We start from the raw sequence: 144,179 nt of genomic DNA, 5'->3' as shown, positions 1-144,179 counted from the left end.
ACAAACTCATTACCCAGTAGGCCAACCTTTCTATAGATATATCTATATAAACTAATACTCAAAAATCAATAAGAAAGAGACAATCAACCCAACACCTTCATCAAACGGCCATCCTCTCCTCCATATACACACTCCCGCCACATGGCCCTCGGCACCTCAGAAGGCCCCTCCTCTGGGATGCTGCGACTGGGAGAAAGCTCTTCCCCTCACAGAGCTGAGGACTGAGCCCTGGCCCCTGCACCTCTCCCACAGGTTCCAGGTCACCTTTTTGCCTAAGGAGGCTTAGGGACCCCCAGGCAGACCCCAGCTGTATAGATGGCCTGAGGCTGCCATAACAAAGTACCCCACACTGGGAGGATGAAAACAAAACAATTTGTCCTTCCCTCTTCATATAGGGACACCAGTCATCTTGGATGAGGCCCTTCCTAATGACCTCATTTTAACTCGATTACATCTGCAAAGAACTTACTTCCAAATAGGGTTACATTCACAGGTATGTCGGGGGTGGTAGGACTTCAACATACCTTTTAGGGGAACACAATTCAATCCATAACAGCAGCCTCATTTCTGCCTTCCCAGTCAGGTCCTGGGACACTAGGGACTGGGTTTACCACAACCCAAGGGAAGAACGGGAGCTCTGTGCACAAGCAACCCCCGGCTCATTTCACCACCCACCAGCCTCCAGGTGGGCCCTACCAATGCCAGCATGATGCCAAGTGCAGCCTTACAGCCACCTGTGTAAAATCAAGTCCTCGGTCTACCATTCCCTGGTTCTGAAACCTTGCACAGATCATGCCTGCCCTGAGTCTCAGTTTCTTCATCTGTAAAATGGGAAGTGATAATAGATGCCTCAAAGCCTTATGGTGAGGGTCAGATGGGATTGTGTCTTTGGAAGAGCCTGGTGTGTACCAGGCACACAGTTGGCTCTCAGGAAATATTAGTCTTCTCTTCCCCAGTGTCCAAGAGCTCCTCAGGGAGAGAGGAAGCCCAGCCATGCCTCCCAGTGGCGTGTAAGCCCGTCAAGGGCAGAGCTGTGTCATATGCTTCTTAACCCTTCCATGTATGGTCCCTGCAGCTGTCCCATCCACATCACAATGTCTGAGGTGTGTGACCCCTGGGAAAGGGCAGCCTAACACCAAGGGAAAGCCAGTCCCCACTGGGAAAGCAGTGGGAGTCTCCACGCTCATATCAGGAAGCAAAGTCTTGACCCCAAGAAAGGAACTAAAAGGACAAATACCGGACTTCTCAGTGGGCAGCCAGCCATGTTCTTGTTCCCCTTCCCCCCTCTTCGGAGTCTGGCCCCATTGAGATTTGGGGATGTTTATTTTTTTTGTGTGGGAAAACAGAGTGGGATAAAATATTTCCTTGTGTCTGGAAAGCTATTTTGAGCCGAGCCAGCCGGGCAATGCTCGGGTGATGGGTGCTTGCTGACCCGGGCTGGGCCCTGGCCTTCCGGCCTCTTCCCTCCCAGGACCCAGAGTCCTGGCAGCAGACCGCCTACGGAGTCTGGATTCCAATCCTGGCCCAGTGACTCATCCTGGGGTGGTCTTGGGGAAGCCTGTGGTGTTCCCTGGACCTCTCTCCCAAAGGGGAGACTGAGGCCTGTGCTGCCCCCTCCTGGGGATTTTACAGGGAATCAGATCGTGGTAAGAACGTGCTGTAGAGATATTTCGCGTGTAGACAAACGACAGGGCTACCGCACAGCCTGTCCAGCTCAAGGTCCCACGAGTGGAAGGAGCCTTATGGAGGTCCCTCTGACCCCCATCTCCACTCAACGGCCATGTCCTTCTGAAGAGTTCATTTGATCCTCTCTCAAACTCGCCTGGCCCTTTAACCCGCTTCCTGCTGTCCCAGAAAGAAGTCAAACTCCCAGAAAGAAGTAAAACTCCACCCCTCATCTGTAGGCCCTCCCCAAGCTGGATGCTCCCTGCCCCCAGGCTCCTCTTTGTGCTGGGAAACCAGGCTGGCCTCTGTCCCCTCCTCGCACTGCTGACTTGTCCCTCAGGAGTCTCCCGGGCTGCACCATATTTCATCCCCACAATGACGGCTCAATGCAAGTGCACCTCACAGGGCCAAGGGCTGGCCGGAAGCGATGCTTGCGAATGTGCCTGCCACACAATAGGACCTTAATAAATGTTGGCTTCTTCCTTCCTTACCAACACACACCCTCTTTTCTTTACAAAATCCTGATGGCATACAAATCCCCTCCAGCAGCTACTGAGGTTGGGCGGGCATGGCAGGAGGGGCAGGAAAGCCACTGAGTCAGCAAGATCCCTGGGATGAGAGACTTCCTAGAAGCCCTGCTCTCTAATCCTCCAGAGGTCTGAGCTCTTCACATCCTCAATAGGGATGGGGTTCTGTCTCCCACTAAGGGCTGGGAGAAGGGCAGGTCCCAGGGGGAGGGAGGAGGAGCTGGAGACTTCTTGATTCTGAAGGTGAGGCAGGTGCAGATGAAGCAGAGGGTCGCAGGGAAGGGAGGAAGTGCTCCCACCTAGGAGTTTCAGGACAGCCCCGTGGGGGCTGTGATGAAGGGAAGGAGGCATCCAGAGCCCTGGAAGTTTAGGAATGTCTGAACTGAAAGCCCGTATGGCTCCTCCAGGCCTCAGCTCTTAAATGTGGCCCCAGGGCCAGCAGCATCAGACCCTGGAAGCTGGTTAGAAATGCAGACTCTCAGGCCCCGCCCCAGACCTGCTGAATCAGAATCCGTGGATTAACAAGGGCCCAGTGCTACGTGAGTGCATCTAAGTCTGAGAAGCACTGTCGTGGCAATTCCTCCGTTTTACAATAAAGAAGTCAAGGCTCTCAGAAAAGAGATCTACCCAGGGTCCGACACTGAGTCAGTGAGAGCTGAGCCTGGAGGCCCGGATTCCTGGCCTGGCCCTATTACCAACCAAGGTATCATCTGTGTGCTCTCAGAGCCTCAGTTTCCCCTGTGGGTCTTTGAGATGGGTTGAGGTAGCAATATAATCAGGTGATGCAATCAATCACATTTACGTTCTCACAGCTGCCTGGTGAAACTGGCAGGCCAAGAGATATCATCCACAGTCTACAGATGGGGAAACGGAGGCCCACCAGGCAGTGGCTTTCCCAACATTACCAGCTTCGGCTGCTTTGCATTGCCATGCACAGCTCAGGTGACGAAATTTGCCCTCTCAATCCAGCCTTCCTGTCTAATGGTTCTTTCAGCTCTTGTCAGTTTTCAGGGGCCCTAGTTCGGCTGACAGCCAGCGAGCATGTCTGCTGCTGATGCTTGGATGCCCACATTCCTGGGCTGTGACTGGGAGCAGCACACCCAGAGCTCAGGCTGGGGGCACCCAGAGAGGTTCCGCTTGGCTGCACGCCCTGGGGCCTGGCTGTCTGGGGAGTGTCAGGAAGGCTGTCTCTAGAGGCTGATATGGCGGGGCTGGCTAGGGTATAGACTCAGTCAGGCCCCGAGGGAAGGCCTACTCCTGCATACTGGGGCAGGAAGGATGAGGGGGCAGGAATGAGCCAGGGGTCAGTGGCTTCCCAGGGAAGAGCTGTCTGAAAGACCTCAGGCTAGAACATCAGACCTGGCTAGATTTTTGTCCAAACTCTGTCACTTACTAGCTGTGACTGGGGACAAGTCACCCATCATCTCTGACCCTGTTTCTTCATCTGTAAAGTACTTAACACAGTTCTGGCACATACCTCGGGAGCCTGCAGTGTAACCCTTAAGGAAGCTGAGACACTCCTGGTTCAGTCTCAGAGTTGCATCATGTTTAAGAAGCACCCCTACACAGAAAAGGCCAGGAAGACACCATTCTTCGCTTGATTCTCTCGAAGAGAAAAATGAATCTAAATATGCAGTCCAGGCTGGGCGCGGTGGCTCTCGCCTGTAATCCCAGCACTTTGGGAGGCCGAAGTGGGTGGATCACCTGAGGTCAGGAGTTCGAGATCAGCTTGGCCAACATGGTGAAACCCTGTCTTTACTAAAAATTAACCGGGTGTGATGGTGGGTGCCTGTAATCCCAGCTACTCGGGAGGCTGAGGCAGGAGAAACACTTGAACCTGGGAGGCAGAGGTTGCAGTGAGCTGAGATCATGCCACTGCACTCCAGCCTGGACGGCAGAGCAAGACTCCATCTCAAAAAAATAATAATAATAAGTAAATAAAATTAATATGCAGTCCATGCAGCACCGAGTCCACTTTCTCCTCCTGTCCACTTCTATCCTAGGTCTGGTTTGTCTCCTCTCTTCTCAGACTCCCTGAAAACCCCACCCCCAAGCTATTCAGCAACTTCTCATCATCTCCCTACTTTGCTCCTCTCACTTCCAATACTTTATCATGTGAATCCACTTGGCCTGTCATCCAGCAATAGAGAAATTAAAGGGGAAGACTGCTGGGTCCCTCATAGGACTGGCTGTGGGAGGACCAGCCTGTGTTAGTGACCTGTGTCTCATCCCAGTTACCGCTATTATTTACAAGTGTGACAGGACAAGACTTATTAACGTATGAGAATTCAAGGCTTCTTCTAACTAACCCCTGCCAACTTGCACATCTCCACCCTATTTCTTCTCTCCCTTCCCCATCTTTGCCCTTTATAGAGAGCCTTACAATGCCAGATAGGATCTTTCGGGGAATAAAGAATTGAGAATTGAGTTGGTGAGCAGAGAGGAACCAGATCAGAGGGCAGTAAGGAGGGAGAAGGACTTGGCAAAAGAGGTGAAGCCTGTTTGCTTTCTTAAGAATACAGGAGGGGCCAGGCGTGGTGGCTCATGCCTATAATCCCAGCACTTTAGGAGGCCGAGGAAGGCAGGTCATGTGAGGTCAGAAGTTCGAGACCAGCCTGGCCAACATGGCGAAACCCTGTCTCTACTAAAAATACAAAAATCAGCTGGGCATGGTGGCGGGTGCCTGTAATCCTAGCTACTGGGGAGGCTGAGGCAGGAGTCAAGGACTCCAGTTCAAGGAGTCGCTTGAACCTGGGAGGCGGAGGTTGCAGTGAGCAGAGATCACACCACTGCACTTCAGCCTGGGTGACACAGCGAGACTCCGTCTCAAAAAAAAAAAAAAAAAAAAATACAGGAGGGAGAGTCAGGCATGGTGGCACACATCTGTAGTCTTAGCTACTCTGGAGACTGAGACAGGAGGATTGCTTGAGCCCAGGAGTTGAAGACCAGCCTGGGCAAAATAGTGAGACCCCCATCTCTTAAAAAATAATAAAATAAAAATAAATGAAAGAATGCAGGAGGGAGGTTTTACTACCACCCAAGATATAGGAAGCTAAAAAAAGCATTGCTCCCATCCCAGCAAGAAAAGGCCAGATAAACTACAAATCATAACTTTTCTTGAATCCATCAGAGATCTGAGGTCAGAGGACAACCAAATACCCTGAATTCCAAAGGGGGACAGGCACCTCCAAGGAGAGATGAGATCCAGGGATTGGGTCACTTGTAACAGAGCATAGGAAGAGGCACTGACCACCATACAGGTAGAGAAGAAAATAGCTTAAAGTTTAACAAAGGCTAAAAGCCAAGTGTTGGCTAGCTTGGCAGTCTAGAGTCCCAGAGGAAAGTTTTAGTATACTCTCAGGCCCTTTTCCTTGGGCTTTCATCAAGTACTGATGATCACAACTTGGGAAAGGCTGAGCGATTGTAGAGAGCAGCCATGGGTAGTGCATATGTGCAGGGAGAGTTCAGAAATGACTACAGCAAAGACACACTGCCCTGTCTCCCTGCCCAAACCCTGCTCTCATATGGAAAAAATTAACCCCAATGTATGAGGGGAGAGGTAACAAACCCTGTTACTCTCAAGGGCATGGGCACAGGCAAGATTCCATTGCTGATAGGTGAAGGATAGAAGAAAAGGAAGCTCTTCCAGGCCCAGAATCCTAAACAAATGCCACTAGAGACTTCTTACGAATGGAAGAGGGCCGGAAACCCTATCCAGTACAGACTCTGCACAGATATGAGGCAAACTTTGGCTTCCACTGGGAGGAGGGGCAGGAATCCTGAACAAACCTCCCTCTCCCCACCAAGGCCCAAGCACACAGGGCCTGCCTAACACTGAGACTGGGACACAGCAAAGAGAATGCCTCCCTGTCCCCACAATGAGCCTGGCAAGCATTTGTAACAAGGAAGATCAGTCTGCTACTGGGAGAAGAGCAAGAATGTGGAGAGGAAGCCCCTATGTGGTACAGGAGTACAGAGATGGCTGAAGCCTGAGATCACTGAGAAAAATCCTTCAGCACCTCATTTCCAGTCCTAAACCTGAGGCAATTCTAGAAGAATTCAAAGACTGCAAAACACTGAAGATAACCCTAGTAACAACAAAACCCAAACCCAACTCAACTCCTGACTAGATTGACTCAATTCCACACACTAATGATCTGACAGAACAGGAGACATGCCTTTTTCCAGGTGTAATAACTATCTATCTCAGTGTCTACTGCCCGACAATGTCTGACATTCAATCAAAAATAAAAACACACAAAAAAAGGCAAGAAACAAACAACCCATTGTCCAGAGACAAGGTAATCAATAAATCCAGATGCAGACATGATCCATATTTTGGAACTATCATAAGGGGACTTTAAACCAAATAGGAGTAATATGTTATAGAATCTAATAGAAAAAGTGGACAATATAATCACCGTACTGGAGATGAAAAATTCCTTCTGTGGCTTGTCAGAAGACTCAAAACAACTGAGGAATAAGTCAATGGACTTGAAGATGGTCAGTAGATATCACCCAAACTAAAAGAAAACAAGAGTAAAAACAAAATAAAGCAACAACAACAATAAAGCAGCACAGAGAATGCATGAGCTATGAGACAATATTTAACAGTCTAAATAAGTGGAATTGGATCCCAAGAAGGAGGAGAAAGAGAATGGGACACAAGACATATTAAGTAGATAATGGCTAGGAATTTCCCAAAAATAATGAAAAACATACACAGCAAACCACAGATCCAAGAAGCTAAGAGAACCCCAAGAAGAATAAATAACAAAACGAAAGCAAAAACCAACCAGAAAATCGAGATATTTCATCCTCAGAAACAAAATAGATAAACAAAAAAGAGAAGATCTTGAAGACCCCCAAGGAAAAAAAGAAGGTACATTGCTTAGAGAGGAACAAAGATCAGAGCTGTAGAAGAATTCTCATAAGTAATTACATAAACCAGAAGACAGTTAGGTGACATCTTCAAAGTACTGAAAGAGAAAACAATAACAAGAACTGTTACCCAAAAATATATTTCCAGTAAAAACTATCTTCCCAAAGCGAAGGCAAAATAAAGACCTTTTCAGATAAACAAAAGCTGAGAGACATCATTGCCGGAAGGCCCGAGCTGCAAGAAGTGTTAGAAGTTCAGGAAGAAGGAATACGATGCCAGACAAAATTTAGATATACACAGAAAAAATGAGTAGCTCTAGAGATTTTTTTTAATGAAGGTAAGTGGAAAGATTTTTTTTTTCTTCTAATTGCGCTAAAAGAAAATTGACTGTCTAAAGCAAAAATTGTGACATTGTATTTTGGGGTTTGTAGTTTATATAAAGGTAAAATGTGTGACAGCAATAACATAAAAAAATGGTCAGGAGGAATTGAAAGTATATTGTTGCTGTAAAATGTTTACACCTGTGCAAAGGCATGTAATATTATGCATGTATATTATTTGAAGGTAGACTGTGACAAAGATGCATATTTTAAACTCTAGGAACCACACCCCCCACACCAATTTAAAAATAGGTATGAGTAATAAGACAATGCTGGAGTGAAAATGGAATTTAAGAAATACTCCATCCAAATGAAGGCAGAAAAAAGAAAAGTGGAACAAAGAAAAGATGGAACAAACAGAAAAATACTAGCAAAGTGGTTGATTTAAATTCAGCTCTATTAATAATTACATTAAATGTAGATAGTCTAAACACACCAGTTAAAAAAGATTGTCAGATAAGAGAAAAAAAGCAAGACACACTACTTGTCATCTACAAGAAACCCATTTTAATGTAAAGATATAGATAGGTTAAAAGTAAACAAATGGCGCTGGGCGCGGTGGCTCGAGCCTGTAATCTCAGCACTTTGGAAGGCTGAAGCGGGCAGGTCACTTGAGGTCAGGCGTTCGAGACCAGCCTGGCCAACATGGTGAAACCGCATCTCTACTAAACTGGTGCCTGTAATCCCAGCTATTTGGGAGGCTGAGGCAAGAGAATCGCTTGAACTTGGGAAATGGAGGTTGCAGTGAGCCCAGATCATGCCACTGCACTCCAGCCTGGGTGACAAAGTGAGACTTCGTCTCAAAAAAAAAAAAAAAGTAAACAAATGGGCCAGACAGGGTGGCTCACTCACACTTGTAATCCCAGCGCTTTGGAGGTAGAAGCGTTGCTTGAGCCCAGGAGTTCAAGACCAGCTTGGGAAACATGGTGAAACCCTGTCTCTATCAAAAAAATACCCGCATGATGATGCATGCCTGTAGTTCCAGCTAGTCAGGAAGCTGAAGTGGGAGGGTCATCTGAGCCTGGGGAGGTTGAGGCTGCAGTGAGCTGTGATTGTGCCACTGCACTCCAGCGTGGGTGACAGAGTGAGACCCTGTCTCAAAAAAAAAAAAAAAAAAAGTAAAATAATGGGAAATAATATATTATTAAAACATTAATCAAAAAGAAAGCCGAATCCTGAATCAAAGACTGGAGAAAGAAAAGTCAAAAAAAGAAGAAAAAATTAAAAAAAGAAGACAGCTGAAGCGGCCATATTAATATCAAACTAGACGTCAATCAAAGCAATAACCAAAATCACAATGGTAGTAACCATCTGTGTAAACCTCACAAACATAATGTTGAGCAAAAGAAGCCAGGCACAAGTAAATACATATTGTATGATTCCTTTTTTATAAGGTACAAAAGCAGGCAAAACTACGTCAGGTTGTTAGAGGACACGATAGTGGTTACCATTTGGCAGGTCATAGTACTGACTGAAAAGGAGCTTTCAGGGTGCTGATAATGTTATCTTTCTTGATCTGAGTGCTGATAACATGGATGTGTTCAGTTTGTAAAGTTCATCGGGTCAGCGTTTTTCTATGTGAAAACTTCTGCAGTATATTATACTGTGAGAGAAAGTTTTTTTAAAAGACAGTGTTAAAATACACAGTAACAATAGCATGCAATTTAGGAGTGGAAGATAAATGTGTTTGAAGGTCCTTTTATTGCTCAAGAGGAGGATAAAGATATTTACTACATTAGGTTTTGGTAAATTAAGGATGATCTTTTAATTTCTTAGGAAAACACTAAGAAGATTAAAAAAGAGTATATGCCTTTCAAAGCAGTAGAGGGAAAGACTGAATGATACCAAATAAGTCAACGAAGGGGAGAAAGGGGAGAAAAATAAATAAAACAGATGGAATAAACAGAAAGCACAAAATAAGTGATAGATATAAATCCAATATGTCTGTATTTAAATTAAATGTAAATAGAGCAAATGCTCTAGTTCAAAGGCAAGTTTTCTGTTCATCAAAAAGCCTTATAAAGAGTGAAAAGCAAACCATAAAGTAAGGGAAAATATTTGTGATACATACCATCAGAGAAAACCTATACCCAGAATGCATAAAGAAGTTCTGAGAAACAATAAGAAAAAGATAAGAAACAGGCAAAATCTTGAACAGGCACTTCATGAAAAGAAAAATCAGTTGGCCAGTAAATCCAGAAAAATAAACTCAACCTTAATAATAGTTAGAAAAAGGGAAATTAAAAATACAATTACCCTCAAAATTATTTGTCATTAGGGGAATGCAAATCAAAACAACAATGAGATTCCACTTCTTAGAATGGCTGAAATCCAAAAACCTGACAATAACAAATACCAATGAGGATGCAGGGGAACAGGAACTCTCATTCATTGCTGGTGGGAATGCAAAATAGTATAGCTACTTTAAAAGACACTTTGACAGTTTCTTATAAAGTTGAACATAGACTTACCATATAACCCAGCAATCACACTCCCAGGTATTTATTCAAGTGAACTGAAAAGTTAGATAAACACAAAATCCTGCACGTGAATGTTTATAGCAGCTTTATTCATTATTGCCCCAAACAGAAAACAACCAAGATGGCCTGCTCCTTCAATAGGTGAATGGACAAACGGTGTGTATCGGTCGGGGTTCTCCAGAGAAACCAGAGGATCTATATCCTATTGGCTGTCTATCTACTGAAATAGGAAGAGATTGAAAGGAATTGGCTCACATGACTGTAGGGGCTGGCAAGTCTGAAATTTGTAGGGCAGGCCAACAGGCTGGAAACTCAGGAAGGAGCTGATGCTATAGTCTTGAGGCCAAATTTCTTCCTCTCTGGGAAATCTCAGATTTTGTTTTTAAGGCTGTCAACTGATTAGATGAGGCTACCCACGTGATCAAAGGTAATCACCTTTAGTGAAAGTAAACTGAGTATAGATGTTAATCACATCTACAAAATACCTTCACAGAGACACCTAAATTAGTGTTTGATTGAATAACTGGACATACAGCCTAGCCAAGTTGACACATAAAATTAACCATCACACTGTGGTACAACAGAATACTCTGCAGTGATAAAGAGGAACTAGCTATTAATTCACAGAAAAATTATCAATGAATCTGAAATGCATTTTGCTAAGTGAAAGAAGCCAGACTTCAGAGGCCATTTATTGTATGATTTCATATATATATGAAAATTCTGGAAAAAGAAAAACTAGAGAGATGAAATATATGCAATCATGGTTTTTCATCACTGGAAAGAGAAAAACTAGAAGGATGAATATGCAATCAGTGTTTGCCAGGGGTTTGGGGAAGGGGAGTTGACTAAAAAGGGAAAATATTAGGAAATTTTTAGGGCGATTGAATTATTCTGTATGGTTCTGGCGTGGTGCATACATGATACAATACAATGGTCAAACCCTTAGAAATTTACAGCTCAAAAAATGAACTTTAATGAATGTAAAAAATTTTTTTGATACAGGGTCTCACTCTGCTGCCCAGGCTGGAGTACAGTGGTGCAATCACACTGCAGCCTCAACCTCCTAGACTCAGGTGATCCTCCCACCTCAGCCTCCCAAGTAGCTGGGACTACAAGTATGCACTACAACGCTTGCTAACTTTTGTATTTTTTGTAGAGACAGTGTTTCGTCATGTTCCCCAGGCTGGTCTCAAACTCCTGAGCTCAAGAGATCTGCCCACCTCCACTTCCCAAAGTGCTGGGATTACAGGCATGAACCACCGCGCCTGGCCCAATGTGCGTATATTTTAAAAATCAATCAACCAGGAGGTCAGGGGTTCCTAGGATGGATTCAGACTGTGACAAAAGAATCTAACTGTGTTACAAATGTATGATATAACATTTGAAGGGGATAGAGAAGAAAGGAGCTGGCCTAAGTAACTTTGAAAAAACAGTGTTTGGCCGGAAACTGTAAGGCTAAACACAAAGGAATTATACATAGGCACTGTGTTCTAGTTGGTAAAGTTATTTCTCACAGGGATATGGCTTACTAATTCTGAAGCTACTGTGCATGTATACTGAGGTTGAACAAATAAATAAATGGATGCTGGATGATGGGAGTTAGATTTCTCACTGTTGGGGAGAGAAGTTACATATAAGCGAGAGGGGAAGGCTGGAGTGAACAGTGTAATATTGGATAGAGCAAGACACATCAGTATGGTTAACTTAATGTAGATACAGATGGATAGATACAGAAATAATTATAGATATGTATGTGTATCTATGGATTTGTATGTGCATATTTATTTCCTAGCTCTTTCCGCTAAGAGGGCCCAGGATCAACAACAGCCAGTAGCAGTGAGCACACTCAAGACTCAAATCTTGGTTTTTAACACCATTCTCCAATAAAAGGAACCAGGGCTACTTGGGGAAATGGCTGGTTCTAGAGCTGGGGCAGAAAAAAATATAAGGTAAGCCTTGAGAATATTATAGAGCCAGAAAATAAGGAAGTGCCACAGATGTAGGAGCCAATCTGAAACAGTCTCCAATGGTCCAAGCTGGAACAATTTGAGCAACAAAATAATGTAGTGTTGTATTATAATCCAAAGTATAAAATAAATATTCCTAAGTCATATTAATATAAATAAGTGATTGAGTAAATAAATGGAGAGAAGAGACAAATCTCCCATACAGAAGAATTGCAAATAATTTACATAGATACTTCCCTCCTCCAGAAGGTGGGGCATAATCTTTTTCCATCTCAAGTGTGGAGTACGTTTAGTAATTTTCTTCCAAAGAGTAGAGTGTGGAAAGGATGGAGGGAGAGTAACTTTACAGTGGAAAAACCTGGCAAGCACTAGCTTGGCCAGATAATGAAGATTAACACCATCGTTGATAAGTCATGCGGATAGTATGTCCCCTTGATATGATATGATGAGAAGAGAACTTCACTTCTGCGGTTTTCTTCCACCAAACCCATCACCCAAGTCTAACCACGAGGAAAACGTCAGACAACCCAAACTGAGAGACAATCTTCAAAATACCTGACAAGTATTCCCCAAAACTGTCAAGGTCATGAGAAACTAGAAAAGACTGAGAAACTGTCACAGACAAGAGAAGATGAAGGAGACGTGATGACTAAATGGAATGTGGCATAGTGGGTGGGATCCTGGACTAGAAGAAAGAACATTCATGGAAAAATTAGTAAAGTCCAAATAAAGTGTGCAGTTTGGTTAACAGTAACGTAGCAAAGTTGCTTTCTCAGTTGTGACAAATATAGCATCATAATGTAAAGATTTTAACAATAGGAGAAACTGGCTGAGGGGTATACAGGACTTCCCATACCATTCTGGCAATTTTTCTCTAAATTTAAAACTATGCTAAAATTTCACTTATTTTTTTGAAAATATGATTACCTATCATATTGCAAAAATTATGTAGTATAAAATTATCAATTGTTAACCAAGGTGGGGAGCACACAGTGCTAATGGGATTGCAAATTAATCAATTACTTAAGAAACATATATATATATATTACATATTAAGATACAAAAGTATCTTGTGAACATTATATTAAGAGGGAAAAAAGCAAATCATGGAAGAATGCATTTATTATAACTCCATTTATATAAAGTTTAAAAACTGAATAAGATATTATCTAGCTGTACAGAAGTAGATGGTAAACTATTTTTTGAAGCAAGGGAGATTATAACAAAAATCAAGAGAGTGGTTTTGTTTTAGAAGACAGGAGGTTGCTCACTGCAGCCTCCGCCTCCAGGGTTCAAGCAGTTGTCCTGCCTCAGCCTCCTGAGCAGCTGAGACTACAGGCATGCACCAACATGCCTGGCTAATTTTTGTAATTTTCGTGGAGACGGGGTTCACCATATTGGCCAGACTGGTCTCGAACTTCTGACCTCAGGAGATCCGCCTGCCTTGGCCTCCCAAAGTGCTGGGATTACAGATGTGAGTCACCATGCCCAGACTAATGTCCTATTTCTTAACTTAGGTGGTGGTTACATGGATGTTTGATCTATAGCTGTTCTTTAAAGAGCACATATATGTTTTACACACTCTTCTGTATATATTAATTTCTAAATTTAAAAATTATTAAATAAGAGTGCGGAAGCATCCATTTCTCCCACCCGAGGCTGTTTCTAAGCATTTTATTTAGCCTGCTGACCTTCAGAGAGCAGCCAGTCCTGCCCTCCTGCAGTCCCACAGCTGCTGGAGGCAATGTTGGTTTCACTTAGGCATGACTTTCACCCACTCCTGCTAACCTTCATACCTAGCTCCCTGCTGCTACTATTTCTACCCTCAATGCTTACCTCTAGTAATTCTCTCTGTCTGGATGGCTCTGCTTTAGTCAACAATCATGTGCCAGGAAGTGTTCTATGAACTGTGGTTACAGCAAGGGAAAGAAAAGAAACCCTGTCTTCAGCAAGTTTACATCATGATGATGATGTTGATGACGACAAGGATTGCCATCCTTATGTTGTATATCATTGTAGCTTTGAATTGCATTTCTCTGATGGTTAATGATGGTACACATATTTTCTTTTTTTTAATTATACTTTAAGTTCTAGGGTACATGTGCACAACGTGCAGGTTTGTTACATATGTATACATGTGCCGTGTTTGTTTGCTGCACCCATTAACTAGTCATTTACATTAGATAGTTCTCCTAATGCTATCCCTGCCCCATCGCCCTACCCCCCGACAGGCCCCACTGTGTGATGTTCCCCACCCTGTGTCCAAGTGTTCTCATTGTTCAATTCCCACCTATGAGTGAGAACATGCGGTGTTTGGTTTTCTGTCCTTGTGATAGTTTGCTCAGAATGATGGCTTCCAGCTTCATCCATGTCGCTGCAAAGGAGATTAACTCATCCTTTTTTATGGCTGCATAGTATTCCATGGTGTATATGTGCCACATTTTCTTAATCCAGTCTATCATTGATGGACATTTGGGTTGGTTCCAAGTCTTTGCTATTGTGAATAGTGCTGCAATAAACATATGTGTGCATGTGTCTTTACAGTAGCATGATTTATAATCCTTTGGGTATATACGCAGTAATGGAATCGCTGGGTCAAATGGTATTTCTAGTTCTAGATCCTTGAGGAATTGCCACACTGTCTTCCACAATGGTTGAACTAGTTTACACTCCCACCAACAGTGTAAAAGCTTTCCTATTTCTCCACATCCTCTCCAGCACCTGTTGTGTCCTGACTTTTTAATGATCGCCATTCTAACTAGTGTGAGATGGTATCTCATTGTGGTTTTGATTTGCATTTTTCTCATGACCAGTGATGATGAGCATTTTTTCATGTGTCTGTTGGCTGCATAAATGTCGTCTTTTGCAAAGTGTCTGTTCATATCCTTTGCCCACTTTTTGATGGGGTTGTTTGGTTTTTTCTTATAAATTTGTTAAATTCTTTGTAGATTCTGGATATTAGCCCTTTGTCAGATGGGTAGATTGCAAACATTTTCTCCCATTCTGTAGGTTGCCTGTTCACTCTCATGGTAGCTTCTTTTGCTGTGCAGAAGCTCTTTAGTTTAATTAGATCTCATTTGTCTATTTTGGCTTTTGTTGCCATTGCTTTTGGTGTTTTAGTCATGAAGTCCTTGCCCATGCCTATGTCCTGAATGGTATTGCCTAGGTTTTCTTCTAGTGTTTTTATGGTTTTAGGTCTGACATTTAAGTCTTTAATCCATCTTGAATTGATTTTTGTATAAGGTGTAAGGAAGGGATCCAGTTTCAGTTTTCTACATATGGCTAGCCAGTTTTCCCAGCACCATTTATTAAATAGGGAATCTTTTCCCCATTTCTTGTTTTTGTCAGGTTTGTCAAAGATCAGATGGTTGTATATGTGTTATTTCTGAGGCCTCTGTTCTGTTCCATTGGTCTATATCTCTGTTTTGGTACCAGTACCATGCTGTTTTGGTTACTGTAGCCTTGTAGTATAGTTTGAAGTCAGGTAGTGTGATGCCTCCAGCTTTGTTCTTTTTGCTTAGGAATGTCTTGGCAATGCGGGCTCTTTTTTTGGTTCCATATGAACTTTAAAGTAGTTTTTTCCAATTCTGTGAAGAAAGTCATTGGTAGCTTGATGGGGATGGCATTGAATCTATGAATTACCTTGGGCAGTATGGCCATTTTCATGATATTGATTCTTCCTATCCATGAGTGTGGAATGTTCTTCCGTTTGTTTGTGTCCTCTTTTATTTCATTGAGCAGTGGTTTGTAGTTCTCCTTGAAGAGGTCCTTCACATACCTTGTAAGTTGGATTCCTAGGTATTTTATTCTCTTTGTAGCAATTGTGAATGGGAGTTCACTCATGATTTGGCTCTCTGTCTGTTATTGGTGTATAGGAATGCTTGTGATTTTTGCACATTGATTTTGTATCGTGAGACTTTGCTGAAGTTGCTTATCAGCTTAAGGAGATTTTGGGCTGAGACGATGGGGTTTTCTAAATATACGATCATGTCATCTGCAAACAGGGACAATTTGACTTCCTCTTTTCCTAATTGAATACACTTTCTTTCTTTTTCTTGCCTGATTGCCCTGGCATGTGCTCACGTTGTGTCTCTGTGTCACATTTTGATAACTCTCCCAATGTTTCAAACTTTTTCATTATTATTATATGTGTTATGTTAATCTGTGACCAGTGATCTTTGATACTACCGCTGTAATTGTTTTAGACTGCCACAGAGCACACCCATATGACAGCTAACTTAATCAGTAAATGTATGTGTTCTGACTGCTCCACCAACTGGCCGTTTCCCCATCTCTCTCCTTCTCCTCCAGCATTCCTGTTCCCAGAGACACAACAATATTGAAATTAGGCCAATTAACAACCCTTCAGTGGCCTCTAAGTGTTCAAGTGAAAGGAAGTGTTGCACATCTTTCAATTTAAGTTGAAAGCTGGAAATTATTAAGCTTAGTGAGGAAGGCATGCTGAAAGCTGATACAGGCTGAAAGCTAGGCCTCTTGCACCAGTTAGCCAAGTAGTGACTGCAAAGGAAAAGCTCTGGAAGGAAATTAAACATGCTACTCCAGTGAACACACAAATAATAAGAAAGCAAAACAACCTTATTGCTAATGCGGAGAAAGTTTCAGCAGTCTGGATAAAAGATCAAACCAGCCACAACTTTCCTTCATCCAAAACCTAACCCAGATCAAGGCCTAACTCTCTTCAATTCTATGAAGGTTGAGAGAGGTAAGGAAGCTACAGAATAAAAGTCTGAAGCTAGCAGAGGCTGGTTCGTGAGGTTTAAGGAAAGAAGCAATCTATGGGACATAAAAGTGCAAGGTGAAGGAGCAAGTGCTGTTGGAGAAGCTGCAGCAAGTTATCCAGTAGATCTGGCTAAGATCGTTGTTGAAGGTGGCTACACTAAACACCAGATTTTCAGTGTAGATAAAACAGCCTTCTGTTGGAAGAAGATGTAATTTAGGACTTTCATAGCTAGGAAAGAGAAGTCAATACGTGGCTTCAAAGCTTCAAAGGACAGGCTGACTCTCTTGTTAGGGACTAATGCAGTTGCTGATTTTAAGTTGAAGCCAATGCCCATTTGCAATTCTGAAAACCCTAATGCTCTTAAGAATGATGCTAAATCTGCTCTGCCTGTGCTCTATCAATGGAACAACAAAGTCTGGATGACAGCACATCTGTTTTCATCATGGCTCACTGAATGTTTTAAGCCACTATTGAGACCTACTGCTGAGAAAAAAAAATATTCCTTTCAAAATATTACTGTTCATTGACAATGCACCTAGTCACCCAAGAGCTCTGATGAACATGCACAAGATTGTTTTCATGCCTGCCAACACAACATCCATTCTACAGTCCATAAAGCAAGGAGTAATTTCAACTTTCAAGTCTTATTATTTACAAAATACATTTTGTAAGAGTATAATAGCTACCACAGATAGTGAGTCCTCTGATGGATCTGGGCAAAGTCAATTAAAAACCTTCCTGAAAGGAACGTTATTCTAGATGCCATTTAGAACATTTGTGATCCGTGTGAGGAGGTCAAAATATCAACATTAACACGAGTTTGGAAGAAGTGGGTTCCAGTGTTCATGGATGACTTTGAGGAGTTCAAGACTTCAGTGGAAGAAGTCCACTTCAGTAAATGAAGTCTAGAGATTTCATCTCTAGAAATGTGATCTGAGTCTTTTTTTTTATATCTTCCATGTCTCCACTTAACTTTTGAACATATATAATGCAGCTATAATAAATATGCTAATGTTCTTGCCTGCTAGTTTTTACATCTGTGTCAATCCTGGGCCAGTTTTAATTGATTTGCAAGCCTGTTAATTTTTTGTTTGATGATAGTAATTATGAATATTACCTTGCTGAGTGTTGGACATTTTTGTATTACTATAAATATTCTTGCACTTTGTTCTGAGATGCAGTTAAGTCACTTGGAAACAGTTTGATCATTTTGGTATTTCTTTTAAGATTTGTTAGGAAGGACTAGAGCAGCAGTTAGTCTAGGGCTTACTATTCCCCACTACTGAGGCAAAACCCTTCGGAGTACGTACTCAATGTCTTGTGAAGCATGAGGTTTTCCAGACTGACCAGTCGGAAGAGGCACTATTCTGGCCCTGTGTGAGCACTAGCTATGATTTCCTCTAGTTCCGGTGGTGCTTCCCTTAGCCTTGTATATTTCTTCACAAGCATGCATGGATCACTGCAAATCTCAGGAGTTCTCTGTGAAGTTCTCTCCTTTACTGCTTTGCCCTGGACATTCTAACTACCTTGGTCTCTCTGGACTCTTAGTCCAGTTTTCTCAATTCAGAGAGCCCAACAGGCTCTACCTGGGTTCTCTTCCCTATGCTCTTCCCTATGATGCCCTCTTGTGCTAGGGCAATCATAGACTTCTTCACCCTGCTTCTTTCCCATCTCCTGGCTGCTGTTGCTTGAGGCCCAGTGTCTTGAAAACCACGGTGTCATATAGTGGTGGTGGTGTTGTTATTATTATGGCTGTTTCAGGCACATGAGAAAAATCCCGTCACTGTTGCTCCATATTGGCTAGAATCAGAAGACTATGGCCTGAGAGGTCATCTTGAAGCCTGTTTCTAGGTTGGTGTATTCTAGAAGAGAGGGAGACGGAGGAGGAGGAGAAAAGTGAGACAAGAGGGAAGCGAGAGGGAGAAGGAAAGATGATGCCACAGAGAAGGGAAATAATATCAAGAGGGAAATCTTGAGAGGGCTGTAAGGATGCAATCCAGGCCCCTCGTGGAGGGTCTGAATTCACCAGGAACTGGAATACTTCTCAGCTGTGATGAGAGGAAAGTCAGGTATATGGGTTCAGATGTAACTTAGTAGAAAGAGTGGTTGGGAGAAGTGCCTTAATTTGGCTTCCTCCAGCAGACCCTGAGACAAGGAGTTGAGTGCAAGTCATTCCTTTAGGAAGGGATCCCAGGAACTACTATTATGGGAGTGGGGAAGTGAGACATTATCAAGCAAGTCACCATGGTGAGTAACTGAGGCTTAATGTGGGGGAAAATGCCATGGAGTTATCCTAAATTAGGAGAGCTCGATTATTTTACATCAGCTTCCATTAGCCCTTGGTTGACTGAGGGGCATTAATTTCCCAGCACTTCAGCACCTTGTACAGGGCAAAGTAGCCCCAGTGGTCAGAGAAAGGCATCAGGCAGAGAAGCAGATGCTGGCAGATCAAGTCCAGCCAGCCTGCCCCCAAATGAGAAGGGGCGAAGGTGGGGCAGCTACAGCATCTCAGCATGTGCTGCAGGGACCGCTGCTGCTTGTGACACAATATTTCACCCATACAATATGATGCCAGGGCTTCATGGGTACAGGGAGATGGAGCAGAGAGGAAATGTTGGTCTCTGCCAGGGTGTCCCAAGTGAGACTACATGGGCCTCACGTGCTACAGCTGTTGCTAATCAGCCTTTCCTTTTAACACAGGCATGCACATGTGTGCACACACACAATTATTTTCCCCACAGCACTCCCACGGCATTGAGAGTCCACAAGGCTGTATACGGCACAGAGCACAGATATAAGGGGAGACAGCAGAAAGGGATGAGAAGCGCACTAGACACAGAGCCATGAGCTCTGCCTCCACCTCCTGGGAACCCTGTGATGTCAGGAATTGGTGTCCCAGTCGGTAAAAGGGTGCTAACTTACCTCCTAGGATTATTGTGAGAATGAAGAGAAATAGGTGACCATTTTATAAACTTTAGAGGAATTATTATCACCAGAGGCCACCTGGTACATGTAAGAAGCCCCAGAGAAAGATAAGCTTCCCAGTAAAATCCACTCAAGATCACAAGAAAACCTCTGGGAGGTCAACTTGATACAGAAAGATTTGATACGGAAAGGGTGGTCTGTGGTCTGGTCGCAACAGCATTGCCCAGGGTCTTGTTAAAAATGCAGAACTCCGATCCCAGCCCACAGAGGAATCTGAGTCTACTGGATCGGAACCTGTATTTTAACAAGATCCCTAGGGGACTCTGGTGCACTTGAAGCCTGGGACTCACTGGCCCTGTGCTTGGGGTCTGGGCCTGCCTCTTTCCCTGACTTAACCCTCTGATTTCTGGGGGCAGCTCAGCTCCCTCCACCATACAGTTAGGGCTGTGGTCCGGATCTGCTCCAGGGAGAGGCCAGCAAACTCTATATTCTCATTGCTGAGCTGAAAAATTATTATAACTATGCTCATCATAATGATTCTGAAGAAACGAGATGGTAGAATCATACTGAGGAAAGTACGATAATACATTTCTGAAATTTACCATCAAAAATAGTTAAAATTAACAACAATAACAACAACAATAATGTCCTGTTGCTTGATTTATTTGAACGGCAGCAATCCGGAAAAGTCGTCAGTGCACAATGACTCATTCCCTGAGGGTTCTGAATAAGATTCTAAAATCACCACCCATGGTTTTCCTGCACTTTGAAGTGACAGAACAAATGACAGCAGAGATGGGCACTGTCTCCTGAGTCCAGAATGGATGACACACACGCGTCTCACAACAATAACATCCTCATCTAAAAACAGCCTGAAAGGAGGTTATTTCTGGGCTTTGCTTGTTAGTAAGCATTTGTGCACCTGTGGGCAGAGACCTAAGACCAAGATGGTTTGGGTTTTTTTTTCTGTATAGTCCATCAACAAACTTATTGATGCCTTTTCCATGCCAGGCCCTGTTCTAAGGACATGAGATGAATTCAACCCTCAGAGGAAAGCCCTCAAAAGAGCAAAAATTGGGATAACAAATGAGAAAAGCCATAAATGAGAGACAGATGAGGAGGCTAAGGGAGAAAGACTCTGGGGAAGTGTCCCAAGAGGTGACCACGGAGATGATGGGTGAGAGGGGGGTTTGGTCAAAAGTCAGAGGGAAGTGCACTGCATGATGAGGGAACAGCCGGCACAAGGTCCGGAGGTGGAAGCAGCTTGCAGGGTTCTTCTGGCAGAACAACAATCTAATGCTATGGAAGAAAAATTCAAGACAAGTAGCCTTTTGGATTACATAACAACCTATGGGAAACTCTACAACCCCTGACAATGCTTTGTTGGCATCTGGGAGTGTAACAGCCTCTAGGTGACTGCTCTGAGCTCACCGCCCCCAGTCACCCCCCAACCCAAGCTCAGTGTCCCTCCTCACCATTGATGCTTTGCCTGTCTCATTCTTCCCCACCTTTCTCCACATGATAAATTACCCATCTTCCAGCCTCAGCTCTGGAATTGCCTTTTTCTTGATGCTTCCACCTCACTGAAAAAACTGACCCTTCCTCTTCTCAGCATGAATGGGCTGCCAAGGATAGGGAGTAACAAGCAGAGAGAGTAAGTTGAAAGGAAAGGGGTTGATCTTTGTTTGGGACAACTTGAGGCTGACGTACTTTTAGAAAAATCCAGTCAGGGATGTCCCAAGGAAGTAAGTTTTGGCTCAAAGAAGAGAGCAATTGCAGATGTGTATTTGAGAGCCATCATAAAATTGAAGCAAATGCATTTACCTACCTACCTGCTTCTTCCTCTTCTAACAGATGAACCCAGCACCTCTACTAGATTCTGTCCCCTCCCATTATTCAAGGACAGTGCACCAGCAATTGTCCCCTCTCCTGCATCACAAACTTTCTCCTCTCCATTGGATCAGTCCCATCAGGAATCCCAATTTCTTACATTAAACAAACAATTCTTGATCCCACTTCCCTTTCCAGCAACTGCCCCATTTCTCTGCTCCTCTTTACAGTGACTCATGAAATTATTTGTACTCTTGGTCTCCAATTCTCTCCTCCCATTCTCCTCCAACTCCACCAAAACTGCTTTTCCCAAGATTGCCAATGACTTCCACATGGCAAATTCCATGAGTCCTCATGTTACTTGACTTAGAAGCAGAAACACTGTCTTTACCTATTTCTGAGACACCACAATCTCCAACTTTACCTCCCATCCTCTGGCTACTTCTGCTCGGTCTTTTCTGGTTCTGCCTCATCTTCCTGACCCCCAGGTCCTTACCACCCCAAGGCTCAGTCCTGAGACCTCTTTTCTTTTCTGTCTACCTGACTTCTCTCCTTGATACCTAGTGGCATCTTGAATTTAATATATCCAAAACTGAGCCCTTGATATTCTACTCTCCAAATTAGATCTTCCCTGTCTTTCTCATCTCAGTTAATAGCCATTCTCTTCTTCCAAGGTGCTCAGAACAAAAACCTTGGCATTAATAGTAATGTCAGCAAAATGGCAGGGTAGGCAGCTTCACAGAAATACCAAAAAACAAGCAGAAACTGTCAGAACCAACTTTGTCAGAACTCCAGAAAACAGCCAAAGGTTTACAGCAACAACTGAACACTGAATCAATAAGAGGGCAACTCCTGACTGCAGGGTGATTACCAGGGACTGGGGCAGGCAGGAATGAGGAGTTATTGTTTAAAGAAGTTTGTCTGGGTTGATTAAAAAGTTCTGGAGATGGACAGTGGTGATGGTTGCACCACAACATGAATGCGCTTCATGTCACTGAACTGTACACTTATTAATAAAAATAACTAAAATGGTAAACTTTATTATGTATATTTTACCACAATAAAAAAATATGATACAGGCAAGCTGTATGGCATTACTACTCCTTGCCCTGGTCCCGGCTTGGCAGCAGTCTTAAAGACGGCAGCCCACGTTCTATCGTGGATCCTGGTCCCTCTTTCTAGAAGGGGCAGAGGAGACATCATTCTCAAATTATTGTGTAGGTCTGCTCTAATCTGTCTCAGGGCTATTCAAAGGACTGATGCAAGACAGTCTGCTTTGCTTAAGGCAGAATGTACCCAGGCCAGAAAAGTAGCAGACAGTACTCTATAAACATTATAAGGCTGACAAACAAAAACAAAAACAAAAAAAACCTGCAGATGCCTGAAGCAAAAGATTACATTTTGGCTGCAACATATAATAGACTGCTGAAGGCCTAGAAGAAAAAGCCAAGGAGAGTGTTTCTTTGGGAAATTAAAGGACTCCAAAGCACTCTTGTATATGGAGGAATTTAGAAAGCTTTGTCAAAGACCTCAAACTTTCACTTAAGGTTGGTCCGTAGGTTCAGTGGAAGTCTGTGTAAGTGTTGAAGGAGAGCCAGAGAACAGAAGCAACCTGCAAAGACTGAGAGAAGTGTTTTTGTTTGTTTAGGTCCTGTCATTCAAAGAAATCTGTCAAAACACTAGTTAGACACAAGCTAAGGAAGAGCAACTTCAGTGACCAGTGACCACACATGAAAAGGAATACAATCTATGAAAAAATAAATAGAAAAAGCCACTAGACAAATGGACTACTACAGTCTCCGACCAAATAATCAACCAACTAAACCAACTAAAAGCCCAGAAAAACCTAGAGGAGAGTTAAAAGACAATTATTTACATGATTTAAAAGATGAATGAATAAAAAAATTATAAATCTATGTTATTGGTTACATATGCATAAAGATATAATTCGTGACAACATAAAAGGGGGACAAAGATACACTGGAGCAGAATTTTTTGTATGCTATTGACGTTAAGTTGGTTTCAATTCAACTAGTTTGCTATAAATTTATGATGTTCAATATAACCCCCATGGTAACCACAAAGAAAATACTAAATATCTTTAAAATAGCCACAAAAGAAATGAGAATAGAATCAAAACATTTCATTACAAAAAAAAAAAAAACACAAAATTGACCAACACAGAGATTAGGAGAAAAAGTTTTTAAAGAAATAAAAATAGATTAATTTTAAATATCAACACAAAAGACAGCAATGAATGAAATGGAGGATTTTAAAAGGTAAAAGACATGAAAATCAACTATCAAATTGTAGAAGTCTTTCTTTATCAATAGCATATTAAATGTAAATTGATTAAAGCCTCCAATCCAAAACAAGAGATGGCAGAATGGATTAAAAAACCATGATCCAATATGCTGCCCACAAAAGACATTAATAAAAACAGAAAAGGGTCCAGGCACGGTGGCTCATGCCTGTAATCCCAGCACTTTGGGAGGCCAAGGCGGCCGAATCATGAGGTCAGGAGTTTGAGACCAGCCTGGCCAACATAGTGAAACCCCATCTCTACTAAAAATACAAAAAAATTAGCCAGGTGTGGTGGTGGGCGCCTCTAATCTCAGCTACTTGGGAGACTGAGGCAGGAGAATCGCTTGAACCCGGGAGGCAGAGGTTGCAATGAGCCAAGATCGCGCCACTGCACTCCAGCCTGGGTAACAGTGCGAGACTCTGTCTCAAATAAATAAACAAATAAAAATAAAACAAAGAAAAAAATCCACATTGTTTCAACTGATGCAAAAAAAAAAAAAAAGCATTTGACAAAATTCAACACCCTTTTATGATGACTCTCAGAAAACTAGAAATGCTTAGTTTTCACCTTCTGTCCTACTACTCCCTTCCTCCCCATTCACTCTAATCCTGTCTCATTCTTCCGTCTTTGAACATGCGAGGCACATTTCTTGGGGCCTTTGCACTTGTTCTGTCACCTGAAGCACTTTCCACAGACATCAGCCCGGCTAGCTCTCTCAATTCCATTTTTTTGTTGTTGTTGTTGCCTTTTCAGTAAGGCCTTCCCTGTCTAACCTATCTAAATTTTCACACGCATCTTGGAATTTCATGTTCTTCTTCCCTACTTGTTTTATTATCGCTAAGATACTATGCATTTTTAACTTATACTTATCGCCTGTTTAGAATGTAAGCTACATAGGGCAGGTACTTTTTTAGTATTTTGTTCCCTGCTATATCCCTAGTGGCTAGAACACTGCCTGAGACACATGCACTCAATAAATATTCAATGACTTAATTAATCCATACCTAGGTGGAAGTTGAATCTATAGCACAGATGAAAGTCCCAGGAAGACTGTGCTTAGTGAGAAGGGATGTGGGTTGAGTACAAACCCTGGTGAATACCACCATGCAAGAAAATAGCAGTTGATCCTGTGGACCAAATAGGAACAGTATTGGGTTGAGTGAGAGAGTGAATCTTATCAAGATTATTTATGATTTCACTAAACCCTTTTCTAACTTGAACATTAAGCCTGAGATTTAATTCAACAGCATAAGAGAAAAAGAACTAAGAAAGCTCAGTGTCTATGATTTTAGGATGAAAAAAACTTTTTTAGAATGACTCCCTAAAATAATGCATCTCAAGGACTCTCTGAGAGGCACATTGTGTGGGACTACAAAGAAACCCACCCACTGAGTGATGGTGGACTCTTGGAATTCCCATCAGGTATCATACAAGGAACTTGATGACTTCAAAAAATAAAGTGTGAATTCTTACACCAAAAGAGGATCATTATGCACTGCAAATAATTCATAGCAGGTAACCAATGGTAAGTGCTAAGTAAGCATGTGTTTCTCCCCAAATGCCAGAGGAACCCAGCAGTGGGGTGGGTTGAGTTCTCATTGAAGAGATCTGGGCAGTCTAAATGAAGGAGGTGGAATTCAAGCTGGACTTTGACAAATGGGTGAGACTTTCAAATGCAGAGCATAGTGTGTATGTGGTGGGGGAGGTAGGCAGTAGGTCAGGGTAGTAAAATGGGAATATGAATCTAGAAAATGATGCTTTAAGAGCTTTAAATGCTAGATTCATACCATTGTATTAGGGAACCATTGAAGATGTTTGAGAAAAGGACATAAGGAGATAACATTGTTATCAAAAAAGAAATGTCAAATATATTTTTCTGTTCTAATCAAGCAAGACTCCAAATATTTTGTAAGTGTATTAATTCATTTTGCCAGCTCGTGACTTAAACTTCTTGATGACTTCTCATTGTTCATAGAATAAAGACAAACACACCTTTAACACAACTGCAAGATTCATATAGTTTATCACCGTCTGCTCTCACCATGCTGCCCTTGCTGCTCATGCTGCAGCCACAGCGGCCTACTCGAAGTTTCCCTCCCACCATACCTCTCGCACTACAGGGCTTCTGCATCTGCTGTCCTGTCTCGTCACAGCTTATCTCCCTCCTCTTTGCCTAGTTATATCCTAATTCCTCTGGTTCCTTCTGATCACAGCTCCAGCATTCCTTCTTGAGGGAAACTCCCCCAACCTCCCCATTTATATGCTATCATGACACTATGCATTTCTCCATCACATCTCTTAACACTTAATCCATCTAGTTTTAATTCTTCATTAACATGTCTCCTTCACTAGGCTGGATGTTCCATGACAATAGAGGCTTTTCCCACCTAGCTGATAACTGTATCCTCAATGTCTGCACACAGAAAGAGCCCATTAACTACCTGTTGCAAGACAGAGAAAGAAAAGTCAGGACACCAGACAGAACCACTTGGAGAGAAGAGATTGCTTATCTATCAGTTTTAAGTGATCAGATAAAGTAGTACTATTTCATTCTGTCCTCTGCTGTTTTATGCCTTTTAGAGCTGGTCCAAGCTCACAGGGCTTGTCTGGTTTAAAAAAAAAAAAAAGCAAGTATATGTTTTCAGTTATAGTGTGTATGTGTGAGCATGGAAGAGGGAAGAAGGCAGAGCAAGACTTTTCGCAATTACAAATCTGATCCTGTGTTTCTTCTTTTTCAATATATAGGTCATCAAGTCTTGCTTACTTAAAGCTTACGAACCTGCAAGCAGAGGCAGCAGACTTTGTTTTCAATATCCTTTCTGGGAAAGGTCTTGCTTATACAGTGCTTTTTTTTCACTCCACTTCCTCTTATATGGGATTTATGACACATAATTAAACTAAAAAAAAAAAAAAGCCTGAATCGAGCACCTCTGTGTAAAGGCACCCAAGGCTGATTAGAAGACATGTTAATAGCCCAACACCGAGTTCCTCCATCCTTCCAAGGGCCAGTCCTGTTTGGTAACAAAAACACTTCCTTCTAGAGAAGGTAGTAATTCATGGCTCAGCATGATGTCATTAGCATTTAATCTGAGTTTTAGTACATCATTTAACTTCTTTGAACCCTCAGTTTTCTATTTATAAAGCAGGAGTGGCGTAATTACTGGACTCAAAAAATACTGAGCACCCGACTCTCACTGGCATTTTTACATGTACTGTTTCATCTTGCCTACATAATAATCCCATGGGGTTAGAAATACTCACTTTTATTATGGAGAAACTGACTCGGAGAGGAAATGTGACTTGCTAAAATTCACATGATCAATACACAGAAGAGTCTAAGGGTCAAATCCAGACCGCTTGACTACTATTTCCTTTGTACTAAGTCTCCTACCTTAGCAGGCTACTGTGAAAACCTCACAAAGAAATGTAATTAAAAGCAAGTTTTCAATTATGAAGCTATACTGTTTTAATACTGCTAAGCAATTTGTTACATTAGAGAAGCAGAACTAGAACCTAACCTAGGATTTTAAGGGTGATGAACATTACTTTTCTCCTAAGACTAGTAGTATTTCCTATACTTCAAAAATTCTCAATTTAAAATGAGAGAAAAAGAAAATAATTGGAAAATGGGCAAGGAAGCTGAATAGGTATTTCTCCAAAGATACATGAATGGCCAATATGCACATGAAAAGATGCTCATCATTAGCCATCAGAGGAATGGAAATTAGAACCACAATGGGGTAGCACTTTACAATTCATACATGAGGATGACTAGAATCAAAAACACAAACAGCAGCAAGTGTTGGCAAGGATGTGGAGAAACTGAAACTCCTGTAGACTGCTGCTATGCAGTCCCTGTGGAAAAGAGCCCGGCACTTGCTCAGAAGGTTAAACAGTCACTGTATGACCCAGCAATTTCACTCCTAGGTATATACCCATAAGAACTGAAAATACATAAAACTTGTACACAAATTGTTCATAGCAGCATCATTCATAATGGCCCAAAAGTGTAAACAATGCAAATATCCATCAACTGATAAACGGGTAAACAAAATGTGATATATTTCACACAATGGAATGGCCATAAAAAGAAATGTAGTACTGACACATTCTACAACATGGATGAACCTTGAAAATACGCTAAGTGAAAGAAGTCACAAAAGACCACATATTATATAATCTCATTTATATGAAATGTCCACATTTCTTATGGCACATCCATAAGAGGCAGAAAGTAGATGAGTGGCCACCCAGGGCTGGAGTGATGGTGGTGGTGGTTTCATTTCAGGATTTCTTTTGTGATTAATGAAAATGTTCTCAAATTGATTGTGGTAATGGCTTGCCCAACTCTGTGAATATACTAAAACCATTAAACGGTATACTTTAAATGGGAGAGTTTATGGCATGTGAGTATCTCAATGAAGCCCCCTTTGGTTTTTAATCCTCTAAGTTCACCATAAACTGCATCTGCAATACTAGGCACTTATTAAAGTTTACTTTAAACCAAATGGATTTTTCTTATCACTGCCTAATAGTTGTTAGGATTCTAAAAATTCTGTAGCATTTGCATTGTAATTTGTTAATATCCTTCAAAGAGATGACTTTAAATTACTTTTAAATTATGTACTAAAATGTGGAATACTAATAGATATAATGCTAAGACTTTCAGTAAAGGGATGTCTGAAAATCCATATATGGCATCATCATCTATCTACTTAATAAAAAAACCTAAGTATTGTTCTTATTTTCTCCTATCTTCATTCCTTGTATCCATTTCATGAGCAGGAAGCCCTGTTTATAAACTTCATAAGGATAGGATTTCCTGTTTGTTCACTATGGTATCCCCGGTGCACAGAATACTACCTGTCATACAGAAGATGCTCAATTAATATTTGTTGAATAAATAAATGAATGCATGCTCTATTTGGAATTAGCACCTTTAAAAGAAAAATTTTAAATTTCACTTGATAATTTCCTAATATTTGTAAATTTTTAAAAAAATGTAGATGATAGCACTTTTATTTGCCATTCCAATTGCAGAAACATATGAAGGCTAAATTATCAAGGGACACAGGTATGCTATGCTGCCAAAATATGTAGAACATAACTTTATTCAAGTTTGCTCTTGTTACTTGATCCATGAATATTTAAAAGATACTTTATTTTATAAAAACTTAATCTGTAAGTAATGGATTGATCATAACAGAGGGCTTAACCTGGAATACATGGATAGGCTTAGAGGCCCATGAGCCCCTAAAATTGTATGCAAAGTCTAACATGTATTTAACATGTTGCATGTGTATCTTTTTGGTGAGAGTTCATAGTTTACCAAAGAAGTCTATGACCCAAGAAAGGTTAAAAAATTACTTAACTAGAAACAGTCACAAAGTTTTTTAAACATGAATTTGTACAATAAAATAATATCCAACAGCTCCATCTATGGGTAAATCATTATCACCTAGCAGAACTAGTGACAACCACCAGAGATCAGTGCATCTTATGAATGCTTGTGTTTAAATCTTCAGTGTCACTTTAGTGGGAATTTATTAACTATAGTATCACAGCTTTTTTCCCCCCAGATGTAGATGCAAAAATTAGGAGACTGTTGATGAATTCTACTTACAGTACTTCAGCACCAAAAAAAACTGGGCAGTTATGCTGATAAATGTATGTACAGTTCAACATTTGTCAGTCTTAAAATGCTTATTTATAGTGAAATCTATATAAAACCGTTAAAAACTTTTCTATTTACATTTTTAAAAATGAAAAGTATAGTTTCCTTTGCCACAACTTGTCAAAACTCTTACCCTCCCACACCCTTACCCCTTTCACTCTACTTGTGACAGACAGTGATCACAAGACCAAAACATATTGCTTAAACAAACTGTGTCCTAAAAAGATAGAAGGCTTAAAAACATTACATTTAGAACTGTAAATGAACTTTTTATACATTTCAAAGGGGCTTAAACAAAAGTATGTAAAAGTTATTGTCAAAGTCTCAGTCCAATGTGAATGTGCAATTTCAATGTTAAGAAAGCATCATATGAACGAATAATTTGTTTTCTTAACATGACCAAACATTTCCTTTAGGTCTGAAAACGTTTCTTTTCCTCTGCTTTGCAATGAAACATTTTTTAGTAAGTTTTCTTAAAGGAAGAGGGAAAGTGGGGAGACGACGACAGTGGAAAGCGTAGGCAATCCTGGTTTACAAGAAATTTGTCAGAAGGAGTACGGCCTGCTTTGAAATGTTTACACTTAAATAAATAGAAGGCAAGTGTGCTGCTTAGAGCACAAAGGAACAATACAATAAATTAGCACACAACTGATAAGAATGCACAAGCCACCCAAAAAGTACCTCCCACTGGTTAGGGATCTGATTTCTACCATACAACAAGGATTCTTTAATGCCAGTATTATTCTAGGTGTTTATAAACTATGAACTGAGCAAATGTAAAATTTTAACCAATTCAACACTTCCAGGGATTTGCAAAAACATACAAGTTTTTAAAAAACTTTTCCTGACACATCATTTCAAAATACAACTATTCACATTCTCCTTTTAGATGGTATTTTGCTCAGTAGAAACCAGTTGAGAAACATTCACAGGAAGTCTCTTTCCACTGCAAGACAAAACTTTTTCACCGGCCATGATCCAACAGAGAAAGAAGACCAGGTCTTAAGTCACTGTAAATGTGCAGCTTTTTTTTTTCTTTTTCATTTTTTTTTAAAAAAGTACATTCCCCTGTGAGTTTTATCTTGTTTTAAAAAGCTGCTCCTGCAGCAACATCTTGTTGAAACACTGCTGTTTTAGGGTCCACAGCCTAAGTACGGGCAAAGTGCTCTTTTTAGTCATCAAAATACAAGGGTTTCCCTGGACACTTGGTAACCAAGCAGGTTTTAAAGTGCACTATTGTGTCCAAACACTAGGACCGTTCAGCAGAGCTCTGAGAAGGGCTGGGTTCAGTTCCATCCTCTGTGCTACTGTCTATGTCCTGCTCCATTGCTGTCTCCTCATCATCCAGCTGTTGACTAGTGAAGTTGTTTAGCTCAAGAAGCCCACTGGGCTCCACCACCACATTGGAGCTGGAGTGACAAGGAATGGCATACTGAGGAATAGCCTGGAAGAGAAGACACAGGAAAATCTTTATGGTAAGAAAAGGTAGCAGAATAACTTCCCCAACAATACCAAGAAAAAAAAAAAAAAGAAAACTGACATTTTTTGGACAACTGGACAACTACTACATGCCAGGCACTGTGCAAGGTGCTTTCACACATCACATTCTACTAAATCCCATCATATTCTGCTAAATCCCTGTGACAACACTATAAGAAAATTATTATTCCCATTTACAAATGAGGAAACTGAGAAGGTAGATGACTTAACCAAAGTCACACAGTTGGTCAGGGTTAATGCCAAGATTCAAATCCAAATCTTGTACAACTGAAAGCAATCTTTCCACTCCTTTATGGTGCCTCTTCTAACAAAGGAGGCTCAAATCTATTGCCTAATTCAAGAGAAGAACTTTGAATGAAGCTTTCATTTGATTATTAAGCAAATGTAAATGTAAATGTAGCCTAATTTTGCCCTTTATTATCTGCAAGACAAGTACCAGTAGAAGAACACTTGCTGTAGACCTCTGTGTAAGTAAATATCATAGGTACACTGCCTTGTCAGATTCTTTTTCCTCTTTATTAGACATCCTTTAAAAAGGTTTATCAGTTCATGTCATACTCTTGTTTAAAACTCCAAAATTGTTTCCTATTGTACTCACTATACAACCAAACACCCTACCATGGCTACCAGCCTCATGCCAAACTCACTTGTACATTAGTGCTTTTGTACTAGTCCTTCCTCTCTTCCTGGAATATTCTTCCTCCAAATCATGGCATGGTTGGCTCTGTCCCGTCATCTGCAACTTGGTTCAAATGCTTGGAAAAGCTTTCCTTCCATGACCACCAACCCAAAAGTAGTGGGTTCATCCCACCCCCATCTCTATTACATTCTGTTACATTTTTGTTCATTGCATTTATCATCTGTTAAATTGTTTCTTACTCTTAAAATGTAAGCTCCAAGAGAACGTGGACAGAGCACAGATCCTGACTATCTTATTCATTGCTAGATGCCCAGAGCTTTGAACAAGGCCTGGAACACAGCAAGAGGCTCAATAAACACTTGATGAATAAATACACATTTTTAACATTAAAAACCCCAGAGCAAAGTTGAATATCAGCACTTTGCAAATATACCTGACCAAAATAACCCTTTACTGGGGAAAATATAAATTACACTATCAAGAAAATAATGCAAGATGCCTACGCATTGGTTCTGGAGTCACGAAGTTCTGTTTGTTTGTTTCTGCTCCTTTTTTCCACATACCTGATAATTGTGTAAGACTATTAGACAAGGTCAAGAGGCCTGGATTTTAGTTCAGCTTTGTCTCTGGCTTGCTGTGGGCCTCTGAGTAAGTCACTTTACTTCTTTGAGCCCCAAATTAATCTTGTGTAAAATAAGATAGTTGGAGGATACACTGTGAAGATCGTTGCAGTTCTAAAAGTCTATGAATTCCACATATATAGACTCTTTTATAATAGAAGATACATCTTGTTTACTTCCCTATTCTCAGCACTTAGCACTGTGCCTGGAACACAGTAGTTAAACATACATGTGGAATAAATGAATGAATGAACGAATCAACCAATGAATAAAATACAGACTGTCCACAAAGAGCAATGTTTTTGATTCAAAGCATTTAATATCAAACATGTTGAATTTTTATAGAGCATTCTTCTAGAATCAAAGCACTTTACAGACTCAGCAAATCAATACTTCAGATCAAAGCTAAACATAACTAATAAGACCTGAAAATGCTCTAACAATATATTAATGATGAGTATAATAATAGGAGCTATCTTTATTGAGCATTGCTCTACACAGACACTTGACTAGGTGCTTTATATACATTTTCTCACTTAATCCTCAAAACAACCCTCTGAAGTAGATGTTAATGCTTCCACTCCATAGGTAAAGAAAGAGAGATATATAGGTTAGTTTAGTTGCCCAAACCCACAGTGCTGTTACATAGTGGATACAGGTAGAAATCACATCTAGGGATCTCTGACTCCAAAAGTTTGGTTGTTAATCACTCTGCTGTCCTTACCTCTGACATAGCACACCTAGCACACGGGACATGCTAAAAGCCGGCTGCGAATTCTGTAAAGAACCTATCCATTAACTATTATCCTTGATACATGAAGCAAATTACATTTTCACTCCTGTTTATAAAGTGCAGAAAAATAATTCCCAAATAAGCTGTTCAAAATGATTTTTAATTTAATGAGTATAGGAATCTAAGCCCCCAGTAGGCATGATAATTTTGGTAAAAACAGTAATAGTTACCATCTGTTAGACAACAACTATGAGCCACATACTGTGCTAGGTGCTTGATTTTGTGTAATCCTTGTATCAATCCTGTAAAGTAGGCATTACTGATTCCCATTTTACTGATGAGAAATCCAAGGCAAAATGACGTTAAGTAGCCTTGCCCAAAATCATACAATGAATGGCAAAGCCAGAAAACCATTCCTTTTCCACCACACCTTACCTCTTCAGGGGAAAATACAAAAAAATCACAAATCCTTTTGTCAGGAAATATTTACTTCATTTACATTTGTTTTTACAAAGGGAAACAAATTATTTTAATAATTCAATGGCCATTTCTACTTGCCTTTAAGCACTTCCTCTATATTTAATTCTACCTTAATTGGTTTAACATTGTCAATTTGCATTCTCCCATAGCTTGGGATCATGGCAAAGAGAAAGTTTACCATAATGAATTGATGGTAAATCCTAGTCTACTCACATTTCAATAAATCCAAATTCTCAATTAACTAAAATGTGCTATTCTGATACCTTCCAAGCTATATATCTGTTTAGCAAAGAATGACAAATGTCAAGAAAACAACCTGATACCTTGCAAGGAGAGAGGGAGATAAAATACAACTTCTAAGGGGTAGCCTGGACTCAGTAATTCTTTAGTCTTGACCTATTATGCATGACAAGAGATGATTTTTAGAATCAAGGGAATGTGAGATACCATCTATTATCAATGAATAATTCTATTGTGTTAATTAGCCTGTACTTACCAAGGCATGACAGAAACCAAACAAGATTTTTTAATAACAATGATTGAATTAAACAGTAATGTTCATGGTTAGTCCCAAATTAAATATAAACATTATTTTAAAATATCACCTTAGAACATGTCTCTCCAGACATTGCAGTTGAGGTTTGATTGTCCTGAGTCATAAATTTGGATCAAGAACAAGAACTGTTTTTCCAAGAAAAGGGTCCCCCAAATTAACTTGAAACAGAAGTGCAATCCAGTTACATTCCAGAATTTTTTGAGCAAAAATTGAGGAATACAAACTTTGAACCCAGAAACTTCCTATCTTCTGGGTTGACTTAATGAGTGAACACATTGGCAAGTATAGCTTGTATCTTACAAAATCAAACTGACACATGGGCTCTTTATTGCCTTTACAGTGTGCTGGGTGACAATGTCCATCAATTTTCTGATCCTCTTCCAGAAAATAAATAAATTTGTATTTTTGTAATAGGTGTTAAACCAAATTTGTCAAACACCATCTCAAAGATAATATCTATGTCTTCCTGCTGTCTTGGCTTGATTCTTCCTGTGACAAGTCAAAAACATATCAAACAAACCCACAACCCCCAAGATGCACAAGATTTCTCATTTTCCTTCCAATTCTTACCTGGATGATAATTTCTGCTGGACTCTCTTCAGCTTTCTTTTGGCCTACATTCTGAATACGCATGAACTGGCCTGTCGCAGGCACCGCTGGTGGATCAATTTTCCTTGTCGTTAGGGAAGAGCCAACAGTGGATGGACTCGAACAGGACTCTCTACATTTCTGTTGCTGGGGAGTGGAATTCGCCATCCCTGCCACCACCATGTGGGTGGAGGGTAATGATCCTGCTTCACCAGTGAGCATGCTAGTGGCAAGAGCCTTCTTTGGGGGATCCACTATCATATGTTCTACATTTGTATCAATCTGAGCTTCCATCAAAGACATTTTCAAAATGTCAGACACTGCTGTCTTCTCAGAGGCCTGAATGGGAGATATGCTTGTAACTGGTGATGTCAGCTTAGGCACAGAACTGCCACCAGTTATCTTTGTAACTGTGGGAGGCTGGCGCCCCTCAAAAGTTATCTTTGTAACAGAGGATCCTTGGGTTATAACTGGCTGCTCCACCTGAAAATAAATTGGGGTTGTGTGTGTTATAGCTACATCTCTTTGAGAAAATCTAATCAAACACCCCAGACAATATGGCAAAAGAAACATTCGTGCGCTATACTAGGAAGACAGTTTTGAAGCTTGCTGTTTTAAAAAGAGGGCTGGATAGGAAGGATCTGGTTACTTTTACAAAACCTAGAGAAAGAGGAGGGGTTGAAAGAACCTTTGTTCAGCCAGCCAAGGTTTATAGCAATAAAGAAAAAAATAGTCTCAGCAGCCTAGTTTTCCTTTGGGGTTTACAGCCCTAAACAGTACACCTTCAACCTGGCTCAAATTATTTCATATAATCTTCTGCTTTTTAAAATAAAAAAGAAGATTTTTTCCAATCTTTTGCTTCATAATACATGTATACAAACATATCCTATATATATGTATTTATAATATATACATACATATACATCACTCCAGAGCCACTGGTTTTGCTAATATAATTTTGCTTTCAATTATCCACCAATAATTCCTCTGTAATCTAGAAGATAAATCTAAAAAATAAATTTAACTAGATGGCTACGATATAAACTACAAAGAAAGATGTTCAATGAAGTTCCTTAAAAGACTGTAGTTTACTTAGCATTATTACCACAGAAATCAGAGTTTACAGGCATGGAAATAAATATTTTATACCAAAAAATAAAAATAATTTAGGGATATCGCTTCTATGCACTGTTGGTCAATGCTGAAGTGATTTCAATAAAAACTGCCTGAAAAATCAAGTTCTGAGTGCTATGCTTTTTTTTCTTCCTACATATTAATGCGTGCATTTCTTCCCTAATGTCAACCTTCTGATGGGGCAAAGTAATACCAGCGTAATGAGGCTTTTGGGTTTCCTCTTGCCAGGAGAAAGCACTGATACCATGATAGGGTCGTGATGTTCTCATTTTTTTTTCCGTGAACAGAGAAGTTTAACTTTGCATGCTATCAATATTCCGTTACCTGGCTTGCCGTCTGTTTCTCTGAAGAAGCTGGGAGCGACATTTGGCTCTGGGGGGTTTGGGGTTGCACGTAGATTTTTGGTTGGTTCGGAGCCTGCTGCAGTTTAGGGAGCTGCTGCGTGGTTTTCACTGCAAGCACCTGTACTACAGTTTGCGGGGGCTGTGCCATTAAGGTAGGAAGCTGCCTGTCTTTGGCCACCATGGGATGCTGTGTGTGCTGTACATCTGGCTTGGGCTGTGCTTGTTCTTGCTGGAGAGGGGTGAGTTTTTGATGCCTGATGGAAAGCTGGGGCATTTGCGGGAGTTTGTGCTGGAGCTGGTCTGCCTGCAGGTGGATGGTCTGCTTCTGTTTAGTCTGGAAGCACTGCAGAGTTTTCACTTGCAGCTGAGTCTGTTCCAGCGGGGGCTGGCTAAGTTTCTGCTGTTTAGCTGACTGTGACTGAGTCAGGGCAGATCGGTAAAACAGACCTGTCTGAGGGTCTAAAGTGTCCATCTCTTCAACCTCGCCCTCCTCAGTTCCAAGTTCCTCGCTGTGTTTGGTAAAAGCAGTGTGACTGCTTAATGCCTAAGTAAAAAAGGCACAAAGTAAGAATGAAATAAGAAAAACATCTACATTGCTACATTTTCCTCTTAACTGAAAAAGACTTACGAGATTCACTCAAAAATTTTCAGAAGAACCTAGAAAGGCCAAGAAACCTCAAGGAGCTTTCTACTGCAACTTGCAATTTCAACTCTCAGACGTAAGTGCTTCGAAAACTGGTCTACTTACTACTATGAGAAAAGTCTTAGAGGGTCCAGAACTTACAGATTAGAAGAATAAGATGGCCCTGCAAGCACAACCAAACACGGAAAAAGAAGAGAAAGGCTCCCTGGCTCAGGAAACAGCCGTCCGGCCTATTCATGATGTTAACCTCTCTAAAAGCGGTAACCAAGCCATGAGGTCCCGAGAAAAGCCAAGGTTCAGAGAAGCCCACCGTGGCTATGTGTAGGTCCAGTGCTCTCTGGAAGGTCAGGGAGATTGTCTGAGACCTGTGCCTGTCCCAGTCCCCACAGAGAGCCCCCTGCATGGATGAAGATCATTCTTCAGGCTTCCCCAAGGTCTGCATGAAGCACCTCTCGACTAGCATTCCTCGCCCCTTTGCTCAGATCCCAGAGCCCTGGCTCCCAGGACGGAAGGAGACTGAGGAGGGGACAAGAGCATTCCTGCCAGTAGAAAGGCAAAGTGCCCAGTGTCAGTGGTAAGTGTTGTGAGGAGGCATCATCTTGAGTGACATGGTTAGGGCCAGCCTGTCAGACCTTTCTAGGTGTCCGGAGAAAGGTCAATGTCAGGAGCTGCCAGGTGAGGGCCGGACTCCAGGCTGAGAGCTGCTGCTCAACAAAACCTCCAGCCAGTTGGCTTCCCTCAATGACATAGCAAGATCCACCCTATCCCCATCCTCCCTACTGCCTTATCATATGCTACACTTAAATCCTAAACTATAAAATTTTGAGATTCAGTTGTGACTCTCCCCTATACCATAATGACTTTGCACATACAGGCTTTCAATTCAACATTCTCCGTTGCCTTTCTTTCCAGTAGTTTGCCTACAGTTAGATTCATCATCATGTAAGTGATGGTGACTTATGTGACTACTAATGATAAGTCATGCTTTAATCTGATATCCATGATATAACTATTTAACAGAGGCAGTTCACTTTGGGTTTAAATCGTGGCTCTGCCACCTGGAGCAAGTTTCTTACTTTCTTACTGAAGTGAGCATAAAAGTTTCCTCACTTGTAAAAGAGGGATAACACACCCACCTTGCAAGATCATAGTAAGAATCAAACAATTTACTTAAAGCTCAAAGCACAGTATCTGACACAAAATCAACCTATTAACATATTTTTCCTTTTCCCCATTACCCTTAATACCAGATGTCCTGTTTTACATTAGATTTATATTCTCAACTTTCTGTTGCACCTCTTCCTCTGTAATTGACCATGTATAGTTAAAAAAAATCAAATATTTATTTTCTTCCTTATTCATAATGTTACTATGAGGATTCATTATAAAAGCAAAAAAAAAAAACAAAAAAAACAAAAAACGAAAAACAAACTACAAACCCAGCAGCAAACAGCTAAACAAACCAAATGTTATTTCATTTGAAAATCTTATTTACCTCAGTGATACATTCTTCCACAGTAAAATACACAAAAACAGTGACCAATTCTGATGTCATTAGATTCATCTAGACATTCTCACCCTTTTGAAATGGTAAGAGTTCACAGATTTAAGAATACTGTTTCAGAATTATTTTTTGGTGTTAAGACTCTTAATTCATTTCCTCTACTCATTTCTTAGAAAAGAATTACACACTCTACATTCCAATTATTTCTCTTCTTAAAATACAAGATGACACTGAATCTTATTTCAAGCATGGGCAGTTACAGAAGATAGGAAGAAAAAGAAGAGATACAACCTGCTGCATAATGTGGGTGATTGCTCCAGGGGAAGATGCTGGGATGGACTTCACCACCACCGAAGTCTGTGTTGCGGTCTGTGACTGAGCCACATGCTGGAGCAGGGTCCGCTGGGGCTGGGAAGGCTGTTGGGGCTGGGAGCGATGGCTGACTGAAAATAGAGGAGGTGATGATATTTCTCCAGAAATCACCACAGCATCTGTAACCAGTAGTCATTTTAAACAAATGTCTGTGAGCTTGTATCACAGAAAGAAAGTGTAGTATTGTGAACTAGGAGGCAGAAGACCACAGTCTGCCCATCTATGAGCTGTGTGACTCTAAGAAAGTCTCTTATCTTCTCTGAGACTGTTTCCTCATCTGCAAAATGGGAATAACAGAGCTATTATAAGGATGAGATGAGAAATGTATATGGAAGCACTGTGAAAACTCTTATCACAAAGGAGGAACAAACCCTTAAAGTTGCATCCTCCCATGAGCTGTACTCACTTTCTCCAATGACTTTCATCCCATTAAGGTAACAAAGCAGTAATCAATTTCTGTAATCCCAAAATAATATCTTTAAGGAAAGTAAGGCAATACACATTCTTTAATCTCTTGGTCTCAGTTCGACATGCAATAAAAATATTAGCAGCATTCACTCCTTTGTATTAAGTGATTCTGTCTCACAACCTTACGGTTCCTAAAAATCTAAAGGTCTGGGTGATAATGCAGAAAATAAACTGAATCAAGAATCACGCTTGGATCCTGTCCTGTTCTACCATCAAACAGCCAAGTGAATTTGAAGAGGTCACTCATCCTCTATTAGCCTCTAAAACTTAAGAGGTTTTGTTTTGTTTGATTGATTTTATTTTAATGGGATAATAAAAGCTTGCTGTTTCTACCTAGAAGAGGACCAAATGAAGTAACAGACTGAAAAATTGTCCTTAAACTATAAAGTACTAAACAAATAAAAAGAGTTAACAAAATAATAGAAAAATCTGTTCTATCATCTCAAATTTAGCTCACCTGGCACAAATGGGTAAGATTGCAGTATAGGAAACATCCCTGCTTCTTATTCTATTGCTACAAAGGTCCCATGAAGTAACCAATCTATCAAATTTTACCAGCTTCAACTTTTTATTCATTTGTTTAATTATTTTGGAGACTCAGTCTTGCTCTGTTACCCAGGCTGGAGTGCAATGGCACAATCTCTGTTCACTGCAACTTCCGCCTGCCAGGTTCAAGTTACTTTCATGCCTCAGCCTCCTGAATAGCTGGGATTACATGTGTGCACCACCACGCCAGGCTAATTTTTGTATTTTTTAGTAGAGTCAGGGTTTTGCCATGATGGCCAAGCTGGTCTTGAAATCCTGGCCTCAAGTGATCCACCCACCTCGGCCTCCGAAAGTGCTGGGATTACAGGCATGAGCCACCACACTCGGCCTCAACTTCAACTTTTTACACAGTCCACAGAGCTTTAAAAATGCATATGATTACTGGGAAACTAACCCTTTGAATGAGAAACAGATAAAAATACAATATATCTGTAAATTAGCTAAGGCTTTTGTGATTATTGAAACTCTCTCAATAACCCATGATTCTAATGTTCATATACCCCGATCTGTAATTTCAAATAGCACTGACTTCCTGTTTAGAAAAGTCATAGTGGGGTGTTCAAGAGTAAGATGATCACTATGGAAATCAATGTAAAAATGCCATTTATGTATTATAAGGATTAACTTTAAAACTATCCAGTGAAATATAAATAGGCCTTATTTATTTTTTTATGACACATTCTATCTATATTCACAAATGCAGTGTTTCTATTGTTGCTATACATATATCTACATGTGATTTGAGATTATAGGCAGCATCACCAGTATTCTTTTATAAATGTTCTGTAGTATCTTACAATATTTCACAGTATGCTTTGTATGCACGTTAAATTACGTGAGTTAATAAAATCTTCCATATGTGCTCAACATAACCGAAAAAAGGATAGTCAAGATTTACACTAAAACAACAATGACTGAAGTAATTTACAATATGACTGAGTAGAAAAAACAAATTATAATATTAAAATTAAGCAAATTAATATTTTTTAAATGAAAGCATCATTAATGAATGACATGTGAAAATAAAAAATACATTTCAGATGAAATTATCAAATTATATGGAACACTTCTACCACCCATATTAATCTTCATAATTATTACATTAAGCATTTTTTTATTAAGAAGTGAAATGGATTTTAAAAAGATCAACTAAGTCTATTTAAAAATAATTCTCCTTCAGCTATAAATTACTTCACGGTAATTCTCCAGAGTTCAGGAAAATTAGAGAGAACTAGTACCCACTGCAGAATGATACAAAGGGCAGGCCAAGCAGCTGGCTTTTAAGTCAAAGAAAATGCTCAATATGGCTGTGGATATCATGGGTGGAGATTATGGAAGAAGGTCACAGAATAAACCCTTGGAAAATAGCTGAAGTGACCTTAACTGGGCCATATAAACACCATAAAGCAGTCATTTTTATTATTTTAAAGAACTCTTTTTTCCACTGTCAAAATGCTCATTTCTGAGAAAGAATTCCACTATTCTACAAAAGAAAAATCTCTCTTCCTTTCACTAAGTGGAGCTTACCTTTCCTCTACCAGATGAGAGTAGAGCGCATCCATTTAAGCGGTTCCCCCCAAAACAATCATCTTTTACCTTCAGTGATACTACAAATGGATGCACACCACTTACCTAGAAGGGGAAAAGCAACCTCTGTCCCCTCATCAGTGCGTTCTGAAAGGATAAGTAAGGGAAGAAATCATAGTCTTTTCATCTGTTCACCATGCAAGAATCTAGTCTACCCCCAGAGGTTATCTATGTTCCCCAGAATACTGGCCTCTGCTTTAATTAGCTTTCTGCTAAATATCTCTAAAGAAAGATTCTAGATGGCTTTCCATATCTTACCTGGATTTTCCCCTTTGGCAATTTTAACCCATTAGTCTTAATAATATTATCGCCTAAAATGATGCCAAAGAATTCCTTTTCTTTTTGGTATTTATGTCCTTCAAATATCTGTAAGTTTATGTTCTCCTTTAACCACTGCTAAAGAAAACTTAAGAAAGGAGTCCTCTACATATTGCCTCATAAGTCATCTCTCTTAAACCCTTTAATTATTCACATTACTGCTCTCTGAACTATTTCAAATTTCAAAGTAATAAAGTGTTCAAAAGAGAAAGCAGTATTCCAGGTGTCATCTAATCAGAATAGGAGAGAAACAATCTATCTTGTTTTATTTCTCTATATATGCCATCTAAAAATCTCAGTGTTTTGCTGCCAGACCACATTTTAAACAAATAGCTAATCTGCTTTCCACCAGAACTTGTAAGTATTTACATGGATTTAAGGGTTTTTTGGCTTGTTTTTGTTTTTATTTTGAGACAGAGTCTCCCTCTGACACCCAGTCTGGAGTGCAGTGGCATAGTCTCAGCTCACTGCAACCTCCGCCTCCCGGATTCAAGGGATTCTTGTGCCTCAGCCTCCCGAGTAGCTGGGACTACAGGCAAGTGCCACCACACCTGGCTAATTTTTGTAGTTTTAGTAAAGACGGGGTTTCGCTATGTTGGCCAGGCTGGTTTCAAACTCCTGACCTCAAGCAATCTGCCCGCCTCGGCCTCCCAAAATGCTGGGATCACAGGCGTGAGCCACTGCATCTGGCTAAGGTTTTCTACTTTTTGAAAAATATTAAAAGGACAGTATTTTATTTCTTCTTTCCCCCTTGACCCACCTTCCCACAAAACTAAAAACTCTAGATGCATAAAAATACTTATTCTAGGCCAGGCGCAGTGGCTCATGCCTGTAATTCCAGCACTTTGGGAGGCCAAGGTGGACGGATCTCTTGAGCCCAGGAATTCAAGACCAGCCCAGGCAACATGGCGAAATCCCATCTCTACTAAAAATATAAAAAATTAACCAGGCATAGTGGCACACACCTGTAGTCCCAGCTACTCAGGAGGCTGAGGCAGGAGGATCACCTGAGCCCAGGAAGTTGAGGCTGCAGTGAGTCATGATCGCGCCACTGCACTCCAGCCTGAGCGATGGGCGTGAGACCCTGTCTCAAAACAAACAAACAAACAAAAAACAAACAAAACTCATTCTTAGACAAAAGATATTTTATCCTCTCCCTACAACTGTTGCTGTATATTCACAGTTGTTATTTATAGCTGACTTGTAGTTTTATATTACCTACAAACTTCATAACATCCTATTTTTTTTCCTAGTCATTAAAGACAGGGTAAATCCCAAGGATGGTGTGAATTTGCTCTGAAAACAAAGAGGAAAAAGCTAAAAATATAAAGAATATATTCTCCCCCACACATTCATCCCATGAAATCCAGGAAGGTAGTTCTCCTACCTTAATACTACGTTTTAAGAGGACACCTACCAGTAGTGATGTATTCAGCTACTAGTTCTGACTCTACCACAGCAATTGATGGACTCTCAGGAGAATGTCTCTTTTCCTGGGTCATCTGAATAGGCACTGCCATTTGACTCAGGTCAATAGTGGGTTGTCTTGGTTTAGATTCCAATTTTTCCTTTACTGCATAAAAAAGTCAGGGGAAAAGTTAACTTTTATTACAAACAAGTACCAAAACCAGAGTTGTCCACAGGAATAATGAACCAGACCTCTGGGGTGCCACACTGGCAGTGACTAAGTAGACAGTGAATTGAAAAGAAAAAAGCAGATTGCTATGTATGGCTGTTTAGTGCACAACTTGCATAACCATACTCAGCAGCCTAGTAAGAAGGACTTACATACAATAACACAAAAATCATCTCCTTTTTATCTCTAAGCCAAACAACTGAATTTTTATCTTGTACACTCTCCTTAAGGTATTTCCTATACCCTTCTTCAAGGTATTCCCTGTGATCTTGAGTTCATCAACCTAAAAACAGAGGGTGAATAAGCAGTACATAACATGATTTGCTCTAGGACACATCTACCCAGAATAGCACAACACAGTGACCAGTTTAATTTGAGCTATTAAAAATTCAAGATATCTCCAAAGGAATGTTACAATGTCTTCAACAACTTTTAAAGAATAAAAATTGTCATTGTTAGAAAAAAATGGCTTCTTTGTTTCTAGAAAAATGTCTGATATAACAGTCTGGAATCAAGAATGATTTCCATTAATAGATTCACTTTCTACCTTGTTATCAACTTTTCTACAAAATCTATGCGTTCAAAGTCCCCACCTCTATAAGGCATTAAGAGAAATGGCTCAGCATGTCAACGACAAAGAACCGAAGAAATCCCTAAGGTCAAAAATAACACCGACAGAAGGATTAACCAAAGACTTACATTAAATGCTAGTAATCTTTGGATCAAACAAGGTGGAAGTTACAATAAACAGTAACCAGTAACTAAGTCCACTGAATGTTCATACCCACTGAGTACATAACCTGACAAAAATCAAAACAATTAAACAAAATAAGTAAAACAACAACAACAACAACAACAAAAATACAAAAGTCACCCTACAAGTAGAGAGGACATTGAACTAGGAACCAAAAGATGAGTCTCACTCTGCCACTAATCAACTGGATAACCTCTCTAGATCTCAGTTTACTTATCCATAAAATGAAAGGTTTGGATGACATAATTGCTAAGGTCATTTAAATACTCTGAAAATCTTTGACCTATTATAAAGGAAAAGTCAGTATAACTTTCACAGGTTTGTTCTAGAGTTTATCAAAGATATTTAGTAATTAGAAATACTTATAGGATCTAGTTATATGAGGACAACTTTGCATGACAGCTCAAGTGGCTAATCTATACTATTCAAAGAAATAAGTCTGAAGATAAAATTAAAACAAATCAGAATGTTAGCAAGGGCCACTAAAGGTGTTTTGTGCTCTACCAATATCAAGGAGGATGGCAAGGCCCTTCAATCTGCCTCCTGCTATTCTTCAATGCAACTGGCAACTGTGCTGTATCTAGCCTTGTGCTTAGAAGTGATAGAACTACTCCTTTCTAGTGCTAAGGAACAATAGGACTGTCCATTTTAAGCAAGAGACAAGACAGAGCTGTCAATTTTTTTTCTCTTTTCTACAGATAGTCCATCTGTACTTCAATATTCCTGTGCACATCTTACTGAACTAACAAGTAAACCAGACTGTACCAATGATTATAGACAAGTCCAGAGGGGGGAAATGTGCTCAAATAATAGCAATAATAATAATAAATAATAGTAATAATAATAACAGTGGTAGTATTTTAGCACAACCCGTCTCTAGAGAAAACATGCTTCATTCAATTGAGCATGTGAATTCATACCTGTTGTCTGTTGGAGTTCTAACAGAGCTTTGATTGTTGAAGTAGCTGATTGTGATTCACTGGATACATCCTGATAAATTATGGTAGGGCTAGTCTCCATTGCAATCTCATGTTCTGACCAATCCTGACGCCGGGAAGCAATTACATGAACTACAGGCTGGGAATCTGTTTTATATTAGTTAAAAAAAAACAAACCCTATAAACAAAGTTTCTCTTAAAAAAAAAAAAAAAACAATTTTTTTGTCTGTTTGCTTATCTTTCTATTTATTGTAAACTTCATGCTTTATCTCCCCAAGAAGACTATAAGCCCCTAGAAGGCATAATGTCTTTCACTTCTGAATTCACTTATTCATTCACTCATTCATTGATTTCACAACAAACTGGACACTTATGTGCCAGAATCTAGATATGGCATTGAAGATATAAAGGAGCTCACAGAATAATCAGAGGATGCTCAAGAAGCACATAGTCTGGTTGGGGAGACGGACATGTAAAAAGACAAATTACAATTCAATGTGATAATTGCTATTATAAATAGATACGCATATGTGTAGGTGAGTGCATGTTTGTGTATAGTAAGAACAAAATGCTGTAGGAGTCTTATTTTCTCCAATGCATCTGAAAATACGTGTTGTATTACAGCCTGAGCATTCTGTCAACACTTATTGGATGGCTGAATTACTGAAGGAAATCCTGTTCACTGCCAGCAAGAAAAGACAGATGATCTAGAACCAGCATGATATAACAGGACAAGTGTAACATCTGGAGCTCAAAGTCTTGGATTATAGCCCCAACTACATCAATTATTAGCAAGTTGATTCTTTGGGTCTTAGTTTCGCTACCTCTAAAATGGGAATAAAATTATCTCTCTTCCTCATAGAATTTCTGAGTATGCAATGAAATGATACATGGAAATGAGCTTTATAAACTATGAAGGCCAACAGAAATGTTATTATTGTTGCTATTGTAGCTTGGAAGTTCTCAATTCTAAGACCCTTTGTTAGTTTCAAAATAAATTACAGCCCTAATCCAAGGCTTATTATATTCATGCTATACAGGTACACATATAAATACTAAATGTGCATCAAATCAAGCAACAAGTTATTTTTTTAGTTTTCCACCTATAAAATAAGCAAGTTGGACTAGACTATTACAAACTTCCTAAACTCCTTTGTCCAAGACACCATAGAGGAAATTGTGGAGGATATAAAGGCATGATTCCTTCTTCTAAATTCAGATTATAATGGGGGAAACATCAAATAAAGATATATGGCTTTGTAGCTTAGGGCAAATATCAAATGATTAGGGCAAACAAGACAAATAGAAAGTAAGAGGCTGCTTTGAATTGGGGTGGTCAGTGAAAGCATCACAGAAGAATGAAAAGAATTCAAGTAGTCCCCAAAAGAAGAATAAACATAATAAACGTTTAAACCTCTATGAACCTTATATTTTTTAAAGCCACAAAGTTGTTGAAAAATGTTGGGGCAAAGGGAACAACTCTTCCAACAAAACAGCCTTCCTGAAAAAAACAAAATCAATATACAATAGATCTAGAATTTTTAATTACCATGAACAAACTATATTTTCCTCCCCAAAACACCAGGTAGAATATATGCCACACTAAAGATATATAATTTTCCATTAAACTTCCCCAGAAATACAGAAGACTGGATGCTATCCTGCAATACCAAATGCCATATGAAGCACAGAGCAGCTTTTATTCATTTTAAGTAGATATGTAGAATTTAAACTTAAGAGAATTGATTATATTATGAAACCATTCCTTTTATATAACTTAAGCTCTCAAACTTAAGAAATTTTCATAATGATATAGGCAAAGAATGACTTTGCAACCCAACCCTGCAAGACACACTGAATATCCACAAAAGGCAGGGATTGTGTTTATAGAAATAAGGTAGAAAGAGATTAGGAAAAAGGAAAAACAAATTTCCACAGGAGAGCATCTATCAAAGACCATTATCCCAAACAGCACCTTGTAGGTACTAGAGAGATTGCTACATCTCTTTCTGTCTATACTCAGAAAGAGCAGCTGACCATCATAAGTATCACTGTAGCAACCCTGTGACACAAGATGAGTGTGTGAACCTATGTGAGAACCCATCTTTAAATGATTGTCTCTCCTACTTTTGGCTTATGCTTAGACCTAAATGAAGCTACTGTCTATCAAGTCACGGAACGCAATGACTAGGAAATCAGGAGCTTGCACCAGTAACATGTGCTTATGCAGTGTGTGTTCATCTAGACTTCCTGTGTCTCTTGCAGATGGCAGCCTGTCCCTCAGATGTCTTTCTGCACTGAACAAGTGTTTGTTGGATACCTACTACACGTTAGATACTAGAGATATACACTTTAACAGTATACTCAAAGGCAGACTCAGACATCTCTATGGAAGAATATCTCCTATGTCTCTATTATAAATGGCCTAGATCATACTTTCATAGAATCTTAAGACTTTTCCGTTAGAAGGGATCTTAAAGTTTGTTTAATGCTGCCATCAATCTTATACTATAATCTTCACAATATTTCCATGGGTCTGAGAACTCCAGCACCAAAGTACTCACTACTTTCTAAGACAGTTTCCTTACAAGTCTGCACAGTTATGACAATCAGAAAGTTTTTTCATATTGAGTAGAAACACGTCTTGCGACTTCTACTTAGCGCTTCTAGGTCTGTTCCTGTATCCACAAAGACCAATTCTTTTCCTTCCTCCACATCACAGTCCTGAAGATAACTGACAAAATCTCCTATGTCCCCACCAACCCAACCCACCCCCATCTTCTCTTCTTCATGATAAATCCTGTCTCCATCAACTATTGCTCATACAAAGTGATTCTAAACACCTTACACATCTAAATCATTGCTTCTAAACTAAACCTAAGATATCTATATCCCTTTTACGATGTAATATATACCTTCCCTCTGAAGCACTGTCATAAAGCTCAAGGACTTCACAGTATTTAATTGCCTAGACAGCAAGGCCCAAAATGTTCCAGAGAACATTTGTTCCTCAAGATGTTATGCAAAAAAAGGGTTCCATGGTCAAAAAAGTTGGGGAACATTTTATATTGTATCTTCCACTCTTAATCTTTCATATACATATTAGCACATAATTGCTCTGAAAAGTTCTGCAATAAGTATGTTTCTGCTCAACCTGGATTTATTCCCCACCTTCACCTTGACGTACTGAGATCATGAAACTTCAGAAAGAAATCATTCTAGAAACTGAGTTATGACTTACTCAAAGCAATGTCTTTACAAGATACATTTTTGTATTTGACTCATGCCTTATTCCATTATAAATCTCTGCCCTTGGTTTTGTCTCCTTGTTTTCTTCCACTTCGCTTAATATAATCTTATATTTTAATCCACCTTAAAATCTTTTGGAAACAAAGCATAATATAAATAATCTTTAATATATGTTTAAAAAAAAATCGAACCCATTCCCAAATACGTTCTAGGCTACCCCATTCCCAAATGAGAAAGGGAAAAAGCCCATTTAGGAAGAAAAGCACAGGAACGATATGACATATGACCTGATCTTCAGTAAGTGACCTAGGCGAGGATGGCCTTAATCCATTAGGTTTGGTCACCTAGCTATCTGTCCATATCTAGGTGTATACTACTTACTACTTAAAAGGCCCACTCACAAGGTTAGGGGGAACTCCAGAAAAAAAAAAAAAACATTTTGGACTCAGGCAACAAAAATGAGTTTATAAGGCTGCAGCTTAACCCAATGCCACAGTTATTATGGTTGCTGCTCTGCTATTTGCTCATTCGGTGAAACTTTTACTGAGTACCTTCTCAGTCCTAACTGAACTCTTTGGATAAATGCCAGATATGTATGAAGATGAATATGATCTTTAAGCTTGAGAAGCTAGTAGCCTAGTGGAAAAGAAAACAATTATAACACACAAACAAACACAACATACAAAATAAAATTGTCAGTGTTAAAAGAGCTGATGTACAAAGCAATATTGGAAGCCTAACACAGAAGAATGAATCCTCTCAGGGTGATCAAGGAAAGTCTCAAAATAGGGTGATGATATTCTAGCCTATAAGGAGACAGTTGAGAAATAAAAATTTCTCTTCCTTGGGGGTGGAGGACAGTAGGTGAAGTTCAGAAACCACAAGTGGAATCAAGGCATTCTCTTGGCACACGTTGTCCTTATTCCAGGACTTGTGTAGTAGAAGTCACCAGAAAAAAGACCTGAAGTCAAGGAAAGATTGATTTTTCCTTATAGTAGAATGCCAACTATTAAATGTGCAAAGAATAATGAACTTCAGGAAATCATCTATGGATGCTAAAACTACTGGATAAGTGTTTGATGAGGAAGATGATATTTATATCATGTACCTTCCTACAAATTACAATTAATCTGAAAGGGAAACATGTTAACTTCATAGTGGAGAAAACTAGAAGACATCATCTTAACCAAGTGATCAATGTTAACATCATCTATGCTGGGACAAACTGACATCATGTTTCTCCTGATAAAACTGAGGATATAACATCCTATCTGTGGAATTCCTGATGAATCTAATCATGAGGAAACATCAGACAAAACCAAACTGAAGAATATTCTACAAAGTAACTGACCTACACTCTTCAAATATCAAAGTCATGAAATACAAAGAAAGGCTGAGGACCTATTCCAGGTTAAAAAGAATTAAAAAACCACGACAGTTAAATGCAGCTAAATGCAATGTGTCGACCTGAATTTTATTGAGGACAGGTGAAAACCATAAAGAACATTATTAGCTAATTAACAATATTTGAATATGGATTATAAATTAGATAATTATTATAACATTAAATTTCTTGACTTTGATAATTGTATCTTAGTCATAAAGAGAAGAATCCTTAAGAAATATAGGCCTACAAATGTAAGTAAATATAAGAAACATGTTAGCTCAACTTACTCTCACATGGTTAAGAAATTTTAAAAATATACACACACACAGCAGAAGGGGGGCAGAGAATCAACGACAAAGCAAATAGGGCAAAATGTAAATAAGTAGTGAATCTAGGTTAAGAGTACACACAGGAGTTCTTTTTACTATTCTTGCAACTGTTCTGTAATTTTGAAATTATATCAAAAGAAAAGGTTACTTTAAAAAGAAAAAAGTGGCTAAAAACTACAAAAGCAACAATGTAACAGAAAAATAAACTATGTAGTACTTACATTCCTAATAAGTAGGACTATTCTCATATACTTTGAAAATCAGCATGACCTGAGATCAACCAACATCTTAATCCCTTTCTCTTTAAATCATAGCATATATATTCCCAGACCTAGTCTTTGTAAGAATGTAGTAAACAGCTATACAAGGCGATAAGGGGAGGGGCAGATTATAAAAATCTGCCTTATAGTCAACTATGCCTATTCTAAATTGTGAAATTTTCTGTTATAGAATATTTTAAAAAGTAATATACAATGAAAGATGTATTAGGTTGGTGCAAAAGTAATTGCAGTTTTGCCATTAAAAGTAATGGCAACTGCTTTTGCACCAACCTAATAGAATAAAAACAGAAGATGCAAACTTATGTCCCATTCTTAGAATAAAAACTGAAGATTCAGCTGGACGCAGTGGCTCTCGCCTATAATCCCAGCACTTTGGGAGGCCGAGGCGGGTGGATTACTTGAAGTCAGGAGTTCAAGACCAGCCTGGCCAACATGATGAAAGCCCGTCGCTACTAAAAATACAAAAAATCAGCTGGGCATGGTGGTGCATGCCTGTAATACCAGCTACTCGGGAGGCTGAGGCAGGAGAATCGCTTGAACCCAGGAGACGGAGGTTGCAGTGAGCCGAGATCACGCCACTGCACTCTAGTCTGGGCAACAAGAGTGAAACTCCATCTCCAAAAAAAAAAAAAAAAAACCCTAAAGATTCAACTAATGAAATGGCATGTTCGGGAAGTACTAATTGGTTTATAGCTCTCTTAGGAAAGGACTAACAATTTCAAAGGATAACCTGGGATTATGTATATACAGACTTCTACTGTTCATGTCCCCTTTTTGCACCAACTCATACTAAACATTTTATCTGCCCTCTTTGAAAATATATTTTGTATATCTCGAGTGCAAAAAAGGCCAGTATTGCTCAAGAAACCGCAGACCAAAAGAAATGATTGCAGAATAAGCATCAACCAAGTGTAATCAGCAGATAATTGACTCATAGTCAATACAGAATGATAAAGTCCATCTTAGCAAACGGATTCAGAAAATATTACTATCACTGATAATATGCTGAAGGAAACTACCCACTCTCTATAATGAGGGACATATTATGTTTGTTAAAAATCAACATTTTCATTTATTTTTAATTGATGAATTTTCAAAGAATATTTTGAATGCTTTCTTATCCTCTCCTCACTGGAGTGTCAACTTTCAGTCTTTGGCATTTTTTTGTTTGTTACTAATAAAACTCTTATACTAGAGTTGCATGTGTATTTTTTAAATCCCCTATTCTAGATCTAGATTTTATGCTCCTGGAGGGCAAGAACTATATTGTACTCTTCTGTAGGGTCTAGCATAATGCTTAGTATGTAGTATAAACTAATAAATAATTGTCAAATTGAATTAATGGACTAATCAGCAATGTGAACCATGTAAGACTAATCTAGGAAGACTCCACCAAAGAGTTAAAATACTAGTGTTTGCACGATATGAAGACTGTGTATAAGAAAAGTGAAGTTGCTAAGAAAGCACCCCAGAGAGGATAATGGGAAGGCAGAGAGAGGGAATGGAGAGAGTGTGGAAAGACAAGGGAAGATAAACAGCTTTGCTTAGATGCATCAGAGCACATAAGCACAGACATAAATGTACTGCCCAAGGATAAGGGCAGTTAAGATAACTGAGAGACATGAGTACTAGATTTGTAGAAGGTCTCAAAGCTTATGATCATGAGTTTATTTCAAGAGATTTCGTAGACGAGTAACATAATTCAAACAGCACCGAGGACAAAGAGTTTTCTGCTGTAGAATCTAGCTTCATCGTTCCTTCCATATAATTAGGACAACCATATGATTATCTGGGATACTTTTCAGAGTGAAAGGGAGTATTTAATAATTGTGCCAGAACAACATAAACCAGGACTTGTCCCATGCAAATTGGAATGTATAGTCACCCTACTTACAGCCCACTTACAGTCTACCTCTGACCACCTTGATTCTTTCTCAGGGTATAGCAACAACCATTTCAAAATATATATTCACTTCTTTACATACGTTTTCTCCTACTTACCCAAACCAGAGAGGAAGAATATGAAAATTATCATCTGGGAATCATAACTCTATCCAGTTTAATATTACCTACCTGACAGATTCATCATCTAAAGTTAATTATTTGATGAACATATTCCATGCAGGAAAGAATGGCAACCTTTACCAAAAATAAAATTTCAGCTCACCGATTTAACATCAAACAACAACAACAAAAAAAGGAAAAGAATTGATAGAGCATACAAATTTGTTGTGAAATGTGTAGAAGCAACCTCTATTTTAGAACTTGGGCACTATGTCAGTAGTACTTACATAAATCAGAAGTAAAATAGATCTTACCTTGGGAACTCTGGGAGGACTCTGTAGAAGAGGAACTACTATCTGTATAATTCTGTGGTTCTTCTTTTCCTTCCTGAATAGATGAATTACCAGCCTCTGCTACCCTGGATGCTTGCTGTAATGTTTCTGTTACTAGCTGTCTTGTTTGTTCACTAACAACTGTCGCTTGAAAAGTCACTGGTTTGGGTTTAATAAGAACCTAAGAGAAAAGCAGAAATATACTGAGATAAAATTTTAGAAAACGATTTAAAAATGCTAAACTTCTAGGTCATAAACTAATATTTTCCTGGTATGGAAAATATTCTGTATGTTATACTTTTTAGGCACAGCATTGCTCATCAAAGGGTAATTCAATCTACAGACAAATTACAGTGTAAGCCATATACAATGTTTTAAGTGGTACATGCCAGACTGCAATAGCCATGATTCTGACAAGAACCTTTGTGCCTGTTTGCCTACAACTTCAGGAGTCATTTTATAATCTGTAGACTATATAGTAAAATGATATCCACAAGCTGAGGATGGCAGAACAAAAAGACACAAGGAGTCTAGATTCCCAGTGGAATTTTTGTGCTGCAATATCCGTCCAGGACTTCCTCCCTCTGAACTTTTATTAATATAATAAAAATAAAACCCTAATCTGTTTGAGCAAGTGTTCTTCAAGTTTTTTTTCTTTTTTTTTTTTTTTTTCATTAGAAACTAAATCAAATTCCTAATTGACACACCTGCAAAAAAGTAAAACTTGCTTGGGCCCTAATCTTTGAAGAAACCCCAGATGAATATTGATTTGACAACTATCAGAAGCAACATGGAACATGTGTTGGATCAACTCCTGGCAAAAGTTAAAAACAGACAGTGAAACAAGTGAAATGGGAGAAAATTTTTAAACTGGGCCATTCTACTTCAAAAGCTGAACTCTAGGAGTTAACTTCAATTGGGTCCATGGAATAAAAACTATTAACTCATAATTATTTTTGTTTCTACCACATATAAGATTCTAAAATTTCTCAGACTCTATTAAGTTACCCATTTCCAAGAGTTAAGAAGGAAAACATGGTTTATACCATACTTTAGATGAAGCAAATGAAATTATTACAATTAAACTCCATAGGCAATTTGGACTTGTCACAAAGCTTATTTTTTTTTTTAGATACGTAAAGTATTTGGCTATAATTCTGAGAGAACAGATTCTAAAAGTAAATTAGTAGTTTATAGGTAAATTAATACCTCTTACAAAAATTCTAGGATGGCATTTCTCAACCGAAACTAATAGTGCTTCCCTCGATATTCTCAGAAAAGCAAAATACCTACAAAATAAACAGTAGCCTAGCAACATATGATTAGATCCTGAGCCTCAAATTCCGAGGCAAATTTTCAGAAAAGTTCCCTTATCTTCTATTGGTTAAAAAATAAATACAACTCTAGCTTATCTATTGTTCAAGGGTTCAAGCAAAGCTAATTTTATAAGTAAATAAAATGCTTTTGAAGGCCATGGCAGCTTATAAAAAGTAAATATTTTTCTTTGAGTGATTATGAATGACTATGATCCTCCCTCAACCACCCCCCTCAAATCACAAAATACACCTTCAGCAAATTGTATTCCTAGGTAATTATTTCCCCATAATCTTTGCTGATAGCATGACATACACATTTAGGTATCTTTAAGAAAGTACTGAAAAGATAAATGAAGTTTTGACAATATGTGAATAATTAACACGTTCAAACATAACTTTCAACAATCTGATTTCTTAAAGATTGCTGATCTTTTCCTTCAAATTTCTACCCAGGAATTTTAAGAATTGAAAATATTTAAGAGCCAAGAAAAATCATCATATCTTATAGCATACCTGCGTTTTCCCTTGCTGCCCATAAACAATTTTTGTTGGGATGATTTTAGCTGCTGGTTGAACTGTAGAACCTATTCCTTTTGGCTGCGTTACAATCATTTTGGTGATGGGTCTTGTAGCAGTGAGGATAGCTGGCTTTGCTCCTGTTGGTACTGTCTGAATAGTCTTTTCTCCCTAAATTGAAGTCAATGATTATATAAGAGATTTATATGTATATAAATGATAAAGTCCTCTCACTGAAAAATCAGTAAGGTTTTACCAGGATGATGAAAAAAGGGCTGTAGATTATGTAACAAAGTATAATGTTTCCAGGAAATCAAAAATCCTAGACTTGGTTGAAATGATCTAGAAAGTCATCTGACCAACTTTCTACCCAAAGAAGGAATTAATTATTCTCTGATGAGTGAATTTTAAAAAATTACCACATGCAAAAATACTTATTACACTATCCCATTAATGGAATACATATATTATAATAGTCAGAAAATTCTGGAAGAAGGTATAGTACACTGCTAATGCTTCTCTCTAAGAACTGGGATTATAAGTCTTAACCCCCACATACATATTTATTTTCTAATTTATCTGAAATAAGTATTTGTGTAATTAGAAAATTACTGTGCAATATACCAGTAGCTAAATGTACACACATAAAATAAATCCCCTAAGTTCTACATATATGAAATTATAAGGATATATAGTAGAATGTCTACATGAAAAAGTATGGGCAAGCAAAATCGGCAGAGGTATTAACATTCTTTCTAAGGTTATATATAGGAAAAATTTGATGAACATATGCCATGAGGAAAGAATGTTATATATTGTTAATAATATATAAGATTACATATAGAAAAAAAGGAAGGGAAAACTCAGAGTGCTTCCTATGTTTTACTATTCATATATTACTAATATCCTTTTAGTCTATTAACTAGATAGCTTATATCCATTAACTTTTCATCATTTTCTATATTTTCATCTACTTTATTCTTACGTACCATTTTCTGGTCACTCATGAAATCAACATCTTTTTACATGAACTTAACTAAATTAAGTTCAAATACAGTGACTTTACTAAATTATTAAAATTTTTAAAATTAAAATCCATAAACTTAAGATGGAAATGAAAAGATTTGAGAATTTTCACCTCATCAGTTTTTCTTAATTTTTAGCCAGCATCATCTAAACATGTGCCTATCTAAACTTAGCAGCCAGTAAAAACAAAGCACCCACGTGAGCTGGCTAAAAAGCAATCATTGTGAATTCAGAGCTAAATATAATTACAAAAATCACAATTTTAACTATCTGCTGTAATTACTTAAGGGAAACATGAAGCATCTGCCAATGGTGTTATTACTTATTTCAACACATGCATACTCTTCCCACCACCATCTCTGGAAAGAGCTCTAGTTCATTTGCCAAGAGCCACTAGTTTGCAAGTGACCACACCTATCTATTAAATAGCTCAATGGACCCTGGCCAAGTATGACCCATTCAAGCCAAACAAAACCAACTAGCAGCCTGTTTTTCAAAAAAGCTCTTCTGATGTGTGTTGTGGGCATGCATAGGTGAGCAAGTGGTGAGTAGAGGTGATTGTGCCTATGTGGTCTTTGGCGGGGGTGGCAGGGGCAGAGTCTTGCTCTGTCACCCAGGCTGGAGTACAGTGGCAAGATCTCAGCTCACTGCAACCTCTGCCTCCTAGGCTCAAGTGATCCTGCACCTCAGCCTCCCAAGTAGCTGGGACTACAGGTGCACACCTCCACGCTAATTTTTGTAATTTTGTAGATATGGAGTTTCACCATGTTGCTCAGGCTGGTCTCAAACTCCTGGGCTCAAGTGATCCGCCTGCCTTGCCTTCCCAAACTGCTGGGATTACAGGCATAAGCCTCCACACCCAGCCCAGAAAAGGGTCTTATACGTTGATTTGCTTGTTTTACTAGAGCTGCCTGTGTCAAACGGTTGTTATCAGAGATATCTAACAGCTATGAATCATACATGACTCTTGGATCTTTGTGACCACAGGGCCTAGAATACAAAGCATCCCCTCTTACATATCAAGTTCTCTGAAATTGCAAACCACATTACAAAGGGTTCTGAAAATCTGAATTCTAATCCTGGCTTTACTTTTGGCTTACTATGTAAATTCAGGCTAGGAGCAATCTGTTTTCCCACACATTGAAAAAAAACTAATGCTGGACCCCTACCAATGAAGCTTTTATGAGATCTATTTAAGTGAAGTATAGCAATCCATGTTCTAGTGAAGTTAGGCAAGGTAGGGACACTAACAGGCCTAAACAGGTAAGTACCAAGAATAACAAGAAGAAAATCAATGATTGAGGACTTCTTATGGGCCAGGCACTATTCTAAGCACTTTCACAATAGCTACCAGTTACTAAACAACCTCACCGGTAAAGATCATCAATCCCAATGTACAAATGAGGAAATTAAGAATGAGAGAGGTTGAATACGTCACCCAAGGTCAAACAACTACAATATGGAGAAACAAAGCCCTGTTTTGTCTAACTCCAAACCTCCTACCAACTGCCTTCAGAACTATAAATGAATCTGTTATTTATTTATTATTTTTTTTTTGAGGCAAGGTCTCATTCTGTTGCCCAGTCTGGAGTGCAGTGGCATGATCATGGCTCATAGCAGCCTCAAACTCCTGGGCTCATGTGATCCTCCCACCTTAGCCTCCCAAGTAGCTGGGACTACAGGTGCATGCTACTACACCTGGTTAATTTTTAAAATAAATTTTGGTAGAGGTGGGGGTCTTGCTTTGTTGCCAAGGCTGGTCTTGAACTCCTGGGCTAAAGCGATTCTCCCACCTCAGCCTCCCAACCAGCTGGGATTACAGACATGTGCCACCACACCCAGTCTGATTTTATTTTTTAATAGCTCAAAGAGGTAAAAATGAAAAAAAAAAAAAAAAAGTAACAAATCCCCATCAATTAATTTAGTCTTAATCCCACATATTTCTCTTTGCCCACCCTAAGCCAAATACTAAGTCAGTATCTATTGACCATAAGCAGGAATAAAACAGTGCTCCAACTGAAGTCCCCCTACAGTTAAGCCAATGGAATTCTCTATCTGGACAAAGCTAAGCATCTAAATCATGGTCACAAGCAATCTAGCTATGAGCAAGTATGAGCAACATGCTTTAGAAATTACTGTGAAAAATGGCATCAGTTGGTGGTGCTTTAACAGTTGTTATATCCCAGCAGTGGTAAACCAAGCCATTCTGGCTATTGTGGGCTTCTCAAGTCCTTGTGCAAACATTTATATAGCTGGTCTTTAAATCCTCTGTGAATTGCTAAGTCTGCAGTTGAAGCTCTTACTTACTCCAGCATTTAGCAACGTTGTGACAACATTTTTGCCCGGGAGGCCTTGAATGGTCGTTCCTTTTCCTGTAGTCTTTTGTACAACAATCACGTTGGGCTTGGAAGTCATTGGGATTGTAGTGATTTTGGTAGTCGTTCCTTAGAAAAGGGGGAAGAAAAGGAGGCCTGAGTTAAGGACTAGAGATACTTGGTTATTTTTGTTTATATTATACACAATTAGTACATATAGTAAATGTCATTCCTAGATGACATGAAAGCTGTCAAGATGATGAAAATGAAGGCTTGGAATAGTAAGTTATAAGTCATACCAGAATGAGAGAATATTAAGAATTTACACTTAAAGCAGTCATCTTTTTAGAATCTGAGAACCTATACACAAAACTCAGAATCTAAAAACATCAGTTTTACCATCAATATTCTTTGTCTGACTAGTTAAAAGAAACAAATCACAACCTCTATTCCATGACATGTATTTCCCCCAAACCCAGTATTATATGTGACTGAAGTGATGGGAAAATCCTTCAAAAAAAAACATGAAGTAAATGCTTAAATTTACATAACACTAGGCTCTAGAAAAAATTTATGAAAAGAAATAAGCCATGTATTTTTCTGTGATTAAAAAAGACAAAGTAGGCCAGGCGTGGTGGCTCACGCTCATAATCCCAGTATTTTGAGAGGCCGACGCAGGCAGATCACCAGAGGTCAGGAGTTCAAGATCAGCCTGTCCAACATGGTGAAAGTCTATCTCTACTAAAAATACAAAAAAATTAGCTGGGGGTGGCGGCGGGCGCCTGTAATCCCAGCTACTTGGGAGGCTGAGGCAGAAGAATTGCTTGAACCCGGGAGGTGGAGGTTGCAGTGAGCTGAGATTGCGCCACTGCACTCCATCCTGGGCTACAGAGCAAGACTCGATCTCAAAAAAAAAAAAAAACAAAAACAAAAAAAAAACAAGGTAAACGATATACAAAACAAGTCACATATTCAATGTATGCTTTTGTAATCTGTAGCACTCTGGAGAATGTGAGGATAAAACTCTAATTTGCATATATAAACTTATATTGTCAATTATTAAGATCTATCTAACAGGTCTATACCTACTGATCCAAACACAGTATTACTTTGCCCTCTCCCACCCATCCTTCCATAATTGGCTTCTCTTCTACCTATCAAATCTACCTTCCAACCTTCAGTTGTAAATTCTGGCTCAAACCTTGATTTGTTCCTTGTCTTCTTCTCTTTTTCAAAAAATTTTATTTTCATTTATTTATTTTTTTTAAGGCAAGGTCTTGCTCTGTCACCCAGACGGGAGTGGAGTGGAGCAACCACAGCTCATTGCAGCCTTGACCTTCTGAGCTCAAGTGGTCCTCCCACCTTACTTTTTGATTTTTTGTAGAGATAAGGTCTCACTATGTTGCCCTGGCTGCTGGCTGGTCTCAAACTCCTAGGTTCAAGTGATCCTCCCGCCTCAGCTTCACGAAGTGTTGGGACTATAGGTGTGAGCCACTGTGCCTGGACTTTTTTTTTTTTTTTAAGAGAGACAGGGTCTCACTCTGTTACCAGGCTGGAGTGCAGAGGCATGATCATATCTACTGCAGGCTTCAACTCCCGGGCTCACACAATCCTCCCATCTCAGCCTCTTAGGTACCTAGGACTACAGGTATGTGCCACCATGCCTGGCTAATTTCTGTATTTTTTGGTAGAGATGGGGTCTTACTACATTACCCAGGTTGGTCTTGAACTCCTGGCCTCAAGGGATCCTCCTGCTTCAGCCTCCCAAATTGTTGGAATTACAAGCATGAGCCACCAGGCTTCGCCTGTTTCCTCATCTTAACTCCCTATACCTCTCAACAAGATGAAAGCCCCTTAATCTCCACACTGTACCTTTTTATGATTCCTCAGTGCTTAGCACAGTGGATGACAATTACATCCTTAAAAAACTAAATTTATCATGCCAAGAACCTGAAACATGTCAAATGGTTAAATTCCCTAATTTCCCATTTCGTTCCCAGTTCTAACTTTCCCTCATGTTTCAAAATCCTATTAATACATAATCTGTCCCTTAATCTACCATTTTGATCTAATTAGCATGTACTCCAGAGTACACACCATAAACTTTGATCTAAGAAGTAACTTCTTCATTATGGCTTCCTGTTACCTACCACACAAAGCCCAAACTCCTCTGCCTAGCTTTTTGGGCTTTGTCAGACCTTAATTTTTAGAATTAACTAACATACGCCTCTCCTTTAATGTGCTGGTTTCCACATTGGTCTTTGAGCATACAAATTCCAATGTTACTTTTGCTCCTGTAATTTCCTCTGCTTATGAAAAGAGGCATGTCAAGTTCTTCTTCTATAGGCCTACATATCATTTATCAAATGACTAAGCACAGAATTATTACTCAGTAAAAACATGAGCAATATGTCTTCAAAAAATAATTAAACACAATTTTATTATTTTCCACTGGAAAACCTTAATATTCCTTACTTAAGTTTTATAAACAAAGTTACACTAAGAATAAGAATATTCTAGTTATATGTTAATTTTGGCAACACTGCTACAAAAAATGTCTTTACAATATATTTGCCATTATATGTCTCATTAGTCCAAGGTAACATGCTCTGAGGTTACATAAAAGAGGATTTTAATCTATGAACTAGCTTCACAACTGTTTTTCCATTTATTTGTAGTCTCTGAACAGTCAGCTGTTAAGAACTTCAAAAACCAAGCTGCCCATGATCACTTATACTAACTTTAACTCTTAATTAACTTTAATCCCTCACATGTGATTAACTCTATAGACCTTTTTTGACATGGTTTCATACAGACCTCTTTTGACATGATTTACTATGCTTTTGACTTTATACCAAAGTACAAGGGCCACTTTTTGACAAAACTTGCTTAACAAATGAATTATATTTTTACCTACTAAAATGTCTAATCCCTCCCATTACAGAGGTTTTTCAATTTATATGATAGTTGCAAACCAAGTCCACAAGTTTAACAAAATGTGGTGGGGGGGCAAATGTCAGAAAATAGAAGAAAAAGGAATAGCATAAGGAAAAGCAAGTCTAACATTATATTAAAATAGAATATAATTTATAATTGAAAGAATGATCAATTATAAATTTCTGAAATTCTAGTGAACATGTTTCTGTATCAGGGGATAAATACATTACATTGAAGAAGTATTACTCATTAAAAAAAAGTCACCCTCTATGCTTTCACAGTGGACTGCTGTTCCCATGTTACAGCAAAATTATACAAGTTCACTTGTTTAGCATTATTTAGGGCAGATAATAAAACTCATGTATATATTCCTCTGTATCACAACACACAGCAGAGTATCTGGCTCGTAGCATATCAGAAGGACCCACCTATATAATCTTCACTTATAAAACAATCGAGATATAATGGGTGCAAATAACTGTATATCCCATTTAGATAATAATGAACTATGATATTGATGCATTCCAGGCATTCTTATTTTTTAAAAAGATCCCTGTAAAAGTTTGGGCATTATAATAGGTAGGCTTAAAGAAGAACACAAATTTATTGGCTCAGATTTTACTATTCTATTTACAGATTCTAAAATCACCTGACAATCTTGGTCTCTTAGGTAATGTTTTATGTTGCTTTGCTCAAAGAATGAACGAATGAAAAAGTGCAAAAACAATAGCTCCTTTCCTGGACACTGTACTAAAGATTAGGAGAATTAAAGTTTTGCTATTGTCACAGGTTCTCATAACATCCTCAGAATCAAGGTAGTGAGTTCAACTCTGAAGAATCCAATGTAATTATTCATCTAACCCTCAACAAAGCTCACAAAAAAACTTACAAATCTGATAATCTAATGTATACACATGTAAATAAATATTTGACACTATAAAATATGAATTGGCCGGGCGCAGTAACTGATGCCTGTAATACCAGCACTGTGGGAGCCCAAGGCAAGTGGATCACCTGAGGTCAGGAGTTTGACATCATCCTGGCCAACATGGTGAAACCCCGTCTCTACTAAAAATACAAAAATTAGCCGAGCGTGGTGGCAGGCGCCTGTAATCCCAGCTACTCAGGAGGCTGAGGCAGGAGAATTGCTTGAACCTGGGAGGCGGGGGTAGCAGTGAGCAGAGATCACACCACTGCATTCCAGCCTAGGTGACACAGCAGGAGTCCGTCTCAAAAAAAAAAAAAAAAAAGATACGAATCAACTACAAAGATAGTCATGGCTTCCATTTAATTACTTGTTCTAATAAAAAGAACTTTCTAGAAAGTACTTTGGAAGCATTAACTTGCATTCTAGGATATTTATACAGAGGAAGTAAGAATTCCACAAAATAATTTATGTATAATAATGTTCGTCATAGAATTATTTATAATGACACACACACACACACACACACACAAGACAGCCTATAAGTAACCTAAAACTTGCTACAATAAGAAAATGGTTAAATATGAGGGGGGCGTGTCAAACTACATTTACTAGCATGGGAAAATAACATTACTATAGGAAACACGGATAAAATCTGACTATATTAGATCCCAATTAAAAAAAAATATATATATATATATATACGCGCACACACACACACACTTTATACAAATAAATGAATAGAAAAATGAATAAATAGAAATATACCTAAATTTTAACACAGTCCTATGGATAGTAAAAATCAAAGGTTTTTAATTTTCTTTGAACCTTGCTGTAGTTTCCAAATTCTCCCACAATGAGAGGGAAAGTATCTTTTTTTAAGCCTTCTAGTCTTACAGCTAGATGTTTGAGTGTATTTTAAGAAAACAGCCAGGCATGGTGGCTCATGCCTGTAATCCCAGCACTTTGGGTGGCCAAGGTGGGCAGATCGCTTGAGCTCAGGAGTTTGAGACCAGCCTGGGTAACATGGCAAAACCCTGTCTCTAGAAAAAATACAAAAATTAGCCAAGCATGGTGGTGTGGGCCTGTAGTCTTAGCTACCCGGAAGGCTGAGGTGTCAGGATTGCTTGAGCCCAGGAGGCTGACGCTGTAACGAGCCAATCATGCCACTGCACCCTGGCCTGGGCAACAGAGTGATACTCTGTCTTAAAAAAAAAAAAAAAAAAAAAAAAAAAAAAGGAAAGTATTTCGTTTTTGTTTGGGGAAGATGGCACCCTAGAAAAAGCATCTGCTCATGGATGAAGACAGAAAACTGTGTAAATTCATTCAACCAGCCTTATCAGTTTACTATAAATAGGCAATGAAAGATTTTAAAACTAACCTATAATCCCAGTATCATGGATCAACAATATTATAAAATAAGAAAATTGTCTTTATAAAGAATAGTGAGATGTAACATAAGGATCGGTTTAGAGCAACCAGAAGAAGTTCTTTGGAATAAAAGTGTCAATGAAGCAGAGATAGAGACATAATGAGCACCATACAATGAATAAAGTAACTGTATGCCAAGTATATCCTATAGTGCTGGAAAAGTCTCTACTCATGCACACTCATGCACTTGAAGTAGCAACTAACCATGAATGGTTTTATAATTCAATACAAAGATGGATAACACATTATACATGTATAAGATATATAAATTTCAAATGACATCTCTGCTTTTAGGAAAATGTGCTTGCTTGTATTGCTCTAACCAGGTACAAAGCAGCTACATTATGCATTAGGTCTGAAAATAGAGGACTCATGACATCTAAACATTCCTTCAAGCTATATGAAACTATAAATTCATGTATAAGTAAAGAAAAATCCTTAAGGTCATAAAAAACTACCTACCAATGAAATACAAGATCCCTTTTTGACAAATGTTTAATTGAGTAAGTGCTTTATACTATGTAAAGATATTGTCAAGTAATAAATTACAATTTAAGTTTTAACTGTGTTATTTAAAGTATCCTCTTAAAAGCTGGAGTACAATGATTCTTTCCCTACTGGTTTCACCCTCCTCAGTCTGGCAAACATCGGATTTTCTCACTTACACTTAAAAGTAGAGCCAAAATTAACAGCTTTAAATATAACACTTTATGCCAATATCATGCTCTGCTTTGCTTTTTTTTAACTCCCTGAGTTATCAGCAACATCAAATTACTGCCAGGAACTTCAATCCCTTGACTTTAAAATGTTAGAACAACTCACCTGGGGCATACAAAATATGACTTGTCTACAAAAATGGTAGACAATTAAAGTCTACAGTTTTGCTTAATCAGAGATTATTTACATCATTTTAATTAAAAATAATAATCGATGAAAACAGATGCCATTTTAACATTCCATATTAGGGTCCACAACCCAAGAACTGCAGAGATTAATGAGCCAATAAAAACCAGGTATGGTTTCAATATACCAATAAATAGGCAGATGGTTGGCTTTCACTATTAAAGTAAAATATTTCTGAAAAGCAAAGTTAATATAAATGGCAAAAGGCAAATAAAGTATTCAAATATTTTTATTTTTAATAAACTAAAGTGACATCAGTAATTGAAATTATGAGATATGTTCCCTAAAACATATTCAGAACAAATAAGAGTTCTTCCACTTTCTAACTCTAATTGGTCTTGGACAGGTCAGTTTGATCTCTCTAAAGCCAAATCTATCTTCATTTGTAAATTCAGCACAATAGCAACCACCTCAGAGTTGTTATGGGGTCTGAATAAGTTGACAAATAGGAGGATACTTTGCAAATGAAAAATCTCTATGCAAATTTAAACTATAATCTTTCCACTCTGACTAAAAGCAACTAAAGGTTCTTTCCATTTTAAAACTATCAAAAGCTTTATATGTGAATATTGAATATTAAAACTAAAAACTTTATTTAATCATGAAACATAAGGACTAAAACAAAGCTTTAGATTTCTAAGCAAAAAATTGAGATCAAATATAATCCTTCAATGAAGTAAGTTTTTTTTTTTCCTCTCAATGAAGGCCACCTATACCTTTAACATATTTCAGATATACCTACCAGAAACTATATTACTGCTAATTATCTTGCCCCCCAAGGTAGCTAATGATTTGGGTACTACTGTAATGATGCTACCACTCGTAGTTTTCACATAGGTTGCAGCTCCAGGGGTTGCAGCCATCCGACCAATGGATGGGCTCACTGTTGGCCGGGTATAGGTTGCTTGTGTGCCTATTGAAAGGGAAAAGCCAAAAGAAAAACTTGTCATTGCTTACAGAAGAATGATAATTAATACAGTTTAACTGTAATTCAATATAATCTACATTGCTATAACTTGAAAATGGAATTTCAAGGTGTCAAGACATTAATTTATAATTTTACAGCCAGTTTTCAACACATTTAGCAAGTACTACAGCCAAGTCAATTTAAATTAATTTTACACATAAAATTTTGTGATATGTTGCATCAAATTACTAACCCAAGAAAAAGTGGAGTTAACTCTGTTCCCTTCTTCCACTACCCTTCTTCTACTAGTTTTATGCCAAAAGAAACAAATTTAATCATCTTTCCTGCCAGAGTATTTTAGATATTTCTGTCATAGATTTTAAGGTCTCTGCATCTGTTTTATGCTGTCTTAGTGCCAAACCCAATGTTGTTTTACAAACTTTCATTGCTTTGTACTCTGCTACCCTCTAAATATACGTCCACCTTTTAAAGGGTTGGTTATTCTATCATTTTAGTAAAGATTAAAGTTAAAGCTGCCTAGAGTTGCCAGGAATATTTCTCTTTAGCCTAAAATTTTCTCTATTTACCTATTTCCTCAACTTTAGACCTGTTAGACTATTTTTCTCCATGTGTCTCAAAAGATTTTATACCCTTCCCCACTATTTCTAACACTTTTTTCTTTTCTCCAAACAGGAATTAAAAGCTAACTACATGAGTCTGTTGTAGTTTCTTACAAATCCAGTAACTCAGAAAGGCTATTCCTAAATTAAGCATCAATAGCCTTAGGGAGAATGAAAAAAAAATGACTAAGATAACATCATCTTCACTTGAAGAAATCTTTCATGATAATCAAATTCACGGACCACTTTGATAGCCATTTTCAATACTCGCCTCCTCCCCCCCCAAAAAATGCTTTTACCAAGTTATTCACCTTTGAAAAATACAACCATTACCCAAAAAGGGACAACGGGAGGAACAATAAGTAGAATTAGTTTAAATTGGTTATAAGCATACATCTGAATGAAAAAAAAAAAACCCACAAAACTAGTGCAAAGTAAATATGCTATATGGATACATAGTTTGAATTTGGCAAATTACATCTGAAAAAATTTCAAATTAAGTTTTTGTTAAAAAAAGAAACACTTATTATAACAGACACATAAATAGACAAAATATTATTCTTCACTACTTTTCCATAACATGAAGAATCATATATGCATAACACTGTTATCTATTTAGAAAAGTTTAGGGGAAGTATGATAAAAATACTAAAGAATAATAGTGTTTAAAATCACAGGCTTTGCATAGAGACAGAAGGTAGAATGGTGATGCCAGGGACTGGAGAAAGTGGGGAAATGAAGCATTATTGTTGAATGAGCACAGAGTTTCAGTTTTGGAAGATGAAAACGTTTTGGAGATAGATGGTGTTGATGGTTATACAACAATGTGAATGTACTTAATGCCAATGAACTATATATTTGAAAATGGTAAATTTCATGTTATATATATTTTACTGCAATTTAAAAAACAAAAGAAAGCACAGGTTTTGGAGTCAAACTGGTTCAATCCCCAGTTCTGCCTCTTTTTGGCTACATGACCTTGGGCAAGTTGCTGAAAATGGAGATAATAAAGCCTAAAGGATATGAAGTGCAATGTTTGTAATGACCTTTACACACTGGCCAATAAATGACAGCTTATAAGCCTGAGACAGGTATCATTTTACACTATTTAAATTCTGTCATCTAAATACTAGCCATCCTCAAAAGGTTTGGTTAAAGAGTCATACATTTAAAATAACGGTAATGGCTAATTATAACATTAATAGTGACAACTATTGAGCACTATGCCGGGGACTTTCTACATACCTGATTTCATTTAGTACTTATAATAACGTTATGGCATAGGTATTATTATCCCATTTAAATAAACAAGGAAAAAAACAAAAACAAATAAACAAAAAGATTTAGAGAGATTAAGTAATCTGCTCAAGGTCACATTTTAGGTAGTGTTACTATCCAAAATGTTCAACACTGTCACTTCCTCCAGCATATGCTGGTTGCTTGCCTATCAGGGCCCAATACCATTCTGTGCTTCCCTCAGTCTCAGTAACGCTTACTAAACTGTAATGTAACATATACTCTTCTCAACTTCATCAGAGTGAAATCCTTGTGAGTTGGGACTGTTTTAATTCATTCAGCAAATCCTGACTGAGCACCTACTTACAGACTAGCTCTATATATGTGGTAAATAAAAAGGATATGGTCCCTTACCCTCATAGAGCTTATGGTCCAATAAAAGGAATAATATCAAACAAATCAATATACAACTAGATACGTAAGAAATTATGGGAAGTGCTATAAAGGAAAAGAACAAAGGATCATCAGAAAGAATAACAGAAGAAAGTTAACGTCAGGGCAGTCAGTAGGGGTGTGAGAATCAAGAAAGGCCTCTTTGAAAAACTGTCCCATTAATCTCTACATCCCAAGTGTCAAGCATATTGCTGGTACAGAGAAACTGTTTGATGAATGTATGATGAATAAATGAACTGATGCTCAAGAGAACTTACCAGTAGGAGTGGTTACCAGTTTAGTTGTCATAATTGCACCATTACTGCTAACCACCATAATAGGGGAATTGCTACTGGTGGGTAGAGTTGCTGTCACTGGTTTGGGTAAGATTTTACTTGGTTGAACCTGTTGTGTGATGATTTTAACACCTTTGAAAGAAGAAAGATAAATCTCAGCACAAATTATTTTTAAATACATGTCCCTTATACCAACCCAAGAGGGCAGTAGTCACACACATTTACTCAGTCTTGTCTAAAGAGAAGTTTTTTTTTAATACTGATGAAACTCTAAACTTTTATTCCTCAAATTCCTATCTTTCTTAGTTTATTTCTCATTTCAGAAATGCAACTAAAACATTGCATTAACAAAGTTCATAAAGAAAAACAAATCTTTTGTCTATGATTGTGTTATACAAGAGCTTTCAAACCAAATTATCCACCGGACTTGACTTTACAGGCAAATAATCCTTTCCATACAAATAATTAGGATGAAAGGACTAGCATAAGAGGTCAGCAACAAAAGGTAACGTGCTTTTATGTATCCCCAACTTCGCCAAAATATTCACATAACTCCTTAAACTTACATAAAAGCTGTTGAAAATTATAAAGACAAAGAACATTTTTTGTTTGAATTTTTTAACTGCCTTCTTTTAAAATAATTTTTAATAGCTCACTTTGTCAAATACAGGATACAAAAAAAGATACATTATTATTCTACCTACACAAAAAAATGTGTGTGGACAAGAACTTGAAGGTGATAGGCAAAAATAAAACTAAAGTGCTAGGGTGGTGATGTTATGGTTTTTTTTTTTTTTTACATTTTCTAAATTTTTCTTTATAATGCCATAATTGTTACATTGACTTTCCAAACATAAACATTCTTTTAACCCTTTTCCCATTTAGAAAAAAAAAAAGTGTAGCTTGCTGCCTGCATTCATTTAATTTTATATAAACATGCTCTTTGAGGCTGAAACAAATCTGAGTGATTTTCAATGTGAAAATAAAATATAAAAACTGTTTTTGAGAACTATGTTAACATCACACATAGGAATGCTAGCTTCTAGGATTTGACATTTTCAGCAATTGAGAATTACTATATTTTGTAAACGGAAATACCACTACTAAAAACAGAATGCTATAAATAGAATGTCTTTTGTTTCCAAAGTCAATATACTAGAGCAATGCAAAAATAATAATCAAAGCAAGATATTTCCTGGCAAAGTTATCTTGGGGTAAATGCTACAGCTGCAAGCACCACCAGCAAGTATTCTCGGGGTAAATGAGAAAAGGGTTAAAATAAAATTTCCTATGCCAACTATAAATTTAAATTGGTAGCTAAGGAAGGAAATTTTTGGTAACACTCTTTCCCCACTACTATCTTCACTGAAATAATTCATGAGTTAAAATATGTTGTTATAGACGACTAAGAATTATATTACTTTTTGAGATGGTGATTGAGGTTAAGACATTAGGAAGCAAACAGATCTATTTATTTAATAGCCTTACATAATTTTAAATTTCTTGTAGCCAACAAAGTTGTTAAAATTATGACATCTAAGTATATAATTAGACAGGCTACATAATCTCTGTGACTCAGTCTCCTCATCCACAAAATAATGATTCTATTAGTATATACCTCATAAGGCTGTTGTTAAGATTAAATAAATCACAACTGTAAAGTTCATAATGAACAGTAAAAATTCAGTAATTATTATGGAAATTTTAAGATTCTGATTATAACAAATCTTAAGCACTGAGGTTTGTGGGGGGAATAATTTCTAGTATTTATTTCATTAGTGAATTACAGTTATTATTATTTTATTATTATTATTATTTTGAGATGGAGTCTCACTCTGTCTCCAGGCTGGAGTACAGTGGTGCAATCTCAGCTCACTGCAACCTCCACCTCCTGGGTTTAAGTGATTCTCCTGCCTCAGCCTCCCGAGTAGGTGGGGTGGGATTACAGGGGCCTGCCATCATGCCCGGCTAATTTTTTTGTATTTTTAGCAGAGACAGGGTTTCACCATGTTGGCCAGGCTGGTTTTGAACTCCTGACCTCAAGGGACCCACCAGCCTTGGCCTCCCAAAGGGATTACAGGTGTGAGCCACCAGACCCGACCAGAATTAAGTAATTCTTAAAGCACATATAAAAAGGAGCTTCTAAAGAAATAACCACACAGAGAAAAAATTTAGATAATCATAAAATGACTTTGCTCAATTATATGCAAATAAGTTTAAAATCTGGATCAAATAGGTAATTTTCTAGGAAATTATTACTTATCAATATTGACCCCAGAAAAGAGAAAAAATGTAAATAGACAAATTTCCACAGATAAAAATTTCAGGAGCTGTACCCCTTTGCAAAAAAGTAGCAGGCTCAGATAGTTGCATCGGAGAATTCTACAGTCTCTTAAAAAGAAAGTAATTCCAATGTACTTAAAGCCATTCCAAATATTGATATCTGGCATGGCGGCATGGGCTCTGCTGGCCCCCTAACCCAGTGAAGCTGGTAAAAATTATAAAACCACCATTGAAAGGCTCCGGAAATCATGCCAAGGGCAAATAGTAAATGAAAAAACATCTACACAAGAAAATCTCAAAAAATTCATTGAGAAAGGCAAGATCTGTGGTATTTAAACCAAGAGCATTTCCTCCTTCCCCACTACTAGCTCAGCAAGGGGGACATTCCATTCCAGATGGCTGCAGTGAAGAAGAACTCGGGATTCCTTCTCTGCCAGCTCCCAGTTGAAAGGTTTTCTTCTCAGGAGAAACCAGACTTCAGATTATATCATCCTGCCCTCAGCTACCTACTGCTAAGGCTAAGTTCTGGGCAAGAGCAGTAGGGATGTGAGAGCTCTCTTATTCTGCCCAGCCCCCAGTTTGTGGACAAAGCTCTACCTTGGGCACAGTACCACTGAGTATACTGAAGTACTGATAGCCCTTGCCCTGGCTTGTGAGGCAGTGACTCCACCACCAAGCGAGGCAAGCTGTGAGGACCTTAGGCTGCTCCCCAACCCCTTACCCCGACTCTGTGAGCACTCAGTGCCTAAAGCAGGGGTCTGTCAGAGAAGTCTGTCACTTACCCCACCCTAGATACTTCCTATTTCTGCAAGGTTCCAGTTTCTAAGGTCTGTATCAATGGCATTTTTATTTGTGAATCAATTATTACATTATACTATATTAATTAATTTTAGGCAAGGTCTTGCTGTGTCACCCAAGGTAGAGTGCAATGGTGTGATCATGGCTCACTGCAGCCTTGAACTCCTAGGCTCAAGCAATCCTCTTGCCCCAACCTTCAGAGTAGTTGGGAATATAAGCATATGCCACCACACTCAGCTAATTTTACTATTTTTGTAGAGATAGGGTCTTGCTTTATAGTCCAGGGTGATCTTGAACTCTGGCTTCAAGCAGTCCCCCTGCCTTGGCCTCCCAAAGATCTGGGATTACAGGCATGAGCCACCAAACACAGCCAGTTTATTAATTTTTTTATTAGAGACAGCGTCTTGTTCTGTCACCCAGGCTGAAGTGCGGTGGCATGATGACTGTAACCTTGAACTCCTGAGCTAAAGCAATTCTCCCATCTCAGAATCCCAAAGCACTGAGATTATAGGCATGAGCCACTGCACCTGGTCTATATTTTATTTTTTTGAATAGAGAAAGCATTCATTAAAAACTGACCAGTATAAAAAGTTAGAGTGAATAACTTGTCCTCTTTCCCTGTCCTCTGTCTAGTTCTCCCTTGCCATTAACAAAAGCTTAGTTTCTTATATATTGTCAGAGTCTCCACAAATACAAGAAAATTTAAATATGGATTCTTATACCTCCCCTCTTTACACACTTGTAAAACATAACACATGCACCTTGCTTCCCCCCCACCTTTAACAATGTATCTTAGAGATCTTTTTAATATAGTCAGTACATAAAATTAAATTGCTTCTTCATTCTACAGTGATACAGGTATACCTTCTTTTATTACACTTTGCTTTATTGTGCTTCTCAGTACTAGTGGGTTTTTTTGTTTGTCTGTTTGTTTTTGTTTTTTGTTTTTTTGAGACGGAGTCTCGCTCTGTTACCCAGGCTGGAGTGCAGTGGCGCAATCCTGGTTCACTGCAACCTCCACTTCCTGGGTTCAAGCAATTCTCCCTGCCTCAGCCTCCCGAGTAGCGGGATTACAGGCACCCACCAACACACCTGGTTTATTTTTGTATTTTTAGTAGAGACAGGGTTTCATCATGTTGGCCAGGCTGGTCTCGAACTCCTGACCTCCGGTGATCTGCACTCCTTGGCCTCCCAAAGTGTTTTTTACAAATCGAAGGTTCTGGCAACCCCACGTCGAGTAAGTCTATAGGCACCATTTTTCCAACAGTGTGCGCTCACATTATGTCTGTGTCACATTTTGATGATTCTCACAATAATTCAAAGTTTTTTTTTATTATTATATCTGTTACTTTAATCGGTGATCAGTGATCTTTGATGTTACTATTATAATTGTTTTGGGCCCCCACAAACCATGCTCGTGTAAGATGATGTACTTAATCAATAAATGTTGTGTGTGCTCTGACTGCTTCACAAACTGGACATTCCCCCATCTCTCTCCCTCTCCTTGGGCCTGCTTGTTTCCAAAGACACAATGATATTGAAATTAGGCCAGTTAATAAACTTCATTTCTATGAAGGCCAGGAGAGTGAGGAATCTGCAGAAGAAAAGTTGGAAGCTAGCAGAGGTTGGTTCATGCGGTTTAAGGAAAGAAACCATCTACAGAATGTCAAAGTGCAAAACAAAACAGCAACTGCTGATGGAGAAGCTGCAGCAAGTTATCCAGTAGATCTACCTAAGATTATTGATGAAGGTGGCTACACTAAACACCAGATTTTCAACGTAGACAAAATAGACTTTTATTGGAAGAAGATGCCATCTAGGACTTTCATAGATAAAGAAGTCAGTGCCTGGCTTCAAAGCTTCAAAGAACAGACTGACTCTCTTGTTAGGGACTAATGCAGTTGCTGAGTTTAAGTTGAAACTGATGTTCATTTACCATTCGCAAAATGCTAGGGTCCTTAAAAAGGATGCTAAATCTACTCTGCCTGTGCTCTATAAATGAAACAACAAAGCCTGGATGACACCACATCTGTTCACAGCATGGTTTACTGAAGGTTTTAAGCCCACTATTGAGACCTACTGCTCATAAAAAAAAAAAAAGAGATTCCTTTCAAAATATTACTACCCACTGACAATGCACCTAGTCACCCAAGAGCTCTGATGGAGATGTACAAGATTAATATTGTTTTCATGCCTGCTAACATAACATCCGTTGTGCAGGCCATGAAACAAGGAATAATTTCAACTTTCAGGTCTTATTAAGAAATAAATTTTAGGCTCGGTGTGGTGGCTCATGCCTGCAGTTCCAGCACTTTGGGAGGCTGTGGCAGGTGGACTGTTTGAGCCCAGGAGTTTGAGACCAGTCTGGGCAACATGGTGAGACCCTGTCTCTACAAAAATTTTTTTAAAAAAATTAGCCAGGCATGCTGTGGCTCATGCCTGTAGTCTCAGCTACTTGGGAGGCTGAGGTGGGAGGACTGCTTGAGCCAGGAGGTTGAGGCTGCAGTGAACTATGATTGTGTCACTGCATTCCAGCCTGGCTGACAAGACTATGTCTCAAAAAAAAAAAAAAGAAAAAGAAAAAGAAAAAAAAATGCATTTTGTAAGGCTACAGCTGCCATAATGATTTCTCTAATGGATTTGGGCAAAGTCAATCTTCTGGAAAGGATTCACTGTTCTAGATGCATTCAGAACACTTTTGATTCATGGGAGGAGGTCAAAATATCAACATTAATAGGAGCTTGGAAGAGGTGGATTCCAACCTCTATGGATGACTTTGAATGGTTTAGGTCTTCAGTGAGAGAAATAACTATCTTAAGATAAAACTTGACTAGATGAGGAGTTGCTTCTCATGGATGAGCAACGAATGTGGTTTCTTGAGATGGAATCTTCTAATGAAGTAATAGTGCCCTGTCCTGTGGATGTTGTTGAAATAACAACAAGCAATTTGGAGTATTATATAAACTTAGTTGATGAAGCAATGGCAAGTTTAAAAGATTGACTTCCATTTTCAAAGAAGTTCTACTGTGGGTAAAATGTTGTAAAACAGCATTCCATGCTACAAAGAAATCTTTTACAGAAGGAAAAATCAATCCGTGCAGCCAACTTCACTGTTGTCTTACTTTAAGAAAATGCTGTAACCACCCCAACCTTCAGTATCCACCAACCTGACCAGTCAACAGCCATCAACATTGAGACAAGACCCTCCACCAGCAAAAAGATTACACCTCTCTGAAGGCTCAGATGGTCATTAGCATTTTTTAGCAATGAAGTATTTTAAATTAAGGTATGTACATTTTTTAGACATAATACAATTACACACATAATAGACAGCAGTATAATATAAACATAACTTTTATATGCACTGGGAAACCAAAACTTTGGTGTGACTTCCTCTGTTGTGATATTCACTTTATTTCAGTGGTCTGGAACTGAACCTGTAAACTCTATAAAGTACGCCAGAATCGTAATTTATGTAATGAATCCCCTGTAAAGTTGTTTCCAGTCTTTCTTTTTTTAAAATTCAAACAAAATGCAGTGAATAAGCCTATATAGTGTCATTTTGTATGTGTATCTGTAGGATAAATTTCCAGAAGTATGACTGCTATGTCAGTTTTGACAGATACTGCCAAGTTTTCATCTTATCGGGATTTTCGATTTATTTTCCTACCAGTAATGTACGAGTCCCAGCTTCCTCACAGTGCCCCCTTCCCACCAGTATATTTTCAAGCAGTTAGATTTTTGCCAATGTGATAGGGGCGGGTGGATGTTATCTCAGTATTTTTTTCATTTTTCATTTCCCTCATTAAGAGTGAGTTTGAGAAACTATATGTTTTAGTGCCCTTTGTAATTCACTTTTTGCGTGCTATCTGTATCCATTTTCCACTTTCCTATTGGATCAATTTCTGGGAATTCTTACACTGTCAGGATAATTGGTATTCTGTGCATTTCATGATTTGCAGATTTTTTTCCAGTTTATTTGTCTTTTGACTTCATGGGGTTTTCTGTGCAAAACACTATTTGTTTATATGTAGTTGAATTTATCAGTGTGGTCTTTAATGCTTCCAGATTTTCCATCACAGTTTATAATTTTTGTATTTAAGTCTTTTGGAATTTAAACTGGTATGAGGTTAGACAATACAATATATTGATAACCAAATGTGATTTGAGTCTGTAATTTTCTTTTTTGTGTGCAGGGTTTGCCAGGTTTTTCTTTGAGCATTATGTGTATTTCCAAGAAAGAATTTTAAAAGTTTTTTTTTAATGCCCTGGAATATTTTTTATATTTAAATTTTATTTATTTATTTAGAGACAAGGTCTCGCTCTGTTGCCCAGGCTTAAGTACACCAGGAATTCTGCCGCCTTAGCCTCAGCTGAGACTACAAGCATATGCCACCATACCTGGCTAATTAAAAAAAATTTTTTTTTGTAGAATTGGGGTCTTGCCATGTTGCCCAGACTGGTGTCGAACACCTGGCCTCAAGTGATTCTCTCGTCTTGGCCTACCAAAGTGTCAGGATTATAGGTGTGAGCCACTGTGCTCAGCCTGAAATTTTTTTTTCTTTTTTTTTTGAGACAGAGTCTCGCTCTGTTGCCCAGGCTGGAGTGCAGTGGCGTGATCTTGGTTCACTGCAAGCTCCGCCTCCCGGGTTCACGCGATTCTCCTGCCTCAGCCTCCCAAGTAGATGGGACTACAGGCGCCTGCCACCACGCCCAGCTAATTTTTTGTATTTTTAGTAAAGATGGGGTTTCACCGTGTTAGCCAGGATGGTCTCGATCTCCTGACCTCACGATCCGCCCACCTTGGCCTCCCAAAGTGCTGGGATTACAGGCGTGAGCCACCGCTCCCGGCCGAATTTTTTTTTCTTAAAGAGCTTTATCGAAATATAATTGACTAAGCATTCAATGAACACATTTAAAACGTACAATGTAATGTTATTTAATATATTCACAGATATGTTCAGCCATCATAACAATTGATTTTAGAACACTTCACTTCAAAAGAAAACCCCATAATATGATCTACTACTCCTTGCACCCATTCATTCAGTTTCCTACCCCCAGCCCCAAGTAACCACTAGTTATTTTCTGTCTGTAGATTTCTGTACTTTGGACTTTGATATGAAATAAATCATATAATACGTGGTCTTCTGTAACTGGCTTCTTGAACTTAATGTAATCTTTTTGAGGTTCATCCATCTTGTAGCATGTGTTAGTACTTCATTCCTTTTATGGCTAATTAAAATTCACATTTTGTTTATCTGTTTGTCCACTGATATGAATTTCGATTGTTTCACCTATTGGCTATTACGAATAATGCTGCTGAAAATATTTGTATGCAAGTTTTTTGGTATTCAGTTCTCTTGTATATATACCTAGGAGTGGAATCTCAGGATCATGTGTTAATTCTTTAATTTAATTGTTTGATAAACTGATGTGTTTTCCAAAGCAACAGTACCATTTTACATTCCCACCAGCAGTGTATGAGGATTCCTGTTTCTCTACATCCATGTCAACACTTGTTATTCTGTTACATTGATTCTAGGCAGTCTGCTTTGTGTAAAGTATATTTCACTGTGATTCTGATGTGTACTTACCTGATAACTAATGATGTTTAGCATGTTTTCATGTGCTTTTTGTATCTTTTATATATTTTCCCTGAAGAAATGGCTATTCAGATCTTTTACCCATTTTAAAATTGGGTTATATGTCTATTTACCATTGAGTTATAAGAGTTTTTATATATATATTATATATATATAAAAAAACTCATATATCTGTACCATTTTACATGTACATGTATGGTTTTATTTCTGGTGGTGGGAATGTAAAATGGTACAGTTTATATTTGCTGGTGGGAATGTAAAATGGTACAGTTGCTTCGGATATGTAATTTGCAAGTATTATTTCCCATTCTCTGAATTGTCTTTTTACTTTCTTGATGGTATCTTTTAAAACACAGCAATTAGCTGGGCGCAGTGGCTCCTGCCTGTAATCCCAGCACTTTGGGAGGCCAAGGTAGGTGGATCACTTGAAGTCAGGAGTTTGAGACCAGCTTGGCCAACATGGTGAATACCTATCTCTACAAAAAAAAAAAAAAAAATTAGCCGGGCGTGATGGTGCGCGCCTGTAATCCCAGCTACTCGGGAGGCTGAAGCAGGAGAATTGCTTGAACCCAGGAGGCGTAAGTTGCAGTGAGCCAAGACTGCGCCACTACACGCTAGCCTGGGTGACAGAGCAAGACTCCGTCTCAAATAAACAAATAAATTAAATTGAATACAGCAGTTTTTGATATCTAACTTTTCTATTTTCTTTTTGTTGCTCATGCTTTCATTGTTATATCCAAGAATCCTTTGCCAAATCCAGTATGTTAGAGATTTACCCTAAGTTTTTTTCTAAGAGTTTGATAGTTTTACCTCTAAGTGTAAATGTTTGATTCATTTGAGTTAATTTTGTACACGGTGTGATGTAAGGGTCTCACGTCATTCCTTTGCACATATCTATTCATTTGTCCCAACAGAATTTGTTAAAAAGACTATTTTTCCCCCATTGAATGATCTTGGCATCTTTGTCAAAAAGCAGTTGACCACAGTTGTATGGTTTTATTTCTGGACTTTCAATTCTGTTCCATCGATCTATATGTCTTATGCCGGTACCATACTGTTTTGATTACCATTGGTTTGTAGTAAATTTTGAAATCAGGAAGCATTTGAGTCCTCTCCTTCTTCTTACTCTTTTTTTTTGTTTGTTTTTTGAGACCACGCCTTGCTCTGTCACCCAGGCTAGAGTGCAGTGGTGCAATCTCAGCTCACTGCAACCTCCGCCTCTCAGGTACAAGTGATTCTCCTGCCTCAGCCTCCCGAGTAGCTGGGATTACAGCCATGTACCATCATGGCCAGTTAATTTTTGTATTTTTAGTAGAGACAGGGTTTCACCACGTTGGCCAGTCTGGTGTCGAAATCCTGACCTCAGGTGGTCCACCTGCCTCAGCCCCACAAAGTGCTGGAATTACACGGAGGAGCCACCATGCTGGGGCTCCTGCCTGTGATTTTTACTTCTTTTTTTTAAAGATTGTTTTGGCTATCCATATGGCTATCAAATTCCATATGAATTTTGGAGTTAGCTTGTCAATTTCTACGAAGAAGTCCGCTGAGATTCTGATATAGGTTGCGTTGAATCTATAGATTAATTTAAGGAGCACTGTCATCTTAACAATGTTAAATCTTCTGATCTGTGAGCATGGTATGCTTTCCTATTTATTTAGATCTTTAATTTCTTTCAATGTTTTGTAGTTTTCAGAGTATACATTTTGTATTTCTTTTGTTAAATTTATTCCTATTTTGTTCTTTTGGTGCTATTATAAATGGAATTGTTAGTTTCACTTTTTAGATTGTATATTGCTAATTTATAGATTTTTGTGTGTTGACTTTGTATCCTGCAACCTTTCCAAACACATTAGTTCTAATATCTTTTAGTAGATTCCTTAGTGGTTTTTTTTGTTTTTTGTTTTTTTAACAATATAAAGGATCATGTCATCTGCAAATAGGGGTAGAGTTTCTTCTGTTTCAGTCTGGATGCTTTTTTTTTTTTTTAATAATATAAAGGATCATGTCATCTGCAAATGTGGTAGAGTTTCTTCTGTTTCAATCTGGATGCTTTTTTTTTTTTAAATAATATAAAGGATCATGTCATCTGTAAATGGGGTAGAGTTTCTTTGTTTCAATCTGGATGCTTTTTTTTTTTTTGCCCATTTTCTCTGACTTGAGCCTCTGGTATAATATGGAATATAAGTGTCAAGAGCACACATCACTGTCTTTTTCCTTATTCTTTCTATTCATAGAACTTCTTTTAGTGTCTCTTGTAAGGTGGGTCTGCTAGCAACACATTCTTGCAGATTTTGTTTATTTGGTAAAGTCTTTCTTCATTTTTGAAAGCTAGCTTTGCTGGATATAGGATTCTTAGTTGGTGGGTTTTTTTTTTTGCATTTCAAATGTGTTATCCAACTGCCTGCTGTCTTCAATGTTTCCACTGGGAAGTCAGCTCTTACGTAACTTTATTGCAATTTCCTTGTAAGTGATATGTTGTTTTTCTCTTGCTGTGTTCAAGATTTTCTTTTTGTCTTTGAATTTCAGCATTTTTACTGAGATGTGTCTGCTTATGATCTTTGTTTATCTTATTTGTAATTTGTTAAGCTTCTTAAACATATATGTTACTGCTTTTCAATAAATTTGGAAAAGTTTTCAGCCATTATTTCTTTGAATATTTCTTTTCTTTTCTCTCTTCCCAACTCTCGTACTTCCATTATATGTATGTTGGTGTATTTAATGTCTCACATTTCTCTGAAGCTCTGTTAACTTTTCTTCATTGTTTCTTCTCTTTGTTCTTTAGCTCACACAACCTCTATTGATCATTTTTCAGATTTGCGAATTCTTTCTTCTGCCAGTTCAGATCTACACGTGAACCCCTCTCGTGCATTTTTTAGTTCAGTGACTTTACTTTTAACCTCCAGATTTTCTGTTTGGCTCTCTTTAAAAACTAATTTCTATCTCTTTATTGATCTGTATTTGATGTAATATTGTCCTCATAGCCTCTTTTACTTCTATAATCCTGTTTTTCTTTAGTTCTGTGAACATATTTGTAATGGCTACTTCAAAGTACTTTTCAGTTAAGTCTGACATCTGGTTGCTCTTATAGTTTCTGTTGTTTGTTTGTTTTTCTAATGTATCGGTAATATTTTCCTGTTTCTTTACCTGCCTCCTTCTTTGTTAGAAATCAGACATTTTAGATAATATACATACAGCCCTCTGTAACTTCTACATCTTCAGATTCAAGCAACCATGGATCAAAAATATTTAGGAAAAAGACAACAAAAATAATAATACAACAGTAAAAAATAATACAAATACAGAAACAATATAGTATAACAGCTACATAGCATTTACATTGTATTAGGTATTATAGGTAATCTAGAGATGATTTAAAGTATACAGGAGGGTGTGCATAGGTTTCATAAATACTACACCATTTTTTATAAAGGACTGGAACATCCACAGATTTGAGTATCAACAGGGTCCTGGAAGCAATCTTCCACGGATACTGAGGGATGACCATGCAGTACCTGGGTACTGGTCTCCCCTCACCAGGGATTTGTTATTGTTATTTGCCTAGTTATTTGTTTAGTGATGGGATCAGTTATTTTAGTAAAGTCTTTTTATTCCCTCTCCAGCCCATGCTCCTTCATCTAAGCATCTGATATTACTCCTCATGGAGACACTGCTCTGGGTATACTTACAGTCACTTTGGGATGACAGTGGTATTAGTTTGGCTTTTTTCTATTCTTTCCTTGACCACACCCAGCTGTTAAACTCTATTAACTGCTGGCTGATTGCTCTGTTTTCAGGAAAGCTTTGGAACATACATTACTCTGTAATCCGAATTTTGGCTCCTTTGAAGGAATAGTTTCTGGGGTTCATTTTTGATATTTCTTCTAACCTCATGAAGGCTCTTCCCAGCTTTTATATTATCTGCTTCTTCTCTATAAACTGTCTGCAGTCTAGACTATATGTTCATTACTTCCATGAATCTCCTTCTGGTTGCCTTTCACCACTTCCTTCACTGTTCTTGAGAATGCCCTTAGTCTTGAACTTCTCCATGCTCTGGTATAAATGGAGTTAGCTCCTTTGGGAAGAGATTAGGAGCTATCTGTTTTATGAATTATTTCTATCCTTTGGCAAAGTCTCTGAGCCAGGAACATTAAGTATTATATTAACATTAAGTAACATTAAGTATTATATTAAGTAACATTAGATATGGTGAAATCTCCCTTTTTTACTAGAAAGATAAAATTATTTCAAATATAGAGTAATTTGCAGTGAAAAGGTCAGATGTGATAGGCGACACAAGTTTTTTTTTTATTGTTTTGGGTTTGGTTTTTTTTTTGAGATAGGCTCTCACTCTGTAGCCCACGCTGGAGTGCAGTGGTTTAATCATAGCTCACTGCAACCTCAAACTTCTGGGCTCAAGCAATCCTCCTGCTCCCTCCCAAGTACCTAGGAGTACAGGCACATGCCACCATTTCTAGCTAATTTTTAAATTTTTTGTAGAGACCAAAAAATGGTCTCTACAAAAGGGTAGAGGTCTTGTTATATTGCCCAGGCTGGTCTCAAACTCCTGGCCTCACATGGCCAACACATGTATACTGTAATACCATAAGCAAACGCTAAGAAAACAGAACAAAACAATATACTTTAAAATAATATGTATAAGTCAACATGAAACCCTAAAAATTCTTCAAGTAAACTACAAATAGGCAAGAAAAAAGAAACAAGAAACAAAAGAAACAAACAAAATAAAATGGCACATGTAACCACTACCATATCAACAATTACCTTAAATGTAAATGATCTAAATATATCATTTAAAAGTTAAAGATTGGGGCCGGGCACAGTGGCTCATGCCTGCAATACCAGCACTTTGGGAGGCGGAGGAGGGCGGATCACGAGGTCAGGAGATTGAGACCATCCTGGATAACACAGTGAAACCCCATCTCTACTAAAAATACAAAAAATTAGCCAGGTGTGGTGGCAGGCGCCTGTAGTCCCATCTACTTGGGAGGCTGAGGCAGGAGAATGGTGTGAACCCAGAAGGTGGAGTTTGCAGTGAGCCGAGATAGCGCCCCTGCATTCCAGCCTGGGCGACACAGCAAAACTCCATCTCAAAAAAAAAAAAAAAAAAAAAAAAAAAAAAGTTATAAGATTGGTTGGCTAGATGCAGTGGCTCACACCTGTAATCCTAGCACTTTGGAAGGCTGAGGTGGGCGGATCACTTGAGATCAGCATTCGAGACCAGCCTGGTCAGCATGGTAAAACCCTGTCTCTACTAAAAATACAAAAGTTACCTGGGCGTGGTAGTGTGCACCTGTAATCCCAGCTACCTGGGAGACTGAGGCAGGAGACTCGCTTAAACCCAGGAGGCGGAGGTTGCAGTGAGCCGAGATTGTGCCACTGCACTCCAGCCTGGGTGACAAAGCGAGACTCTGTCTCAAAAACAAAAACAAGTTATTGGCAAAGTTGATATAAAAATATGTAACTACACTGTATGCTGTCTGCAAGAAACTCACTTCAAATACAACAATAAAAGTAGGTTGAAAGTAACAGGATGAGAAAAAAATACACTATGTGAACATGAATAAAAAGAAAATAGGAGTGGCTATATTAATTACAGATAAAGTATACTTTACAAGGCAATAGAACTCACTCCCCTCCAGTCAGTATAGTTCTCTATTACATGCACTAAATATACTAATGCAGGCTAGTTATCATCATTAATTTATATGGCAGACTTTACAAGTTAAATTGGAATTAAATTTTAAGAATGGAAATTTTTAAAAATCAGCCTTTGTATTTAAAAAAAATAGAGAATTAATTGCAGAAAAAAAGGAACGCTACATGAGACAGGATCAATATACCAGGAAGACACAATGTTTCTAAATATGTATGCATCAAACAATAGATATATCAAAATACAATACATGTAGCAAAAACTGAGAGAGCTGTTTTTGCAGTACTAGAATCCAACAATTAGTTGGGGACTTTATTACCTCACTCCCATCAACTAATAGAACTACTATGCAGAAAATTCAGCATAGATATAGGAGAACTGAACAATATAATCAACCAACAGAATCTAGTTGATATACATATATAGAATACTCCACCCAACATCGGCAGCATAGATATTTTACGAGCACCATGGACCACCCACCAAAGAAGAACATATTGTGGGTGAAAAAACAAACCTCAATAAACATAAAAGAATTGAAATGATACAGTGTGTTCTCAGACCATAATGAAATCAAACTAGAAATCAATAGCAAAACAAACAAACCAACCCAGAAAAATCTCCATTAGAAATTAAGCAACACAATTCTAAATAATCCATGGGTCAAAGAAGAAGTCTTACACAAAAAATTGAGTAAAAATGAAAACAGAACATATTAAAATATGTGGAAGGCAGCTAACACAGTGCCGAGAGAAATTTGTGACAAATGTCTTTACATAGATGGAACTAAATGCTAAGTAATTAGAAAAGAGAGTATGTCTTGAATCAATAATCTAAGTTCCCACCTTAAGAAATTAGAAGAGCAAAATAAACCTAAAGAAAGTAGGACAGAAATAATAAAGATAATAAAATTAAAAACAGAAAAGCAAAGGAAAAATCAATGAAACAAAAATCTAGTTCTTAAAAAATTCAATAAATTTTTAAATGCAATAAATAGCAAGTCTGACAAAGAAAGAGAAGATACAAACCACCAATATCAGAAATGAAACAGGACATTAATATCGATCCTATAGCCATTAAAAGAATAGTAAAGAACTACTACAAGCAAATTTACACTAAAAAATTTGACAACTTAGAAGAAATGGATCAATTCCTCAAAACCATAAACTACCAAAACCAAGATGAAACAGATAATCTGAAAAGTCCCATAACTAATAAAGAAATGGAATTCATCAATTAAAAGCTTCTAAAAACAGAACTCTCCGGGCCCAGATGGCTTCATTGGAGAATTCTATTGAACATTTAAAGAATTTAACATCAATCTTACATAGTCTTTTCCAAAAAATAGAAAGGAAATAAATACTTCCAAACTCATTTTATGAGGCCAGTATTATCCTCACCAAAATCAGACAAAGGCAGTATAAAATAAGAATATTACAGACCAAAATGTCTCATGAATAGAGAGACAAATTGAATCCAGCAATGTATTTTTAAAAATTATATATCATGACCAAGTGGGATTTATTTCAAATATGCAAGGCTGGTTTAACATAAAATCAATCAATATACTCCAGCATATCAATAGACTAAACAAGAAAAAACTTAATTGAACAGAAAAAGCACTTGACAAAATCCAACACTCATTCATGATAAAAACTCCCCAAAAACTAGTAGCAGAAGTGCACTCCGTCAACCTGATAAAGAGCATCTATAAAAAGCCTACAGCTGGTATCGTACTTAATGGTGAAAAACTGAATGTTTTCTCCTTAAGATTAGGAACAAAGCAAGGATGTCCACTTTCCTCACTCTTATTCATTCAGCATAGTATTGGAAGTTCTAGACAATAAAATAAAACACCAAAAAGAAATAAACAGCAATTGATTGGAAAGGAAGAAACAAAACTGTCCCTATTTATAGATGACATAGTTGCATACACAGAAAATCCCAAGGAATCTATGTAAATACTCTGAGAACAAGTGAGTTCAGCAAGGTCAAAGGATACAAGATCAATACTATTTTTATATACTAACAAAAAACATGTAGACATTGAAATTAAAATCATAATACCAATTATAATCACGACAAGAAAATGAAATGCTTAGGTACAAATCTAACAAAATATATACAGAATCTATATGCTGAAAGCTGTAAAACATTGATGAAAAAGTCAAAGACCTAAATAAATGAAGAGACATACCGTGTTCATGGACTGGAAGACTAAAAAAACTGGTGAATAAAGAATTACCATATCTTATAAACATTTTCCAGTTACCTGACTCCTGTTTGATTTGGATGGTAGGTTTAATACCAGGTGGCAAAGGAGACTGCTGAGGCTGTTGCTGATGAGATACTGGAGAAGGCTGGGCCACTTGTTGCTGTGTCTGCTGTTGCACTTGATATAACTGCTGCTTAGGAGACTGTTGATGTTGTTTAGGGAACTGTGCAAGAATCTGAGTTGGGGCACTCACTAAGCTTTTGGGGGAAGGAAGTCTGGTTGATGCCATTTTGATTGCTGATGTAGATACACCTGTAGAAAAGGAGTAAGGGAAAAGAGAATTTGACAGGAAAGCAAAATTAAAGTTACTTCTGGTTATTATAGTAGATAATAGTTTAAAGAATAGGGAAATCAACAAAAAGTACAATTTATTGAGCACCTAGTAAGTGTCAGATAAAATGTGTGGCACCTTACATATTTGATATCTAGTCTTCAAACTCTTCAAGGGAGGTAACCATTGTTCTCAGATTTTAAAAATGAAATGATTTTCCCTTGGTGAAGAGTGAGAATGAAAGAAACAAATTATCAGACAGGATGTTCCCAGACCTGTCTCTTAACAGATTTTCTATTAGAAAATGTAGGTTCTCAATGTGAATAATATAAGAACAAAGCAATTTTATTAATTTTTGAATCTTATTTATATGTTATATATTTTTCAAATATTATTTTTCAGGTTCTAATCAGCCAGTTTAAACATAGTATCCATGAAATAACTCACATTCATCTTTTGAACAAGATAATTCCCTTTTCTCTGAGAATGGTGAAGAGGAAAAAAATTTTAATAAAAACAGAAAAAGTCATTTCCTAAGAACTCTGAATCATTAAATAATGATATGAAAAGTTGTAAATGGGCATACTCAACATATCCACAGCAAAAAGATTCTGATTATACGAGGTTCTTTTCAGTGGGATTCTAATATTAGCAAGCACACATAGGTAAGGAGTACTAGTAACTTACACTAAAGATGTATGAGTTTCAGATATTCTTCCCTCTCGCAGGTTTTTCATCTGTAATTTTTCTGAATTCATCAACTATCTAAAAGGACTATTATCCATCAATAAGTTAATATTCCTAACTGAGAGAACCTGGAATATAACTCTTCATATTAACTTTTTAAGCACTGCTGAAACAATAAAAAGAAACTAATAGCCTAATTCTCAAGTACTTAGGATGTTTTTTCACACCTTTCTCTACCACATCCTCACCATGACAAATAAACTGTATTACAGAAAAAGTTTTAAATAATATCACGTTCTTATGTAAAATGTCTCTAGAGAATGATAAAGATGGAGGATAAAACTTGAGAAGTCGCTATGACTGTCTAGACCTCAGCATCCTCATTTGTTGAATTTTTCCTTGCCCTGTGTCTCTAAGAGCTGTTGTGCAGATCAAGATCAATCACAGACTGAGGGACACTTTGAGACAAGAAGGCCGGGCGCAGTGGCTCACGCCTGTAATCCCAACACTTTGGGAGGCTGAGGCAGGCGTATCACCTGAAGTCAGGAGTTTAAGACCAGCCTGGCCAACACAGTGAAACCCCATCCCTACTAAAAATACAAAAATTAGCCGGGCATGGTGGCACGCACCTGTAATCCCAGCTACTCAGGAAGGTGAGGTAGGAGAATCACTTGAACCTGGGAGGCAGAGGTTGCAGTGAACCGAGATGGCATTACTGCACTTCAGCCTGGGCGACAGAAGAAAAGGAAAGGAAGGGAAGGAAGGAAGGAAGGAAGGAAGGAAGGAAGGAAGGAAGGAAGGAAGGAAGGAAGGAAGGAAGGAAGGAAGGGAAAGGAAAGGAAAGGAAAGGAAAGGCAGGCAGGCAGGCAAGGTAGTCAGAATCACCTAGAAGGCTTACTTCCATTACTTACATAGTTCCCCACTCCTTCCTGAATACTAGTAACATGTATGTTCTGTATTGCTTGGTTGTGCTGAACTAGACTATCTCTGGAGCCTCTTTCAGTGCCAACATTTTATGACTTAATGAGTATAAAGTTATCCAAGTGAAAGATATTTTTATACTACCTAAAGCATTAAACTTTATATGGCACTCATAATGTATGGTCTTATATTAAATGAAGATAATCATGTACATGGGTAACTCCCTAACTAAAGTATTGTCACGGGATCTCTGGGGTGTCACTTCACCAGCCAGAAACGTCTGTGGCCGGCGGCACCTTCTACCTGAGTATTGCTTGCCCACTGGGCTCATTCTGTCCACTTGTCCCTGCAGGCGGTGCTTGGCTCGTGCTACCGGCCCGGATCCCACACCTGTCAACAGTGAGCCAGGCGCAGATGCCAGCTGCTGCAGTGGGGCGGGCAGCTCCAGGCACTGGCAGAGATGCCAGCTCCATGCAAGGCTGCGGCTGGACCAGATGTACCGCACACAGCTTCTGCTGCGGGCATCCGCATCTGAACGAGAACACAGTGGCGCCCGAAAGCTTGGAGACACCAGAACCACAGAGTCCCAAAGAGGGTGTCAGAGCCCAGGCTTGGGGAGCCCCTAGGTCTGGGATCCCCCAAGGGCTGCAGCTCTTCTCTCCTGTCACTGGTAACATGGGGAGCAGGGGAACATGTTTCAGCCCTGTTTGTGTTACAGCTCTTTCAGTCCCGGCATTTGGCGGGACCCCAGTTCTTGTCTCGCATCCAGGAAGAATGAAGTACTCGGACAACCAAGGCGGAGAGGAGCTTCACTGAGCAACAGAACAGCTCTCAAGAGACCCGAAGCGAGTAGCTCCTTTCTACAAGAAGGTCTCCTGAACGAGTGTTCAGCTTTCAGCGGAGAGAAGACCCACAGTGGGTAGCTCCTTTCCACAGGCAGGTCTTCCCCACGTCTGTTGGAGTCTGGCTGTGTCAGGGGTTTTCATGGGTTCAGAAGGGAGAAAGTGCATGCTAATTGGTCCATGGGCGGCCAATGGACCGGAAAAAGCCCTGTAACTTCTCACTCCAGTTTCGACTCCACCTGGAACTGACAGCCCAGACCCCATGCTTCAGGTCATCCCTGGTTTGAGGGTGGGACCTCACCGGGACCCGCCCCTTTGCACTCACGAGCCTGTCTGCCTCCTGCTGCCATCAATCACAGAGCCCAGGCTGTTCGGGGAAGGGGCGCCTACAGGCCCTTATCAACCCACCCTCGACCCCCTTTGGCCTCCTTCCCGTGCTCATTGGCACCCAAAGTCTCGGGGGGGGGGGGGGCGGTTCAGGCGGCAGGGGGCTGGCACGTCAGTGCCACCCCAAGTGGTGTGCACCCAGCTGGGTGGCAACAGCACCCAGGCTAGGCCTCAACTTTGCTCTGAAACCGGAGCAGACAGCAGGAGCGGGGAGAGGCCAGGCAGCAGGAGCAGGCACTTCAGAGACTGCAAAGGAAGGGGGGCCTTCCCTGGCCCCTGAGAGCACAGGGATGCCCAGGTCTGCGTGGGGAGGTGACCCACAGCGGGTAGCTCCTTTCCACAGGCAGGTTTTCCCCAGTCTGTTGGAGTCTGGCTAAGTCCAGGGTTTTCATGGGCTCAGCAGGGAGGAACTGCATGCTGATTGGTTCACGGGCGGCCACGGGCGGGCCAGAAAAAGCCCTGTTAACTTCTCACTCCACCTGAGTGTGTGCTAGGTAGCTCACACTCATGGAAGCCCACTTTATCCCACTTAGGTTCGAAGTCTGAGGACTTCACCTGGAGTCCACTGCACCCACTGGAGCTGCACCCAGGAGGGCGGGGCTCCTGCCCTGCCAACTCAGAAGAGAGTAGGGTTCCTATCTGTTCCTGGCTCCCTGCGGGCTCTGTGGAATGGGCAGCCCTGGCGACGCCTCCCCCACTGCAGCATCTCTGCAGCAGCTACCAGATGGGCCACCACTGCCATCACTGTGATTTCCATATACTTTTGTACAGGAAAAGTATCTGATGTGAAAGCATTCAGGATGCTTGTATTTATTTTTGTAATCAGAGAATTGTATTTATTTATTTATTTATGAGATGGAGTCTCGCTCTGTGGCCCAGGCTGGAGTGCAGTGGCGTGATCTCAACTCACTGCAACCTCTGCCTCCCGGCTCAAGCGATTCTCCTGCCTCAGACTCCCGATCAGCTGGGATTACAGGCACGCACCACCATGCATGGCTAATTTTTGTATTTTTAGTCGAGTAGAGGTTTCACCATGTCGGCCAGGCTGCTCTCAAACTCCTGACCTCAAGTGATCCGCTGGCCTTGGCCTCCCAAAGTGCTGGGATTATAGGCATGAGCCACTGTGCCCAGCCAGAAGTGTATTTAAATCCATGTCTTCAACACATAAAAACATAATAGCTGTATGACCTGATTAAAGTACTTAATCTTTCTGAATATTTATTTATTCAATAAAAACTTGAGTGCATACTTTATGCTAGATCCTGGGGAAACTATTTGGTATCCATGGAACAGTCCCTACCTTGAGAAAGGTCAGAGAAGACAATCAAATGATCACATGAGTCTATCATTACAAACTAATAAATGTTTTGTGTTAACAACTACAAGGTCTTCTTCCTCTTCCATCCCCCTTAGCTACCCAAACAATTCCATACAAAAGCCATCTGGTGGTATAAAGCAGGATGGAGAGCTAGGCAGCTAAGCAGAAGAGTAGTCTAGCAGGAGGTGACAGAGTTCACTCTGGAGACTGGCTTACCATGGGAGCCAGAGTAGGAGGAGGAGAGCATCTACACTGAGAAGAGTTCACGGGATAACCCAGCATGTAAAGTTAGAACCTAAGTGGGATAAAGTGGGCTTCCACGGTGTGAGCTACCTAGCGCAGGATCTCAAAGCTTCAGCAGGGTATCCATAGGAAACGGTGGCTAGGGTGAGTACAGAGTCCAAACTGGGTGAGGGCTTCTGCCTAGGAGGGCCACCTGGCATGGCTGTCAGAGTTGACCAGGTTGAGATAGGCATCCATGCAAAGGGGTAGCTGAGGGAAGGTGTCAGAACTCAGGCGGGGCTGGACACAGTGGCTCATGCCTATAATCTCAGCACTTTGGGAGGCTAGGCAGGAGGACCACTTGAGGTCAGGAGTTCAAGAGCACCCTGGTCAACATAGCAAGACCCTGTCTCTACAAACAAAAAGCAAAAAAAGCCGGGCATGGCAGCACACACCTGTAGTCCCAGCTACTCAGGAGGCTGAGGTGGGAGGATCCCTTGAACATAGGAGTTAGAGACTGCAGTGAGCCATGATCATGCCACTATACTCCAGCTTAGGTGCCAGAGTAAGACCCCCATCTCTTAAAAAAAAAAAAAAAAGAAAAAAGAAGAACTCAGCTGAGCTGAGGTAAGAGTATGCAGATGTCAGAGCCTGAAAGGAATGAGGACAGCATCTGCACAGGGGAGGAGGCAACAACAGCACAGGGGAGGAGCAACTATTATTTGGTTACATATCAGGAAACTGATATACAAGTATATTCGAGATAATAGAAGTTAGGTTTTTCACTATCAGAGAGAGAGGAAACAAGTTAACATGCAATGTTTGATTGAAATTGGATGTATCACTATGAACTCAGCTTTTAATATATGAAAATACAGATGTACATGTGTTTACACACACACACACACCCTAGCAATGAACATATCCAGAACCCAGATCTTAGCTTCTAATTATTACTTTCTACTATAAGAAACCAAGACTTCTTGAAAAAATGACTGATTCCAAGGCTGGAATAGGAAAAGTATAAGATGAACCTGGTAAACCTAAAAGACATGTTTTCCCCTCTTTTGTAATTTCTTTAAAAGAAAATCACCAGTTTGAAGCAAAAAGATTAACAAGGCAATGTGAAGTTTATAAATACATATAGAATTAAAGTGTATGACAACCATAGCACAAGGAAGGGAGAGAGGAAATAGAAGTACTCTTTTAAGATTCTAACCCAATACATGAAATAGTATATTATTTCAAGGTAGACTGTTATAAATTGAAAATGCATACTGTAAGCTCTAAAGCTAGATTCTCAACCAACAGTAATTTTTCTGCCTCTCGTCATCCCACAGGATATCTGACAATCACTGGAGACATTTTTTATTTTCATAACAGGGGTCGGGGGGCATATGCTACTGGCACCTAGTGGGTAGTCAGGTTTATAATGCACAGGTCAACCTCAAGAACAAAAAATTATCTGGTCAAGAATGTCAACAATGTGGAGGTTGAGAACCCTACTCTAGAGCAACTATTTTTTTTTAAGTGTAGCTACCGAGTCGAGGAAATAAAATGGAATCCTTAAAAAAAAATCAATAAAAATAAATAAATAAAAGAAGACTGGAAAAGAGACCAAAAGGAACAAGGAACATATGAGACAAATAAAAACAATTGTCAAGATGACAGACTTAAACTCAATCCTACCGATAATATTAAATGTAAATGGACTATACCTTCCAATTAAAGGTCAGAGATTATCAGACTGGGAGAAAAGACCTAACTATACAATGTTCATAAGAGATATATTTTAAATACAAAGGCACAGATGGGTTAAGAATACAATAATGAAAAAAAGATACATCAAGTAGGCCAGGCACGGTGGCTTGTGCCTTTAATCCCAGCACTTTGGGAGGCCGAGGTGGATGGATCACCAGAGGTCAGAAGTTTGAGACCAGCCTGGCCAACATGGTGAGACGCTGACTCTACTAAAAACACAAAAATTAGTCAGGCGTGGTGGTGCACGCCCATAATCTCAGCTACTCAGGAGGCTGAGGCAGGAGAATCGCTGGAACCTAGGAGGTGGAGGTTGCAGTGAGCCAAAATCACGCCACTGTACTCCAGCCTGGGCGATACAGCAAGACTCCATCTCAAAAAAAAAAAAAGATACATCAAGCAAACAGTAATCATAAGAAAGTTGGAGTGGCTATATTAACATCAGAAAAGGCGGACATGGAAACACTGGTGATAACATCAAGGGTTACCAGAGATAAAAAGGAATGGTTCATAATGAAAAGGGGGTTAATCCATCAAGAAGACACAATAATCCTAAGTGTGTGTGTATAAAAACTGACAGAATTAAAGGGAGAAATGTACAAAGCCACAAATATAGCTAGAGATTTTTACACTTCCCTTTCAGTAACTGACATAACAAGTAGACCAAAAAAAAAAAAAAAATGAAAACAAGAAGAATCTGATCAAGTCCATCAACCAAGTAACATGGACATGCACAGAACCAAATGAAAAGTCAATTATTCTAAAACCATTTATTAAATAATCGAATGCAGCATACACTCTTGGTTGCCTGTCCTAATTTCCTTTCTCCTCTGCCCTCCTCTTTTCTAATAGAATCTGTTTTCTTTCCTGAAGAATCCACAAGGCATTGGCATGTACTTTCAGAGGGCTGGCCCTAAGCCAGCCATACAGGCAATTCCTAATTGATCTAAGCCAGTCATGGTGGCCCCATTACTTTTGCAAAGAACTAGTTTAGGTAGGACATATGACACAGTTGTGGCCAGCATAATATAAGGAGAATCTCATGGAAGACTTCTAGGAAAGATTTTTTCTTTCCTAAGACAGACCCACAGAAGGGGATTCTCTCTTTTTTCCCTGACATTGTCACAGCTAGATGTAGAACCTGAAATGTACTCAACTTGCCCAGGATGAGAATTACCCAAGAAAAAAGCCCTAAGAATTACCCAAGAATTACCAAGAAAAGCAAAGAGAAAGGTGAAAAGAAATTCCTTGATGGCTCAAATGAGCTAATGCCTAACTTGAGCCTCCCTTCTGGACTTCTGGTTTTGTGAGATAATAAATTTTATTGTGAAAAACCAACCATTCGATCAATGCAGATTTATGTAAAGATATTCATTCAATCGCATCATATTTTGCAAGTAAGTTTGGATATTAACAATCCATATAAGAATCTCCAGATCCAGCTAAAAAATTAAAAAAAAAATAGCATAAATAATCCATGGGCTCTGTAACAATAACTTTATTAAACTTTGTTTTTGTTTTTGAGACAGTCTTCTTTTAATGCCCAGGCTAGAGTGCAGTGGCACAATCATAGCTCAATGCAGCCTCCAAATCCTGGGCTCAAGCAATCCTCCTGACTCAGGCTTCCCGAGTAGCTAGGATTACAGGTGCACACCACCACGCCTGGCTAATTTTTGCATTTTTTGTAGAGATGAGGTCATGCTACGTTGCCCAGGCTGATGTTGAACTCCTAGCTTCAAACAACCCTCCCTCTTTGGCCTCCCAAAGTGTTGGGATTACAGGCATGAGCCAATGCACCCAGCCTAAATTTATGAAACATTTAAATACACACAAAAAAATGGGCTACTGTGAATATCACTGAAACAAAGACATTAATCCATGTTTGGAAGAACTGTAGTTCAGGCTACATTGGTAATTTTGAATAAATATGAAATACTCAGAGTTTTTAACACGAGCCCTAGAGAAATATGAAGTTCAAAGAACATTTTTTAAAAAGTCATGTAAGTGAAGGGGAAAGATAATGCATAAATGTTAAAAACATTACCTGTGTTTTGTGTCATACTCATAGATATTAAAGAAAAAAATCAGGTGTAAAATGATATAAAGTTTGAGTATCACTTATCCAAAATCCTTGGGATCATAAGTGTTTCATATTTTGAATCTTTTCCAGATTTGGGAATATCTCCATAGGCATAACGAGGTACCTCGGGGATGTGACCCAAGTCGAAACATGAAATTCATTTGTTTCACATAAACCTTATACACAGCCTGAAGATAAACTTTATAAAATATTTTAAATAATTTTGTGCAAAGTTTGTATACACTGAACCATCAGAAAGCAAAGGTGTCACTATCTTGGGCACCCATGTGGACGATCTGCGGTTGTTAGGTATCACCACCATTCCTAACTCTGAACTTGTATGCTACTGATAAGCAATTATTTTCTTACACTTACTTACACATAAGTATCTAACAGTAAAAAATATTACCTACTACTGATACGGTTAAAAAATAATATGTTCAGGGTAACCTAGCAGCACAGTAGTATCACCAGAATACTTGTATCAGCTGTTAAACAAGAGCAAGAACAAATGAAGACAGGCTTTCAGTCTATACCTATGATATTGTGTTTTGATTAAAAGGCCACTGTATCCTGTTTTTGTTTCTGTGTTTGTTTTTAGGTAATAAGAAGCATCAGAAGCAGATGAGAGACCAGGAGACTCTGTCGCCCAGGCTGCAGTGCAGTGGCACCATCTCAGCTCACTGCAAGCTCCGCCTCCCGGGTTCATGCCATTCTCCTGCCTCAGCCTCCTGAGTAGCTGGGACTACAGGTGCCCACCACCAGGCCCAGCTAATTTTTTGTATTTTGTTTAGTAGAGACAGGTTTTCATCGTGTTAGCCAGGATGGTCTCGATCTCCTGGTCTAGTGATCCGCCTGCCTCAGCCTCCCAAAGTGCTGGGATTTACAGGCATGAGCCACTGCACCCAGCCTCATCTGTCTTATTAACAACAGTTTTTGCTTTAGAATTTTCTCTCTGATTGTATAAACGGACATGATTTCTTATTCTGTTATAAATGAACACTGCTCTAGTCCTTCAGTAAGATCATCACACATTTTCACCATGTCATGTATAGGACTTTTTTCTGCAGTGTTAATGTCATCTTCATCATCACTGTTATGACCACCTTGATTCAGAACCATTTTGGCTATTTCACTATCAGTCAACTGGAGTAACTGGAGCCTCATTATGGACGTTAAAAACTTCTTAAATATCCACTTCACCCACCTTCCAGACAGACTCTGAAGGTATATTTTTTTGCAAATGTAAGGAGGAGAGGTCAGAGATCATTTTTTTCTCATTTGACATACAAGATCCTTCAAAGTCACTACTTTGATCATCATCACTAAACATAGTCCCAGGCCAGAGGTTGTGCCAGACATGCACAACTGTGTCTTTAGATACTATGTTCCAAGCACTGGCAACAGCATATACGGCATCCTTCATGTTAAACTCTTTTTGAAAATCGTCCACACTCATGCCTCTGTTCACTGCTGTTAGTATGCTGTTCAAGAAAGCATTTTTTTATTATGTTTTAAGTTCTGGGATAGATGTGCAGAACATGCAGGTTTGTCACATAAGTATACACGTGCCATGGTGCTTTGCTGCACCCAACAACCTGTCATCTACCTTAGTTATTTCTCCTAATGCTATCCCTCCCCTTGCCCCCCACCCGCCAACAGGCCCCAGCGTGTGATGTTCCCCTCCCTGTGTCCATGTGTTCTCATTGTTCAACTCCCACTTATGAGTGAGAATATGTGGTGTTTGGTTTTCTGTTCCTGTGTTAGTTTGCCAAGAATGATGGTTTCCAGCTTCATCCGTGTCCCCGCAAAGGACATGAAATCATCCTCTTTTATGGCTGTGTAGTATTCCATGGTGTATATGTGCCACACTTTTCTGCACCCAGTCTACCACTGATGGGCATTTGGGTTGGTTCCAAGTCTTTGCTATTGTGAACAGGGCTGCAATAAACATACATGTGCATGTGTCTTTATAGTAGCATGATGTATAATCCTTTGGGTATATGCCCAGTAATGGGATTGTTGGGTCAAATGGTATTTCTGGTTCTAGATACTTGAAGAATCGCCACACCGTCTTCCACAATCATTGAACTAATTTACACTCCCACCAACAGTGTAAAAGTGTTCCAATTTCTCCACATGGACCTCCTCTCTTCCTATTTGAATACCCTTTATTTCTTTCTCCTGCCTGATTGCCCTGGCCAGAATTTCCAATACTATGTTGAATAGGAGTGGTGAGAGAGGGCATTCTTGTCTTGTACCAGTTTTCAAAGGGAATGCTTCCAGCTTTTGCCCATTCAGTATGACATTGGCTGTGGGTTTGTGATAAATAGCTCTTATTATTTTGAGGTATGTTCCATCAATACCTAGTTTATTGAGAGTTTCAAGCATGAAGGGGTGTTGAATTTTGTCAAAGGCCTTTTCTGTATCTATTGAGATAAGCATGTGGTTTTTGTCATTGGTTCTGTTTATGTGAAGGATTATGTTTATTGATTTGCATACGTTGAACCAGCCTTGCATCCCAGGGATGAAGCCAGTTTGATCGTGGTGGATAAGCTTTTTGATGTGCTGCTGGATTCAGTTTCCCAGGATTTTATTGAGGATTTTTTCATTGATGTTCATCAGGGATATTGGCCTGAAATTTTCTTGTTGTTGTGTCTCTGCTGGGTTTTGGTATCAGAATGATGCTGGCCTCATAAAATGAGTTAGGAAGGAGTCCCTCTTTTTCTATTGCTTGGAATAGTTTCATAAGGAATGGTATCAGCTCCTCTTTGTACCTCTGGTAGAATTCAGCTGTGAATCCATCTGGTCCTGGGCTTTTTTTGGTTGGTAGGCTATTAATTACTGCCTTAATTTCACAACTTGTTATTGATCTATTCAGGGATTTGACTTCTTCCTGGTTTAGTCCTGGGAGGGTGTATGTGTCCAGGAATTTATCCATTTCTTCTAGGTTTTTTGTTTTTTTTTTTGAGACGGAGTTTCGCTCTTGTTACCCAGGCTGGGTGTGCAATGGCGCAATCTCCACAACCTCCACCTCCCAGGTTCAAGCAATTCTCCTGTCTCAGCCTCCCAAGTAGCAGGGATTACAGGCATGTGCCACCATGCCCGGCTAATTTTTGGTATTTTTAGTAGAGATGGGGTTTCTCCATGTTGATCAGGCTGGTCTCGATCTCCCGACCTCAGGGGATCTGCCTGCCTTGGCCTCCCAAAGTGCTGGGATTACAGGCATGAGCCACTGCGCCTGGCCTTCTAGATTTTCTAGTTTATTTGCGTAGAGGTATTTATAGTATTCTCTGATAGTAGTTCGTATTTCTGTGGGATCAGTGGTAATATTCTCTTTATCATTTTTTATTGTGTCTATTTGATTCTTCTCTCTTTTCCTCTTTATTAGACTGGCTAGCAGTCTTTCTATCTTGTTAATCTTTTCAAAAAACCAGCTCCTGGATTCACTGATTTTTTGAAGGGTTTTTTGTATCTCCATCTCCTTCAGTTCTGCTCTGATCTTAGTTATTTCTTGACTTCTGCTAGCTTTTGAATGTTTTTGCTCTTGCTTCTCTAGTTCTTTTAATTGTGATGTTAGGGTGTCAATTTTAGATCTTTCCTGCTTTCTCCTGTGGACATTTAGTGCTATAAATTTCCCTCTAAACACTGCTTTAACCTGTGTCCCAGAGATTCTGGTACATTGTGTCTTTGTTCTCATTGGTTTCAAAGAACTTATTTATCTCTGCTTTAATTTCGTTATTTACCCAGTAGTCATTCAGGAGCAGGTTGTTCAGTTTCCATGTAGTTGTGCAGGTTTGAGTGAGTTTCTTAATCCTGAGTTATAATTTGATCGCCCTGTGGTCTGAGAGACTGTTTGTTATGATTTCCATTCTTTTGCATTTGCTGAGAAGTGTTTTACTTCCAATTATGTGGTCAGTTTTAGAATAAGTGTGATGTGGTGCTGAGAAGAATGTATATTCTGTTGATTTGGGGGAGAGTTCTGTAGATGTCTATTAGGTCCACTTGGTCCAAGGCTGAGTTCAAGTCCTGAACATCCTTGTTAATTTTCTGTCTCGTTAATCTTTCTAATATTGACAGTGGGGTGTTAAAGTCTCCCACTATTATTGTGTGGGAGTCTAAGACTCTTTGTAGGTCTCTAAGAACTTGCTTTATTAATCTGGGTGCTCCTGTATTGGGTGCATATATATTTAGGATAGTTAGCTCTTCTTGTTGCATTGATCTCTTTACCATCATGTAATGCCCTTGTCTTTTTTGATCTTTGTTGGTTTAAAGTCTGTTTTATCAGATACTAGGATGGCAATCCTTGCTTTTTTTTGCTTTCCATTTGCTTGGTAAATATTCCTCCATCCCTTTATTTTGAGCCTATTTGTGTCTTTCACATGAGATGGGTCTCCTGAATACAGCACACTGATGGGTCTTGACTCTTTATCCAATTTACTAGTCTGTGTTTTTTAATTGGGGCATTTAGCCTGTTTACATTTAAGGTTAATATTGTTATGTGTGAATCTGATCCTGTCATTATGATGCCAGCTGGTTATTTTGTCCATTAGTTGATACGGTTTCTTCATAGTGTCAATGGTCTTTACAATTTGGTATGTTTTTGCAGTGGCTGGTACTGGTTTTTCCTTTCCATGTTTAGTGCTTCCTTCAGGAGTTCTTGTAAGGCAGGCCTGGTGGTGACAAAAATCTCTCAGCATTTGCTTGTCTGTGAAGGATTTTATTTCTCCTTCACTTATGAAGCTTAGTTTAGCTGGATATGAAATTCTGGGTTGAAAATTCTTTTCTTTAAGAATGTTCAATTTTGGCCCCCACTCTCTTCTGGCTTGTAGGGTTTCTGCAGAGAGATCCGCTGTTAGTCTGATGGGCTTCCCTTTGTGGGTAACCCTACCTTTCTCTCTGGCTGCCCTTAACATTTTTTCCTTCATTCCAACCTTGGTGAATCTGACGATTATGTGTCTTGGGGTTGCTCTTCTCGAGGAGTATCTTTGTGGTGTTCTCTGTATTTCCTGAATTTGAATGTTGGCCTGTCTTGCTAGGTTGGGGAAGTTCTCCTGGATAATATTCTGGAGTGTTTCCCAACTTGGTTCCATTCTCCCTGTCACTTTCAGGTAAACCAATCAAACGTAGGTTTGGTCTTTTCACATAGTCCCGTATTTCTTGGAGGCTTTGTTCATTCCTTTTCATTCTTTTTTTCTCTAATCTTGTCTTCACACTTCATTTCATTACGTTGATCTTCAATCTCTGATATCCTTTCTCCTGCTTAGTTGATTTGGCTATTGATACTTGTGTATGCTTCACAAAGTTCTTGTGCTGTGTTTTTCGGCTCCATCAAGTCATTTATGTTTTTCTCTAAACTAATTATTCTAATTAGCAATTCCCCTAACCTCTTTTCAAGGTTCTTAGCTTCCTTGCATTGGTTAGAACGTGTTCCCTTAGCTCGGGGAGGTTTGTTAATACCCACCTTCTGAAGCCTACTTCTGTCAATTCGTCAAACTCATTCTCTGTCCAGTTTTGTTCCCTTGCTGGCGAGGAGTTGTGATCCTTTGGAGGAGAAGAGGCATTCTGGTTTTTGGAATTTTCAGCCTTTCTGCGCTGGTTTTTCCTCATCTTCATGGATTTATCTACCTTTGGTCTTTGACGCTGGTGACTTTTAGATGGGGTTTCTGTGTGGACATCCTTTTTGCTGATGTTGATGCTATTCCTTTCTGCTTGTTAGTTTTCCTTCTGACACTCAGGCCCCTCTGCTGCAGGTCTGCTGGAGTTTGCTGGAGGTCCACTCCAGACCCTGTTTGCCTGGGTATCACCAGTGGAGGCTGCAGAACAGCAAAGATTGCTGCCTGTTCCTTCCCCTGGAGGCTTTGTCCCAGAGTGGCACCTGCCAGATGCCAGCCAGAGCTCTCCTGTATGAGGTGTCTATCAACCCCTGCTGGGAGGTGTCTCCCAGTCAGGAGGCATGGAGGTCAGGAACCCACTTGAGGAGGCAGTCTGTCCCTTAGCAGAGCTCAAATGTTGTGCTGGGAGATCTGCTGCTCTCTTCAGAGCTGGCAGGCAGGAACGTTTAACTCTGCTGAAGCTGTGCCCACAGCCGCCCCTTCCCCCAGGTGCTCTGTCCCAGGGAGATGGGTGTTTTACCTATAAGCCCCTGACTGGGGCTGCTGCCTTTCTTTCAGAGATGCCCTGCCCAGAGAGGAGGAATCTAGAGAGGCAGTCTGGCTACAGCAGCTTTGATGAGCTGCAGTGGGCTCCGCCCAGTTCGAACTTCCTGGTGGTTTTCTTTATACTCTGAGGGGAAAAACCACCTACTCAAGCCTAAGTAATGGTGGATACCCCTCCCCCCACCAAGCTTGAGCATCCCAGGTTAACTTCAGACTGCTGTGCTGGAAGCAAGAATTTCAAGCCAGTGGATCTTAGCTTGCTGGTGTCCATGGGGTTGGGATCTGCTGAGCTAGACCACCTGGCTCCCTGGCTTCAGCTCCCTTTCCAGGGGAGTGAATGGTTCTGTCTCGCTGGTGTTCCAGGTGCCACTGGGGTATGAAAAACAAAAACTCCTGGCCGGGCGTGGTGGCTCATGCCTGTAATACCAGCACTTTGGAAGGCCAAGGTGGGTGGATCATGAGGTCAGAAGATCAAGACCATCCTGGCTAACATGATGAAACCCCGTCTCTACTAAAAATACAAAAAATTAGCTGGGCGTGGTGGCAGGCGCCTGTAGTCCCAGCTATTCGAGAGGCTGAGGCAGGAGAATGGTGTGAACCTGGGAGGCAGAGCTTGCAGTGAGCCGAGATAGCGCCATGGCACTCCAGCCTGGGCAACAAAGCAAGACTCTGCCTCAAAAACAAAACAAATCAAAACAAAACAAAACAAAAAGACCTCCTGCAGCTAGCTCGGTGTCTGCCCAAACGGCCACCCAGTTTTGTGCTTCAAACCCAGGGCCCTGGTGGCATAGGCACCTGAAGGAATCTCCTGGTCTGTGGGTTGCAAAGACCATGGGAAAAGCATAGTATCTGGGCCTGAATGCACTGTCCCTCACAGCAGGGTCCCTCATGGCTTCCCTTGGCTAGGGGAGGGAGTTTCCCAACCCCTTGTGCTTCCTGGGTGAGGCAACACCCCACCCTGCTTTGGCTCACCCTCCATGGGCTACACCCACTGTCTAACCAGTCCCAGTGAGATGAGCCAGGTACCTCAGTTGGAAATGCAGAAATCACCTGCCTTCTGTGTTGATCTCGCTGGGAGCTGCAGACCAGAGCTGTTCCTATTCGGCTACCTTGCCAGCCACTCCCCCAAGAAAGCATTTTTATATTAACCCTTCACTGGTCTAAGGATACCTTGGCCGCATGGCTGAATTAATAAAGTCACACTGGGGGAAAGTACACGGCATAAATATTATTTTTGAGGAGAATTTCAACTGGAAGATGAGAACAGTCATCAAGAAATAAAATCTTGCCATTGTTGCACAGTCCAGCTGCCCTGCAGTGAGCACAAGCTGCTGGTACAAGATGTTTGGAAACCAATCAGAAAAGATATCCCTAGTAATACATGCTTTTTTGTTACCATAATAACAGACTGGTAAGAAATTCACTCCTTAAAAACAGCAAGAATGCAAGCTTTTGCCCATCACAGCACTTATGAGTGCCTCCTACATTACCACATCCCATCCCAGTTATTCTGTCCTTGGCATCCTTAATTCCTGTATTAGCTGTCTCATCTGCTATAGCCAGTGTCTTTCTGGGGCATTAACACCAAAACAGTGATGTTTCATCAGCATTACTGACTTGTTCTGGCATAAGATAGTCACCAGCGGTGACTTTGGCAAACTTGTCAATGAACTTCTTGCTGCTTCATCATCAACAAATGCTTTATCACCACAAATTTTTAAAACTGTAATGTCGTGTCTCATCTTAAATTTCTGCAAATGGCCTGTTGAATACTCACAGCTTCCTTCAATTTTTAGTCCATCATGATAGATCTTTGCTTGTTTCATGACCAGTATTACCATTAAGTGACATGAGTTCACTCCAATGCTGATGGATCCACTTTTTCAATACGTGATCGAAATCTTCATTTTTAGCTTTGTGCAGTGTATTTCTATTTTTCATTAACTTCTGTTCACGATTTCAGCACAGAATTTCAATAGCTTATCCTTTTGTTTCTTCAGGTCATATACGGTAGTCATTCCAACACCATACTCTTCTGCAACACACTGCACACTTAACACCACTGTCCAGTTTCTCCAACAGCTTGTCTTTCTGTGCTATAGATAAACATAAGTGCTTCCTTGTGTCCTTGTCACTATTACCCCTCAGAGGTATCTGCAGGCCTTTTGGACATTTTCAACATCTTTACACCACAGAACAGAAAATAAGCAAAAAAACACAGTAAGTGATGCACATAGGTCTTGGCCCCATGTGGGGCATTGCGGGGAACCTGTTATTGGTGCATCCAGCCTGCATACATGCCATTTTATTACCCTCTGTGGGAGTGCTTGTGTGAGGGGAATCTGGGTGTGCAAGGAAAAGATATATCACTGCTACAGAAGGCAGAAGGAGTCTTTTTTTCCCTTGGGAACGCTGAATAAACTGTGTGGTGTGCACCTGTGTTTTAATTGCAATTTACCACATGAAGTCAGGTGTGGAATTGTCCACTTGTGGCATCAGTTGGCACTCAGAAAGCTTCAGATTTTAGAGCATTTCAGATTTCAGATTTTTGGATTAGGGATGATCAAACTGTACTGGTTAAGCAGTATGCTACTCAATTTTTCTTTAATTGCCAAAATTATTCCCTCTGCCCCATTTTTTTTTAAACAAGAAGAATAAGGACTTAATAGTGGCCAGATGCTAATGAAATATTCTGAAAGGGTATATAGTTCATGGGGACAAAATACGGTATTTAGTAAACTCTACAAAAAAATTCCAATTCTTCTATTTGGTAATCCTGCTCCTGAGTGCTGGTTCTAAGAAAATGGAAGGCTCAACTAAATTCACAAAGATGTTCACTATAGTTAAATCTAGAATATCAAACCCTGGAAACACACTGGATACCCAACAATAAGGGAATAATTTAATAAATTATTATACATTATATATTATAATAAATTTAATAAATTATGCAACAATAATAAAAATATTAAACAGCTCTGAAAATAATTAGGATATTTATAGAAAAATGTTAACGAAGCAACGATATATGAAGAAAGCATGCTACCAAATAGAATATGAACCTTTTATTCCAAATACATAAAAAATATTATTCACGGCCGGGCGCGGTGGCTCACACCTGTAAGCCTAGCACTTTGGGAGGCTGAAGCAGGTGGATCATGAGGTCAGGAGTTCAAGGCCAGCCTGACCAAGATGGTGAAACCCCTTCTCTACTAAAAATACAAAAATTTGCTGAGCATGGTGGCACGCGCCTGTATCCCAGCTACTCAGGAGGCTGAGGCAGGAGAATCGCTTGAACCTGGAAGGCAGAGATTGCAGTGAGCCAAGATCGCACCACTGCACTCCAGCGTGGGCAACAGAGCGAGACTCAGTCTCAAAAAAAAAAAAAAAAATTATTCACATGGGTAAAAAGGTAATAATATAGAAAACAGAAAGTGCTATTGCGGTACAGTGGTGGGATTACTGGTAGCGCTTTGTTCTCTATTGTTCTCCTAAACTATCTGACCTACTAATATTGTTAGGTTTTAAATAACTTTTAAATGTTTTTAGATACTAAATGGGAACCATGTTGAACTGATAAGGGGGGATTTCACAGGGAAGGTATTTTGTGAAATGGGAATGGAAAACAGAAACTGCATTCAGGGCCAGCCTAAAGAAAGTATATAAAGTGCAGACAGCAGGAGTATTTGTGGAAACAATGTAATTGGAAGTAACTTGTTAGGCTGAAGATGGGTCAAGGAGGGAAAATAAAAGGTCAGCAGAAGATTGTCACAACGTTGGGTAAATAATTCATGAAATCCATAAAATAACATAAAAAGAACAAGATGAGAGCAAATTTTTCTCACCAAAGTAAAAGAAAAAAAACAGTAGCAACAATTAATCTAAGAAACAGGCAGAATAAAAAGTGGAATCAATCTAAGAAATAATAGCCCATTTGAGAATGGATTTGAGAGATAACAATAAAAGCTAATTACAGCTTCTAGTCTGTTAAGTACAAAATCTGGAGGAAAAAGGAAGATGAATCAACTATGAAGAAGCAGTCATCTAAGATAAACTATTTCCTTCTATACACACAAACCACATTTCAGCTATTACCTCTTTCTGTATTACCAGCACCAGACTTATAACCACCAAATTAAAAATTACTCCTTCCAAACATTAAAGTGCACAACAGTTTGTATAACATATTACATTTATCTAAGAAAAAAGTAAAATATAATAAATACATATTTGCTTATATGCTAAAAAATGAAAGGAGAAATAAAAATTAAAAAGATTACCTATCAGGGAGGATAGAACAGACTGTTGGAGTCATAGATAAACAGACTTCTCAGAACATACCTGATTTTGTGGATTTGATTTTGGAACTACATAAATATGTTATATAATTATAAATAAAATTTAGCAAAAATTTTCAAAATGACAATCCAAAAAAAAAACAAAAAACAAAAAACAAAAACAAAAAAAAAACCAGAAATAAATTAACCTATAATGCTTGACTACAGAGAAAAGAATTTCACGTGACTTTTAAATACAGTAATTTGATTGTATATCCTTAGAATACCCTTAAAAACTAAATAACTACAATAAAAATTTATGTTCAATAATCATATTGGTTCTGTTATTCTGAAACTATTATGTATTATACAATACATTAAAGGTATAATTTTATTAATCATTAGGAATCAGGATTTTCTGATTCCTAAAGATCCTTCCTGAATCATGAGGACAGAAAAAAATACAAACATACAAATAGAAAAAGTTAAAACCCATAATTATAAATTGGAATTGGTAATATCAGTATGAAGCGACGATATATTTCCTCTTAAACAGAAAAGAACTGTAGGTCTGTCCACCAATAAAATACAGAAACAATGACCAATACAGTAGTAATGACCACCCCCACAATGCCCAGATTGTGGTATCTAAACACCATTTTTCACTAAGAAACCAGGACTCCCTGAAGAAATGTCTAATTTCAAGTCTAGGGGAGAAAATGTACAAGATGAACCTGGAACATCTCAACATACCACAAAACAAGGACACTATTAAAGACTAATGTAGTTGTGTCAAAAGAATTTAGAAACCAACTAAGAGGCTCCCACTGGCAAGGATGGAACAATGTGAGCACCAGAAGGAAGATCTGCAATATATTGATAGACATCAAAAATCTTAATAATATGGGGAGTGAAAATCTTATTGGCCAATGAACCAATTCATCTGAAAACATACAAATAAAGAGAAATAATCAGGCATGTATCCTGCTTTTCCCATATGAACTGTACCTCAGGGTAAGCAATAATAATAAAGGAAAGTACTTCTTTAAGAATTGTAGCTAATAAATGAAAATAAAGATAAAATGCATTTTGCAACAACCAATAAAATAATAGATCTAGGCAAAGATTATCAATAGCTATTAAAACCATTTGGTAACACTTGTATCCTCTAGTCAATGTTAACATCACTAAAGGGAAAACAGACATTACGTGTCTCTTAAAACGATGCAACAAGAAGCATACACCACCACTTATAAAATGTTCATTCTTCCTATTTCCAAAAACAATCAGACTTGAATCTAATCAAGCTCCTAGATTTGGCTACCAGTTTTATGGAAATGCATTGAACAGGAGACCTTGTTAAACTACAATACACAGATGAAATCAGTAAAATCCAGACTATGGGAAACTCTCAGAAAAAGTAGTTATTTCTTCAACAAGTAAGTTGCAAGGACAAAAGAGAGAGAAGACTGCTAAGTTAAAAGAGACATAACTACATCAATTAATGCAGTGTGGACCATCACTACACTTACAAACATGGAGTCATTTACCAAGTTACTGCTAAGACCCTTTCCCCTCTACAACCAGCTATCCCTACAGGCACAACCAGAGATACATCAGCCCTAAAACAATATGTCTCTAGTCCATAGTAGGAGACACTGAATGCCCTCTTGCCTGATGTACCCACACAGGAGCTGCTACAGAAGTCCTGCAGGCACAATCACAAACGCAGTCTGTGTTACCATTTCCATCAATATTTACCTTGTTTAAAAAAAATAAAATTCCTTGATTTCTTAGTACTAATAACATCTAAATTAAATATCTCGAACAGAAACAAAATAATCACATCGTTTCCTTGAGTATCTATATTCAGAGTTTACTTTTACATCCTTCATTCTCTATTAACTTCCAGTGACTTTAAGAGAAATCTCTGAGATGTCACATCCAGCTCCCCTATAATTACTTAAGGCTCAAAGAGATGTAGAATGCTAAGAAGCAAAGGAGAAAATGAAGAAAGTCCTAAGTTCCTAAGAGATTCAGTGGCTACCTGGAGAAAATTAAGAATGAAAATTAGAAGCTTGGAATATTCATTTTGCTTCAAGATATTTTATTAGTAACCAAGAGAAATATCTCTCATCTCAAATAGTACCATCTACCTTGGAAAAACAGTAATCTTTCTAATACAGTAAAACCAGCAAACTGTTTGATGAGTATTGGCAGAGAAAAACAACTATCAACAGATGATAATTTATATTAGTGTTGATACATGGATCAGTCGAGTGAGGAGTCAGGTGGCCTTTCCTTCTCTCAACCTTCAAATTATAAAATGGTGAATTCGGAACATGTTTGTAACCAACATTTTAAACAAATTTTCTGTATAAAAATTATTTTTATATTTAGGCCGGGCGTGGTGGTGCACACCTGTAATCCCAGCACTTTGGTAGGCTGAAGCGGGAGGATCTCTCGAGGCCAGGAGTTCGAGATCAGCCTGGGCAACACGGCAAAACACCACCTCTATTAGAAATACAAAAATTAGCCGGGCGTGGTGGCACACACCTGAGGTCCCAGCTACTGGGGTGGCTGAGGCAGGAGAATTGCTTGAACCCGGGAGGCGGAGGTTGCAGGGAGCCAAGATCATGCCACTGCACTCTAGCCTGGGTGACAGAGGGAGACTCTATCTCAAAAAATATATATTTCTGTATTTAACAGGACTATATTCTCATTCACTGCTGTATAAATAGAAATGTTGGAATTTTTTTTAATTACTTAAGGTAACGTAAAAGGAAATTTGAAGACTGCTACTTCTTGTCATTGATTGAGACATTAAATGGGTATCAGAACTAGAAAATAATGACAGATGCTCCCATATCCTACTATAACAGCTGCAGAGTGAAGAAATACTGACTGCATCCATATCTATGTAATCTCTTCCTTGCTAACAGTTACATAAAATACACAATACATCATTAAAGCAATCAAGACACTGTTTTTCTACTTGAGTGCTTGCAATTCACTCCTAGTTCATAAACTAGAATATTTCCAAGCCCCAATCTGTCTTAAGTTATATATTATTCACATAAAACTCAATGAAAACTAATACCAAGTACCCTTCTATATTGCTTCCAAGCTCCCTTTGACAGACTATAAATATGGGTATGAATTCTATATAATATATGCTTCCCTCTAATCACTCTCTTAAGACCTACGAACACTAAAAAAAGGACATTTCTGATGATATGCTATTTGTCTTGTCTTTCATATGGGAAGAACACAAAGGTATTAAGAAACTAAGCTAAAATGGAACTCAGATTTCCACATTTCCTTTCCTTTGCTTTTTTTTTTTTTTTTTTTTTTGAGACAGGGTCTCGGTCTGTCACCAGGGATGGATCTCAGCTCACTACAATCTCCACCTCCCGGGTTCAAACAATTCTCCTGCCTCAGCCTCCCGAGTAGCTGGGATTACAGGTGTGCACTACCATGCCCGGCTAATTTTTGTATTTTTTTTAGTAGAGACAGGGTTTCACCATGTTACAGGCCAGGCTGGTCTTGAACTCCTGACCTCAAGTGATCCAAACGATTCTCCTGCCTCAGCCTCCCGAGTAGCCGGGATTACAGGTGTGCACTACCATGCCCGGCTAATTTTTGTATTTTTTTAGTAGAGACAGGGTTTCACCATGTTACAGGCCAGGCTGGTCTTGAACTCCTGACCTCAAGTGATCCACCTGCCTCCGCTTCCCAAAGTGCTGGGATTACAGGCGTGAGCCACTGTGCCCGGCCTACTGTGCTATTAAGCAGCAATTGCCCTTGAGTTCAGGTCTCAGTTGCTCTTCAGTTAATATTTCCATCATCTATCCATACAGAAAAATTTAGGAGACTAGCAGAGCACAGTGGCTCGTGCCTGTCATACCAGCACTTCGGGAGGCTGAGGCGGGTGGATTGTCTGAACTAGGGAGTTCCAGACCAGCCTGGGCAACATGGCGAGACCCCGTCTCTACCAAAAATACAAAAAAAATAGCCGGGTATGGTGGTGTGTGCCTGTGGTCCCAGCTACTCAGAAGGCTGAGGTAGGAGGATCACTTAAGCCCGGGAGGTGGAGGTTGCAGTGAGCCAAGATTGCTCCACTGCACTCCAGCCTGGGTGACAGAGCGAGACCCTGTCTCAACGAGAAAAAAAAAAAAAAAGAAAAGAAAAATGTAGGAGACTGAAGAAAAAGCAAATGGCATATCCTTGAAACCATCTTCTTCCTCCTACCTCTTATCATTTACTTTGAAGAGGATGTGTACTTGATGTTTCCTCTGAAGAACCTATGGTAATATAATTTCAAATTTCTCATTTAAAAATTTCATTATATTAAAGATATTTGTACAGACCTTTGAAATTTATAGTGACGAGATTTAACCTACATTTTGTGAATGTTAGCAGCCCAGGTAATTAGGTATTTTGCAAAACAACTTGGGGCAAGCATATTAATATAAGAAAATGGAATCACCTACCATCTTGACATTCTCAAACTGGGGTACATGGGGTGGTGATCTTGGGTCTAACAGTAGGGACCTTCATATCCAAAGCAGAGAAACATACCCACCAAGTTTTCTTCAAAATTCCATATAGCAACTGTGACAGAATTAAATTGTGAAACAGCACTCACCTTGTGCTACTGTTGACATGACCACAGATGGTGTAGAGGACACCACAGCTGTTACTGCAACTGTATTAGGAATAGGTGATGGTGTAGAACTGCTGCTGCCACTGCTGCTATTACTGACCAGAGAGGACTGTGAAGCAGTTATAACAACTGGCGGCTTCTGGGTTGTAGAAGCAATGACTGACGTTGGTACAAGCTTAGTGACTGCTGCATAGTTATGGGATTTGGAGAGAATGTTGGGCACGAAGGTTGAGCTTGGTGATGTGGTGACTATAATAACCTAAGGAATAAAAAATAAGTTATTTTTATGTACCTACTAAACTACTAATGTATCTAGACTCACAGTTAGTTATATATAATTTAAAAATAGCTTATGAAAAACGAAGAAGCAATTCAACAGAGAATATACAACTAAAATATATTAAAATTTTCCTTTACTAGTAATCATCAAAATGCATTTATAAGCAACAATTTTACAAATCAAATATTTTAAAAGATAACATCAACGCTGTATAAGATACAGGAAAGTAGACATTTCAGCATACTACTTAGGGAGTATAAATTGGCACACTCTTTCTAGAAAGTAATTTAAACATTCATTCGTTTATAAATATTTATTGAGCACCTACTATGTGCCAGGCATGGTTCTAGACACTGGAGAATAGAAGAATGAACAAAAGAAACAAAGTTGATACCTTCAAGTAGCTTACATTTTAGTAGTGGGAGAGAAATAAACAGAAATGTAAGTATATGTCACACAGAGACAAATGGAAGAGACAAAAAAGTATGGTAGGAGAATAAAGAATGATGGGAGCACCGTATGATTTTTTAAGTAATGTATTCAATAAAGACCTCTCAGTAAGGTGACATATGAACAGAAACCAGAAGGAAGTAGGGATATGAACCATGGTGCTACCCAGAAGACCATCCATCAGCACAGGGAGCAGTAAATACAAAGGCCCTAAAGCAGAAGCAAGCTTGGTATGTTCAAGAAACTTCAAAGATCTAGTGAACGGGATAGAAATGTATAGGGTACAAAGTAGTAGTAGACAACTGCAGAGACGTAATGAAGACTAAACCATGTAAGAGCATGTTGACAGTATATACCCTTTATATGATGTGATGAAAAAGGTACTTTCTCTCTGAGGTCTTCTGTCCAAAAACCCATAATCATAGTCTAATCATGAGAAGAACATCAGACAAATTCTAACAGTTGGGGTATCTACAAGATACTTGACCAGTACTCCTCAAAATTGTCAAGGTCATCAAAAAAAAGGAAAGTCTGAGAAACTTTCACAGTAAAGAGGAATCAGGAGGAGCCTAAAGAGAAATAACAACTAAATATAATATGGTATCCTGGAACAGAAAAAGACAATAGGTAAAAACCAAGGAAATATGAATAAATCATGGACTTAATTAACATTAATGCATTAATAGTCTTTATTAGCTATAACAATGTATCACACCAATGTAAAATGTTCAGAATAAAGGAGACTTCTCAGGAAGTTGGTAAAAAACAAAACAAAGAGAATGAGAAAACTGGGTGCAGAGTATATGAGAACTCTCTGTACTATCTTCTCAATTTTTCTGTAAATCTAAAACTGTTTTAAAAAATAAAGTCCATTTTTTAAAAAATCATTACTCTACCTGTTAGGTAAAAAGTACAGTAGGGCAATGAAGGTAGAAACAGGGAGACAAATTAAGAAGCTCCTGTAACAAACCAGGCAGGGATGATGGTGAACAAAGTATTTGTGGTGGAAGAAGTAAAAAGTGAACAGATTCTGAATACACTGCAAAGGTAAAGCCAACAGGATTTGCTTGTATGTTGATATGAAGAATGGAGAAAAAGAGAGGCAGGAAAGAGATGTCAAGGTTTTGCCAGTATAACTAGAAAACTGTAGATGATTTAGTGACAAATCATTCCAGACAGAGAGAACAGTATGAAGGAAAGGACCTAATGTCAGAAGTAGCTTGATAAATTTAAAAACAGAAAAGAAAGCAGTGTAGCAAAAAGCACATAGGGCAAAGAGGAGTTGGAAAAGTAAGCAGAGGCTACATCAAATGCGGAATTTAGATTTTTATACTAAGTATAATAGAAAGCCACAGGAATATTTTAAGTAGGAAGAAAAACAAAATTTGATGTATATTTTAAAAGATCGCTCTAGCTGCTACATGATAAGAGGCAAGAGGGGAAGCAGTGAGACCACTTAAACTATTGCATCAGACCAAGCAGAAAATGATAGAGGCTGCCTGCGCCGGAGTGTTAGTAGTAGAAATAAAGAAAAGTGATCAAAGTCAGATTATTTTGAAAAGTAGAGAGAACAGGATTTGTTGATGAATGGAAATGGCAGGGTTAAGGAAAAGACCGGAATCAAGAATAGCTCCTACGGCTAATATGTATTGGCTTATTTAAATCTCCCAACAATTCTATGATATGTGTACTATTATTATCCCCATTTTACACATGAGAACACAAAAATTATTTAGAAGTCTGTAGTATCACATTTTTATTCTGGGGTGGTATAGTAAAACCCAAAACAGAGCAGATTATCTCCTTCCTCTTTAAATGAAATTATTTGTACCTAGCTAGAAAAGAAAAACTGTTTTGAAAAATCTAAAGAATTTAAGGGAAAATTCTTTTTCATTTTTATATCACTTCTAAAGAAGGCCAGAAGTGAGTCAGTCAAAATTTACTGAATATATCTGTACTCAGGACCTACATCTCAAAGAAGCTCGGACCATAACATTGTTATTATATACTTTGAGTGTTACAGAGAATTACCAGATATAAGTTCTTATCCAGTGTTACAGAGAATTACAAGATATAAGTACTTGTCCATTACTTTAAGGAGTTTGTTAGTTAATTATTTGAGGCATCAAGAAAGATACATAAGATCAGCAAACACCTATATAGAGTCAATCAGCGTATTTATAGATAGACTTGATCAGCAAATACCTATATAGCATTATTAGAAAACAACAATCAACCATGATACAAGCTGAGAAATAGACCAATATGGCAAAAAGACCACAAGCTTAAATAAACCTGCACTTAGATCCTGCCTCTGCCACTTAAAAATGGCAGGCCCCTGGACATGTTGGAATCTCTGGGCTCCAATTTTCATCTATAAAATGGGGATAATAATACCTACCTTGCAAAGTCATTACAAGGATTAAACGATATAATGATGTTAAGCATCTGACATAGTGCTAGGCACATAGCAGGTTGTCAATATTTGGCAGTCAACAAATGGTACTTATTAGTAGCTTATTACTACTACTTAATAAATGTGAAAAGGATATCAGTAAAGGCATTATACATCAAATCAATCTGAAAATGTATTTCAATATACTTTTTTTCACTTAAAACTTTTCTTATTTTTTTCCCAAATTCTGATACCTCTGAGAATCCAAAGAATTCACAGCTGCTGCCACAGCCAAACCATTAGAGTAGTAATGGCAATGAGGGTTCACTTTTGCCAGTTCTGAACTAATTGTCGTAGCTTCCTGGAGCACAATGCTTATAAGGACTTTGAGGCCCAGATAAGAATTCACCAAGGCTTAGCAGGAAAGTATGCCACAGTTAATTAGCAATGTCTGTCATGGGCAAGGGCAAGGGAAGCATTCACACTTGTACCAAATATTTGCAATTTCAGAATTAGAATATACATGTAAGCTTTAACATTAAGACAAAACTTCAGCAAAATGAATCTAGAGTCTTTAACAGCATATTTTAGGTTACAGATACAAATGATAAAATCTATTTTGAGATTTCAGCCTGCAAGATGATTTCTGATCTGAAAAGAAGTTATCCTTCATTAGAGATCCACCTTGGAGGAAACCTACTTGTACTTTAAAGTTACTCATTACAACAGAAGGAAGTATAGGGGTTTAAAACCAAGTGAACCAAACAGTGTTTATTCAGGCCATAATTCAAATTACTGACCTTCTAGCACTCACAAAAACTCCTTAAGAGTGCTGGGACTTGCACCCTAAGGACAAAATGAAAAATATCAATCAAGCACATGAAGGCATAAAGCTAAATTCTGCTGCTCTGATATATAAGTGCTGCATCAATGTTATATTTAAAATGAAGGCACCACATTAACACAGGTGGAAATGTGTCTACCCTGAAAATATATTACCTATTTGAATTTGAATAAAGTCCACAAATTCATAAATAATTATACTTAATATAAAAATCACTTCACCTACAATAATTCCTAAGTTGCCTTATACAGGATTTGTGACAAATCCAAAGTGAATGCAATAATGGCAACAGCCTTGGATAGATTTCAGAAAAATCCAATTACCCAAGCAAAAGAAAAACATAAAACTCCAAGAACATTTATTAGTCCTACCCATATCAGCTTGTCCACAAAATAATAAAAGTAATGGCATTGAGTACACAAGAAGTAAAAGAGTACAGTTTTACATCTGGAACATAGTAGGTGCTCAATAAATATTTGTGGAATGAATGAGTCTTATTTTTAATTTAATTTGTTTTAAACATTTGTTTTTTTTAACCATAGTAAGCCAAATCTAAGGTTCTGAACCTGAACTCTCATGGTATGGCTCATATATAACTTGGGAGATAAATATGCCCTCTTTTAAACATCACAAGTCTGAAAACCTCAACTATCCATTCTCAATTGAAAATTCAGAAGAAAAAAATAAAAATAAATATATGGTAAAGTCAACGAACTTAAAAAAAGTTCACAAACTTCACTGAGTCCTCATCTACTACACGTATTTTTAGCTAAGTCTACTGAAGAAGACTGAAAAGTTAATAGTGTTAGGTGGCATTTACTGAGCACTCACTGTATGTACCACGTTAAGTTTTTTTTTTTTTTTTTTTTTTTTGAGATGGAGTTTAGCTCCTGCTGCCCAGGCTGGAGTGCAATGGCACAATCTCGGCTCACTGCAACCTCTGTCTCCCGGGTTCAAGCGATTCTCCTGCCTCAGCCTACCGAGTAGCATGTGCCACCACGCCTGGCTAATTTTGTATTTTTAGTAGGGACAGCGTTTCTCCATGTTGATCAGGCTGGTCTCAGAACTCCTACCCTCAGGTGATCCGCTTGCCTCAGCCTCCCAAAGTGCTGGGATTACAGGTGTGAGCCACCACACCCGGCCTATGATCATCTTTATTTTATAAAGAAACAGGCTCAAGGGAGGTAGCTAAGCCAGTATTGGAACCAGATACTTCTATTCATTCATTAATTTACTCATTCAACAAATATTAATTAGCACTTACTACATGCCAAGTACTATTCTAAATACTAGGGAATACATTGAAGAATAAGACAAAGTCTCTACCCTTAGCAGCTTATAGTCCCTGGGAGAAATAGAAGATTAACAACTTTGCAATATAATATCAACTAGTTGTAAGTATAATGAATAACAATAAAACAGAGTACAGGAATAGAAGGATATGGATGGGAGGTAGGTACGCTTTTAGCTACAGCTTTGCTTTACTATTTCTCAAATACTAAATTAAAAGACAAGACAAGAAGCAGGGAAGAGAGAAGAATTACTGAGAAAATAAGATCCAGCAACAAAGGCAGTAAAAGCGTTATAGTAAGTAGACTTAAAAATTCAGGGCACAGCAGACTGATGCCACCTAATATAGGGCCAGCTTAGAAGGCAATAACTATAATAGCATATAAAAAGTGACATTCAGAAAGACTATCTTGGAGTCATCAAATAAAAATGTAAAAATTATCCTCAGTATAAAACTTAAGAAGTCATCAAAATAGTTAATTTCTATTGAAGGGATATGCTTCAATGAACTGACGATTTCCTTTATTTGGAACAGCTCATTAATCAACAGTGTAAATAAACAAAACTCTACACTCCATAAAATACCTGCAAGGGAAGGAACTAACAACTGTTGAATACATACCTTATGTTGCTCTTTAAATATCCAATCTCATTTAATCCTTGCAATAATGTCCTAAGATGACATCATTCTCATCTCATAAATGAGTGAACAGATTTAGAAAGACTAATTTATTTAGGTCATACTAGAAGAACTAGGGTTCTAACCCAGGACTCTTGACTCTCAAAGTTTTTGTTTGATTCTAATACCATACCATAATCCCTCATCTTCAGACTGAAAATAGAATTACATCCCACAGATCAGCTCATTATCACTTCTAGTTACTAATAATGATAATTTTTAATATATTATATAGTGACATCTTTGCAAGAAACTCGAGGAGGTTCTTTAAGGGGAAGTTATCACAGGAGTAAAGATTCAAAGGTTGAAAGACCATACACCGAACACAGAATTTACCTCCACTCCTTCCCCAAAATCCCTCTAAAACAGCATGAAGGGATTTTTTTTTTAAAAGGGAAAAGGCACATAAACCTATAAGGTCAAAACAAAAAGGTGACAACAGCTATAAAGTTTGGAAACTGAAAAACAGACAAATAAGAATGGATTAAGCATATCTAAGAGTGTAAAAACCTAAGGCAGTAAAGAGTAACAAAAAATAAGGCAGCCTGCATTTGTGAGCCCCAGAAAGACTCAGGAATTGAGAGCACCAGATACTTCTGAAGTGGGGATAAACATGCAACTAAAGAGAGGAAAATTAGTTGAAAATCTGTTTAAGAACGATTTAGATCCCTAGCTATTCTCCCCCATCCTAAGGGAAGGCTAAGAATTTACTGTCATGAGGGAGATTGACAAAGAAATCTAATGACATCAGGCACATCTGGGGGGCCAGGTACTATGCTAAAAACAGAGGAGATAAGTAAAGTATATATATCATGAATGGTGAGCCCACCCAGCCCTTTCCCTCTATTTAACCCCCAAACAAAACACTGCCAACCAGGCTTATATTACTCAAGGCAGGAGACTGGGATATTTCTGAACAATCCTACCAGTCCAAACAAAAGCCCTAAAGACAGTGACAAATGGTGGAGGTAAAGGGGTAGTGGATGTTCCTGAACAAAATAGTCCGGCTAGGTCAATTTACGATGAAAGTCACCAGTCAGCATGTCCCACCCATACACACAGATCTTTCTGTCACTTTTTAGTGCCTATTTTCATTTGTAAGCAGACAGCCAGACACTTAAGAAAACTAAATAAAAGAGATCAAAACAAATAGATAAAAGGAACTTACAGAGAGAACATGAAAGAAGAAAACATTTAAAAAATTGTCATGAATCTCATTAGGTAAGAGAATACAATGCTTCTATGAAAGAGTAGGATGCTTTTTTTTTTTTAAAAGGAACTTTGAGAGAAAAAGAGTTACTAGAAATTTAAAGTATGAGAGCAAAAATGAAAAACTCTATAAATGTAGTGAAAAATAAAATTAAATGATAAAGAAAATAAAAATACTGAACATTTACTACGTGCAAGGCTGTAACAATTTTTCACATATTATTTCATGTATTTACACCCAAAAATCCTATAAAATAAATACATTGTTTTCTCTGTTTTATAGATGAGAAAACTTGGGTAGAGAGTTTAGTTTTCCCACAGTCAAGCAGCTAGTAAGTGGCAAAAGCTGGGATCTGAATCCAAGAAGTCCAATTCCAAAATACAGGCTTTTTCCATTATACTAGAGTAGGAAAACAATGCAAACAAATGGAAAATGGAAATGAGAAAGATAAATGGATCAATCCAGGCAGTTCAATAGGCAAATAACAGGTGATCCAAAAAGAGAAAACAGAGACAAATCAAATAACTCAAGAAATGTATCAGAATTGAAGGACATAAATATTCAGAATAAAAGGGCCCACTGAGTATACAACCTAATCGATGAAATAAAGACCCACACCAAGGAACATTACCTTGAAATTTCAGAATTCTGAAAGTTACTGAAAGTTTGTAAAGAGAAAAACAGTGTCTGAAATTAGAATGGTACTGGACTTCCCAAAATCAATAATGGAAGCCGGAAGCCAACAGAGCAACAACGTCTTCAAAAATTCACAGGGAAAATGACTCCCAACCTAGAATACTTTTCCTAGTTAAACCATAAAAAAAGTGGGAAGGTAGAATAAAGAAATTTGCAGTCTACCATGCAAGGTCCCCAGAAATTTACTTTCCATCCACCCATACACCAGGTAGCTACTGGAGGATATGCTCTGGCAAAATAAGCAAAGAAACTAACAAAGAAGATCAGAATGATGGTTAAAGAGAGATCCCAGAAATATAGGTGTACAACAAGCCTAGAGAGCCATTATGGTCCATCCAGATCAGTGTGGGAAGACAGAGGGGTCTAAAAACATGAAACTGACAAAATACTAATGACTTCAACACATTTAGAGAAGAGTTTAGGCATGAATTAATAGCAGCATACAAAGAATTTAAAAAGAAGATAACAAAAGTTATTCACTTAATTATATCCTTCCTTTCTTCTATGAAACACCTGACAACTTTACTACTTTGGCAAATTAAAACCTGAGTTGCTACAGGGAAGGTCATACAAATATAGGTTAAAATTTTTTTCTATTTTAAATTTTTTCCAAATAGGATTACAACTATAAAATAGAGCACAATTCTTAGAAGAGATTCGGCTGTGTCATATTATGCAAGTCATTTAACATTGCAAAGCCTCATCTGCAAAACTGAAATAATAATACCTATCCCAAAGCCTTATCTAGAGAATTAAACAAAGTAAAAGATGTGAACATCCCCAGCATAATGCCAAGCACATAGTAAGCACTCAGTGCATGTTTATTAAATCTGAATCATACTGTCTGAAAGAAACAATCGGCAGGCAGAGACTCCCTCCACCACATACCTTCTGTGTTGTTGTGTTTGTTGTCTGTGTTGATGGTTTAGTGAAGGTTATTTTTACAGGAGACATGTGGGGTGGTAAGGAGTTGGCAATGCTCTGCATGATGTTGCTCATCTTGGGACTACCAGTCACAGGCACAGTGATCGTCTTTGAGACTGGAACAACGGCCTTTGGAACTTCCTTTAGAACAACAGGAGAGGAGCTGGAAGAGTTTGTTCGCCTTCGTTTTCTGGGTTTTTCATCTTCATCTGAACAGCTTACACCTGAAGGGCAATGACAATACTGCTATATGTATACCAAACTAATCTTGCATTATACACTTTATTTTTAAAATCTTTATATCATCCTTGTCCTCTCTCTGTCTTAAGCTATTAGTCAATAAGTTCTATCAATCCTTCCTCAGAGAAATGGCCTCTGAATGCCTTCCCTCCTTTCTTTTAAGACAAAGTCTCACTCTGTCACCCAGGCTGGAGTGCAGTGGTGTGATCTCAGCTCACTGCAACCTCTGCCTCCCAGGTTCAAGCGATTCTCCTGCCTCAGCCTCCCAAGTAGCTGGGATTACATATGCCCGCCACCACAGTCAGCTAATTTTTATATTTTCAGTAGAGACAGGGTTTCACCATGTTGGCCCAGGCTGGTCTTGACCTCCTGACCTCAGGTCATCTGCCCCCCTTGGCCTCCCAAAGTGCTGGGATTACAGGCGTTAGCCACCGTGCCTGGCCTTCCCTCCTTTCTTTAAACCTATGGCCATGTCAGGCCTTCTTATCTCCTGCCTGTATCTTAGCAACAATCACCTAAAAGATGTCCATGCTTCCAGTCTGTCCACTTCTATCTACCCTCAATCCTACTACTAGTTGCAAAATTTCACATCTCATCATGCCTATGCACTGCCTAAAATCCTTTAGTAGTTTTTATCTCCCTACAAGATGAGGCACAAAATCATTACCATATCATTCAAGACTCCATATCTTTCCAAGAACACAATACCTGTTACATCCAACCCCATGTACCCCTATAATCTTTGATTCTGAACTGCTAACCATTCCCCAAAGCCACCTTAACCACATTCTATCCATCTCTGAGTATCCATATACTATTGTTCCTTGGGGAATACTACCTAACATCAATGACCTCTTCATCATTCTGCAATCATCATCCTACAAGCCATCTCCTTAGCGAAGCTTTCCCTTATTCCTCTAAGCAAAGCTAATCCACCTCTCCCCTAAGCTGTACCACTTACCAGATGGCAATGTGATTGTCTACATATCTCCCATTAGTCAGGGGCTCCCAGAGGGTAATGACTAAGTCTTATTGGTTTGTTTCCCCAGTATAGTGCCTTGCACATACAAAGTTAGGTAAATAAACAATTACATCTCAAACTAATGTTGTTGGTATGACTTCTAAGCATAAAGCAATAGTCTTCCTGTTACTTAAAACTACATATTATGTGAAATAGTTTCTTCATGTTTGAGATGCACTTTCGGTATTTTACTTACTTACTTACTTACTTATTTATTTATTTATTTATTTATTTATTTATTTATTTATGAGATGGAGTCTCACACTGTTGCCCAGGCTGGAGTGCAGTGGTGCGATCTCAGCTACCACAACCTCCATCTCCCAGATTCAAGTGATTCTCCTGCCTCAGCCTCCCAAGTAGCTGGGATTACAGGCACCTGCCACCACACCTGGCTAATTTTTTTGTATTTTTAGTAGAGACGAGGTTTCACCATGTTTGCAAGGCTGGTCTCAAACTCCTGACCTCAGGTGATCTGCTCGCCTCGGCCTCCCAAAGTGCTGGGATTACAGGCATGAGCCACCATGCCTGGCCTAGTGTTTTCTTTTCTTTTCTTTTAAGATGGAGGCTCACTCTGTTGCCCAGGCTAGAGTGCATGGCACGATCTCAGCTCACTGCAACCTCTGCCTCCCAGGTTCAAGTGATTCTCCTGTCTCAGCCTCCCAAATAGCTCGGATTACAGGCGCCCACCACCACACCTGACTAGTTTTTGTATTTTTAGTAGAGACAGAGTTTCACCATGTTGGCCAGGTTAGTCTCGAACGCCTGACCTCAACTGATCCACCCACCTCAGCCTCCCAAAGTGCTGGGATTACAGGCGTGAGCCACTGAGCCCGGCTCCAGCCTAGTGTTTTAAAAATGATCAAAAAGTAGGTCTCTACAGTTATTTTAAAAGACCACTTTGGCTAAATCCGCAGAAATCAGATATAAATCTAATTAATAGTCCTAGATTCTGCATTTTTTCTTTATGAACTAAAGCCTCAACTGTTTTTGTAGACTTTTTAAAAATCAAGTGAGAAACATGAAACACAGCAACTTAACATAGAAAATCTCTGCAGAGCAGACATAAACAATTATATAGCATGACTCGTGAAATTAGTAATAAAATATAACCCCTACACCTTCAATTTTTTAACTCTTAAACAGGGCCGACAAAGACCTAGAACTGTTCCTGTCTAAAACAGCAAACTTTACCTCTAAGTTACAAAGAAATCAAGTTTATAACTATATTGAGAAAAATGAAAATCAAATATTAATCACCTCCAGTTGACAGGAAAAACAAAGCAAAAAATAAAATTTAAAAAGATTCTGGCTTCCTCAGTTTCTGTCTCTCACTTCCTCTCTCACCATGGGATCTCTCTGCATACTACCTGCTCTCTTTCCACTTTCTGCCATGAGTTGAAGCAGCATAAGATCCTCACCCAAACTTGGACTTTCCAACCAGCAGAATCGTGAGCCAAATCAACCACTTTTCTTTTTTTTTTTTTTCTTTTTTTTGAGACAGAGTCTTGCTCTGTCGCCCAGGGTGGAGTACAGTGGCACAATCTCGGCTCACTGCAACCTCTGCCTCCCGGGTTCAAGCAATTTTCCTGTCTCGGCCTCCTGAGTAGCTGGGACTACAGGCATGTGTCACCACGCCCAGCTAACTTTTTGTTGTTGTAGTATTTTTAGTAGAGACGAGGTTTCGTCAGGTTGGCCAGGCTGGTCTTGAACTCCTGACCTCAGATGATTCGCCCGCCTCGGCCTGCCAAAGTGCTAGGATTACAGGCGTGAGCCACCGTGCCCGGCCCCTTTTCTTTATAAATTACAAAATGTATATATAAAGCAACATTGTCTTAACAGAAATTAAAAACAAAAAAATGAAAAAAAGATGAACAGGACACCAAACTGCTTCATAGGGTAGAATCAAGGAATTAAAAACTACAAACAAAAGAAACTTCAAAAATTACAGTCAATTAGAAATAAAGATAGGCTCTCTAGAATGTTTCACTGAATATAACAGCTGGATAATACATTATATAAAATAATCTAAGAAAATACTACAAAGATTAAAATTATAGGAGAAATATTGAATAAATTACATAAGCACATTCCTTCAGTTTCTATTCACAACATTTCTATTTCATGACAATCAAAAAAGTGAATTCTTAAGGATAACACAGTTCAAAGGCAGATTACCCACAGACAATGAAAATGAAGTCACTTCTGAAACCCGAGAACTGATTAAAAAAGCAATATATACCTAGTCATATGTAAAGAAAGGAATTCTTCAAAATCTTCAAAAACTAACCTACTAACAGCTAGTGGACCAATGATTTAATCCAGGAAGGCAGGTCTAATCAGAGCCTAGACTGCAGCATTTAGCCAAGAAGGCCCTGATAACACTGAGAATATCACTTACTTTTGACATAAACAGTACTTCCACTTGGCAAGACAACTACATTGGAGGCAGGACTGGCAGGTCTTGGAGACTTAACCGTTGCTATGCTGCCACTTGGAACAGGGGTAGAGGTTGGGGTTGACGTGGTACTTGTGTAGGAATAGCAAACCACTACTGAAGGAACGATAAAAAAGTTTGCTGTTAACTTTCACCAAAACTGTCCAGGCATACAAAAAAATTATTTTTATTGCAGGCCAATTTTAACATTTTCATGTGATCAGAAGTCAGAGGCCAGTACTAGGTATTAGGTCCAAAGATTAAAAGGCATTAATAACCTTTCCTGAAAATTATCACTTAAATAGATTTTTCCCAAGTATTTAACAGCTTGTCTACAGGTGACATTGCTGATGGAGAAAAACACAGTTACAAAGAAATAAAGTTTAAAATTATACTGAGAAAAAATGAAAATAATTTTCACTCATGGCAGGAGTGGGACAACAGGCACTTACTTGTATTCCCTTTTAATACTAATAGCAGCACCAATGATATGGGTGGATAATTTTTCCCTAACCTTAGCAATTTCCAACGTGGCCACTAGGGAACAATCAAGGTAACGTTCTTTTCTATAAATCAACTCGCTAGTCATTGCCATCCAAGCAGCACAACAACTCAACTAAAATAATGACAACATCATATTTCAACCTATCATTCAACGAAGGGATACAGCTAAACAACAGTAAGAATAGGTTATAGGCACCATTTATTGAGTACCACACACTAAATCCTTTCCATACATCTTCACTAATTCTCACAATATCCGACAAATTAAGATTCAAACATGGATTTGACTAGTGGAAACTCTGTATTCTTTCCACTCTACCTGAGAGTCAGTAGATGGAAGAACTCGATGGAGGCCAAGTTTATACACTGTCTTCCTCCAAATATACCTTTTCTCACCCTAAAACAGAGCCTGTCATGCATAAAAAGAGTGTCTTACTCTGTTCCATGGCCATTGCTAGGTAAGCAAAGACAATTCCCCAGAGTAACCTGACAAATGCATTGTTTTTAGGGTCATTGTCATGCAACATCAAACTAAACTACTTGAGTCAATCCAAATATGCTCTCTCAAATTTAATATTACTCTTGGTAGCCTCTAGAGAATTGGAGGATTTTTAAAGCATGTGTCAATTACTAGATAAATAATGATAAAACCATTCTGCCAGGGAATGGATTCAGCACATTCATTAACCAGAACAAAGAAGTAGCATATATCACTGATTCCAGAAAATGAAAACAGCTTTATTTTCTAAAGCTATCAGTTCAGAATCATTTTTTAGTAGCTAAATGACTTCTGTTACCTTATTTATTTTCTAATGTCATCCATTAAGGCCTTCTATTCATTTTTAACAAGACACACTGATATCAAAAATCCATTCCGAGGTTTTTGCAATTTTGATGATTAACATAATTCACACCTTCGACAAAAGGGAGACCTAAATTTTGTCTAAGACTAAAAACCTGGCAGTCTAATTTCAGAATTAGAGTTTCCTACTATGTTTCATAACCTTTAAACACTAGAATAAAAGTAGATGAAAAATAAGACAACTTTTCTTGAAATTTTCTTGAAGATTCTAAGAAAAGTAATCTCTAACACAGGCATATTCTTCTACTCACCTTCCTTGCTTCCTGTTTCTGCAGGCACTGGAAGAGATGCATTATGCTGGATAGCTGCATTAGCAACAGCATTAGCTGTTACAGTAAAGGCGGTTTGGGGAACGAGCCGGGGCATCAGTGGTACCAATCGACGACCTTCAATGGACCATTCTGAAGAGCTATTAGGTCCAGACATACTAAACAAAAAAGAAAGCGCTGCTACAAGGGTTTTCAATCACTAAAAACAAATCAAACATATATGCTCAAACATATATAACTTTTTAAATTATAAAAAGTGCCCTGAGTGAATAGGAGAGGCTTTATTTTAAGCAAGCAAGATCAAAATTATGAATAATTATAATTCAAGGAATGTCACACACTTAGGTTCTTACACAGTTTATTCTATAATCTGAATCTTATCATGAACAAAACTGAAACTACGAGAAATCTTCCTATGCCTTCTAAATAAATATCGGCCTTGGTTTCATTAACTTAAATCTGCTATCACTAATGAAAACTAGTATTTCAACTAGTTTTTAGAAGTTAATTTTATAATTAACACAAGAAAGTAAAAAGCACTTATAATTTTAAAAGTCAGATTTTCCTTAATTAAGGATGGAATTCACTGAACCTTTTGAAAATTATCTAACTGCCTGCATGGCCAGAGGTTCTAAGGCTTTCAAACAAGGGAAACTGAGGCAGTAAACGAGGGAGCCTAAGTAGAAAAGAACAGAAGAGTGCTGTATATATAACCGTATGTGTCACTGACAATGTATTGTTATTATCCTTCCTGTTAAAAACAGACTAGATCTAAAGACACTAGAAGAAACGCACCATTACTTTTATTTATTTATACCACCCTTCACTCTAAGAAGGAATTGAGACAATTGAACTCTCTAAGCAAACACCATTCTCAGTTTCTCTACCCTAAATTCCTGGAGCAAATTTTATTCCAAGAATCCAACCGGAGGTTGAAATATCAAAACGTAGTTGTATCACTTCTCTTAACTTGGCTCTATGAAAGACCCTGACTAATGATTAGTGCTGAAGTTTAAATTCACTCAGAAATAATCAATCTCTTCACACTAAATCTGAAATATTTCTGCATTTGAAACCATAGGTTCTTCAAACCAACTTACAGTTTAAGACTCTGTATGTCCACCCATTCTCAGATTTAGATAAGAGTATAAAGCCCTTGTTAGTGGGCAGTGGAAAAATGATAATGCTAATAATGATAGTAATGATGATAGTTATCATTAAGCACTTATGTCAAGGATTGTTCTAAACATATTACATGTATTAACTCTTCAATCCTATGAATTTGGTAGTATTATTACCTCCATTTTACAGACGAGGAAACTGAGTCAGAGATATCAAATAACTTGCCTAAGGTCACACAACTAATAAATGTCTCCTTCGACCAGCATAATCATACTACTGAAATTATTTGACAGATAAGTAGAAAGTATAAAATTTTTCAAATGGGTTTTGCCTTTGATGTATACCAACTGGATAGTGCTGTTGAATTACTACCAACTTTCACTGAATGGAATAAATCACTTTTACAGTTTAAGGATTTAAGTTCAGCTCAGAAAGGAATTTCTAAGAGCCGATGAATCCAGTTGGGTTACTGTGGAAAATGTGTAAATTCCTTTATGGTTTAACACAGTCCTACCTAAGACAAAGGAAAGGGGAATTCCTAAAACTTCAGTAACACTCACAAATTTGTTATTATATAATCCCCAAGTTGATGCTACTTTTGAAACAAAGAATGGTACAAACAAGAAAGAAACAGAAAAGCTCATTGTTAGAGGAAAAAATTCTAAAAGCTATTCAGCATATTCTTGGCTTACTTTTATTTTGCTATCAGTTTATTATAATATCACTAATAAGCTTGCTTGGTGAGAGTTTACCACACAAATTAAGTGACATCTACACTTACCTGGTGCATTGTTTAAGTGGTGGCAGAAATTATGGAAGATTAATAATTTGAAGCACATGAACATATGCTACTGAAAAGACAAAACTTGCAGTGCAAAAGACACAACTGCAACTTTTAGAAAGATCTATAAATCTTCCAAATTTCTACTCATGCAAACATGCTCAAACTTTGAGTGAAAAATTAAGTATCATGTTAGAATTAGATCAGAAATTCCTATTTGCTTAGTAATGAAGATGTAAGTGTAAATATGCATTAGTTACACAAGTTATCTAAACTAGATTTTATAGACTAAACATCTTCCTGGAGGGCTTCACTGAGATACTTTAGTGTGAGTATAAGAATGTCTCTCTATTTATACTAAGTATGACAGGGGAAACCTTGCTTCAGTCCCTTTTCTGAGAAATCTAAGATTATACTAATGAAACTACCTTGGCCCACATATCCTTTGGTGTATAAGGCACCAGTAAGAAATCCTCATCCTCACACAGAAACTGACCCAGTATCCTGTGAATGTCTGAGTGATGGGGAAAGGATTAAGAGAGCAGAAATTCCAGATAGACACTTTCTCCTGAATCTAGAGACAACATGGGCAAGAGTGGTCCAATTAAAAAATCTGAAGCTCCTTGACATCCAAGGCATTAATACTGTAACATTCTGACATAATTAAAAACTGAATTAAGAGTATCAAACTACTTAATAAGTGGCCTGGTGCCAAAAAATAAACACGTGTTATGTTTCAAGCCACAAGAAAGGCTTTTCTTTGATCCCAGATATCCCACTCCTTTTGTTTCCCCCTCCTTTGTGCTCAATCTTCTCAGCTTTCTCATCACCTTTTAACCACATTCCTTCAGGCCTTAACTCCTATTTTGAGTGGGGGGAGGGGAGGGGAGGAGAAAGGGAATGCAGTCAGTTCAGGCGCATTCCTTTAGTTGTTTTTCTAGGCTTGGAGTATGAAGCCCTCCTATAGATAATCTTTGGAACTAGGCTCTGTTCCTACTTCTGAGGGGAAGAGGGCAGAGGAGATGGAAAGAATGAGAGATCTATTCCTTCCTCACCAATCCCCACTCACTGACCCCTTGAGCTCAACAAGTAAATAAAACATCTGATCCAACTAAAACAATAATATATTAAAACAAGAATATAGAAAAACCTAAGAAGCTCAAAATTATACACTGAAGTAAACTCTTTTCAAAAAAATGAAATTTATGTATTAAAGAAATCAGAAAGGAGAGAAAAAAGAGGAAACACAGGCAGATAAAAGCCAACTCTCAATTATCCATGCTGATGGAGAGAGGAGGGAAAGGGAGAGGTCAAATAGATTAAAGAAACTCATATATTATCCAAAAATATTTTGGCAAATACTTGTAAATTCTTCCACCAAACCTTTTCCAGGACAACTAACAAGTAGTAAAATGACTAATTAAAATTTTCACCTCCTCTCCCTTCCCACCCTCTGACTAGAGGTACTCCCAAGCAGCAAAATGGCTAAAGGGTGGGCAGTATTAGGAGGGGGAGGAGGGGAACAGAAGGAAAGCAAGGGGCATGGTTAATTCATAAATGGAATAATGTGCCCCTGAATAATTGAGAGCTTCGATTTGGAAATAAATACAAGAAAAAGCCTGAAATAATAATAACCTATTTGCATACCTGTAACTTGGTCTTTCACCCAAATATAAGGATAAATTCATTCTTTAAAGGGGAAAAAAGGAAAAGGAGACTAAATAAATGTTATCCTTTAAGTATGAAACTGATGCATCAACTTACAACTAGTTGCCCCACAATACCTTTCCAATGCTTCTACAATACTAATTTGTTTCTAAGTGCCTCTGAATGCAAGCTAAGGTTTACTACTTTATTCTCTAGCACATAAATTTCCTATTACCCGTTCTCAAATTAGAATCTAGGCGCAGTTACCATTACTTCTAGAACACCCCAATTCAAAAGCTTAGAGCAAATTAAAGAAGGAACACATTGATTAATATTTGAGTGTTTCAACCATGTTAGCCTAGCAACTAGATTACTAAATGTCTCTAATGGAAAATTCCCAAATTTCTACAGTGCATACCTACCACTGAAGAATCTCAAAATTCCAGAATAAACAGCTCAACCTTCAAACTATGTTGTTGAAAAGGTAGCACCCCATTTTATGTTAAGTAAAATGAGGGACAGTGAAGCACAAGATGAAGCTCTTTGGGGTCAATTCAAATATTGCCAATTGACTTAAATACAATGTTTAAGTTATCACATTATGGAAATGCACTGAATTTTTCCCTTCAGTTTGATTTAACATTAAAACAAAAAAATAAAAAACAAATGAATTATACTATAACATATTTTATGAAATGTTTTATCATCTTGTATAAACATTTAAAGGCTAATTTCTGTTCCTCTGTATTCTTTAGGAGGCACTGTCTCCATACATACTCAATTAAGGCTTAATCCCTGCCCTCAATCCTCTACCACCCTCCACCCCTCCTCTTAAATAGTTATAATGATCAGAAAACAATTTCGTAAGAATCTTTAATCGTTTTATTTTTTGGCTTTTTAAAAATAAATTAAGAGATGTTATATTCATATTTCTTAAAGACAGAACACAAATTTTACATTTTTTTCTGAATCTCAAAATACATGAAATAATGAGTCAGATATCAAAAAAGTTACAACGCCTATTTATAAGGTAATAACATATCAAATACCATTACAAAGAACCTCTAAAGGGCTTTCAATTTTAGGGGACACAATACTTTGTTACTGAACTTGGCCTCAAGTAAGTGAATCATCTGCTAAATTGTGGTGATTTTTAGTTAGACAGAGATTACATTGTAACAGGATTTGACCCGAGTACTTAAAGCTTGCCTAACCAAATGCAAAAAAAAACCCAACTGAATAAACAGTTAATATCACTTTTACTGCTATGATCAGGATCCCTGAGTATAGAGATATTGTTACTTAAAAGACTCAGGAATCTGCTACACAATAGGAAGACTGTTTCAAAACTGTGTCATACTATGTCATAAAAAATCAGGGATGGTACGACTAATGGCTTACTTATGTGCAATTGTTGTTAACCGTTCATCGTTTACTGCTCTCCGAACTTCAGCACGGTGGCGTTCTGTTGAGATGCTATGAAGAAAAATAGCCATTATAGAACTCTGCCAAGCAGGCAGCTCTTTCTATACTTTCATTAATGTTTAAGTCAACTTTTTTGGGGGAGAAGGGGGACAAGACTGCTTTGTGAAAAGATATAGACAGGAGTCTAATATATATATATATCTTCAAATGCTTTAACATCTTAGAAAAGGATTCATACTAATTCTGTGTAACTGAAGAAATATTTAGTTGCAAATTAGAAATCATAAGAAGACAAATTCAGCCTGATATCAAGGTATTACTTCCAAATCTCAGAAATGTCAGACCATGGGTAAGATTAGCAGAGCTTCCTGCTATCTAAACATGCAAACAGATGCTGAATGGCTTCCTAATTGTGACTGCTGAGAAGAGGATTTTGTCACAAGAAAGTTTTCTAAGGTCTTTTCTAAGGCTTAGGAGTCTATAATTTAATGTTCAATGAATATAATAAACAAATGGAGTGGCAAGATAAGCTGTTTCCTGTGGCTATATGCTATACAACTTAACACCAGGGTAATATTCCTTTATTATTCCATACTTTAGCTGCATATCTTCTACATTACATTATGTTACCAATGGTAAAAATGTGCTTATATTAATCCTGATTAAACACATGTAAAGTTAATAATAGTAAACAACTTTTTAAAAGTTATACCCATTCCATTCATAAATACTCAATAAAATGAATACCACTCTTCAAATTGTATTCCATACTATTTAAGCTAAATCTCTAATATGGACCAAAACAGAATTAAGAGGCTACAAAACAGAATTTATGAGAAATATAAACAACAAACAAATACAAATTGTTAACTATGAAGACAGTAAGATTGAGAATTTGGCTTAATAACATCCCTATATTAATGTTAAGTAACAGGAAGAGCCTCTTCCATATTTTCACTTAAAAAAGACTATGTTTAAGGCCATGACCACATAATCACTACCCATTTATGTAAATTAAGGCATCTTCCTCACATCACCTCTTCCCTCCAACAAATGCCACTCTAGATCATCATATCCAGTTACTGCTCTTCTTTCCTTCACCTATGTCAAAAGCACCTCCCTTACCCAGGTGGGCTAAAAGTAAGACAAACTGCCTTCAAGTCTTTCTGAAGAGTTTGCACGCTCTTCATTCTGGATTATATTCATTCTGGATTACACAATAAATGGTAAATTATACAATTTTCTGTAACAGAGCACACAACTGGGATGGAGTCTCTTAGCACCAACAATTTGAACACCTCTGTTCTTCAACTTAATTTGACAGTTACTTAATTTGAGAGTGATAAGTAATCAAATCCCCCAAAATGAAATTTCTAGAGTCTCACAAACATTTACAATAATTTACCTAAGAACTTTTGATAGTTCTCCAAGAAGATCTTTCTTTTCCTTGGTGAGATCCCCCTGTGCCCGAAGTGCACTGATAACTCCAGCATATGCCTCCAATTCTAGAAGAAGAAAATTATTTTATCAAGATAGGCCTTTAATATTTTAATACTATGGCTATGTATAGTGAAACTTCAGGGCAAAAAAAACTAAAAATAATTAAATACAAATATTGTTTTAAATTCCTTTCAAAAATTTTATCTAATAACATTAAAATGTGACTTTTATAATTTTATATTTGTTTTTCATTGCCTCACAGAAGTCATGTATATAAAATGTTTAGGTAGAAAAATCTAACAGTAGATATTTTGTTTCACACATTGTCACTAAAAAACATATAACACAAATGATACCAACAACTGGGAATAGGCACCAACTGATGTAACAAGGCTGAGACATTTTCAGCATTACTAAAAGGTATCTTCATTAATCAACTCTTAAAATAATTCCTTAGGCTTGCCTAAGAATTCAAACTATATTCTACCTCCCTCCTGTGTAATTGAAAGTACTGTAAATAGTATGCAATGGAAAAAATATTGGAACAAAATATTCTGGCTCCAGCACTGCCACTTATTAGTTATGTGACATTCAGCAAGTCTTTTCTCATCTCTAAACCTGTTTCCTTACCTAGAAGGGACTTTGTAGGTACCCTCCAGAAGCAAGATCCTCTGCATCTATAAAAACTATCATCAAAATGACTAATTGGGAAACATAAACATGAAATGCTCTTGCAGCAACTAGGACATAATATACTGAATCCTAATACTAGACATCTTCATTTCACTCTCTCCACAGAATTAACCATTAAGAAATAAAACTGTCAGGCCGGGTGCAGTGGCTCATGCCTGTAATCCTAGCACTTTGGGAAGCCGAGGCAGGCAGATCACCTGAGGTCGGGAGTTCGAGACCAGACTGACCAACATGGAGAAACCCCCGTCTCTAATAAAAATACAAACTTAGCTGGGCATGGTGGTGGGCGCCTGTCATCCTGGCTACTTGGGAAGCTGAGACAGAAGAATCGCTTGAACCCAGGAGGCAGAGGTTGCAGTGAACCGAGGTGACACCACTGCACTCCAGCCTGGGCGACAGAGAGAGTCCGTCTCAAAAAAAAAAAAAAAAAAAAAAAGAAAGAAAACTGTCAGTCTCCAGGACTGGTTAAAAAATAAAACCAAAAGTCCCCAGTGGCCTCCAATGAACTACACATGCTCTCAGTGTCGCCTTTGTGTACTACCCTAGTGTAGTACCCTCCCACATTGACTCCAGTCTTGGCATATGACTTGCTTTGGCCAAGGGAACAACAGCAAACATGACACAAACAGAAGCTTGCTAAGTACCTGCACACAGAGCCTTGCTCTTTAGGAACCAACTTTGAGATCACCAAGCTGTGAAGAAGCCCAGAATGAAAAGCCACATGAAGAGAGAGTCCAGCTACCTCAGCTGAGCCTAGTCCCCATATAAGCTACCACTGAATACCTGAAAGGACTCAGACAAGGCCAGCAACCCACAGAAAGGCAAGAAATAATAAAACAGTTGTTTTAAACCATTAACTATGAAACAGATATATCTGAGTAAACCAAGAATGGAGGGAAATAAATGTCCAAACTAGAGTTGTTTTCGTAGTCAAGTTATGAGTATTTGCTATTTGCCAATACCTGACACACAAGAGAAACTCAAAAAATGTGAGCCAAATAATGAACAAGTGCCCACAGACTAAGTACTACACCAATAATAAACTAATAGTAGCATTCAGTAGATATTATTCACAGTTCTGTCAAAAATAAGCTTTATATAGAAGACTGGGCTGGGCTGCCTACCTTAAATATTTTTACATTAAATAGAAATGTCTGGCCAGGTCCAGGCACAGTGGCTTACACCTGTAATCCCAGCACTTTGGGAGGCCAAGGTGGGCAGATTGCTTGAGTCCAAGAGTTTGAGACCAGTCTGGGCAACATGGCAAAACTCTGGCTGTACAAAAAAAATACAAAAAATTAGCTGGGTGTGGTGGTGCACACCTGTAGTTCCAGCCTCTCAGGAGGCTGACGTGGGAGGATCACTTGAGCCCAGGAAGTCAAGGATGCAGTGAGCTGTGATCATGCCACTGCACTCCAGCCTGGGCAACTGAGTGAGATCCTGTCTTAAAAAAAAAAAAAAAAAAAATCTGGCTAGGCACCATGGCTCACACCTGTAATCCCAGCTCTTTGGGAGGCCGAGGCAGGAGGATTGCTTGAGCTCAGGAGTTCAACACCAGCCTGGGCAACATGGCAAGACCCCATCCCTACAAAAAATTTAAAAATCAGCTGGGGGTGGTAGTGCACGCCTGTGGTCCCAGCTACTCAGGAGGCTGAGGTAGGAGGATCACTTGAGCCTGGGAGGTTGAGGATGTGGTGAGCCATGTTCATGCCACTGTACTTCAGCCTGGGTGACAGAGTAAGACACTGTCTCAGAAGAAAAAAGAAAAAAGGAATGTCTGGTCCAACCAAATGACCCTAAGTTTAAACATCCTGCATGTTTAACCTGTGTTGGATACTATGTAGACACTTCAATGGGGTGGTCACTCTTGAAGGACAAAGCTCTGCTGCTCAGAGTAGTGAAGGAAACACTTAGTTTCAGGAAACATGTTTCAGCTTTTATCGGACCCAGAATAGAGTCCAGAAAAAGCACTAGGGATAACCAAGAATGCAGTATACTCTAAATGTTTACGCCTTCCCCCATTTATGAAATGTTTTATTCAACAGATCAGTATTGAGTCCCATTATATATACCAAATGGTGCGCTAATCCTGCCCTCAGGGAGTTAAGTGCAGAGGAGAAACATCATCTAGCGTAGAAGCAGAAGCTTTAATCAGAAAGAGAATTGTGTGCCAGGCAGGCAGGGAAAAAAAAAAAAAAGCAAATGTACAAAAGAAATAGAGTAAAAGAACAGATAATGTTTCATATTATTCCAGTAACTTCCAGTAACAGTCAGTAACTATGTTTGAGAGTTTTACACTAAGGGCAGTAAAAATATGTCTGTACTTGGATAGTCCCTAACTCAAACCAAACTACTAATTGAACATTACTGCTACAAGGTATGATGGAGAATATTTCTAGGAACAAAATCCCTATCCTCAAGGTGATTAAAATCCAACAAGGCACCTAAGAAATATATCCAAATAACTATTTTAAAGATTTTAGTTCACACATGGAAGAGAATAAAGAACGGTAAAAATGGAAAAGTAGTTTGTGGCCAGACTGAGAAAAGCCTCTATTTCCAGTCTAAAATGTTTTTATTTGATAGGACTCAGTAATTGATTGATTGTGGGAAGTAATGACAGAAGGCAGTCATATTTTGCAGCCTGCAAAATGTTTAGGAGAATGGCAATGCCATAAAAAGAAATGAAGAGGTCAAAGTGAGGGAATAGTTTGAGAAAAATGAAAAAGAAGTTCACACTTGTGACCTGTGGAATTTATGATGATCAAGACGTTACTTCAGAGAAAATAAAATTAACTAAAGAAATACAACAAATATTTCTGACATTTCAAGTCTAAGAAGTCATGTACAAAATCAAGAGATGGCAACCTCACACACACAAAACTGGGACTCTGAACACAGTTACCACAGCTATAGGATCCACATCACTTCCTCCTCTTCACAAGAAATTCACTCATTGTAAAGAACCCTATTAGCTTCCCAACCTCCTTCACATTTGTTGATGTCCATTTTGATGGGTATCCTTAGATCCTCACATACCTCAAATTTAGTTGAATTTCTGGTATTATTTTTCATGCAATTCTATCACAGTGTTAATATAAAAGTAGAATAAAATAACAAACACATATGAACATTCCAAAAACGAAAGATTTGCCAAACCATTTATATAAAGCCCTCAATTTGGTCCATTAAATCAGCCATTCAAATACGCTATAGTCCATAAAGCCCCGTGTTGGAGCTACAGCTCAGGAATGATCACAAAAATAGGGAAGGGGAGAGGCAAGACAGAGAAAAGGAAGCATTTATCTAGCACTGACACATTCAGTATATATAAAGAAATTCTCTATCCCAATTTCTTTATATGTATGTAAAATCTAAGTATTTAACATCTTATATTAAAATGATTTATAACTATTTTTTAAAGGATACAGCTAATTTTTAAAAACTGTATGTACCTTTTCTAAACTTTGGACCTAGAGTTAGCATTTGAAGACAATTCAAAGGTTTCATTATTATGATAATAAGCCAACGGGTGGGGAGGAAGTCTTTGGCAAATCACTATCAAAGCTCACCTCCCAAAATGAGGGGTCAATGAAGATGATATTACCATACAAGATGACTGTTTTATATAGAAGCACTCTGCAGCAACATTACCCACACAGCTCTGACTAAAATTAGGAATAAATTTAGACTTAAAGGTTACCATTTTTATATTTAAACATAATCTCTCAATTCAAAGGCCCCCAAGCCCAGAAACCCCAATCCAATCTACTGTCTTTGTGATATGTTCTGCAATTTCAGCTATTAAATAAATACGAGTCCAACTTTATAATCGGCAACTAACAAGTTATATTAATTGTATGCAAGTGTAGAAAACTATCTTCAGATTAGGACTAAAAGTTTGGTTAAAAAAAAAAAAAGATTGACATCCCCCACACCCTCTCCAAAAACAACTCTCTTAGACTTGCTTTAAAAGATGCTGCTAAAAAGTGATTTGAAATCCTCATAGTGGCCTTGGGTGGAATAAAAAGGACAGGCAGGGCCAGAGCAGCTATGATTCTATCTGATTTACAAAGAAAAATTCCCAACAAAGATTTACTATGATGGGCCCTTTATGTATACTGTTAACACAAGTAACAAACTAATGAGGCAGATAGTGTTATCCTCTTTTTTTTTTGTTTTAACAAAAGTATCAACAAATTTAGGAAGAATAAATAACTTGTCCTTGGTCACATGGGTCATTTGTAATAATACCAAGACCCCAGGTCTGTCTAAATTCAAGACCTATACTTTTCCTTTAAAATCACAGATATCTAAATAATGCATATCCACTGCCAAAACATTTAATCTTCTTTTTCAAATTATTTTTTTCAATTATTTCATTTATTGTGCTAGCCAGAGACTACAGTGGTAAATAAGACAAGGTCCTCATAGTCTAAGGCAGCATTTCTCAACCAAAGATCCTCATTTGAACTACAGAACACAAAATGATTTGAGTAATAACTCTCTTTCTCAATTTTCCCAAGGAAAGTAATAACTAATAGCACTCTAGATGCACAGGGCGAAGTTAGTTCTTTACATACAATGGATACCTTAGCATTAGGGTTTAATTCTTTCCCTCAATGCTGGTTGAGAAAGGCTGCTGTAAGGGAAAAGAAGCACTAAATAATAAATCACAAGCATAAAATGTGTTTTATTATTGATAGTAAAATATAATTTGAAAAAGTGAGCACAGCTTACATCAACTTAGAATTCAGAAATAGTATGTAATTGACACATACAATCATGAAGGTTAAGAGTATGTTAAAGTGAGACTGAAAGCATACTCCCTGGTTCAAACACTGACTCCATGTCTATCACCATTACCTTGGCTTCTAAGCTTCATCTGTAAAATGGAGACGAGACAAAACAAACAAACAAAAAACACCTACCTTTTAGGCTTTCAAAGGACAAAGCTAATTCTTAAAATATTTAAATTAGATGTTGTATAAAAAAGACTCAGAATAGCCAAGTAGCCCTCAATAAATCTTAGTTACTAGTATTATTACAATTCACACACCTACTATTTACAAAGCACTATGTTAGGCACTGAGGGAAACAACAATGAGTAAGATGGGAACTGTATCTCCAAAGAATTTCTGATGTAGCGTGAGATATGACATCCACGCAAACAGCTATGACCTAGGCAGAAAGGGAAAAAAGGTATCAGAGAGAGGTAAAAAACAAACAATGAACGTCATACCCAATTTTCGAAGAATCCTTTTGCATTCATCCCTGCTGAGATCCAGAAGGGTTGGCCACACAACAGGCATTGCTGCTTCTGTTTGGTAGCCCCAAAGAGCTTGTCCTCCCTACCAGAACAAAAAAAAAAGTCAAATTACCAAAGTACCAAAGTACATTCAAGGGGCCACTCACCTGGAGATCCAGTCACAGGCTAAGAAGTAAACCAAAAAGATATTACTATTTTACAATCCTTTCTCACCACCACACTTTCCAACTTTTGACAAATCAAGAATTAAGTCATTTAAACTATCACAGTGGAACGAACACAGGCTTTAGAGCCAGACACCTCTAGGTTTCTAGTCCCAACTTTTCAACTTACTGGTTGGGCCTAAGCTTTACACATCTATAAAACAGAGGTAATACCACCCAGTTTGTTACGCGTATTAAAGAACATTATATGTAAAGTTCTTTCATAGTGGCTGGCATTTCATTTAATAAACAGGTGGTACTACCAACCTTGGGCAAGTTGACTCCTGTCAGCTTCCTCATTTATGAATTACATGAGATAAAATTTGTAAAGCTCCTAGCAAGTTAAAGAAAATAAATAACTCTCTCCTCGTGCTCGCTTCGGCAACACATATACTAAAATTGGAACGATACATACATATATATATATATATACACATATATATACACATATATATACATATATACACATATATACATATATACACATATATATACATATATATACACATATACATATATACACATATATATACATATATATACACATATATATACACACACACACACACACATATATATACTCTCTCAAGTCTTAATGGAATATGAATTTTGATCCTGTAGTTATTAAACAGCCATTTACCAACAGTTGAGCTGCCAGGAACTTACTTATAACTGGGAATTTCCTAGTGTAAAAGACAAAAAGACACGGCTCTGGGGGCACGCGCAATACCTGCTTAGCACAGAGTAGAGCCGCTGTAAGTATTTGTTAAATGGGTAAGTGAATTGTTGACGCGACTGAGCAAAACGAATGGATGAATGAATGAATGAATGAGCTCACTGTCTAGCCTAGAAGTCAGACACCGAACCGAAATAACTGCTATATCCCGTTCCAGGCGCTGGGGCTGCTAACTCCAACTCTGTGTCCCGAGGTGAGCCCCCCTCCCCCTACTTCCCATAGTCCTCTCAGCTCAGAACCAACCCAAGGCAAGAAGAACTGGACTGCGCGCCCCAGCCGGCAGTATGACATAAAGAAAAGGGGTGGGGAGGAGGAAGAAGGGGCAGAGCCAAAGGAATCCGCTCCCTCCACAAGCCAGTCCCCGCCTCCCGACAGGATCTTGGAGGCGGCCGGCGACTGCTGGAACCGAGCACCACGTCACGGCATCCCGGCGCGTCCCAGCCAGGGGACCCCAGAGCGGGGCCGCAACGCATCGGAAACCCGGGCAGTAGTTTCCGGAGCCCGCTCGGGGAACCGGGATCTTGTAGGATCCTTCCCCACTCAAGTGTCAAGGAGACAAGCCCGCCCCGCCCCCTCTCCAAACACGCACTCCCTAGCAGCACCACAACAAGAGCAGCCAGCCCAGGCTCCTCACCCGGGCCTCTCGGCGCCGGTCCCAATGTCAAGTCCACGACCCAAGCCCCTCTGGGCCAGTAGCTGTTGTCAGGGGTCCCGGCCGGCACCCGCGCCTCACTCCCTCCCCAGCGGAGAGGACAACCGAGAGAGAGTAAGCCAGCGGATACCCAGCCAGACGACCTGGACTCACCGGGAGTCTCCCAGAGCTTGACCCCCGGAGTCCCAGCACCAGGCCAGCCAGAGTCCCCCTGAGTCCACCCCGGGGAGCCCCACGATCCCGTTAGGAAACAACGGAGGATGGGGCTGGGAGCCCCAAGCCGGGCTCCGAATGCTTGGCCCGGCGCTTCTCTAGCTTGGCTGGCCTGCCAGCTCTTCCCAGGACCCTGCCTGAGAGTCACCCACCTGCCCGGCCTTTCGGGGCTCATCTAAAAGGCTCCTCCGCCAAGACTAGGGGACACCAGGAATTGGGTTTGTTTGCGGTGCCTCTGAAGGGGCAAGATGGCGACAGGTAACAGAGCGCAGGCGCAGCCGCGCGCGGCCAGTCGGGAGGTGTAGTTCGCCTTTCCCGCCTTTCGGAGAACAAACACCAAAAGGCCTCCATTCATCTTGTCCTTCTTTTCCTCCGCGTTATGAAAGAAAACGACAGACATCGCGGAGGGTGCTGGGAGTTGTGGTCCGAATCCAAACTCCAACCTCTTTCGCTCCAGGTTTGCTGTCGTACGCGCAAGGAAGGCCGGGATTGTAGTTCCCTTGGTTTCTCCTGCATACCCTCCTGTCTCTGGCTTCGCGCGCCTCTCCTGGGCTGCCGTCTCCCAGCCAATCGGCTGCGCTCTCTGCTACGTGTGGCGTCACACGTAGCGGCCAAGATGGCGCTAGCGGCTGGCGCAGGGGCTCTGCTGCGACCTTTACGGTAGTGAGGTTAGGGATGATGGGAGAGCAGCTTTGTTCCTGAAGTGCAGTCGAGGATTAGGATCGAGTTTCTTCGATCGTGAGGGCAATTATTAGCGGCCTCTAGCCCCCCCAGATGGCATCTTGAGGAGAGAGAATCCACGCTACGAGAACTAACATAGTGGACATCGCAGTTGTCCGTAGCCGATTTGCGGGTTACGGAGTTGTTGCAAGTAGAGAAGGGGAAATCCGAGCGTTCTCGCGTTGGATTTCCTCCACGTGTGAAATGGGAATGGTAGTGATATCTCGTGCTATCTCTGTCAAGGGCAAGAAGGAGAAGGAATTTATTTGAGGCCCTACGACGTGGTAGGTTCACCCTCAGCCTTTGTTCTTATTTCATCTTATTTGTGGAGAAGGTCTTTTCGTTCCTATTTTACAGGTGAGAAAAGGGGCCCAATATATAGTTATTTGCGGCCATAAAATAGAAGCCAGTTGCCTGATACTGAAGATTCAATGAAATCTTGTGATTGACTTCCCTCTTTAAATTTTGTACTTTGGGTAACATCGGATCCGGTAGAAACGCTCGTCAGAAAGAGTTTTTAATATGCATTCTACAATTTCCAGACATAGTTTCCTTCTTGAAAAATTGGGTTAATACTACTCTATAGGGATCTTGTGATGCACCACGTAAACGTTGTAAGTTGTGAACCACTATACAAACGTATGAGACTCTTCATGTTCTTGAGTGGAACTGTAGGTTAGGAAGAGAAGGTAAATAACAGCATTTAAGTTTCCTACTACTATTTGCCCATTAGCTAAAAATACCCTCCGAGGTCTAGGAAAGTCACTGTTGTTGAAACCCAACCTACACCTTCAGAAAATCGTAAAGTGGAACATATTAATCACCAGGCCCTCCCTCCGCTGTCTACCTGATCTTCCTATGCATCCAGTTGCTTAAGAACTCTTGGAAAGATAGTAAGTGAAATCTTCATAGAGGGTTTTTGTACTTTAACATATGTTATTTGATTTGAGCCTCGCAACATTTCAGTGTGACATGTACGATTAAGGTCTTTCATACTATGAATGAGGAAAACATAGATGTTCCAAGGACTCACCAAATTTCACGGAGCTAGGAATTGGAAGAGAGCTAGGCTTTGTAATCCCAGGTCTTCTGACCTCCAAATGTCCTTTCCTCTACAGTGAATGTCAAAATGACAATGAATGTCTACTCCTCAACAATGGAGTAGAAATTGAAAGACAAGGGGCTTATAAAACTGACTCTGACCTTAAGAAGTAGCATATGAGTGATGAATTATTATAGTCAATCCTTGTGCTTACTAAGTGCCACATACTGGTCTAAGCATTTTACATAGTAATTCAGTCCTTAGAACAACTTTATGAGGTGGAAACTTTTATTATCTCTAATTACAAAGGAGGCAACTAAAGTCTAGGAAAGAAGCAAAATAGCTTGCCTAAAGTCACACATAAGTAAATCGTGGCTCACGCCTGTAAACCCATCACTTTGGGAGGCTGAGGCAAGTGGATCATTTGAGGTCAGGAGTTCAAGACCAGCCTGGCCAACATGGTGAAAGCCCACCTCTACTAAAAATACAAAAATTAGCTGGGCGTGGTGGCATGTGCCTGTAATCCCAGCTACTCGGGAGGCTGAGACAGGAGAATTGCTTGAACCAGGGAGGTGGAGGTTGCAGTGAGCCATGATCGCTCTACTGCATTCCAGCGTGGGCAACAGAGCAAGACTCCATCTTAAAACAAACAAAAAAAAAAGGTAAAGCTGGGATTTAAACCTGATTATGTTGGCTCCAGAGCCTATGCTCTAGACCAGTGGTTCTAAACTTTAATGGTCAATAGGAACCGCTTGAGGATCTTGTTAAAACGCAAATATTGGTAGTATAGATATCAGGTAAGGCCTGGATCCTATAGTCCTAACAGGCCCCCAGGTGATGTTGATGGTGCTGGTCATTACATACTACAGTTCACATCTTCCCTTTTCTCCTAACCATATTTATTTTGCAGCCAGAAACTACCTTTCCCATGCTGCCTGTGACTGCTTTATAGTCTCACATGTTCCCAACATGCTCTTCCTTAAGGATTAGACTCAAACTTTTTCCTCAAAAAGCTTATCCTGCCCCTGTCTTTCCCTCTAGGATAAGACAGACATCCCTGCCTCTGCTCCCCTACCACTTAGTGTACACCTTGTTACAGAGCTCAGAACACTGAATTATGGCCATTTATTTGAAAATCTGCCTGGCCGGGCATGGTGGCTCATGCCTGTATTCCCAGTACTTTGGGAGGCCGAGGTGGGCTGATCACTTGAGGTCAGGAGTTCAAGACCAGCTTGGCCAACATGGTGAAATACTAAAAATAGAAAAATTAGCCGGTCATGGTGTTGTGCATCTGTAGTCCTAGCTACTCTACTCGGGAGGCTGAGGCAGGAGAATCTCTTGAACCCAGGAGGTGGAGGTTGCAGTGAGCTGAGATTGCGCCACTGCACTTCAGCCTGGGTGACAGAGCAAGACCCTGTCTCAAAAAAAAAGAAAAGAAAATCTTCCTGACTGGACAACGAGCTCTTTGAGGAGAGGAACCAATCAGGTCTGTGTACTGTAGAGCCTAGAATATAATAAGAATAATAGCTAATACTTACATAGGACTTTCTGTATTCCAGATCACGTTATACACATTAACTTGTTTAATCTCTACTATAACCTTACAGATACTTTTATCCCCATTTTATGAATGAAGAAACTAAGGCATAGAGAGGTTAAATAGCTGGCCCAAGGTAACAAGCTTGTAAGTAACAGAGCCATGATTTTAAATAAAAGCACTTTGGCTCCAGGAAATGTGTGGTAAATAAAATGAGAGCCACTCTACACTAAACCAAAGAAGAAAAACTGAGACTTACTATCCTATTAGACATGATTATAACTACCTCTAGTCTGGGAAAATACACAGAAATCTGTTCCCCTGGCCAGGTGCGGTGGCTCACGCCTGTAATCCCAACACTTTGGGAGGCCGAGGCAGGCGGATCATCTGAGATCGAGAGTTCGACACCAGCTTGACCAACATGGAGAAACCCCATCTCTACTAAAAGTACAAAATTAGCCGGGCATGGTGGCACATGCCCGTAATCCCAGCTACTCGGGAGGCTGAGGCAGGAGAGTAGCTTGAGCCCAGGAGGCGGAGGTTGTGGTGAGCCGAGATCGCGCCATTGCACAGCCTGGGCAACGAGCGAACTCCATCTCAAAAAAATAAATAAAAATTTTTTTAAAAAAGAAATCTGTTCCCCTTTGCTGGATTTACTTTTTTTCCTTTCTGTCCTGGACCCCATGGTTATTTATTTCAAATTCAGTCTCAATCAGTACTTTCAAGTTTATTCAACCATCTCTGTCCTTCCATTGACCCCAAAATAGTCCTCAACCTGTGATCAGTTTCCCATCTTTCCTCATGTTTGATATAGCATAAGAAAAATTATCCCAAACTTTAGTGACTTAAAACAAGAATAATTTTTTAAAATTTTATACAGTTTTTGCATTTTCTATTGGAATCAAGAGTGGCTTAGCTGGGTGGTTCTGGCTTGGGGTCTCCCATGCAGTTGCAGCTATCTGAAGGCTGACTGGGGCTGGAGGATCAGCTTCCAAGGTACCTCACTCACATTGGTTGGAAAGTCAGCAAGGAAAGAGGCCTCAGTTTCTCACTATGTAGACCTCCCTATAAGGCTGCTTGAGCATCTTTGGGATATAGTAACTGGATTGCCCCAGAGCAAGTGATCCAAGAGTGTTACAGAAGCTATAATGTTGCAATATGTATACAGAGAGATTTAGATATAAAATCAGATTTTATATATGTTTGTATAAATGTATATAAAACTCACGTACTCTGAAGGTGAATTTGTACAAAGCAGTAAAGCTAGAACAACTGGTGGGAATAAGTTGAAATAATACTGCGTAGCGTTTATTACAGACCCATTATGAAAAGAACACCTTGCTTATCTTATTTAAACCTTACAACATTCCTATGACTTTGTAATTATTGTTCCATTTTACAGTTGAGGAAACCAAGCCCTAGAGAAAACTCATTTGTCCAAATTCAAATATCACCAGAAGCCCCGAACACACAGGTATTAAGGAAGTCTGGTTATCTGTGATTCCATAACCATTGCTGTGGCCTAAATTATCTGTTTTGCTCATGAATCTCCAATTTGGGTGGGACTTAGTGGGGACAGTTAATCTCTACTCCTCTTGACATCAGCAAGGGAAATTTGAAGACTGAGGTCTGGAATCTTATGAAGGCTCGTTCATTCATAAGACCAGCAGTTGACATTGGCTGTTGTCTGGAATCAGTCACAGACCCACCCAGGTTCAAGGAAAGGGGAAATAGATTTTATCTCTTGATGGAAGCATAGTAGCATCCTGGAACACCAGAATATTACTATGCTCATTTTTAGAAATATCAACTGCCATAGTCTATCTTCTGTCCACAACAGTTCATATTCCTCCCACATGCAAATGGACTCATTCCTACCACCCAAAGTCTTCCCATTTTGGCAACATGCTTAGGTTTGAGGTCCAAGATCTTGTCACCTAAATCAAGTCCAGATATGGGTTAGGTTTCTTAGGTGCAGTTGCTTTCAGTGTAAAGACTCGGGAACTAAAGAGACAAGTTACCTTTTCCCCACACATCCAACATACAATGGTGGGACAGGCATGGAAAAACCACTGTAGACCTTAATCAGAAGGGGGAATAAAGGAGGCACGCCAGGGCCACTGGTTCATAACAGCTCTGATGCTAGTTCCTTGATCAGGAATGATCTCTAGGAATGATTCTCTACAGCTTTTGACTCTACCCTCAAGCCTCTAGGTTACTCTCTCAGAAGCATTAATGATCTCTAGGAATGATTCTCTACAGCTCTCGACTACCCTCAAGCCTTTAGGTTCCGCTCTCAGAGGCATTAATGAACTCTAGGAATGATTCTCTACAGCTCTCGACTCTACCCTCAAGCCTCTAGGTTCTGCTTTCAGAGGCTTTATTTTCCATAAAATATAGCCAGTGTTTGAGACCAATTATTTATATATTTATTTATTTATCTATTTATTTATTTATTGAGATGGAGTCTCACTCTGTCGCCCAGGCTGGAGTGCAGTAGCACAATCTCGGCTCACTGCAACCTCCACCTTCCAGGTTCAAGTGATTCTCCTGCCTCAGCCTCCCAAGTAGTTGGGACTACAGGCGTGCACCACCATGCCCCACTAATTGTTGTATTTTTAGTAGAGATGGGGTTTCACCATTTTGGCCAAGCTGGTCTCAAACTCCTGACCTTGTGATCCACCCGCCTCAGCCTCCCAAAGTGCTGGGAGTCCAGGCGTGAGCCACCACACCAGGCCATGTCATTGTATCTTTTTTAGATGGATGAATATTAAATTTATTTATTTATTATTTTTTTTGAGATGGAGTCTCGCTCTTGTCGCCCAGACTGGAGTGCAATGGCATGATCTCGGCTCACTGCAACCTCCGCCTCCCAGGTTCGAGCAATTAACCCTGCCTCAGACTCCCAAGTAGCTGGGATTACAAGCATGTGCCCCCTCATCCGGTTAATTTTTGTGTTTTTACTAGAGATGGGGTTTCACCATGTTGGCCAGGCTGGTCCTGAACTCCTGGCCTCAGGTGATCCACCCGCCTTGGCCTCCCAAAGTACTGGGATTACAGGCAGGAGCCACTGTGCCCAGCCATGTCATGATACCTTTTTTAGATGGATGAATATTAAATTTAAAAAACAAAATGATCCGTGTGCATAGAAGGAACTATAGGGGAAAAAGATCAATCTGAAAACAAACTATATAGAACAGCATACCAGCTTCATACTAACATGGTAAAAGCAGAGGCTTTGGGTAACCAAAAAGTATGCTTTTTAAGCATGAGAATAATTCTAAAGGCTAGCTATATCTTTTCTTCCTTCTAAAAATAATTTCAGTTAAAGAATTTACATATAAAGTTCATTTATCATCACCCACTGTGGGTGAAGCTCTGTCAGGCTCCGGAGAAACAAATTACTAAACATGATCAACTGCCCTTCACATACTCATAATCTAGTGGGGGAGACAGACACATACACAGATAATTGCCATACAATATGGTGTTCATGGTATTAGCAAGTTTTTTTTGTTTTTTTTTTTTAATTTTTTTTAGTTTCGCTCTTGTCACCCAGGCTGGAGTGCAACTGGTGTGATCCCAGCTCACTACAACCTCTGCCTCCTGGGTTCAAGCAATTCTCCTTCCTCAGCCTCCCGAGTAGCTAGGATTACAGGTGTGTGCCACCACGCCTAGCAAATTTTTGTATTTTTAGTAGAGATGGGGTTTCACTATGTTGGCCAGGCTGGTCTTCCAACTCCTGACCTCAGGTGATCCACCTGCCTCTGCCCCGCAAAGTGCTGAGATTACAGGCGTGAGCCACTGCACCTAGCTGGTATTAGCAAGTTGTAAGAAAAGAGTTCCTGTAATCCCAGCACTTTGGGAGGCCGAGGCGGGCGGATCACGAGGTCAGGAGATGGAGACAGTCCTGGCTAACGCGGTGACACCCCGTCTCTACTAAAAATACAAAAAATTAGCCGGGTGTGGTGGCGGGTGCCTGTAGTCCCAGCTACTCGGGAGGCTGAGGCAGGAGAATGGCCTGAACCTGGGAGGCGGAGCTTGCAGTGAGTGGAGATCTTGCCACTGCACTCCAGCCTGGGCGACAGAGTGAGACTCCGTCTCAAAAAAAAAAAAAGAGAAAAGAGTTAAGGAGCCATTAATACTTCCTAGGAGCTAGTAAGGAAAAGTCACCAAGAAGACAGCATTCAAGTAGGGCCTTAAAAGATAGAAGTTCAACAGAAAAAGGAGGAAAGGCTATTCAAATCCGAGAAAGAAATAGCAATGGCCAACTCACAGGCATAAACATAAGAATTTTGGGAAATGCATACATTTCAGTTTAGCTAGGTGGGGGTTTGGGGGTGGCCTCATTACCACTGGTTGGAGGTAAAAGTCCCAACTCTCCACTTGGCCTTGTCTGACACCATCCCACCTGAGAAGGGAAGGGCACCTCTTTGCCACCAGGTACAGGTGAAATTCCATGTTTTACATGTGGTGGGCTGACAAGTGTGAGGGGCAAGTATTAGGAGAGGGCCTTGTTACTGTCCGTTGAGGATGAAAGTCTAAGCTTCCCCCTCTGTCTTCTCTGACATGAACCCAGAAATGGAGAAAGGAAGTTGAGTGGTCTCATTAGAACCTGGCCTTTGCTGGTGGGGGTGGGGGTTGGGTTGTAGTTTTTTTCCCGTGGTACTTATCTGGAGTAGGGACGTTATCATCTAAAAATGTTCTGTCTTGCAAAGCTGCTCCTTTCCTAGTCCTTTGACTAGACAGAGCAGGCTTTTCCTAGGGCTTTAAAAAAAAAATGTTGTGCCCATTGGCATTTCTGGGTTGCCAGCTTCTCCAGTACCCAATCTGGGATATATAAAAGAAAACCCAGGGAACTCATTACTGTGTATTCCTTGGGTTCCAGATCCTTAGGTGGTCTGCCTTCTTGTCACATTTTAGATTCTTCTTACATTTGTTTTATGTATAATGTTTTACATATAGTGTCCAGGGTTTTTAGCTGTACCTAACTGAAGGAATAGGGAAAAGTAAATATACTCTTTCTATAAGTGGTAGTCTGAGGTCAATTGATTTGTTACAAAGCTGCCAAGGCAATGCTCTGTGAAAGCCACCATTAAAAGAATGCAACAGTGGGCAACAGACTGGGAGAAAAATACTTGTAGAACACTTATCAGACATAAGACTTGTATCTAAGTAAGAAAACAACCCCATTTT

General features: G+C 39.0%; 1 protein-coding gene across 15 annotated transcripts; it reads right to left on the bottom strand.

Annotated features, from left to right (window-relative positions):
• Positions 1 to 28,708: 28,708 nt before the first annotated feature.
• Positions 28,709 to 139,257, bottom strand: EMSY (EMSY transcriptional repressor, BRCA2 interacting). 15 transcript variants are annotated; one of them, XM_055356843.2, is made up of 23 exons: positions 135,837 to 139,257; positions 133,854 to 133,962; positions 127,884 to 127,983; positions 126,455 to 126,529; positions 125,054 to 125,095; positions 121,486 to 121,661; positions 119,833 to 119,985; positions 116,138 to 116,397; positions 107,388 to 107,664; positions 83,816 to 84,070; positions 67,165 to 67,314; positions 64,434 to 64,604; positions 57,488 to 57,624; positions 54,152 to 54,325; positions 52,305 to 52,503; positions 44,723 to 44,887; positions 42,830 to 42,985; positions 41,140 to 41,181; positions 38,413 to 38,564; positions 35,955 to 36,518; positions 34,479 to 34,979; positions 33,676 to 33,748; positions 28,709 to 30,823 (listed from the first exon to the last, which is right to left on the bottom strand). In XM_055356843.2, exons 2-23 carry the CDS (start codon positions 133,921 to 133,923, stop codon positions 30,753 to 30,755), a joined length of 3,963 nt encoding a protein of 1,320 aa, XP_055212818.2. In that variant the 5' UTR covers positions 133,924 to 133,962; positions 135,837 to 139,257; the 3' UTR covers positions 28,709 to 30,752. The 15 variants fall into 15 exon arrangements, with proteins under 15 accessions (XP_055212818.2, XP_018893079.3, XP_055212816.2 ...); XM_019037534.4 differs by lacking the exon at positions 33,676 to 33,748 and having other exon boundaries at positions 135,837 to 139,256; XM_055356841.2 differs by lacking the exon at positions 33,676 to 33,748 and having other exon boundaries at positions 119,833 to 119,982; positions 135,837 to 139,256.
• Positions 139,258 to 144,179: the final 4,922 nt, after the last annotated feature.

This window comes from Gorilla gorilla, chromosome 9 (genome assembly GCF_029281585.2).
Source record: "Gorilla gorilla gorilla isolate KB3781 chromosome 9, NHGRI_mGorGor1-v2.1_pri, whole genome shotgun sequence".
Classification (NCBI taxonomy): Eukaryota; Metazoa; Chordata; class Mammalia; order Primates; family Hominidae; genus Gorilla; species Gorilla gorilla.
The sequence above is the reverse complement of the archived record's forward strand: the minus strand, read 5'-3'. Positions and strand labels throughout refer to the sequence as shown.

Excerpts from the sequence above, each read along its gene's own strand:
- EMSY (XM_019037534.4), bottom strand. The coding sequence starts at position 133,923 with ATGCCTGTTGTGTGGCCAACCCTTCTGGATCTCAGCAGGGATGAATGC. Across the intron at positions 42,986-44,722 it reads AGAACTCCAACAGACAACAG|TAAAGGAAAAATTGGAATCT; the intron begins GTATGAATTCAC and ends TTTTTTATGCAG. Across the intron at positions 38,565-41,139 it reads GGTTGCTTTTCCCCTTCTAG|TCAGCCATCGCTCCCAGCCC; the intron begins GTAAGTGGTGTG and ends CTCTATTTTCAG.